Source organism: Myotis nattereri (genome assembly GCF_964212035.1).
Source record: "Myotis nattereri genome assembly, chromosome: 15".
Taxonomy (NCBI): domain Eukaryota; kingdom Metazoa; phylum Chordata; class Mammalia; order Chiroptera; family Vespertilionidae; genus Myotis; species Myotis nattereri.
The window spans coordinates 49,308,293-49,445,253 of NC_138090.1; the positions used below are offsets into that span (position 1 = coordinate 49,308,293).

At 54.9% G+C, this 136,961-nt stretch overlaps 11 protein-coding genes across 15 annotated transcripts in view; 5 read left to right on the forward strand and 6 right to left on the reverse strand.

Annotated features, from left to right (window-relative positions):
- Positions 1-14,427: 14,427 nt before the first annotated feature.
- On the reverse strand, positions 14,428-23,148 carry LOC308530654 (orphan sodium- and chloride-dependent neurotransmitter transporter NTT5-like; the record flags this gene model as incomplete). The annotated part of the gene is made up of 11 exons (XM_081107351.1): positions 14,428-14,673; positions 14,897-15,059; positions 16,360-16,519; positions 16,647-16,848; positions 17,240-17,426; positions 18,074-18,315; positions 18,472-18,582; positions 21,495-21,670; positions 21,860-21,983; positions 22,174-22,331; positions 22,764-23,148. 11 exons carry the CDS (start codon positions 23,146-23,148, stop codon positions 14,428-14,430), a joined length of 2,154 nt encoding a protein of 717 aa, XP_080963477.1.
- Positions 23,149-26,754: 3,606 nt separating this feature from the next.
- LOC308530655 (orphan sodium- and chloride-dependent neurotransmitter transporter NTT5-like) lies at positions 26,755-37,331 on the reverse strand (the record flags this gene model as incomplete). The annotated part of the gene is made up of 12 exons (XM_081107352.1): positions 26,755-26,834; positions 27,015-27,126; positions 27,337-27,499; positions 31,376-31,535; positions 31,690-31,891; positions 32,227-32,413; positions 34,105-34,346; positions 34,862-35,037; positions 35,243-35,369; positions 35,558-35,715; positions 36,146-36,639; positions 37,312-37,331. The coding sequence occupies 12 exons, from the start codon at positions 37,329-37,331 to the stop codon at positions 26,755-26,757; spliced, it is 2,121 nt and encodes a 706-aa protein (XP_080963478.1).
- A 6,126-nt stretch (positions 37,332-43,457) lies between these two features.
- CD37 (CD37 molecule) lies at positions 43,458-49,286 on the forward strand (the record flags this gene model as incomplete). Of its 3 annotated transcripts, XM_081106788.1 has the most annotated exons (9): positions 43,458-43,520; positions 43,745-43,819; positions 43,930-44,002; positions 44,874-44,998; positions 45,095-45,169; positions 45,708-45,812; positions 46,856-47,089; positions 47,631-47,714; positions 48,696-49,286. In XM_081106788.1, the coding sequence occupies 9 exons, from the start codon at positions 43,458-43,460 to the stop codon at positions 48,771-48,773; spliced, it is 912 nt and encodes a 303-aa protein (XP_080962914.1). In that variant the 3' UTR covers positions 48,774-49,286. The 3 variants fall into 3 exon arrangements, with proteins under 3 accessions (XP_080962914.1, XP_080962912.1, XP_080962913.1); XM_081106786.1 differs by lacking the exon at positions 43,458-43,520 and having other exon boundaries at positions 43,683-43,819; XM_081106787.1 differs by lacking the exons at positions 43,458-43,520; positions 43,745-43,819; positions 43,930-44,002 and adding an exon at positions 44,630-44,719.
- TEAD2 (TEA domain transcription factor 2) lies at positions 49,060-67,302 on the reverse strand (the record flags this gene model as incomplete). 2 transcript variants are annotated; one of them, XM_081106790.1, is made up of 12 exons in its annotated part: positions 49,060-49,845; positions 50,763-50,915; positions 51,551-51,712; positions 54,523-54,696; positions 57,785-57,933; positions 59,186-59,250; positions 63,710-63,768; positions 63,869-63,976; positions 64,209-64,220; positions 65,970-66,032; positions 66,480-66,544; positions 67,068-67,302. In XM_081106790.1, the coding sequence occupies 12 exons, from the start codon at positions 67,297-67,299 to the stop codon at positions 49,732-49,734; spliced, it is 1,356 nt and encodes a 451-aa protein (XP_080962916.1). In that variant the 3' UTR covers positions 49,060-49,731. The 2 variants fall into 2 exon arrangements, with proteins under 2 accessions (XP_080962916.1, XP_080962915.1); XM_081106789.1 differs by lacking the exon at positions 64,209-64,220 and having other exon boundaries at positions 63,860-63,976; positions 67,068-67,299.
- A 3,096-nt stretch (positions 67,303-70,398) lies between these two features.
- DKKL1 (dickkopf like acrosomal protein 1) lies at positions 70,399-76,269 on the forward strand. Of its 2 annotated transcripts, none has more exons than XM_081108027.1 (5): positions 70,399-70,574; positions 70,857-71,014; positions 71,457-71,597; positions 71,752-71,844; positions 75,872-76,269. In XM_081108027.1, the coding sequence occupies exons 2-5, from the start codon at positions 70,859-70,861 to the stop codon at positions 76,181-76,183; spliced, it is 702 nt and encodes a 233-aa protein (XP_080964153.1). In that variant the 5' UTR covers positions 70,399-70,574; positions 70,857-70,858; the 3' UTR covers positions 76,184-76,269. The 2 variants fall into 2 exon arrangements, with proteins under 2 accessions (XP_080964153.1, XP_080964152.1); XM_081108026.1 differs by having other exon boundaries at positions 70,409-70,574; positions 70,835-71,014.
- A 9,179-nt stretch (positions 76,270-85,448) lies between these two features.
- KASH5 (KASH domain containing 5) lies at positions 85,449-106,104 on the forward strand (the record flags this gene model as incomplete). The annotated part of the gene is made up of 19 exons (XM_081107482.1): positions 85,449-85,491; positions 88,465-88,569; positions 89,039-89,225; positions 89,672-89,736; positions 90,743-90,809; positions 91,065-91,226; positions 91,706-91,823; positions 92,114-92,164; positions 97,419-97,496; positions 97,744-97,800; positions 98,313-98,372; positions 99,046-99,110; positions 99,269-99,356; positions 99,643-99,780; positions 102,697-102,755; positions 104,347-104,392; positions 105,609-105,658; positions 105,737-105,862; positions 105,963-106,104. 19 exons carry the CDS (start codon positions 85,449-85,451, stop codon positions 106,102-106,104), a joined length of 1,707 nt encoding a protein of 568 aa, XP_080963608.1.
- Positions 106,105-110,083: 3,979 nt separating this feature from the next.
- Positions 110,084-110,874, reverse strand: PTH2 (parathyroid hormone 2; the record flags this gene model as incomplete). The annotated part of the gene is made up of 2 exons (XM_081108002.1): positions 110,084-110,258; positions 110,753-110,874. The coding sequence occupies 2 exons, from the start codon at positions 110,872-110,874 to the stop codon at positions 110,084-110,086; spliced, it is 297 nt and encodes a 98-aa protein (XP_080964128.1).
- A 2,524-nt stretch (positions 110,875-113,398) lies between these two features.
- On the forward strand, positions 113,399-116,087 carry GFY (golgi associated olfactory signaling regulator; the record flags this gene model as incomplete). The annotated part of the gene is made up of 3 exons (XM_081107353.1): positions 113,399-114,854; positions 115,198-115,371; positions 115,888-116,087. 3 exons carry the CDS (start codon positions 113,399-113,401, stop codon positions 116,085-116,087), a joined length of 1,830 nt encoding a protein of 609 aa, XP_080963479.1.
- A 262-nt stretch (positions 116,088-116,349) lies between these two features.
- On the reverse strand, positions 116,350-127,359 carry SLC17A7 (solute carrier family 17 member 7). Its single transcript, XM_081107079.1, has 12 exons — positions 127,276-127,359; positions 123,408-123,660; positions 121,963-122,081; positions 121,594-121,708; positions 121,005-121,092; positions 120,706-120,792; positions 120,471-120,613; positions 119,509-119,658; positions 119,181-119,313; positions 118,490-118,600; positions 118,180-118,307; positions 116,350-117,745 (listed from the first exon to the last, which is right to left on the reverse strand). The coding sequence occupies exons 1-12, from the start codon at positions 127,335-127,337 to the stop codon at positions 117,452-117,454; spliced, it is 1,683 nt and encodes a 560-aa protein (XP_080963205.1). The 5' UTR covers positions 127,338-127,359; the 3' UTR covers positions 116,350-117,451.
- A 3,375-nt stretch (positions 127,360-130,734) lies between these two features.
- On the reverse strand, positions 130,735-135,695 carry PIH1D1 (PIH1 domain containing 1). The gene is made up of 10 exons (XM_081107740.1): positions 135,549-135,695; positions 134,626-134,969; positions 134,218-134,284; positions 133,662-133,841; positions 132,451-132,512; positions 132,279-132,360; positions 131,713-131,842; positions 131,429-131,504; positions 130,950-131,093; positions 130,735-130,861 (listed from the first exon to the last, which is right to left on the reverse strand). Exons 2-10 carry the CDS (start codon positions 134,713-134,715, stop codon positions 130,820-130,822), a joined length of 873 nt encoding a protein of 290 aa, XP_080963866.1. The 5' UTR covers positions 134,716-134,969; positions 135,549-135,695; the 3' UTR covers positions 130,735-130,819.
- ALDH16A1 (aldehyde dehydrogenase 16 family member A1) overlaps positions 135,460-136,961 on the forward strand; it is a 23,429-nt gene continuing 21,927 nt past the window's right edge. Inside the window, exon 1 of the mRNA XM_081107736.1 lies at positions 135,460-135,696. Within this exon, the coding sequence (XP_080963862.1) occupies positions 135,607-135,696 (90 nt within the window). The 5' untranslated portion in view covers positions 135,460-135,606. The remainder of the gene's footprint in view (positions 135,697-136,961) is intronic.

Sequence of the window (136,961 nt, forward strand, 5' to 3'; positions counted from 1 at the left end):
TTGAAATGACTAATTTAATGTTATGTGAATTTCGCCTTAATAAAATTATAAAAAGCGAAGGTGAAATAACAGTGCTATCTCATCAACAGAATATACTAGGGAAAATCTTTTGGCTGAAGGAAAATTATTTCAGATGGAAGTAGAGCTATACAAGAAGGAAAAACAGAACACCTAAAAGGGTGAATATACAAACAAATATACGAGACTATTGACTACTTAAAGCGACACAAAGAGCAATATATTTGGGGGTTTATAATGTGTAGAAGGAAAATATTTTAATAAAAAATGCCAAAGATGTGGGGAAACTAGGAATAGGAGATACTTCCTTAATCCACAGCTTCCTTAAACCTATAGCGAAGGCTACACTCAGTGGTGAACTGTGAATACTTTTCTCCTGCAGTTGGAAACAAGACAAGAACATTGAATGAATCTTCTATTCAACATCGAACTGGAGAGCCTGTCCATTCCAATAAAGCAAGAAAAAAAAAATCTCTAAAGACCATAAATAAATAAGTCCTTATTTGAAAGTGATATGAGTAGATGTGTGGAGATTATATGTGTAAAAGGAACCTTTAAACTACATAATCTTAAAAGATACTATGATTTTATTATTTTTTAAACATATTTTTATTGATTTTTTAAAATATATTTTATTGATTTTTTACAGAGAGGAAGGGAGAGGGATAGAGAGTTAGAAACATCGATGAGAGAGGCACATCGATCAGCTGCCTCCTGCACACCCTTTACTGGGGATGTGCCCGCAACCAAGGTACATGCCCTTGACCGGAATCGAACCCGGGACCCTTCAGTCCGCAGGCCGACGCTCTATCCACTGAGCCAAACCGGTTAGGGCAGAAAAAGTATTCTTTAAAAATATTATTATTATTATTATTATTATTATTATTATTATTTTTAATCCTCATCTGAGGATATTTTCCCGTTGCGTTTTAGAGAGTGGAAGACAAAGGGAAAGAGAGAGAAGCACATTGATTGGCTGCCTCCTGCAGGAGCCGGGACCAGGGCCTGGGCTGGGAAGGAGCCTGCCACCCAGGTCCCTGCCCTGGACCAGAATCGAACCCGGGACCATCGGGTCCGCAGGCCGACGCTCTATCCACTGAGCCAAACCGGCTGGGATTGGAAGGATTTTTAATGGCTACTGACTATTTCCAGATCATTATATAAACCTGACCCGTGGGTGGCCGGCCTGGCAGCCGTTTAGCCCCAAGGCCCTTCCTGATGGGCCCCCTGCTTCTGGTCCCCCCGCCCCCCCAGCCCCTCACCCTGCGCCGGCTGCAGCCACCCCTCCTCACCCTCTCCCGGCCGCGGACCTGCAATTCCCTCCGCTGCCGCCGGGGGGCGGGCGCCTGGGATGGGGCGCGGGGCGCACTCGGGCTCCCGGGCGCCTGCTCGGCTGCGTCTCCGCCGGGCTCGCAAGGAAGCCACAACCTGCGGGGGGCGAGCTGAGAAACGGATTCCGAGGGGCGTCTCGGGGACCCGCCGCGGGGCCGGTCGGGGGGGGGGGGGGCGCCCCTACACCGTCCGCCCCCGACGGCCTCGGCCCGGGCAGCTGGTGGGGAGGCGAGGCCCCCGGGGCCGCTCCATCCGCGACTGGACTGGCGAGCGGAGGGAGAACCGGGACCGGAGGCCGCCGGACTTCTGCTCCCGCTGGCGGCACCACCCTCCCCTGCCCTCCCCTCCCCGCCCCGCCCCGCCCCTCCCCTCCTCTCTCCTCCCCTGCCCTCCCCTCCCCTGCCCTCCCCTCCCCGCCCCGCCCCTCCCCTCCTCTCTCCTCCCCTCCCCTCCCCTCCCCTCCCCTCCCCTCCCCTCCCCTCCCCTCTTCTCTCCTCTCCCCTCCCCTCCCCTCCCCTCTTCTCTCCTCTCCCCTCCCCTCCCCTCCTCTCTCCTCTCCCCTCCCCTCCCCTCCTCTCTCCTCTCCCCTCCTCTCTCCTCCCCTCCCCTCCCCTCCCCTCCCCTCCCCTCCCCTCCTCTCCCCTCCCCTCTCCCCTCCCCGCCCCGCCCCTCCCAGCCCCGCCTCTCCCCTCCCCTCCTCTCTCCCCTCCCCTCCCTTCCCCTGCCCTCCCCTCCCCTCCCCGCCCCTCCCCTCCCCTCCCCGCCCCGCCCCTCCCCTCCCCGCCCCTCCCCTCCCCTCCCCGCCCCGCCCCTCCCCGCCCCGACTCAGGCGTCTGGGTCCCTAAATTCGTGGAAAGGGAGCTGGGGGTGGGGCTCGGAAGTCTAGGTCCAGAGGTGAGGGGTCTGGCGGGGCGAGCAGCCGCCTGGGGCCCTGAGAGGTCGGGAGTCGGGGGCCAAGACGACAGCACCCCCTTTACCTGCCGCCGCCGCGCGAGTCTGGAGACCGGTAGCTGCGGCGGGCACCGCGGGGGAGGGGGCGCCGCGCGAGGCCGGGCTCCACGGAAGCCAGGGCTTCGGGGCCAGAGGAGTTTGGTGCTCCCGCGGGCGGTTCCCCTCCAGACCCCTGCCCCTGCCCCTGCCCCTGCCCCTGCCCCTGCCGCTGCCGCTGCCCCTGCCCCTGCCGCTGCCCCTGCCCCTGCCGCTGCCCCTGCCCCTGCCCCTGCCCCTGCCGCTGTCCCTGCCCCTGCCGCTGCCGCTGCCGCTGCCCCTGCCCCTGCCGCTGCCCCTGCCCCTGCCCCTGCCGCTGCCCCTGCCCCTGCCGCTGCCCCTGCCCCTGCCCCTGCCCCTGCCGCTGCCCCTGCCCCTGCCGCTGCCCCCGCTCCTGCCCCTGCCCCTGCCCCTGCCGCTGCCCCTGCCCCTGCCGCTGCCGCTGCCCCTGCCCCTGCCCCTGCCCCTGCCGCTGCCCCTGCCCCCGCCCCTGCCGCTGCCGCTGCCCCTGCCCCTGCCGCTGCCGCTGCCCCTGCCGCTGCCCATGCCCCTGCCGCTGCCCCTGCCGCTGCCGCTGCCGCTGCCCCTGCCCCTGCCGCTGCCCCTGCCCCTGCCCCTGCCCCTGCCCCTGCCCCTGCCGCTGCCCCTGCCCCTGCCGCTGCCCCCGCTCCTGCCCCTGCCCCTGCCCCTGCCGCTGCCCCTGCCCCTGCCGCTGCCCCTGCCCCTGCCCCTGCCGATGCCCCTGCCGCTGCCCCTGCACCTGCCGCTGCACCTGCCCCTGCCGCTGCCGCTGCCGCTGCCCCTGCCCCTGCCCCCGCCCCTGCCGCTGCCGCTGCCCCTGCCCCTGCCCCTGCCCCCGCCCCTGCCGCTGCCCCTGCCCCTGCCCCTGCCCCTGCCCCTGCCGCTGCCGCTGCCCCCGCCCCTGCCGCTGCCCCTGCCCCTGCCCCTGCCGCTGCCCCTGCCCCTGCCGCTGCCCCTGCCCCTGCCCCTGCCCCTGCCGCTGCCCCTGCCCCTGCCGCTGCCCCTGCCCCTGCCCCCGCCCCTGCCGCTGCCCCTGCCCCTGCCCCTGCCGCTGCCCCTGCCCCTGCCCCTGCCGCTGCCCCTGCCCCTGCCCCTGCCGATGCCCCTGCCGCTGCCCCTGCACCTGCCGCTGCCCCTGCCCCTGCCGCTGCCGCTGCCGCTGCCCCTGCCCCCGCCCCCGCCCCTGCCGCTGCCGCTGCCCCTGCCCCTGCCCCTGCCCCCGCCCCTGCCGCTGCCCCTGCCCCTGCCCCTGCCCCTGCCCCTGCCGCTGCCGCTGCCCCTGCCCCTGCCGCTGCCCCTGCCCCTGCCCCTGCCGCTGCCCCTGCCCCTGCCGCTGCCCCTGCCCCTGCCCCTGCCCCTGCCGCTGCCCCTGCCCCTGCCGCTGCCCCCGCTCCTGCCCCTGCCCCTGCCCGTGCCGCTGCCCCTGCCCCTGCCGCTGCCCCTGCCCCTGCCCCTGCCGATGCCCCTGCCGCTGCCCCTGCACCTGCCGCTGCCCCTGCCCCTGCCGCTGCCGCTGCCGCTGCCCCTGCCCCTGCCCCCGCCCCTGCCGCTGCCGCTGCCCCTGCCCCTGCCCCTGCCCCCGCCCCTGCCGCTGCCCCTGCCCCTGCCCCTGCCGCTGCCCCTGCCCCTGCCGCTGCCCCTGCCCCTGCCGCTGCCGCTGCCGCTGCCCCTGCCCCTGCCCCTGCCCCTGCCGCTGCCCCTGCCCCTGCCGCTGCCCCCGCTCCTGCCCCTGCCCCCGCCCCTGCCGCTGCCCCTGCCCCTGCCGCTGCCCCTGCCCCTGCCCCTGCCGATGCCCCTGCCGCTGCCCCTGCACCTGCCGCTGCCCCTGCCCCTGCCGCTGCCGCTGCCGCTGCCCCTGCCCCTGCCCCCGCCCCTGCCGCTGCCGCTGCCCCTGCCCCTGCCGCTGCCCCTGCCCCTGCCGCTGCCCCTGCCCCTGCCCCTGCCCCTGCCGCTGTCCCTGCCCCTGCCGCTGCCGCTGCCGCTGCCCCTGCCGCTGCCCCTGCCGCTGCCCCTGCCCCTGCCCCTGCCGCTGCCCCTGCCGCTGCCCCTGCCCCTGCCGCTGCCGCTGCCGCTGCCCCTGCCCCTGCCCCTGCCGCTGCCCCTGCCCCTGCCGCTGCCGCTGCCGCTGCCCCTGCCCCTGCCCCCGCCCCTGCCGCTGCCGCTGCCCCTGCCCCTGCCCCTGCCCCCGCCCCTGCCGCTGCCCCTGCCCCTGCCCCTGCCCCTGCCCCTGCCGCTGCCGCTGCCCCCGCCCCTGCCCCTGCCCCTGCCCCTGCCCCTGCCGCTGCCCCTGCCCCTGCCGCTGCCCCTGCCCCTGCCCCTGCCCCTGCCGCTGCCCCTGCCCCTGCCGCTGCCCCTGCCCCTGCCCCCGCCCCTGCCGCTGCCCCTGCCCCTGCCCCTGCCGCTGCCCCTGCCCCTGCCCCTGCCGCTGCCCCTGCCCCTGCCCCTGCCGATGCCCCTGCCGCTGCCCCTGCACCTGCCGCTGCCCCTGCCCCTGCCGCTGCCGCTGCCGCTGCCCCTGCCCCTGCCCCCGCCCCTGCCGCTGCCGCTGCCCCTGCCCCTGCCCCTGCCCCCGCCCCTGCCGCTGCCCCTGCCCCTGCCCCTGCCGCTGCCCCTGCCCCTGCCGCTGCCCCTGCCCCTGCCCCTGCCCCTGCCGCTGCCCCTGCCCCTGCCGCTGCCCCCGCTCCTGCCCCTGCCCCTGCCCCTGCCGCTGCCCCTGCCCCTGCCGCTGCTCCTGCCCCTGCCGCTGCCGCTGCCGCTGCCCCTGCCCCTGCCCCCGCCCCTGCCGCTGCCGCTGCCCCTGCCCCTGCCCCTGCCCCCGCCCCTGCCGCTGCCCCTGCCCCTGCCCCTGCCCCTGCCCCTGCCGCTGCCGCTGCCCCCGCCCCTGCCGCTGCCCCTGCCGCTGCCCCTGCCCCTGCCCCTGCCGCTGCCCCTGCCGCTGCCCCTGCCCCTGCCCCTGCCGCTGCCACTGCCCCTGCCCCTGCCCCTGCCGCTGCCGCTGCCCCTGCCGCTGCCCCTGCCCCTGCCGCTGCCCCTGCCGCTGCCCATGCCCCTGCCGCTGCCCCTGCCCCTGCCCCTGCCGCTGCCCCTGCCGCTGCCCATGCCCCTGCCGCTGCCCCTGCCGCTGCCCCTGCCCCTGCCCCTGCCGCTGCCGCTGCCCCTGCCCCTGCCCCTGCCCCTGCCCCTGCCGCTGCCCCTGCCCCTGCCCCTGCCGCTGCCCCTGCCCCTGCCGCTGCCCCTGCCCCTGCCGCTGCCGCTGCCGCTGCCCCTGCCCCTGCCCCTGCCCCTGCCGCTGCCCCTGCCCCTGCCGCTGCCCCCGCTCCTGCCCCTGCCCCCGCCCCTGCCGCTGCCCCTGCCCCTGCCGCTGCCCCTGCCCCTGCCCCTGCCGATGCCCCTGCCGCTGCCCCTGCACCTGCCGCTGCCCCTGCCCCTGCCGCTGCCGCTGCCGCTGCCCCTGCCCCTGCCCCCGCCCCTGCCGCTGCCGCTGCCCCTGCCCCTGCCCCTGCCCCCGCCCCTGCCGCTGCCCCTGCCCCTGCCCCTGCCCCTGCCCCTGCCGCTGCCGCTGCCCCTGCCGCTGCCCATGCCCCTGCCCCTGCCGCTGCCGCTGCCCCCGCCCCTGCCGCTGCCCCTGCCGCTGCCCCTGCCCCTGCCCCTGCCGCTGCCCCTGCCGCTGCCCCTGCCCCTGCCCCTGCCGCTGCCCCTGCCGCTGCCCCTGCCCCTGCCCCTGCCGCTGCCCCTGCCCCTGCCCCTGCCGCTGCCCCTGCCGCTGCCCCTGCCGCTGCCCCTGCCCCTGCCGCTGCCCCTGCCGCTGCCCATGCCCCTGCCGCTGCCCCTGCCCCTGCCCCTGCCGCTGCCCCTGCCGCTGCCCATGCCCCTGCCGCTGCCCCTGCCGCTGCCCCTGCCCCTGCCCCTGCCGCTGCCGCTGCCCCTGCCCCTGCCCCTGCCCCTGCCGCTGCCCCTGCCCCTGCCCCTGCCGCTGCCCCTGCCCCTGCCGCTGCCCCTGCCCCTGCCGCTGCCCCTGCCCCTGCCCCTGCCCCTGCCGCTGCCCCTGCCCCTGCCGCTGCCCCTGCCGCTGCCCCTGCCCCTGCCGCTGCCCCTGCCCCTGCCCCTGCCGATGCCCCTGCCGCTGCCCCTGCCCCTGCCGCTGCCGCTGCCGCTGCCCCTGCCCCTGCCCCCGCCCCTGCCGCTGCCGCTGCCCCTGCCCCTGCCCCTGCCCCCGCCCCTGCCGCTGCCCCTGCCCCTGCCCCTGCCCCTGCCCCTGCCGCTGCCGCTGCCCCTGCCGCTGCCCATGCCCCTGCCCCTGCCGCTGCCGCTGCCCCCGCCCCTGCCGCTGCCCCTGCCGCTGCCCCTGCCCCTGCCCCTGCCGCTGCCCCTGCCGCTGCCCCTGCCCCTGCCCCTGCCGCTGCCCCTGCCGCTGCCCCTGCCCCTGCCCCTGCCGCTGCCCCTGCCGCTGCCCCTGCCCCTGCCCCTGCCCCTGCCGCTGCCGCTGCCCCTGCCCCTGCCGCTGCCCCTGCCGCTGCCCCTGCCCCTGCCCCTGCCGCTGCCCCTGCCGCTGCCCCTGCCCCTGCCCCTGCCCCTGCCGCTGCCGCTGCCCCTGCCCCTGCCGCTGCCCCTGCCGCTGCCCATGCCCCTGCCGCTGCCCCTGCCCCTGCCCCTGCCGCTGCCCCTGCCGCTGCCCATGCCCCTGCCGCTGCCCCTGCCGCTGCCCCTGCCCCTGCCGCTGCCCCTGCCCCTGCCCCTGCCCCTGCCGCTGCCCCTGCCGCTGCCCCTGCCCATGCCCCTGCCCCTGCCGCTGCCCCTGCCCCTGCCGCTGCCCCTGCCGCTGCCCATGCCCCTGCCGCTGCCCCTGCCCCTGCCCCTGCCGCTGCCCCTGCCGCTGCCCATGCCCCTGCCGCTGCCCCTGCCGCTGCCCCTGCCCCTGCCGCTGCCCCTGCCCCTGCCCCTGCCGCTGCCCCTGCCGCTGCCCCTGCCGCTGCCCCTGCCCATGCCCCTGCCCCTGCCCCTGCCCCTGCCCCTGCCCCTGCCCATTCACTCGCCCGGTCTCTCTGACGGTCCCGTCTCCCCACGGTCTCGGAGTCGGAAGCCGGTTGAGCTGTGTGCTTGGGTGAGACGCGCGGGCCACCTCTTCCCAACCCTTCCCACCCCGTCACCCCCTGCTCCTGGGAGCACCCTCTCTCCGCGGTTACTCTTTGGGGAGGATCCCTGGGGTCGCGGGTTACCGGGCAGGGTGGGGGCAGGGTGGGGGCAGGGTGGGCCCTGGGGAGGGGAGAGGGAAACCCCGTCGGGCTTAGTGGCCACCGGGATTGAGGCGAGGGGAGGGCCACGATGGGAACCAGGCGGCCTGTTTCAGCTGAGGGTCTAACCACTGTGCTAAAGATTCAACACGGCAGCCCTGACCGGTGTGGCGCAGTGGATAGAGCACCGGCCTGCGGACTCAAGGGTCCCAGGTTCCATTCCGGTCAAGGGCATATCCCTTGGTTGCGGGCACATCCCCAGCAGGGAGTGTGCTGGAGGCAGCTGATCAATGCTTCTCTCTCATCGATGTTTCTAGCTCTCTATCCTTCTCCCTTCCTCTCTGTAAAAAATCAATAAAATATATATATATTTTAAAAAAGATTCAACACGGCCGAAACCGGTTTGGCTCAGTGGATAGAGCGTCGGCCTGCGGACTGAAAGGTCCCAGGTTCGATTCCGGTCAAGGGCATGTACCTGGGTTGCGGGCACATCCCTAGTAGGAGATGTGCAGGAGGCAGCTGATCGATGTTTCTCTCTCATTGATGTTTCTAACTCTCTATCCTTCTCCCTTCCTCTCTGTAAAAAATCAATAAAATATATTAAAAAAAAAAAAAAAGATTCAACACGGAGTAACCATCCGAAGCCGGGTGGTTCTGGAGTAGATTTGCATAAGGCGCTTGAGGGCACAGGGTACAGAGACTCGGAGATGACGTGGGTACCAGTGGAAATCAGCCTGCGACCAGTGGACAAACATGAATTATTCGGTGCCTGGGGTGGCACAACGGGCAAGACAGCTGAGACGGGAATCATGCTCCTTCTATCAACATCCGTTTCGGGTGGGTCAAGGGTCACAATGTAAAAACTGAAAACATGACTCACTAGAAATCAACATGGGTGGGCCAGCCGGCTGCTCAGTGGTTGAGCCTCAACCTATGAACTGGGGAGGTCAGGGCACATGCCCGGGTTGCAGGCTCCATCCCCAGCAGGGGGCGTGCAGGAGGCAGCCGATCAATGATTCTCTCTCATCATTGATGTTTTTCTCTCTCTCTCCCTCTCCCTTCCTTTCTGAAATCAATAAAGATATATTTAAAAAAATAAATATGGGTGGACATTTCTACAATCTTGGCACCCGGAAGGGCTTCCTAAGAATAACATGAAAGCAAGAATCCATCAAAGTTTGATAAGTTCAACTATATAAGAACAAAATCTCGCCCTAGCTGGTTTGGCTCAGTGGATGGAGCGTTGGCCTGTGGACCAAAGGGTCCCAGGTTCGATTCCGGTCAAGGGCACATGCCCAGGGTTGCAGGCTCAATCCCCAGTAGGGGGCGTGCAGGGGGCAGCCAATCAATGTTTCTCATCATTGATGTTTCTATCTCTCCCTCTCCCTCTCTGAAATCAATAAAAATATATTAAAAAAAAAAAAAGAACAAAATCTCTGGGCCCTTGCCAGGTAGCTCAGTTGGTTAGAGCATCATCCCAATACCCCAAGGTTTCGGGTTCTATCTCCGGTCAGGGCACATACAAAGAGCAACCAGTGAATGCATGAATAAGTGGAACAACAAATCTCTCTCTCTTCCTCTCCCCCTCCCTCTCCCTCTCCCTCTCCTTCTCTCTTCTTCTCTCTCCCTTCCTCTTTCTCTAAAATCAATTTTTAAAATGGATAAATAACTACATGAAAACAAAATCTCTATAGGATAAAATACGAAGAAACTTAACCAAGTTAAAAGATATCAAACTTGTAAAAAAATTCAACCTTTATAACAAAAGGCTTGATTTCCCTAATATACCAAGACCTTTAAAAATTACATTAAAGGACCAACCACCCAATAGTCAAATGAGCATACAAAAAACCCAGACAGTTCAAGAATAAATGAAGCACAAACAGCCTTATGGTCTGGCAATCCCACTTCTGGGCATGTACAGTGGGGCCTTGACTTACGAGTGTCCCGACTAACGAGTTTTTCGAGACACGAGCCGTCTCTCGGCCGACATTTTGCTTTGAGTTGCGAGCTAAAATTCGGGTTACGAGCCAGCTTCAGGTACCCCACCGCTAGCTGGCGCAGTGAACGTCACAGTGAACGCCACATCAGCCCAGCATCACGTGTCTCACTCGTTCACTTTTTGATTTGACATACGAGTAATTTGAGTTATGAGCTCCGTCACGGAACGAATTAAACTCGTAAGTCAAGGCCCCACTGTATCTGGGAATGAAATCACGGTCTCAAAGAGCTCCCCGCACCCTGTGTTCATTGAAGCGTCCTTCACAATAGCCATGATATGGAAACAAGCTAAGGGCCCATCTGTGGATGAATGAATGAAGAAAACATTGTCCCATATAAAACAATGACATTATTCAGCCACAAGAAAGAAGAAAATCCCAGCATTCGTGACATCATGGATGAACCTAAGTGAAATATGTCAGAGAAAGATAAACATATGACCTTCACTTACGTAGAATTTACAAAATCCAAACTCTTAGAAACAGAACAGAATGGTAGCTGCCAGGGGCTGGGAGTCGGGGGGATGGGGAGATGTTGGTCAAGGGGTACACACTTCCAATTATAAGAGAGATAAGTTCAGGGGATCTAATGTAAGATGGCGACTAGAGTTAACCGTACTGTGTTATATACTCGAAAGTCACTAAGAGAGTAGATTTTAAATATTCTCAGCACACACACACACATACAAAGGCGATGATGTGAGGTGTTAACGTGTGCTCTTGAGGTCATCATTTTGTAATAGATATGTGTTTCAAATTATCACGTATACACCTTAATCCTACATGGTGGTGTATGTTGGTTACGTTAATAAAGCTGGAAAAATAAAAGAACTGACATAAAAATAATAGTGGTCCCAAATGTAAAGGGAATAGATGGAGGAGAGGCAATAAGTAAACTAGTAATAGAAGATACTGTCCCCCATGAATGAACCTCCATTTTTTTTTAAATTTTTTTTTGCACATTTAAAGGCTTCATTGGGTTGGTTCCAGGCAGGTTTTTAAAAAATATGTTTTTGTTGATTTTATTTTTTTAATATATTTTTATTGATTTTAGGGAGAGAAGAAGGGGAGAGATAGATAGAAACATCAATGATGAGAGAGAATCATCGATCAGCTGCCCCCTGCCTGCCCCCCACTGGGGACTGAGCCCGCAACCCTGACATGTGCCCTTGACCGGAATCGAACCCGGAACCCTTCAGTCCGCAGGCTGACGCTCTATCCACCAAGTCAAATCAGCCAGGGCTTATATATTTATGTTTGATAGGTTCTGGAGGCAAGGTGCTATTATTAACCAAACACCTCATATATTAATCTCAATTTGTGTTTTTCAGACTACACAGCCCATGCAAATTTAAGCCAAAATTCCATGTGAGAGATGGTTTGGGGTTACAAATTCTCACACACACAAAAAAAGACAGCACTTCCCTCCTATCAGAGACAGGACCTATTTAACTCAATTTCAGAGGACATAGCCCTTTAACTTTCTATGTATGGGGTTTCCTTTCCTTTCATGGACCCAAGCTCTATCTGTTGTGGTTGTTGTTAATCCTCACTGGAGGATTTTTTTCCGTTGATTTTTAGAGAGAGGAGGAGGAGGGGGGAGACACAGAGAGAGAGACACCAGGGTCAGGGATCAGGCCTGCAAGCCTTCAGTCAAGTCGATGCTCTATCCACTGAGCCCAGTTGGCTAGGGCACAGGCTCTGTCTTTTTTTTTTTTTAATAATATATTTTTTTATTGATTTCAGAGAGGAAGGTGAAGGTGAGAGAGAAACATCAATGATGAGAGAGAATCATTGATTGGCTGCCTCCTGCACGCCCCCTAATGGGGATCGAGCCCACAACTCAGGCCTGTGCCCTTGACCGGAATTGAACCTGGGATCCTTCAGTCCGCAGGCCGATGCTCTGTCCACTGAGCCAAACAGGCCAGGGCTCTGTCTTCACCGGCCTTTAAAGCAGTGGTTCTCCACCTTCCTAACGCCGCGACCCTTTAATACAGTTCCTCATGTGGTGGTGACCCCCAACCATAAAATTATTTTCGTTGCTACTTCATAACTGTAATGTTGCTACTGTTATGGATCGTCATGTAAATATCTGATCTGCAGGATGTCTTTTCATTGTTACAAATTGAACATAACTAAAGCATAGTGATGAATCCATCCATCCATCCACTGCTTTAAAACCAAACTCTCTAAGTTACCAGAGAGTGACAACTGCTTCAAAGTAGTTACTAGCTTTAACATTCACTTATCTATCTGAATCCAAGCTTAGGCTTAATTTTTGGCCTCTTAAAGCTTTCTCTTAATTTCTTTTAAGCTCATCTATGACCTTAAAGAGAACTGTTCAAATGTATTTTATTTTTTTTTATTTTTTTTTATTGATTTCTTACAGAGAGGAAGGGAGAGAGATAGAGAGTTAGAAACATCGATGAGAGAGAAACATCGATCAGCTGCCTCCTGCACATCCCCTGGGGATGTGCCCACAACCCAGGTACATGCCCTTGACCGGAATCGAACCTGGGACCTTTCAGTCCGCAGGCCGACGCTCCATCCACTGAGCCAAACTGGTTTCGGCTCAAATGTGTTTTATTCTGTATGTTAGGTGTCTCATAATAGGGTGCGTCATGATTGCCCTGTTTATTGTCACTTTGCCCCAGAGGACGTCCTCCCGGGGGCTTTTTCCATCTGTGCAGTCAGCCTCTGCCCTACCCACCATTCCTACCAGATACCTTCAGGCCCCTGGGCCACCTGGATACAAATATAGGATGGAGTGTAAAGTTTTAAGGCCTTTGGTAGACTTGGTAAAGTAATCAACTATTCCAGGTATTTAAGAGATATGTGAGGAGGGAGATCACCAATTAGCAGATGTTTAACCGCTTTGCTGTGATCAGCGAATTCTCCATTTTTTGAGCAAATTGTCCCAATCTGATCCAGTTTTCTTACAGGAAACACTGGGCAGAGGGGATCTGGGATTCTAGCATTTGAATTGGACAGAGTCAAGGGAAGGCAAGACTGGGAGTTGGACACTTTTTAATTTTTTTTTCATGACAAAGGTACATTTTCACGGAACTGACTTTGCCACCACCACTTTTGCCCTCATTTCACAGGGACCAGGACTTACGCAGACCAACTTCAAGAGGAGGAAGCCAAGGAGAGGTCATGCCAGCAGTCAGCAGCCAAATACTGGAAGCCAGAGAGCACCAGTCTGGTGAGGGAATGTGCGGGAGATTCGAGGAATGACTGTGTTCATCTCCATCAGCCAGAAAAGCTTTCCTGCCGGAAGCTAATTCCAGCATGTCATAAATGCAAGAAGGTTCATCAAGAGGTTGATGGAACCTTGAGGATTGCCTGCTGGAAATGGCTAAGGGCATTGCCCCACACCTAAAGATCTGCATAGATGATTGCTTGCTGCCTGACAGCTGAGGGCATTTTAATCTACACGTTATTGTCTCCTACTGGACAAACACCCAAGCAGCCAGCATAGGCAGTCCCCCCGTCTGACAATGGATTCTGTATTCTAAACCTTGCCTTTGATCTGTACATCTCCTTTGCCTCAGGACAGTGGTTCTCAACCTTCCTAATGCCCCGACCCTTTAATACAGTTCCTCACGTTGTGGTGACCCCCAATTTCATTGTTACAAATTGAACATAATTAAAGCATAGTGACTCATCACAAAAACAATATGTAATTATATATGTGATTTCCGATGGTCTTAGGCGACCCCTGTGAAAGGGTCCGTTGACCCCCAAAGGGGTTGCGACCCACAGGTTAAGAACCGCTGCCTTAGGACACTTGCCGTTAATGAGAAGGAAGGGGTCCTGAGACAAGCAGAACTTGGTTCCTATAGCCCAGCTCCTCGGGCTCCCCAAAAGGCCTCAGGCTCCCCAAAAGGCCTTCGTCTCTAGACTCTAATACTTTACAGCAGCCCCTTCTCCAGATTCCTGAACCCTTCTAGATGCTGGCCAAGACCCCCGGCATTACTTTCCCAATCCAGGAAAAACAAGAGACTTTGGGTCCAGTTACATTAGCAATTCCTACATTTCCCCCTTTTAATGTCAACTTGCCAGCCAGGGAGTTCCACTTTGAAAAACCTGTGATGTGCCCTGGCGGGTCAGTGGTTAGAGCGTCATCCTGTGGACCAAAGGGTTGGTCTCTCTCGGGTTCAATTTCCGGTCAAGGGCACGTCCCTCGATTGCAGGTTCCCCAGCCCTGGTAGGGGCACGTGTGTCTGTGTGAGGCATCCCATTGAAATGCCTCACGTAGCTACTCCTCTCTCTCCCCCTCCCCACTCCCTTCCGCTCTCTCTGGAAATGAATGGGGAAAAAACCCTCAGGTGAGGGTGAAAACAGCAACAACACACAGTGTGAAAGGGCGAGGGCTACGCCCTCCATCTTACCCTGGATCCTCCATTTTTGGGCAGCCATGTGCTCAGCAAGGAGCTTCTTCCCAGAAGCCCAAGCCTCTGCTAGCCACACCCAGAAACCAATGACAATCAAGGGAAGTGCGCGCCATAGATGTGACCACATCCTGTGTAACAAGACACCGACTTGCGCCTGGCCCATCGGCAGGGCCCACAGTCCTTTCTCCTCCCCTTACTCCAACCCCCCTATCAAACCCCCCTCTCCCTCTCTCTGCCGCTTGCCGCTGCATCGGTGAGTGTGGTCGGGGAGCCGAGCTAGCCCGAATAAAGACTCTTTGCTTTTGCATCGGACTCGGCTGGCTCCCTGGTGGTCTTTTGGGGATCTTGAAATCTGGGCATAACAAGTGACATGAAGCCAAATGAGCCAAGTCTTTATTTCAGAGAGGAATTACTCCCATGGCGGAAAGTTTGTTTCTCTGGTTATCTGTTCTTATTCATCTTCTTTAGGCTTTGCCCCACGTGAAGCCGAGGACGGGCCTTCTTCTTCTCCGCTTTATTGTTACGTCTTAAGAAATCGGTGTCCCTGTGGTGCCTCGTGGAGGCTGGGGAGATCCGTTTCAGGAGGGTGTACAAGAAGTAGGCAGGGATGGGCAGGATGGTGAAGACAGTGAGCAGGGCGAGCAAGACTTTCCCCCACGGCGGATAGTTATGGAGCACTTCGTTTGACTGTGGGGGAAAGGGAGGAAGGTTTAGAACTCCCAGGTTATCTGAAGTGAGATGCAGAAGGTGGGGGGAGGAGATGAACCAAGGCAAGAGACCAGATCACTTGAATCCCCAGGGAATAAGATGATTGGGTCCCAGAGGCAAGAGTGGATTGAAAAGTCTGTCCCCGTTCCCTCGAGGGGGGGCGGGGCGGGTGTGGGGTCCGGGGTCTGTGGGGGGAACTCACGATGCTGGAGTTCCAGGCCATGTAAGTGATCGGCCTCACATATAGATGAATCAGGATGCTTACAAACAGGACCAGCAGCACAAATGGAGACACAAAGCACCATAGCCAACGATAAATGGGGGAGATGGGGCGCCCCAATATGATAATCAAGTCGGCAAGGAACCTGGGAGGAAGGGTCATAAGGCTTTAGAAGGGCCCTTCCGGCCTTACCCAGCTTTGGGGGAGGGGTCAGCCCAAACCCAGCCTCCGAAAGACCCCTTCACATTTCTTAGACCTTTCTGCTCATCTCCAAACCAGTCTTCTTACCTCTAAAATCCATCCCTTTTCAGGCTAATTTCTGTCCCAGCCCCAGAATTTAAAAAAATATATATATTTTTTCACCTTCAGGATGAAGCCAAGTTCCTAAATGTAGCTTCTTTAAGCCCATGTACCCCGCTATCTTTAGTAATGCGATACCTTCTTAGGCGCATTACAGACGCAAGTCAGGTTCCTTCTGCCTAGAATGCTCATCTCTTTTCCTTGATGAACTCCCCTCCATCTGTCCAGATCCTGTTTAGGCAGCCCCTCATTGCCTGACTCGATTGCTAACCACCTGTGTTTCTCCAGCACCCTGGGCAGCCCCGACCACCTGCCCCAGGGTCTGCTTCTGTGCCTTCCTCTGTGGACTCTGAGAGAAGAAGCTAAATATAATTGATCCCAGTATCCGGAGGACTCACTACAGACCTGCTTGGAGCGTGGGAGGCCCTAAGTCCTATCTGAGCGGGAGCGAGTGTGTGGGCGAGTGTGCGTGATGCCGAGAGCCACCGTCGCCTGGAACGGCTGCCACCCTTGGATGACACGGTGCTTCTCAAAGGTTAGGGCGCATCGGAATCCCTTCGGGCAGCGGTTCTCAACCTGTGGGTAGCGACCCCTTTGGGGGTCGAACGACCCTTTCACAGGGGTCGCCTAAGACCATCGGAAAACACATATATAATGACATATTGTTTTTGTGATGAATCGCTATGCTTTCGTTATGTTCAATCTGTAACCATGAAATTGGGGGTCACCACAACATGAGGAGCTGTATTACGGGGTGGCGGCGTCAGGAAGGTTGAGAACCGCTGCCTTAGGGTTTCTGTTAACACGCAGCCACCCTCTGAAGTGGAGCCTGAGGGCCTGCATTTCTAACGAGCTTCCCGGGGAGGCCAACGCCGCTGCTCCATAGAGCGCACTTGGAGAAGCAAGGGCGTCCATGTTTCAGATGTCCGGACTACCCTGGTCAACAGTAGGGCTCAGGGTCCCCTAGGTCCTGCTACAGACTGTTCACCGCTTTGCCATTGTACATCTATTTTTCTCCCCAAACCAGCCCATGTCTTTCTCCTTCCCACCCTCCCGGGAGCTGTCCATAGCCCTGGGATCAGAGCAGGAGGGGCCCCGCTCTCCCCGAGGGTGCGTGGAAGGAGAGCCTGGGCTTGGGACATCACCTCCGGGCCCCATAGATCCAGGCCATGGACACATTCTCCAAGATGAGGATGAGGAAGAGGGGCAGAGAGGCCCAGTAGTCATCCAGCAGGTTCACGTAGTAGCTGCCCGAGGGCTGCACGAAGAAGCAGCTGCCCAGGAACATGGCCACGCAGACACCCACTGGAGGGGAAACAACCAGGCTGGGATCAAGGTCAGAATTCACGCTGGGCCAGAGGAGTCCTGGTGGGGTTAAGCTACCCCACGGCCCGCCGGCCGCCGGTGAGAGCGAGGTCATAGGTCAGGGCACCTGTGAGCAGGGTTGTGTGTCTCCGAAGGCAGGAGAAGGTGTCCTGGAGCGGAGTGATGATGCCCTGCAGGATCCCTTGCATGGTGCTCAGCCCCATGGTCACCAGAAACACGAAGGTGATGATGGCCCAGAAGGTGGATCCAGAAAACACAGCGATGACTTCAGTAAAGGCCACAAAGGCCACACCCGGCCCCTCCATAACCTGTAGAGTGAAAGGAAGAGGAGGGGTGGGATCAGAGAGCCCGTAGAGTCCTACCTCCGCTCCTGTCCCCGCCCCCAGGAAGTGATCTGTAGCGCTGTTCCTTAGTGACATTATAAGGAGGACTTCCGCCCGCAAGAGCTGCTGGTCTGGCATCTCTCTGGTGTTGGCGCTCAGCAGGCTTGTACGAACGCTGGCGCTTGCTGCTACAGAGCCTGCCATCGCCTTCTCACTAAAGGAGGCTGGTAACCTTGCTCGGTTGCCCAGGATGCTGCTCAGAATTGCCTCCCTGGATTCTATGGCCCCTAAGGAGAGCTGGAGTTTCTAGTGCTCTGGGGGGGGAGGTGAGGGGAACGCTAGGACTCCCCTCCCCCTCCCCCCAACCCTTACCTACCTCCTTTAATTGCTCAGATAAGTCACAATTGGACAAGTAGGGTAGGGCCACGAGTTTGGCTCCTTCAGGGAGGTTGCCAAACCACCTGGGGTAGGTGTAGCTCATATGCTGATACAGGCTCTCTGGGAGCCGGAGCTCAGGAGGCAGCACGCCCGCAGTGACCAGGTTCGTCATTCTCTCAGCATTCCTGGGGGCGGGAGTGGGGTCATATAAAGTCATTTGGGCCTTTAAGACAACTTCTCTCTTATTTTCTAGACGAGAAGGGAAATCACTAGCTGGGTCTCGGATCTGTGGTTTTCCTGAGGGCAGGGATGATAGTCTGATTCACCATTGGCTATGTTTCCAGAACTCAACACAGGGGTTGGTAGATAGGAGATGCTTTATAAAGAAATGTCTGATAAGCATTTTTTGAAATGAATGGCAGAGGGGATGAAAATAGGGAACAGGCAGGGGACACATGTAATACTTTCAACAATTAAGAATTATTTTTTAAAAAATAGGAAATAGGCTATAGGGGTTCCTGCTGTGGGCATTTTTTGTGTGTGTTTGTCTACTGGTTCAGTTGAAGAGATCCCCTAATTTTTCCGTGGCGACTGCCATGGAATAGGGCAAACACACCTTTGAAAACATCCAAGTTTGGGGTTTTCTTCGTTTAGAAAGGCAGCTCGTAAAGAGAGATTTCAAATGTTTCTAAAGTTTAGGATGCTCACATCTGAGGGACCCATGTTGACTGAGCCCACATCCCTGATGCATGGGGCCCTAGACTAGAGTTCTACGAGCTATTTCTAAGACTTGGGTCTTTGGGACGCAATCCATATGAAATACTGGGCTCACTTCAGGTAACATTTCTCACTGTTCTCTGTGGCCAAGTAGCCCAACGTGGCAAATACAAACAGCGTGGCAGTCACGGAGATAATCAGGTTGAGAAGAGCCACAGCAGAGGCATCCATGATGCAGTTGTTGGACCGAGGGATGTATGAACTGATTGCAGTGAAGCTGCCAAAGCCGGAGCCCATGGACAAAAAGAGATGGTTCCCTGTCCGGCGCCACACGTCCACAGAGTACAGGGCTGGCACCTGAGGAGAAGTGCCAGGTGAATTGGGATATAAAGGGGGGAGGACAGAAGACAAAAGAAGGGAATGAAAGGGGGATCTAGGAGGGCCTCTACCAGACTACACAGTCCCTGCTACCCCCACTGGGATAAGAGGGTTAACGGGGGAGGGACACCTCACCTGGGCAGCAAACAAACTCTTGATACCAAAGTCTGCTCCTTTCAGCATGAGACTCCGGATTAGGATACAGATGAAGATGATGTAGGAAAGGAATACTGAGACATACAGCATCTGGGTAGGAAGTATGATTCTTCAAAGAAAGTTCAGCAAAGGCAAAAGTTGGGATAGTAGGGCCAAACTATTGGGAATCAGAGGTCAGATGAGGAGAAATGAGAAGTTGGAATGGCTGGTTTGGCTCAGTGGCTAGGACATCAGCCCGCAGACAGAAGGGTCACGGGCTAGATTCCTAGTCAAGGGCACATACCTTGGTTACAGGTCCAATGCCGGCCCTGGTTGGGGCAGGAGCGGGAGGCAACTAATCGATGTGCCTCTCTCACATTGATGTTTCTCTCTTTCTGTCTCTCCTCTCCCTCCCTCCCCTTCCACCCTCTCTAAAAATCAGTGGAAAAAATAGCCTATAAAAAAGCTGTGGGACATTTAAACAGTGGAATACTACGCAGCTGTAAAAAGGGGCGGTCTCTTACCCTTGGAGACAGCATGGATGAACCTAGAGACTATTATGCTAAGTGAAATAAGCCAATCTGAGAAACACAAATATCACATGATCTCACTTATTTATGGAATCAAAGAACAAAATGAATTGACCCACAAAATAACAACCAAAGCAGGGAGAATGGGACAGACTGACATACCTCAATGTGGGGGTGGGAGGACGAGAAGAGACAAACCAAATAACTTATATGCATAGCCCATGGACTCAGGCAATAGGGTGGTGAAGACCTGGGGGAGTGGGTAGGGGCTGGGCAAAGGGGGGTAGTGGCAGGGAAATGGGAGACATCTGTAATACTGTCAACAATAAAAAACATATATTAAAAAATGATGTTCTTTTATTAACATGCTAGAGGCCCAGTGCACGAAATTCATGCACGGGGGGGGGGGGGGGGCTGGTCCTCAGCCCGGCCTGCAACCTCTCCAATCCGGGACCCTTCGGGGGATATCTGACTGCCTGTTTAGGCCTGATCCCTGCATCGGAAATCCCTCTCGCAATCCAGGACCACTGGCTCCTAACCGCTCACCTGCCTGCCGGCCTGGTCACCCCTAACTGCCCTCCCATGCCAGCCTGGTCACCCCTAACTGCCTCTGCCTTGGCCCCACCACTGTGGCTTTTTCCGGAAGGACATCCGGATGGATGTCTGGAAGATGTCAGTCTAATTAGCATATTACTCTTTTATTAATATAGATATCTCTAAGCAAGAACATCTAACCTAATAAAAGACAAACATGCAAATTGACTGTACCTTCGCTATGCCTTAAGCCATGCCCACCATCCAATCAGAGCGACTATATGCAAATTAACTCAACCAAGATGGCGGCCAGCAGCCACGGAGCTGGAGTGAGCAGGAGGCTTGGTTGCTCCAGTGATGGAGGAAGCCAAGCTTCTTGCCTGCTGCAGCTGGCTCTGAGCTCCACTCAAGGCAACAAAGTTTCAATTATAGAAGATAAATAAATCCCAGATACCTGCTTTCAGCCAGCCGTGGCCACAGAGCTGGAGCGAGCAGGATGCTTGGGTTGCCCCTGGCGATGGAGGAAGCCAAGCTTCTCGCCAGCTCTGGCCAGCTTTGAGCTCCACTCAAGGCTACAAAGTTTCAATTATAGAAGATAAATAAATCCCAGTATAAAAGAAAAAAGAAAAAAAGGGGAGGCTGGGAGCTTCCATCGCTGGGGGGCTTGGCCAGCCTGAAAATGGCCTTCAGCCCCTCACCCAGACTGGCCAGGCACCCCAGTGGTGACCCCCCACCCTAAAGGGGGTGTGACCAGCCTGAAAACAGCCATCAGCCCCTCACCCAGGCTGGCCAAACCTCCATGGGGTGAGGGTCCCCACTGGGAGGAGCTTGACCAGCCTGCAAACAGCCATCAGCCCCTCACCCAGGCTGGCCAGGCACCCCAGTGGGGACCTCCACCATGAAGGGGGTGTGACCAGCCTGCAAACAGCCATCAGCCCCTCACCCAGGTTGGCCAGGCACCCCAGTGGGGACCCCCACCCTGAAGGGGGTGTGACCAGCTGCAAACAGCCATCAGCCCCTCATCCAGGCTGGCTAGACACCCCAGTGGGACCCCCACCCTGATCCAGGACACCCTTCAGAGCAAACCAGCCGGCCCCCACCCATGCACCAGGCCTCTGTCCTATATAATAAAAGGGTAATATGCAAACTGACCCTAACAGCAGAACAACTGGGAATGACTGGTCACTATGACACACACTGACCACCAGGGGGCAGATGCTCAATGCAGGAGCTGCCCCCTGGTGGTCGGTGCCCTCCCACAGGGGGAGCTCTGCTCAGCCACAAGCCAGACTGACGGCTGCCAGTACAGTGGTGGTGGTGGGAGCCTCTCCCACCTCCTCAGCAGCGCTAAGGATGTCCGACTGTAGCTTAGGCTTGCTCCCCGCTGGCAGGTGGACATCCCCCGAGGGCTCCCGGGCTGCCAGAGGGATGTCTGATTGCCAGCTTAGGCCCAATCCCCCGGGGAGTGGGCCTAAGCCAGCAGGTGGTCATCTCCCGAGGGATCCCAGACTGCAAGAGGGCACAGGCTGGGCTGAGGGACCCCTCCCGAGGGCACAAATTTTTGTGCACTGGGCCTCTAGTTTTAACTAAAAATTCAGGTTAAAAAAATATATCCTCAGGTGAAAATTTTTTTAAAGCCCAGCTGGTGTGGCTCAGTGGTTGAGCATCGACCTATGAACCAGGAGGTCACAGTTCAATTCCTGGTCAGGGCACATGCCCAGATTGTGGGCTCGATCCCCAGTAGGGGGTGTTTAGGAGGCATCCAATCAATGATTTTCTTTCATCATTGATGTTTCTCTCTCTCTCTCTCTCTCTCTCATCCTCTCCCTTCCTCTCTAAAATCAATAAAAATATATTTTTAAAAAAGAAGTTGGGACCTACAGGCATCAAGTTAGGAGAATAATAGGGGTCTCAGGTAGAAAGGAGTCCATCAGATGAGTAAGTTAGAGGGTAACTCACCTTCCCAGTGGACTTGAGCCCTTTGATCATACAGATGCAGATAATTAACCAGGACACAAGTAGAGAGACAGAGAGATGCATGATTGGTAGCCCACCCAACTCAATTTCATCTGTGGTCTTCAGCACATGCCGGTACCAGAAGTAGGTGGTGGATGTTGTCCGTGAACATTCAGGATCTGAGGTGAACTGGCCATGGAGGAAACTGCAAACCCAGGTTCCTCCCCTTCTTTTCCTCCACCCGCTCCTTCCCATCCCGTTTCATCATCCATCTGCTTGTCCATCTATCTCAATGACCCTCTTCTTCCTTCATCCCCCTTTCCTCTTCTCAGCCCTCCCATTTGCCCTTTTCTTCCCTCCCTTCTCACCAAAACTGGAGTTCTTCGTTAAGGGGCACAATGACCACGGCAGGGGAGACTGGAAAGACTGAACCAAATAGTAGAGGCTCCAAGCCATGAGCACACTATAGTACAAGCCCACGATGAAGCACACCTAGGGACCATGGAGAATTCTGGAGGCAGGGGAAGAATGATAGGCCAGCAGAAGGGAGGGAATTGGACAGAGGATTGGGGAATTGAAGGGACTGGACCCACTGAAATGAAATCATGGGACCCATTCCGGGACAAGGGTTGGGATAAGGGTCAGTGTAAAGGGTAGGCCTGGGCAGCCCAGGGCTCCTCACCATGAAGCTGCTATACCCCACACCACCAAACCAGGGGCTCATGTTCTTCCACACACCAATGCTGCCCTGATGCATCCTCTGACCAACTGCTATCTCCATCACGAGGAGAGGAAATCCGACCAAAATCAGCATAAGGATGTAGACGATGATAAAGCTCCCTGTGCAGGGGATTCAGGAGGGCCTTGAGGAACATCTGGTTTTTTAGTCCCTGGCCTTTTCTGGGAGTCCAGGAAAACACATTCCCTACCAGTGACCTCCCTCAGGGCCAAGGGCATCAGGCTTCAACTATTTCCACATCCCTCACCGTCCCAGGTGTCCAGTCCCTTATCCCCCAGTTTCTAGAAGACCCAGATACCTAGTTTCTACTCCGACTCCTAACCCAGACCTCCAGCCCCACCTTATGAACCCAAGTATTCAGATATCCTGTGCTCACCCTCCCAAGGTTCTTTGTATTCACATACTTGGCTCTTGCCCCATTCAGGACCCCAAATCCTCATCCCCTACCTATCTCAGAGACCCCAGAGAAGCCAGAACAAGCCTCTGGCTCCTTGACCCTTCATGGGTTCGAGATTCCTCCTCCACAGGCTTACCACCTCCGTTGTGAAGACACAGATAAGGAAAGCGCCAGATGGTGCTCAGCCCAACAGAGTAGCCCACCTGGGCCATGAGGTACTCAACCTTATTGGCCCAGGATGGTCGGTCAGTGGCCAATTCGTCCTTTGGCTCATCTTTGTCTGTGGCTTCCAGTGTTTTCTCGATATCTTCATTAAACCAATCCATACTCGGTTCCTCCCTATTCAATTCCTCAGTAGGCAACACCTTGGCATTTTCGGTTGGTGGAGCTGAGGTCGTAGCAATCACAGGCTGGGAATCTGAAGGTCCAGCTATCACGGGTTTGGAATCTGAAGGTCCAGCTATCACGGGTTTGGAATCGGGAGAGCTAGACATCTGGGCATTCTCATCCTGGGACTCCATGTTTTCAATAACATTCATCATTCTGAGAAGGCTCTAGTTCCTGCTTCTGCAAGGATGGGGCCTCCTTCCTTCTTGACCTTAAGGACATCAAGAACTTTAAATTTTAGCTGTATGAGTTGAGGAAAGACAAGACTAATCTTACAAAAACCCTGAGGCTTGCCTGGATGGCATGGCTTAGTGATTGAGCATCGACCTATGAACCAAGAGGTCATGGTTTGATTCCCAGTCAGGACACATGCCCTGGTTGCGAGCTCAATCCCCAGTGTGGGGTGTGCAGGAGGCAGCTGATCAATGATTCTCTCCCATCATTGATGTTTCTATCTCTCTCCCGCTCCCTTCCTCTCTGAAATCAATTTAAAAAGACATTTTTTAAAAAAAGGGATTACAAGAGAGTACTGTGAACAATTAATTGTACACCAAAAAAAAACGTGGACAATCTACGTAAAATGGAAAACTTATAGAAACAGAAAATCTACCAAGACTAAATCACAAAGAAATAGCAAATCTGGCCCTGACCGGTTTGGTTCAGTGGATAGAGCATCGGCCTGCGGACTCAAGGGTCCCAGGTTCGATTCCAGTCCAGGGCATGTACCTTGGTTGCGGGCACATATTCAGTAGGAGGTGTGCAGGAGGCAGCTAATCGATGTTTCTCTCTCGTGGATGTTTCTAACTCTCTATCCCTCTCCCTTCCTCTCTATAAAAAAAAAAAAATCAGCCCTGACCGGTTTGGCTCAGTGGCTAGAGCGTCGCCCTGCGGGCTGAGGAGTTCCAGGTTCGATTCCGGCCAAGGGCATGTACCTTGGTTTCGGGCACATCCCCGGTCGGGGGTGTGCAGGGGGCGGCTGATCGATGTTTCTCTCTCATTGATGTTTCTGGCTCTCTATCCCATTCCCTTCCTCTCTGTGAAAAATCAATAAAATATATATTTTTAAAAATCAATAAAATGTATATATAAAAAAAGTAGATTAGTGGTTGTCTTAGGCTGGGTTAAGGGGCTGGGGCAGTTGGGGTGATGGCTAAGATGTGTGGGGTTTCTTTTTGGGATAATGAAAATGTATTAAAATGGACTGTGGTGATGGGTGCACAACTCTGTGATAGACGAAAAACCATTGAAGTGTACACTTTAAATGGGTGAATTGTATGGGATGTGAATTATATCTCAATAAAGCTGTTAAAAAATAAAGCTACCAGGAAAAATTGAGACTAACAAGAAAATCTGAGTATTGACTGGGTATTTGATATTAGGATTACTCTTATTTATTTTAGGTGTGATACATTTTGTCGGGTGTTCTATTTTTTAAAAAAAATAAATTTTATTGATTTTTTACAGAGAGGAAGGGAGAGAGATAGAGAGCTAGAAACATCGATGAGAGAGAAACATCGATCAGCCGCCTCATGCACACCTCCTACCGGGGATGTGCCCGCAACCAAGGTACATGCCCCTGACCGGAATCGAACCTGGGACCTTCCAGTCCGCAGGCCGACGCTCTATCCACTGAGCCAAACCGGTTTTGGCCAGGTGTTCTTTTAAAGTGTTCTTATACTTCAGAGATTTGCTTCGAAGTAATGAGAGGCATGCTGTGGGGTGAGGAGAGATGAAACCGGGTTGGTCACCAGTAGGTCAACTGAAGATGGCTGATGAGTACAAAAGTAACTCGTCGTTACGCTTTTGTATGTGTTTGCAGATTTTCCCAAATAAAAGGCCCAGAGGCCACAAGACATGAATCTTTGTCAGGCTCTCCCCGTCACTCACGGTGTGAGCCCCTCTTTCTTCCGGGTCTCCTGATGGAAACTGAAGGTGACATCCCTGTACTTCATACCATTCTTGTGAGGCATGAAAGTGACGCTGTGTGCAAGGCACCCTGCCGAGGGACGGGCCCTCCCTTTGTCTAACGAGGCCAGAGACGCCGGACAGCGGCCCAGAAGACAGCCTGCCCGTGCTCAGGGTGCCCCGAAACCGCGCTTCATACAGTGAGGACCCCCAGGCCTCTGCAGAGAAGTACCCACGATAGAAACCAGTCTCCCGCCGTGGGATAGTCCCAACTCAGACAACCCTGCGAAGGACCTTCGACAAGTGGCCTGAGAGAGAGAAACCTACAGGAGGAGGGCCCGCGCCAAGAGCTTCATTCCGCTCCCATCGGTTTCCCCGGTGAGCCCCTACTTTCAGGGCCTCCCCCACAGGCTCTGCTCCCACAGCGGGAGCTGGAGGTTGGGGGGCAGGAAGGAGGATGAACACCTGGGTTCCCAAAAGGAAGGCGCTTGGAAACTCGGGCCATTTGATCATGAGAAGGTGACTGTGTCCTCTCCCCCGGTCCGACCTTACCTGACTCCATAGCACGAGTCTTCAGGGGACCGGTCGTTTGCCTGGGGGCGGGGCCACAGGATGGGCGGAGCCGGAGCCGGTGGGCGGGGCCACAGGATGGGCGGAGCCGGAGCCGGTGGGCGGGGCCGGGGAGCAGCCAGCGCCCGCAGCCCGTCCTCGAGCCGGAGGAACGCGGCGGAACTGCCGAGGCCAGAGGCGTTGGGCATCCCTGCTCTCCCCATTCAGCAGACCCCCCTAGGGTCCCGCCCGCCGGCGGAGGGTTGGGAACGTCCGCTTTTTCTTCCTTTGTCACAGAAACGTATGCGGCGACAGTCTCCCTGTGGGAGCTGAGCAATCCGAGGTCCTGGAATCTCTCGGGCATTAAATTTTACAGGAGGCCTTCGATCTTGGGGCATCCCAGCCGCCTCTACCCACAAGCCCCCGTTCCTCCTCCTCTCAGCTCAGCCGTGGACTCGAGCGCTCCTGCGGGTTCCATCCCCGAGCGAATCATTTGCTTTAGCCCCGTGGGGAAAGGTAACTGACACTGGATAGGGACCCTGGTGGGCTCAGGACACCATGCGGTCGTCCCCAAACTGGGTATGTTAGTTCACAGATCACTTCGTCTGTGTGAAGGACTTAGTCGTCAACAGTCATGAGAATCTATTTCCCCCCTCATTCAAAGATGCTTTTATTGATTTTAGAGAAAGAGGAAGGGCGAGGGGGAGAGAAATATCCATGTGCCTCCCCGATGCACCCTGACCAGGAATCAAACCCTCGGCCTTTCTGTGCATGGGACAACGCTCCAACCGAGCCACACTGACCAGGGCCGTCTTGGAAACTCTAATTAAAATTTTAGACCTATGAAAGGAGTACCACGTCCCATGAGCAAGCACATTAATGTCCATTCCATCTTTGCTGAAACCACCACAGCCTGGGTGTTTCTTGGCTAAAGGCCAGACCCTGGAAGTCAAGTAATCTAGCATCTGAATTTGCCACAGCGAGGAGAGGGCAGGAACTCGGGTCTGAATATTTAGCTCTCAAAAGGGTGGAAGTCTCCTGCAAGTAAGACTGAATGTCTGAGACATTTATAGAAAATAAAAACAGATCTGCTCACACCCAGTGCTTGGATTGATTTATTGATCAACAACATTACTCTTCCAGCTCTGTATCAGTCCGATTCAGTTAGCATCACTGACAGTGTGTATGTGTACACACTGAAAGGGGATGGGGAAAATGACAGTGGCAACCCGAGGGGTCTAGGAGGGGGGCTGCAAAGCCAGGTCCCAAGAGCCCCCAAAATAATGCTATATTCTCGGGGGGAAAAGGAGTTCTGGGTCCCAGGCCATCACAATTGGTAGCTGATAGTAAGAGTTGCCTGTTAGATCTGTTTTGAAGGATGTGAGATGTCAGGCCACATGGAGGAAGCTGGGATGTCACACAGCCGGTGGACCAGCGGTTTCCTTACCACCTTGTGGGGTTTCCTTGGTTTGGGCCTCGCTACTGAGACTTAGGGATTTGGAGGATGTGAGAGGTTCATTCAAGCTTCTGGGTTTGAAGGGAATACCGTGGGCGAAGCTGTATACGAAGTATATGAGGATGGGGAGGGTGACAATGAGGAAGATAAAAATCAATGCAAGCAGCGCCCATGATGGGTATAGTCGAGGCACCTCTTTGGACTGTGGAGAGATGGGAAAGGGGTTCAGAAAATTGAAGCCCCCAGAAGACGAAAGGCTGTGGAAGTGAAGAGTGGGAGGGGAACCCGGGCAGAGGACTGAGTCTTCAGGGAGCAGAGAATGAGATGATAAGGTCCCTTTAGGTCAAGAGTGGATGGAAAGATCTGGCCCCCCCTCCCTAGGAAGGTCGGGGGTCTGGAGAGGGAGGCTCACAGTGCTGGAGTCCCAGGCCACATAGGTGAAGGTCTTCAGAGACAGAAAAATCAGAATTATAGTAAACAGGATGAGCAGCACAAATGGACACACACAGCACCAGAGGCAGTGAAAGATGGGCTGGATGGGCCGGTTCCACAGAGGCCCCAATTCTGCAAGGAACCTGGAAGAAAGGGCCAGGAGACTGTGGCAGGCCCAGTCGAGCCTTACCCTTCCTTGGGGGCCAAGGCCAGTCTGACCTTGTTTAGCATCTTCTAAATACTCCATCTCACTTCAACTCAGGCCCCCTCTTCTCTCCTCCTCCCAACCCAAGAAAAAATGTCCACCATTTCTCCACTGCTCTAAAACCTTTCGTGGGTACCCAAGGCCCTCAGGATAAAGGCCAAGTCCCTTTCATTCATCCCATAAACATGAGAGTGTGTATGATGTGCCAGCGACTATTCTAGGTGCTGGATATGCACAGTGGACAAACACAGGCTCCCAAGAAAGTGAACATGCGACCCTCAGGGAACTTCTCTTAGTTCCTTCCAGCCCGTATGTCCAGCCTCCTTCAGTGCACGTTCTCAAACTTGATCAATATACAAATGGGGTCCTTTGGCCTAGCCAGTGGTCGGCAAATGGCGGCTCGTGAGCCACATGCGGCGCTTTGGCCCCTTGAGTGTGGCTCTTCCGACTTCTGCGCATGGGCCACGAAGTTTCAATCGCACTGTACGTGCGCGCCCGCACGTGCTATTTTGTGGAAGAGCCACACTCAAGGGGCCAAAGAGCCGCAGGTGGCTCGGGAGCCACAGTTTGCCGACCACTGGCCTAGACTATTCATCTGTCCAGACTCTGCTCAATTGTCCTCTCCTCTAGGATACCTCCTCTGACCTTCCAGGTGCCCCGACAGTGCTGCCAGCACCTCTCCTCAAGACTTACCACCCTGTACCGCCATTGGCTGCTTGCATACGTCTTCCTCTTCGGGCTCTGTGCTCTTTAAGAGGAGGAGCTAATTCTAAGTCATTTATATCCAAGTACTGCAAGGCTTCCTCAAAACGAAGAAATGTCTCGAGAAATATTTGTGGAGTAAATAAATGTGAGTAAACTGACTGCAAGAACTCCTGTCACCTGAAAATACTGCCATCTGAGCCTTCTGCCCTTGAATTATACCACTTGGATGTCCACATACCAGCCTGGTAAAAAGCTGGGCTCAGGGGTCCCCTGTGTGTGACTTGGATTCTCCCACTGTCCCATTCCACAGTTATAGCTACTAATTTCCAGTCCCTGATGAGTTTGTTCTCTCTCCCCTGGTCATTCTTCCTTGAAGAATTAGACCACATCTCTCAATCTACCCCTCCAACACCCTAGCCTAAGCCATTGTTAGCTCCCATTGAAAATATTACAATTGCCGAAACCGGTTTGGCTCAGTGGATAGAGCGTCGGCCTGCGGACTGAAAGGTCCCAGGTTTGATTCCGGTCAAGGGCATGTACCTGGGTTGCGAGCACATCCCCAGTGGGAGATGTGCAGGAGGCAGCTGATCGATGTTTCTCTCATCGATGTTTCTGACTCTCTATCTCTCTCCCTTCCTCTCTGTAAAAAATCAATAAAATATATTAAAAAAAAGAAAATATTACAATAACTCACTACTGTCCTCCTTGCTTCACTTTTGACTCCTCATAGTCTGTTCTCCACACAGCAATTATAGGATCTTCTTTTTTAAATATATTTGTATTGATTTCAGAGAGGAAGGGAGAGGGAGAGAAAGGTAGAAACATCAATGATGAGAATCATTGATTAGCTGCCTTCTGTAATGTTCCCCACTGGGGATCAAGCCTGCAACCCAGGCATGTGCCCTGACCAGTGACCTCCTGGTTCACAGGTCAATGCTCAACCACTGAACCACACCAGCCGGGGTACAGGTATCTTTTTTTTTTTTTAAATAAATCTGGCCCTGGCCACAGGGTCACAGGTTCCATTCCCAATCAAGGCATGTACTCGGCTGCAGGTTCTCCAGTCCTTGTGGGAGTGCTTATGGGAGAGAGCCAATCAATGTTTCTCTCTCTCTCCACCCACTCTTCCCACCCTTCTACTCTCTCTGGAAATCAATGGAAAAAGTATCCTCTGGTGAGGATTAAAAATTGTTTTAATCTGGCCAAAACCGGTTTGGCTCAGTGGATAGAGCATCGGCCTGTGGACTGAAAGGTCCCCGGTTCAGTTCCGGTCAATGGCATGTACCTTGGTTGCAGACACTTCCCCAGTGGGGGATGTGCAGAAGGCAGCTGATCGATGTTTCTCTCTCATCGATGTTTCTGGCTCTCTATCTCTCTCCCTTCCTCTCTGTAAAAAATCAATAAAATATATATTTTTTAAAAAATTGTTTTAATCTGATTATGTCATTCTCCTACTCAAAACCTTCTACTGCCTCCTCTATCATCCTATACAATAAAAGAATAACATGCAAATTGACTGAACGGTGGAATGACCGGTCGCTATGATGCACACTGACCACCAGTGGGCAGATGCTCAATGCTGGAGCTGCTCCCTGGTCAGTGCACTCCCATATGGGGAGCACCACTCAGCCAGAAGCCGGGCTCATGGCTGGCAAGCCCAGTGGCAGTGGCGGGAGCCTCTCCCACCTCCACTGTAGGTGAGTGGTAAGGAGCGAAGGGTCCCGAACTGTGAGAGCCGTGGACTGTGAGAAGGACTTCTGACTGCCAGGTTAGGCCCGATCCCCCTAAGCCAGCAGGCGGACATCCCCCGAGAGGTCCCAGACTGCGAGAGGGCATAGGCCAGGCTGAGGGAACCCCCCACCCAGTGCATGAATCTCATGCACCGGGCCTCTAGTTCTGCATAAAAAGCCAAGTCCCACTATGGCTTTGAAGGCGCTACACAATGTCTCACTAACTCTCTGGCCACATATCCTAACACTAGAGAACTGGTGGGGTCCCTTAGCCTGGCCTACGAGGATGGGGCTGAAACCAACTCTCTGACATCCCCCAAGGGATCCCGGATTGTGAGAGGGCACAGGCCAGGCCAAGGGACCCCATCAGTACACGACCGGGGCCTGGGAGGGACCACAGGAGGGCTCCAGGGTGTGTCCGGCTTGTCTCGTCCAGTCCCAATTGGCCAGATCCCAGCAGCAAGCTAACCTACTGGTCGGAGCATCTGCCCCCTGGTGACTAGTGGACGTCATAGCAACTGGCCAAATGGTCAAACAAACGGTCAGACTCTTAGCATATTAGGCTTTTAGTATATAGGATTCTATTCCGACCTCTCTGATCTCCTCGATCCTTAAAGCTTCCAGGCATAATGCTTCTCTTACCATGGTACCTACTGCTCCCTCTACTTGGAACACACTTTTTCAGAATTCTGACTCCTTCATTCAGGAGTCTGTTCAAATGTCTCCTTATCAGAGAGGTCTTCCTTGAAATCCTACCTCAATTAACACCCATACAAACTCACACTCTTGATCATTTCCTTACTCTATGATTTTTCTCCTGTCAATTATTACCAACTAACATTTTTTTGTTGTTCATTTGGTAACTGTCTCCACCACTAGAATGTAAACTCCCTGAGGACAAGTATGATTGCTTTGATACTGTATCTGGTGACTAAAAAAGTGCCTGGCACATATTACGTACTTAATAAATATGTTCAATAAATGAGTGAATTAAAAGATTTTGCAGAAGGCCCTGAAGTTGAGGGTCCCTAATGTCGCTCTAGTTGAGTGAGAATGGAGGCAAAAAGAAAGGGGTCAGCCCCGCCAGTGTGGCTCAGTGGTTGAGCATCAACCCATGAACCAGGAGGTCACAGTTCGATTCCTGGTCAGGGCACATGCCCGGGTTGTGGGCTCGGTCCCCAGTCGGGGGCATGCAGGAGGCAGCCAATCAGTGATTCTCTCTCCTCATTAATGATTCTCTCCCTCTCCTTCCCTCTCTGAAATCAATAAAAATATAGTTTAAAAAAGAAAGGGAGGGAGGGAGGGAGGGAGGGAGGAAGGGAGGGAGGGAGGGAGGGAGGGAGGAAGAAGTCACCCTTCCCTTAGCCCCAAGTGATCACCTCCTGGACCCATAGGCCCAGCTCACAGCCATGTTTTCAAATATGATGATGACGATGATGGGGAGGATCATCCAGTAACCATTCAGCAGTTTGATGTAATAGACGCCTGCAGGTTGAATGAAGAAGATGCCACACAGGAACATGAGTCCAAAGAGAACCACTGGAAGAAACATTGAACTTGGATCAAGGTCAGAGGTCTGGCTGGCGGCAGGGGGGGTCGGGGGGCGGGTTAAGCAGAAGTTACTTTCAGGGCTGGATTAGAGTCTCAGTGAAACCAGGGTCATTGGTGGGAGTAGGGCCATAGGTCAGAGTACCTGTAAATAGCTTTTCATGTTTCTTGCAAAAAGGAAAGGTGTCCTGGAGTGGAGCCACGACGCCTTGCAGGAGCCCAATCATGAAACCCATCTCCAGGAGCAGCAACAGCAGGAAGAAAAGGAAGGACCAGAAGACAGACCCAGAAATGAATGACATGGCTTCAATGAAGGTCAGGAATGCAAAGGTTGGGCCCTCCTTAACCTGTTAAGGGGAGAAGAGTCAGGAGTGAAAGTGTCCTTGAACTTAAGCACAATACAGATAAAGATACGTTCTACCTTCCCTGGAGAAGTTCCCAAAAGTCTCGGGTCACGGTAAAACTCGGATCCCCAAGCTGACCCTCTGACAAGGAAAACCCATCCACCTAGCATTATCCAGGGGAGGGCATTCTGCAAGCTCTATTTCTCTGCATTATCAGGGCTGTAGGTTATCCTGGTGTCTCTGGGATTTTTTTTTTTCTGGTGCTAATAAAAGATGAGATTTCTATTTTACAGAAGGCATTAAGGAACTCTCAGCCCAGTGCAACTAGTTTCACTGACCTTCAAAAACTGCTTCTCTAAGTTGCACTCAGTAATGTGGGGGAGGACCAGGTCCTTGATGGGCTGGGAAAGATTGTTGAGCCAGGAGGTGAAGATGACGTTTGGATCATCTGGCATGTTTAGAGGGGGCAGGGCCTCCTGAGGCAGTTTCCCTTGGACTACCAGCTTCAAAAGCAATTCAGCATTCCTGGGGATAAAGAGTTGAATCTCATAGAACCATCTGGCTCCTTAGCTTCCAGAGAAGAAAGGACATCTCTAGCCTAGCATTACTGATCTGAATAAGGTACTGCCTGGGAGGACACTGAAGAGGCACCCACCTTCAGGGTCATGAACTTGTGTGAACCAGAGGTCTTTCCTATCATCTGCTGGGGACTCCGGGGTCCCTGCTCTAGTGATGAAGTCTCCTATTCATCCTCACCTCTGCCCTTCCTCCCGTTTCAGACTAGTAGGCAAAAGTCAACCTTCTAAGCTTTGCATACTGAATATACGTAAGTACCATGTACTTAGACGACAGTGCATAGCTCACGGAGTTGAGCTATGAGAAACTTCTTTTTTTTTAAAGCTTTTCTTTTTTTTCTTTCTTTTTTTTTTATATTTTATTGATTTTTTTACAGACAGGAAGGGAGAGAGATAGTTAGAAACATCGATGAGAGAGAGACATTGATCAGCTGCCTCCTGCACATCTCCCACTGGGGATGTGCCCGCAACCAAGGTACATACATGCCCTTGACCGGAATCGAACCTGGGACCCTTCAGTCCGCAGGCTGATGCTCTATCCACTGAGCCAAACCGGTTTTGGCTATGAGAAACTTCTTAGTCTTTTTAATCTGCTGGCCTCTCTCGCCTTCTATTTCCCCCACGGCCCTCTGCACATTTTATGCTGTGGTCAGATTTAACTACTTACAGTTTCAGGGCCTGCCATAGCCTCTCATGCCCAAGACCAGCCCCACCCCCACCACCATTCTTCACTTGGTTAATTCCTACAAATCCTTAAAAATCAGCTCATTGCTCCATTAAGAACTGCAATGGGAGGCTTGCTGATAAAAGCAAAATGCAAGCTGCAGGAAAATAAGTATAGTTTGATCAAATTTTATCAACTAAAATACTGTATGTCCTTCTGGTGGTTATTTGCACAGGTTAGGATCCCTAGGGGCAAATTCAGCTTAGGTTCGCCTCCTCCAGAAGTCCTTCCCTAACTAGCCTAGGCATAGTTAGTGGCTTTGTCTTCTGTCAGTCCATGACTCCTGCTACCAGTTATCATGCCTTTGTGACTGTGATTAAGTATCGGAATCCCTTCCCTTCGTCCCTCCAAAACTGAAAACACAACAAGGCAAAGACTGTGGTCTGATCCGCCTGTCCAGCCATGTGCAGCACCCAGAGTATCCTAAATGCCGGAGGGATGGTTTTTATTCATGCCTACAGACTAGAACAGGCTGAGAAGACAATATAGGCTCTAGTCCTGAGCGTCCTGGTGGGGCTGAAGTATGACAGATTGACTGACACCCCTAAGTTCGGGAGTTGCCAGTAAAGAATGACTGGCATTCGGGAGCAGAAGGGTGTTCCGAAGGGTATGGTCTTAGAGGCTGCCTGAGACTAGAGTAACGTTGACGGTTTGCCACTTTTCGAGTTTCTCTGTTGAGATCCGCTGAGGTGAGCAGTTGGCAATCTCTGACACGGAAGATTTCCGGGGCTAGAAAAGAGCTCTAGAAGGATGACATCACGGGGATTCCCCTGCCTCTGTTTTTCATTCTAGGAGAGAGCGGAGGCCTGCAAGTGCACCTGTGTGAAGGTGTCTGTGCAGCAGCACCTGTAAGACTAGGGTCTCTGGGTTTTGTCGTTCCCTAAGGCTGACACTCTCAACTAAGGGGCCGGCCTTACTTCTCAATGCAGTTGTGTGTGAGGACAGTGGCCCAGAAGCCCAGCACGCTGAAGATAAAGGGCATGGCGAGGATGGAGCAGCCCAGGTTGATGAAAGCCACAACAAACGCATCCCTGAGACAGTTGTTGGGCTGGTCCACGTACGAGGAGTAAACGGCGATGGGGCCAAAGCCGAGACCTAAGGCAAACAAGACTTGGATCCCTGCTTGGATCCACGGAGTTATGCTGTACATAGCCGATACCTGTAAGGGAAAAGAGAAGAATAAGGAAAGATGTCAAAGAGGAGGAGAACCTTAACAAAATGCAGGGGATACAAAGGGAGGCAGTGGGGAAAGGACACTAGAGCAGACAACAGGTGTCCTCTCAGGTCTGAGGAGGGAGTGAAGAAGATATACCTTCATAACCGCCAAACGCTGAAGCCCGTATCGTGCCCCGGACAGCAGTACACTCCGGATGAGTAAAAAGATTGTGATGATACCAGCCAGTGGTACCAAGACACATAATACCTGAATTCAGGGGAGGGCATATCAGCAACCACATCCCAGTGGGGGCGGGGGATAGTCAATCAACAGTCAGCAGGGATAAAACATTCTGAGCCAGAAATGAGGAGGAGTTAGAAGATAGCTTTCAGCAGGGTTCAGGGGCTAAGTGGGAGTGAAAGGCCAGAGGGAGTTGGAAATCAGATCAATGAGTAGTAATGTTAGGTGAGGGCTAAAGTATCTCAGACTGTTAACGGAATCCAAAAATGGAGACTCACCTTCCCAATGGACTTGATCCCATTAATCATGAAAATGCCAACAAGACACCAAGCCATCAAAAGGGGCAGGAGCAGAGAGATGACTGGTGGCCCACTATCCTCAATGCGGTCTGAGGCTTTCAAGGTCAGCCGGTACCAGAAGTACATGGAGGGTGTGGTCCGTGCACATTCAGGATCTGGGGGTATCTGGCTTTGGACTCCCTTGCTAGACAGGGTGACCGTTCCCCTCTTCATTAACCCTTCCCCCACACCCCCTTCCTCTCATTTCTTCTTTCTTCCTACTACCTGCCCCTTCTTTATCCCTCCTCACTCCTTCCTCCTCTTCCAAATTCCCTTCCACCTCTGTTTCCCCTTTCTCTTTCTCTTCCACTTCCTCCTCACCAAAGCCACTGGAGTTCTTCAGGAGAGGACAACGCTCCCATGGAACGGAAAACTGGAAGGACTGGCCCAAGTAGAAGAGGATCCAGCCATTGACCACATTCAAGTACAAGGCAGTGATGAAGCACACCTGTGGGGCCAGGAAGGAGGTGGCTGGGGAGGAAAAGTGGGGACGGGAAAAAGGAAGGGATTGGACAGAGGATTGAGGAATCGAAGGGACTTGACCCATGGAAGTGAAATCAGGGGACTCATTCCAGGACAAGGGTAGGGATGGGGGTGGGATGTAAAGGGTAGGCCTGGGCAGCCAGGGCTCCTCACCATGAAGCTGCTATACCCCACACTACCAAACCAGGGGCCAATGACACTCCATGCACAAATGCTGCACTGGCGCATCCTCCGACCAACTGCCATCTCCAGGAAGAGGAGAGGAATCCCCATCAAGAACAGCAAGAAGATGTAGATGATGAAAAAACTCCCTGTGCAGGGGATTTAAGGAAGGGCTCTGAGACTCATCGGGCTTTTCAGCGTTTGGATTTCTTTGCGAGTCCAGAAAAAGACATTCCCTATCAGTGATCTCCCTCAGGGCCACAGGCATCAAGATGTAACTATTTCCACATCCCTTAAAGCCCCAGGTGGCCAGCCCCTTGCCCCCCAATTCCTGGAAGACCCAGACACATAGTTTCCACCCCAACCCTGATACAGGCTTCTAGCCCCACCATGATGTTCGATATCCTGCACCTCTGCCCCTCTCTCCACCCCCGGTGTTCGGACAGCTGGCTCCTGTCCTGCTCAGGGTACCAAGTCTCCAGCCTCTACAGATCCCAGAGACCTTGAAGTCTGAGGCCTGGATAAGTCTCTGTCTTGCTAAGCCTTTGTGGTCCCATGATTCCTGGTCCCCAGACTTACAACCGCCATTGTGAAGCCACAGGAGGGGAAAACGCCAAAGATGGGCTGGCCTCAAGGAGAAGCCCACCAGGGCGAAGATGTACTCAGCCTTGTTGGCCCAGAGTGGACGGGTGGAGACGACCTCCCTCTTTTCCTTCTCTGATGCCTCCACCTTCTTAAGTGAGGGTTTCTGTTTCACCGGGGCATCTTCAAACTCAAATACAGAGCCTTGCCTAAATTGGCTGCTCCTCCTTTTCTCAGCTTCAAAAGCCCGAGCCTCCCAGGCCTCAGCCTCGGCAATTCGGGACGCCAAACTCTGCTTCTCGTAGGGCACCGGAAGCCTGTTCTCTGAGCCCTTGCTTTGCTGAGTGTGGGTGCTTGGGGAACCCTGTACAATGGCTGGATCAGGAGATGAGACTTTCGCCTGTAAAGACTGGGCATCTGTCTTCGCTTCAGCCAGACTCTCCGGAGCAGCGTCCACTTTTCCGAGGGAGGGTCTGCCTTCCTGAGCAGACCTTAAGGACACCGAAAACGAGATTTTAGATTTTGAGTTTCAAAATAACCCTCCACACCTCCTTAAAGCAAACCTTTTATTTCTGTCCCTACCACCATTGAAATTCAAAGCACAAATAATTCTCTTACATAAGTTTTACTTTTTAGAAACGCTTTGGTGCACGAGTTAAGAGTAGAGATAGGCGCCGAACCGGTTTGGCTCAGTGGATAGAGCGTCGGCCTGCGGACTCAAGGGTCCCGGGTTCGATTCCGGTCAAGGGCATGTGCCCTGGTTGCGGGCACATCCCCAGTGGGGGGCGTGCAGGAGGCAGCTGATCGATCTCTCTCGTCGATGTTTCTAACTCTCTGTCCCTCTCCCTTCTTCTCTGTAAAGGATCAATAAAATATATTTAAAAAAAAAAAAAAAGAGTAGAGATAGGAAAGCTAACAACAGTCAGGAATCCCGTTCAAGAAGTTTCTAAAAACACTGACGTGTACTCCTTACAGAGGGAGGTGCCATTTTTAGTGAGCCTTTGAATCAAAGAAACTAATTTAACACTAAATCTGTCTTGTAACCGTAGGAAACTTGTTTTCCCTCTCTGAGCTTTCTCATCGGTAAAACAGCCAGGTCTCTGTAAAAAATATCATCGCACCAGAGTGCCTTCCCTGCCCACCTATCTAAAAGAGTAGCCTACCTGTCCACCACGCCCTCCATCCCACCCACTTTTATTTTTCTTCATAGCATTTCTCACCTCCTGATGTGATTAACTGTTGATTGTTAGTCTAGTTATGGTCCATCTCCCCTCCGCTCCCCAACTGCTCTACCCCCAACAAGAGGATGGTGCTCTACCTCATATTTGGAGCTAGTCTCCTCTCTGCTGTCTGTGCTTCTGCCACTCTGACCTTCCCTTGGCTCCTCAAATACTCTACAAGAGAACGGGCAGGGCGCGTGCTGAAAAAGAAAAAAGAACAGGAATGCAATGGTTTCACTGATCAAAGTCTAATAAATATTTAAAGAAGAAATTATACAAATGCTCTACAATCTCTTTCAGAGGACAGAAGCAGAGAGAGTACTTCCTAACTCGTTCAACAAGACCAGCATTACCCCGATAGCAAAAACATTACAGGAAACTGCTGACCAATATCTCTCATTAACAGAGCTATAAAAATCCTAAACATAGCCGAAACCGGTTTGGCTCGGTGGATAGAGCGTCGGCCTGCGGACTGGAGGGTCCCAGGTTCGATTCCGGTCAGGGGCATGTACCTGGGTTGCGGGCACGTCCCCAGTGGGAGGTGTGCAGGAGGCAGCTGATCGATGTTTCTCTCTCATCGATGTTTCTAACTCTCTATCTCTCTCCCTTCCTCTCTGTAAAAAAGCAATAAAATATATTAAAAAAAAAATCCTAAACATAAAAATCCTAAACAAAATACTAGCAAACCTAATCAACAATGTATATAAAGAATTATATACCATTATCAAGTGGGATTTATCCCAAGTATGCAAGATGGGTTCAACATTCAAAAATCAATTAAGGTAATCCATCACATCAATGAGCTAAAAAAGAAAAATCAGCCCAGCCAGTGTGGCACAGTAGTTGAGCATCAACCTATGAACCAGGAGGTCACAGTTCAATTCTTGGTCAGGGCACATGCCCAGATTGCAGGCTCAATTTCCAGTGTGGGGCGTGTGGGAGGCAGCTGATCCATGATATTTCTCATCGATGTTTCTATCTCTCTTTCCCCTTCCCTTCCTCTCTCTAAAAAAATAAAAAAAATTTAAAAATCAATAAACAACACCTCAAAGTTCCACTAAATAGACATTTAAAAAATATATATGTATATATAATCAAATTAATGAACTGTAGAATATCCAAACAAAAGGAGACTGTACATATGTAAAGAAAACAAAGTCCTACAACTACTTTCAACATCATAAATTAATCTCACAAGGTTGAGAAAAAGAAGCGTGACTCAGCCCTGCCAGTTTGGCTTAGTTGGTTGGGAGTCGTCCTGTGCACCAAAAGGTTGGTGGTTCAATTCCCAGTCGGGAGGCAGCCAATCAAAGTTCGCTCTCACATCAATGTTTCTCTCTCTCTCTCCCTTCCACTCTCTCTAAAAATCAATGAAAAATCTTTAAAAAAGAAAAGAAGCACGACATAAAATATTCAACAGAATGACTTCATATTTCTAAGTTCAAAATGAAGCAAAATTATATAGTTTAGAGATGCATATATACATGATAAAAGTATAAAGTGAATGATTATCACAAAAGTCAGATTAAAAGGTACCTTTAAAAGGAAAGAAAGGATACTGTAGGGCAGTGATTCTCAACCTTCTGGCCCTTTCAATACAGTTCCTCATGTGGTGACCCAAACATAACATTATTTTCGTTGCTACTTCATCACTGTCATGTTGCTACTGTCATGAATCGTCATGTCAATATCTGATAGGCAGGATGGTCTTAGGCGACCCCTCTGAAAGGGTCGTTCGACCGCCAAAGGGGTTGTGACCCACACACAGGTCGAGAACCGCTGCTGTGGGGGAAGACGGGGTACTGATTGAGAGCAGATAATGGGAAATCTTTTTAAGTCATGGAAATGTACTATTTCTTTATCTGGGTGTCAGTTACACATACATAAACTTTATAATTAATCATCTGAAACTCTGCTTACATGTTCCAGGCACCTTTGTGGATGCATATTCTATTTCATGATTGAGAATGTTTAAAAAAATATACAAAGAAAAATGGCCAGTCCGGCCAGCATGGCTCAGTGGTTGAGCATCAACCTATGAACCAGGAAGTCACGGTTCCATTCCCTGGTCAGGGCACAGGCCCAGGTTGGGGGCTCCATCCCCAGTGTGGATCGTGCAGGAGGCAGCTGATCAATGATTCTCTCTCATCACTGATGTTTCCTTCTCTCTCTCTCCCTCTCCCTTCCTCTCTAAAATCAACAAAACATATATTATTTTAAAAATCGGCCGAACCGGTTTGGCTCAGTGGATAGAGCGTCGGCCTGTGGACTGAAGGGTCCCGGGTTCGATTCCGGTCAAGGGCATGTACCTTGGTTGCAGGCACATCCCCACTGGGGGGCGTGCAGGAGGCAGCTGATCGATCTCTCTCATCGATGTTTCTAACTCTCTATCCCTCTCCCTTCTTCTCTGTGGAAAATCAATAAAATATATTTAAAAAATAATAATAAAATAAAAATAAAAATCGTATTCCTGCCCTAACCGGTTTGGCTCAGTGGATAGAGCGACGGCCTGCGGACGGAAGGGTCCCGGGTTCGATTCCGGTCAAGGGCATGTACCTTGGTTGTGGGCACATCCCCAGTGGGGGGGCCTGCAGGAGGCAGCTGATGGATGTTTCTCTCTCATCAATGTTTCTCTCTATCCCTCTCCCTACCTCACTGTAAAAAAACAATAAATATATAGATATTTTAAAAATCGTATTCCTTAAAACAGTTTGGGGGTGGGGGGTGGTAAACTGGTAATCTGGTTTTTCAGGGCAGAACCGCGTTTTAGCAAACGGAGATTCCGCGAACGGGCCACCGTGACATGTATAAACCCCCTGGTTTCCCGCAGACCCTTCTCGGCGCTGGAGAGGTCGGGCGCGGCCCCCCGCGAGACTCCACGCCATCCGGGTTCCCCAGGCACAGGAAGTGGCTGTTGGTCCCGGACGGGCCTGTGGTGGGGTGGGACCCGCTGTCCGCTGTCCCGGACCTTGAACCCCTGGGTTTCGCCCACGGGCACGGCGACATGGCTGAGGCCTGTGAAGGCCGGGTCTTGGCGTCGCTCGAAGTCGGATTCGATGAGCACAGGGACGAAAGCCAGCTTTCCGGGCTCCGAGGGAGGAAAAGGGGGGCACCGCTGCGGCCTCTCAGATCCCTCATTTCCACCGACGCCAGGGCAGCCAGGAGGCCCGGCCTGTTATACCCCCGGGGGGTGGCGCCCGGCCCCACACCCCCCAAATCTAGGAGCGTTTCCGGGCTCCTGAGGGCGGGCCAAGTCGTCCTCACCCTGGCCTGGCGGCCTGGCCTCTCCGGTCCCGTCAGTTAGGCGACAACGAGGGTCCATCAAGAAGCTTCCACTGAGAAGTCTAGCGACGCTCTCGGGGCCCCTTTAGGCCTCGCGAGGCCTGCTCGCGCCAAGCACCTGAGCTCCTCTGCGCATGCGCCATGCTCTCCCCGCCCCTCCTCTCCTCCCGAGACTCCCACGTGACTAGCAGCCAATGCTGCCCGCCTCGTCCTTTTCAGCGCCCGCCCTCTGTCCACGCATGCGCATGTGCTTCTCTTACTTCTCTCTCTCACACACACACACACACACACACACAGAATGGAGTATTATTCAGCCATAAAAAAAGAAGGAAATCCTACCATTTGCGACATGGATGGAACTGGAGGCATTATACCAGGTGCAATTAGACAGAAAAAGACTAACTAGCCAGTGGTTAGAACGGCAGCCGCGCCCCAAGGGTCACAGGTTCAATTCCCTGTCAGGGGCAGGTGCCTGGGTTGTGGGTTCTGTGAGGTAGGCAACCGGTCTGTGTTGTGTGTGTGTGTGTGTGTGTGTGTGTGTGTGTGTGTCTCCCTCCCTCCCTTGACTCCCTCTGAAAAACAGTGGAAAAAATATCCTCAGGTGAAGATTAATAAGCAAACAAAAAAAAAGAGGGGAAAAAGTCATTTATATATGAACAATTTCTTTAAATTTTTAATAATAATAATAGTAACAGAGAGAGTCGCCGAACCGGTTTGACTCAGTGGATAGAGCATCAGCCTGCGAACTGAGGGGTCCCGGGTTCGATTCCAGTCAAGGGCATGTACCTTGATTGTGGGCACATCCCAGTGGGGGACATGAAGGAGGCAGCTGATCAATCTCTCTCATCGATGTTTCTAACTCTCTATCCCTCTCCCTTCTTCTCTGTAAAATATCAATAAAATATATTTTTTTTAAAAAATAGTAACAGAGTAGAATGGTGGTTGCCAGGGGCTGGAAATGGGGAGATGTAGGTGAAAGGATATAAACTTTCAGTTAAAAAGAATAAATTCTAAGGATCTGATTTATATCATGGTGCTTATACTTAACTAGAGGCCTGACGCACGAAATCTGTGCAAGGGGCTCGGCCCTCGAATCCCTGGCTTCGTCCGGAAGGACATCCAGAAGGTCATTCAGCTGTCCAGTCTAATTTGCATATCATTCTTTTATTATTTTAGATAGTAAAGTATTATATACTGGAAAGTTGCTAAAAGTAGATCTTCAGTGTTCTCACCAGGCACACAAACTATATGAGATGGTGAACCTGCTATTTTAGGTTTGGTAATCATTCCACGATGGGTATGTTTATCAAATCATCACGTTGTACACTTTATATAATTACATTTGTCAGTTATTCCCCTTGAGGAGGGGAAGCCCAGCATTAAAAATCAAAATACTGCCAATATGAATTGATCTTTTTATAAGAAAATAAATTGCATTTCAAGCCTTAAAAAAAGGGGGGGGGGGGATAGCAGGTTAGATCTCTCAGGAGAGAGAAAGGGTGCAGTATTCTAAGAGGGGCTGGTTTCCCAGGGCTTGGGTGGATGTCATGATGGTAGAAACATCCCTAGTTTACGTTGGAAATCTGTGAGGACTTAGGATTTGACAGGATCGGGGAGCCGGTGGGGTGTCAGGGGAGACTTCAGAGGCTGCTAAGCATGCAGCTCAAGCCGAGAGAGATGCTGCAAACCTGAATCCAAATGCCAAGGTCCCAGGCTCAACCCTGGCTCCTCTGGGGCCTCCTCCTCTAGGGGCCCCCCTGCAGGGGCAGGAAGTACTGCCTGAGGCTCAGCTTCCGCTCTGGGTGTTTGGCACTGCCCGGCCACCTCTCTCACTCCCACGGACCTTCCCAGCTGGGGCCTGCAACACTTTCACTTCCCTCGGGTGCCCAGCCTCTGCCCCAGCACAGGGGTGCACCTGGTCTGCACTTGTTGCCAAAACAGGATGCAGACTCTGAGAAAGGGGCCGTGACAGAAGGGGGGAGAGTGCTCAATAGAGAAAGGACAGGCGTGCAGAGAGAAGGTGCCAGAAATCCAGAGAGGGAGAGGATAGAGACTCGGAGACAGAAACCCAGAGTGAGGGGGACAGACAGTCAGAGGAAGACAAAAGTCTCAGAGAGAACCCCGCCGGGGGCGTGGCTCAGTGATTGAGCATCTCCCTATGAACTAGGACAGTGGTCAGCAAACGCATTAGTCAACAGAGCCAAATATCAACAGCACTTCTTCAAAATAGACTCGCCCAGGCCGAAAACCGACGTCTGCGCATGGGCCACGAAGTTTCAATCACACTGTACGTGCGCGCCCGCACGTGGTATTTTGTGGAAGAGCCACACTCCAGGGGCCAAAGAGCCGCATGTGGCTCGCGAGCCGCAGTTTGCCGACCACGGAACTCGGAGATCACAGTTTGATTCCTGGTCAGGGCTCCATCCCCAGTGGGGGCCGATGGGGCTGATGGGTGATTCTCTCTCATCATTGATATTTCTATCTCTCCCTCTCTGAAATCAATAAAATCATTTTTTAACTCAGAGAGAAAAACACACACACACACACACCAAAAAAAGGGAGGGGGAGGGGATATACAAAATAAAAAGACTCAGAGAGAAGGAAACAGACCCAGAGAGGGAAGGACAAGAGACCCAAGGCTGGGAAGCGGGGACAGAGATGGATGCAGAGATGGCAGAGCTCAGCAGGCAGTGAGGTCAGAGTGTCTGTGAGGTCGGCTGCTGTCCGGGGCCAGCCTGGGGTTCTGGTGCCCAGAGTAAGTGGGTACAAGTGGATCAGGAGTCCCTGTGGGTCCCCCAGCCTGCGCCATGGACACCTGGGAGGAAGGGCCCAGCGTGTCCTTGGTGTCCACAAATTCCAAGGCCCCTCAGGTACTGGTGTGTGTGGGTCCCAGTGGGGCGAGTGAGGGAGCCAGGGACGGAGACAGAATAAAAGCACTTTGTGTGGAGAGGGAGGGGGTGAGGCTCCCCCCGGGGCACTTCCTCTTTCTCTATGTTCTTCCTTTCTGTCTGTCTCAGCCTCTCCTCCTCGTTCAAAGCTTCTGTCTCCCCGTCTCCCCACTGCCAACTCCTCCTCTGATCACTCACCCCTCCAGGCCACGATGTCGGCCCAGGACAGCTGCCTCAGCCTCATCAAGTACCTCCTCTTCGTTTTCAACCTCTTCTTTTTCGTAAGTTGTCTCCTGGCTCTCCAGCCTGGGCCCCGGGCCCCGCCGTCGCCGCCCCACCCCACCTCGTATCCCCACTTGCCCACCACCACCTTCTCCTCTCCTCTCCGAAGGTCCTAGGCAGCCTGATTTTCTGCTTCGGTATCTGGATACTCGTGGACAAGACCAGCTTCGTGTCATTTGTGGGTGAGGGGGCCAGGGCGGGCGGGGCGGGCCTTCCTGGAACAGCATGGACCCAACCTCCCAGCGAGTAGCCTCCTGGGGCCCCCCTTGCCCCAGGGAGCCCCTCAGTGCCCATTCTGCAGGCAGGTCCTGGGCTCTGCAAAGCTTGCCCCTGCCCTGCCTCTCCAAGACTCGGTGTGTTCCTCTGGCAAACAGTCGTGCGGACGGACCACTCAGAACAATAATAGTCATTTCTTAGGCACTTCCTATGGGTCAGACCTTGTGCAAACGCCCATCAGATCCTCCCCACAAACCTTTTCTGAGGTTCAGAGCGGGGGAGTCACATACTGGATGTCACTCAGCAAGGAAGTAACACGGATATAACACTAATAATACTAATAATAATAGGAAAATAATAATGGGGTGATAGCCAAACTCCTCATGGTTCCTAGTTCATGTGTTTGCCCTGGGTTGAGGACTGGATTGAACACGTCCCTCCCAGGTCCCTCAAAGCAACCCCAGGAAATAGATAGCATTACCCCTAGGCAGTAACCTCAGGGAGGTTAAAGTGACTCATCCGATGTTGGCAGAACAAGTGATGGGGCTGAAACCACGGGGAGTGAGGAGGAGCTGGAGGAGGAGGGAGACAGAGAGAAGGAGAGGCTGAGAGCTGAAGGGAGGAAGAGGGACAGAGGCTCAGAGAGAGAAGAGAATCCCAGAGGAGAGGGACAGAGGCTCAGGGTGGGGCAGGGGCGGAGGCCCAGAGAAAGGGGTGCCCAGGAGCACAGAAAGAAGCCCCCAGGACACTGCTCCCTCCGGCGTGGGTGGGGCTGGGGCTGGGGGCTGCCTGGCGCTGTGCACCTCAGACTCAGTGTGGCTGCCTCTCCTCCCCTAGGCTTGTCCTTCATGCCCCTGCAGATCTGGTCCAAGGCGCTGGCCATCTCAGGGGTCCTCACCATGGGCCTGGCCCTGCTGGGCTGCGTGGGGGCCCTAAAGGAGCTGCGCTGCCTCCTGGGCCTGGTGAGTGCGCGGCCCCTCTCCATCCCTAGGACCACTCCCCCCCCCCCCCCCCCCGTGGGCAGGGGCTCAGCCTGACCTCTCCACTCTGCCCCCCAGTATTTTGGGATGCTGCTGCTCCTGTTTGTCACCCAGATCACCCTGGGGATCCTCATCTCCACTCAGAAGATCCGGGTAAGCTTGCCTGCTCCCCCCCAACCCCCCCCCCCCCCCACACACACACACCCCGCCTTCCGCAGCTTGTGGGTGGACTGGGAGGGGGTGGGGTGGAAAAAGACGTAAACAAAGGCAGACAGGGACCCACAGACAAATAACAGAGAAGCAGAAGAGAGAAACAGCCGCGAGGACAGAACAGAGACAGAGACAGAGAGACAGAGACAGAGAGACAGACAGAGAGACACAGAGAGGTAGGGACAGGGAGAGGCAGAGACCCCCACGGACGGAAGAAGAGAGACCGAGACCCCGAGGGAAGCAGGAGAGAGAGACCCGCAGAGAAACGGGCTCTGAGGAGGAGACAGCGGCCTAATGAGAAATGGTGGGAAGTGAGGAGAGAACCAGAAAGACGGTAGAAACGGGCAGAGAAAGCTTTTGAGGAAGAGACCCAGGTAACAAGCACTCAGGGAGGAACCGGTGCTCAGGGACCCCGGGGGTCGGCGCAGATGGGGGGGGGGGGCGGGCAGGTGGGCGTCCAGCCTCACTCTCGGCCTCTCAGCTGGAGCGGAAGGTGAAGGAGCTCGTGCAGGACACGATCCAAAACTACCGCTCGGACCCGGAGAAGTCCGCGGCGGAGGAGAGCTGGGACTACGTGCAGTTCCAGGTGCGTGAGGCCCCCGCCCTCCCGCCCGCCATCCGGAAGGAGCAGCCGCCCTCTAGCTCCGCCCCGAATGTACCCCCACCTGCGCACCCCACTCCCGCCACGCCCGCTGGCGCCCCGCCCTCCGATGACCCCATAACTGGCCCCATTATGGCCCAGTTCCCCAGCTCCCTGCAGACCCTGGAAAGGCCCGGCCCTCTGCCTCGACAGGACCGGCCCTCACCCCCAAGGCCCTAGCGTGACCCCAATCCCCGCCCCTAGCGACTCTGGGTCCCACGGGACCCGGCCCACCTGCGACTCTGTTCTCTGGTCACTCTTGTGGCCCCGCCTCCCCATCCACCTGCTCCCTAACTAAGGCTGAATGCACGGCCCCCCCAATTTCCGGCCCACAGCGTGATGCTGCAGCTCCTCCTCTAGCCCCGGGTCGCCCCGGGATTCGCCTCTCCTGACCCCATGTTCCCCTAGTGTCCCTTGACCCTGTCCGGACCCCAGCCCAGCCCACAGCCCCCACCCTGCACCCCATTACTCGGTCCCCTGCTCCCACCTTGACCTCATACCATGACCCAGTCCCCTGATCCCCCAAACCAGTGGTCGGCAAACTCATTAGCCAACAGAGCCAAATACCAACAGGACAACGATTGAAATTTCTTTTGAGAGCCAAATTTTCTTAACTTAAACTCTATAGGTAGGTACATTGTTATTAACTTCATTAGGGTGCTCCTAAGCTGGCCTTTGCTAAAAACGTCCTCAGTCTGATTGCGGTACCTTCGCTGAGGTCGACCCCTTCCAACTCTCCCATCCACACGCGTCTTGCACACTCGTTTCGTCCATCTCCTTTCCGAAAACCGACTTCTGCGCACGGGCCAGGAAGTTCCAATCGCCCTGTACGTGGGCGCACAGCACGTGGTATTTTGTGGAAGAGCCACACTCAAGGGGCCAAAGAGTCGCATGTGGCTCGCGAGCCACGGTTTGCGGACCAGGGCCCCCAACCATCTTGCCCCACCCCCACCCCCGCCCGGGCCCCTCTGACCCTGTCCCTCTCCCAGCTGCGCTGCTGCGGCTGGAACTCTCCCCAGGACTGGTTCCGTGTGCCCAGCATGAGAAACAACGCGTCGGTGTTCAACGTGCCCTGCTCCTGCCGTAACTCCTCGGGGACCAACGACTCGACGATCTTCAATATGACCTCCCTCGCCCAGTTCAGCCGCGGCGGGGCCCTGGCGCGGCCCAGACACAGCGCGGACCTGTGCGTCGTCGCTGCAAACAGCGGCACCTACCGCGAGGTGGGAAGCGGCGCGGCCTAAGGCTGGGGTAGGACGTCTTGGGGGGCGGGGGTAAGGGGTACGGTCCCCCGGAGGCGGGACCTCACCCTGCGGGCGGGGTCTGAATGGAGGGTGGGGCTACGAGAAATCGTGGCGGGTTCTTTTATTTTTATATATTTTATTGATTATTTACAGAGAGAAAGGGAGAGGGATAGAGAGTTAGAAACATTGATGAGAGAGAAACATCGATCAGCTGCCTCCTGCACACTCCCCACTGGGGATGTGCCCACAACCCAGGTACATGCCCTTGACCGGAATCGAACCCGGGACCCTTCAGCCCGCAGGCCGACGCTCAGTCTATCCACTGAGCCAAACCAGTTAGGGCAGTGGCGGGTTCTTGGGGAAGGTGGGGCCTAAAGAGAAGGGGGAGGACCTGGAGCGCTGATGCCTGGGGGTTTGTTTTGAGCGAAGAGATGAGAGAAGCCTGGTTAACTGGGGCACCAGGGGCGTGAGAGCGAACCCCAGAAAAAGCCCTGCCTTTCGCCTTTCTCTACACCCGCAGGGCTGCGCGCGGAGCCTGCAGAAGTGGTTGCACAACAACCTCATCTCCGTAGTGGGCATCTGCCTGGGCGTCGGTCTACTCGAGGTAATCGGGTCCCAGCCTCACTCGCGATTGGCTGCACAACCTTTAGGTAGCCCCGCCCCAAATTGCACGCAGCCAGTTCAGGTTCAGGCTTTCCGGCCGCTCGCCCGGGAGAGAGACCCAGCCTCTGCGAGCTGCCGGCTTGCACACCGGGAGGTATTCCCCCCTCCCCGCTCTCCATCGCGAGCCTCCCACCGGCCTTCCTCGGCAAACCAGCCGCTTGCTATTGGCCGCAATGTCCCCCCGCTTTCCCGGCAGGTGAGTGTGGCGGGGCTGAGCCTGCTCCTGCCACGCCGAGCAACCCGCCGGGAACCCCAGCCGCCGGGGCCGGGCGCCGAGGGTTCGTGCCCAGGGCCGGGCCTGAGCGCGGATGGCGGCAACGGGCGAGGCGGTGTGCTGAGCAGCAGCGGGCGCAGCGGCAGTCTGTGGGGTGGCTGGGGCAGGGCGGATGCTTGCCCCAACTGGGGGGACAAGGCCCCGCAGGGCAAGCTGCCCATGGCCCTGGGGCCCTGGCCGCTTTGGGATCAAGACGAGGAACAGCCTGAGACCGGGAGCGCGGGCGCGGAGGCGGAGGCAGACGGGGAGACAGAGGCGCCTCCAGAATAAAGGGCTTGCTCCAGATCGCACTACTTTTCCAGACTCTAGACCTGCGTTAGACGCAGCTGGTTCCTCCTACCCCGACCTATTCCTACCGCCCGGCCGGTCAGCATCTTTTGGTTGACCCATCCCATGACCTCCTGCCCTTTTACCCTTCACTCCACCCTCCCCCCCCCTCTTCTTCTCTTCCCCTAAACGCCCTTCCTGGACCCCATCTTTCACAACCAGGCCCAGTTCTCCCTCGAGCCCCGCCCTACCCAACTCTAGGTCTCATTTCCTTTTCTGGACGCACCCCCTGACTTTCCTCCCATAGGACCCCCCACACACCCCATCTTCCTCTCATCGCCACCCCCTCGACCTCTCTGATAGCGTCTCCTTTCTCTATAGCTCAGCTTCATGACGCTCTCCATATTCCTGTGCAGAAACCTGGACAAAGTCTACGACAGGCTCGCCCGGTACCGATAGGCCCCGCCCCCCTCCCCAAAGCCCCGCCCCTGCCCCTTCAAGTACCCTGGGATCTTACCTCCCTGTGGCCTGTAAATATTTGTTTAAACCCCAGTTCTCCCCAGACACTGAGCCCTCTGCCTCCCCATTCCCCCCGGGGAACCAGGTGTCAGCCTGCCCCCTTATCATCACCTCTCTCGTGGGACTTGGGGCTTCCCACCACCAACTTCCTGTCCCCAAAGATACCTCATTTCAGTGACTCATGTCAGTCTACCACCGCCCGCAAGATCATTTCTCACTCAAACTTCAAATAAATCCCCTACGTTTCAGTAAAATAGTTTTATCTCTGTCAAAACACAAACCAACACAATTTGGGGCGGGAGGGATGGTGGTGAACAATTCAGGCTAGCGCTGGCTCAGGTAGAAGAGGGGAGACATTCAAAAGCTACCCCCCACACACACACACACACACTGCTTGCCCAGCTGAGAAAAAAGTCACGACCCTAACACCCACTTATAAATATCTGTTATATTAAAAAAAAAAAAATTTTCCAGGGCCCACCTGGCCCTGCACAGAAAGGGTTAACCTTCAGTATTTGATGTCTGGGTCACGGGGGGGGGGGGGGGGGGGGGTGGTAAGGGGAGGCAGATTGGGAAAAGAAGGGGTGAAAAACAAAGAGAGGACAAGCCAATATGTAAGTGGGGCTCTCCCAAACATCCAGAGGGAGCGGGGTGAGGGCCCCTGGTAGAGAGAGAGGCCAGGGCTGTGCCCTCAGGGTACCCGGTCCCCAGTCCCTGGTGCTCTGGAGTCACCTGTCCTTCCACACCCATGAGGTCCCAACATCAGGATCCATCCCTTCCCCTCGGTCGCAGCCGGCTTGCAAGGTCCCCTCCGACAGGAGCAGCCCCCTCTCCAAATAAGAGGCCTCAGGCAAGCCTGGGGGTCCATTCTGGGGGGAGCCACTTTCGGGGTCCCCCTTCAGTCCCTGACCAGGCGATAGATGTGGTGCTGGGCGCCCCGCTCACTGGTGGAGACTTCGAAGACGTAGGCGGTGCAGAGCAGCAGCTCCTGGGTGTCTCGGTTCGTCACCACCTGCCAAGGGAGCCAGAGAAGGGATTTGTGCTTAGAAGGGACCCCTGTGCCCTCCCTCAGTCATCATGGGGCCCCCAGGAAAAGGTTCCCACCACGTCACAGGTCCCAGGCAGAGGGGATGCTCAACATGCCCGCGAAGGGCCTCGCATCAGAAGTCCCCACGTCACATCCCCAGGTGAAAGGTCCCCAGCTCAGCACATTCCTCAAAGTCAAAGGGATCCCACCCAATCGTGTTTCCTGGGCTAAGGTTAGGTTCCCTGTACAGAAGGTCCCCTCAGCTAAGGACCCACCATGACTCCTCCAGGTCAGTTCCCCAGGGAAGGGGGGTCCCTCGTGAGAATGCTGTGGAGTCCCCTGGGTCATGGGATCCCCTAAGCCAGTGGTCGGCAAACTCATGAGTCCACAGAGCCAAATATCAACAGTACAACGATTGAAATTTCTTTTGAGAGCCAAATTTTTTAAACTTGTTATTAACTTAATTAGGGTACTCCTAAGGCTTAGGAAGAGCCACACTCAAGGGGCCAAAGAGCAGCATGTGGCTCACGAGCCGCAGTTTGCCGACCACGGCCCTAAGCCACGGGTTAACTGCAGGGTCCCCACTGTGTCAGTCCCCCAGGTGCGAGGGTCTGGGGCTGAGGGGCTGTGGCAGGCCCACGCTCCACACCTGGACCCCCGCGGCCCAGCCTAAGCGCATCGCCTGGAGCAGCGGTTCTCAACCTGTGGGTCGCGACCCCTTTGGCGGTCGAACGACCCTTTCACAGAGGTCACCTAAGACCATCCTGCATATCAGATATTTACATTACGATTCAGAACAGTAGCAACATTACAGTTATGAAGTAGCAACGGAAATCATTTTATGGTTGGGTCACCACATGAGGAACTGTATGGAAAGGGCCAGAAGGTTGAGAACCACCGACCTGGAGGATGGTGAAGTTCTCCAGGACGCTGTTCATCATGTACCGCTCGGGCAGCTGCCGCAGCTTGTGCAGGAAATTCACCAGGTACTCGCACATGGGCGAGCGCAGCAGGCGGTACACGAACCTCCCGTCCTCCAGCTGGGCGCGCTCCGTCTGAACCAGGTGGAGAGGAGTGGGGAGGGCGGTGACTGAGACACACATGGGTCACCCCAGGAGCCCAGCCACCCCGCCCCCCACTGCCATGTTCCCTCTCCGCTGCCCCACCTGCAGTGACCAGAGACAGGCCTGAACCCGCAGGTGTCCAACTCAGGCTCACTGAACCTGCAAACCAGAGACACCCCCAGCCCCTCAAAGCCATGCTCTGAACTCCTCTGCTCCCTGGTACCCTCAAGCCCTCCAGGCCCCTCAATGAGATCCCCAAACTCTATAACCTTTGAAATGGAGACCCAGCAAGTCCTCAGCAACCCAACTGTGACCACCGAACCTCCCGGCCCTGTGAACTCTGCCACATTCCCAGGAATCTTTTGCATCTTAGTGACTGTGCATCTCTGTCCCACACGTTACCTTTGAACCCTCAAAGCGACCCTAACATGTGACTTTAGAACTCCACATTAGCTCTACACCTGTGCATTAAACCCCCAAAGAGGCTGGGCCACCCCCACCCCACCATGAAGACAACCCCAGTGCCTGAGCTGTCGTGGCTCCCGGTCCATTTATTTACTCTGCACCCCCAGAGTGCCAGGTGCCTGGGTGCTCCCCCGCCCAGAGCTCCACCCCTCCGGCCTCACCTCCACTTTCTCCACCACCTGCTTGCCAAAGGAGCAGACTTTGGAGGAGCAGGTGAGAGTCATGTGCTCCAGGCTCTCGTACTGGCTGCTCACACCATAGAAGCCACCACTGCTGCCAGCGGCCCCCACCTCCTCACCGCTCGGGCCCCAGTTCAGGTCCGCCTGGGGGATGGGGAGACACAGGTTAAGTTGGAGGAGATGTCCCTTATAGACGTCCCTTATAAATGGTGGAGACTCAGCCGGGCCGGTGTGGCTCAGTGGTTGTGTATCGACTTATGAACCAGGAGGCCACAGTTTGATTCCCGGTCAGGGCACATGTCTGGGTTGTGGGCTTGATCCCCAGTGTGGGGCAGGCAGGAGGCAGCCGATCAATGATTCTCTCACATCATTGATGTTTCTTTTGTTCTTTTCTCTTTTTCTTTTTCTTTTTCTTTTTTTTAATATATTTTATTGATTTTTCTCAGAGAGAAAGGGAGAGGGATAGAGAGTTAGAAACATCGATGAGAGAAAAACATCGATCAGCTGCCCCCTGCACACTCCCTTCTGGGGATGTGCCTGCAACCAAGGTACATGCCCTTGACCGGAATCGAACCTGGGACCCTTGAGTCCACAGGCTGACGCTCTATCCACTGAGCCAAACCGGTTAGGGCTTCTCCTTTTCTTTTTATTAATTTCAGAGTGGAAGGGAGAGGGAGAGAGAGATAGAAACATCAATGATCATTGATCGGTCACCTCCTGCACGCCCCCCAGTGGGGACCGAGCCAACAACCCGGGCATGTTGACCGGAATCGAACCTGGGACCCTTTAGTCCGCAGGCCGACGCTCTAGCCACTGAGCCAAACCAGATAGGGCTCATCACCGATGTTTCTAGCTCCCTCTCCCTTCCTTTCTGAAATCAATAAAAACAGTTTTTTTAAATAAACGGTGGAAACTCTTATAACATAGGAACTCTGTTAGAAGGAGCTCATGGCCTGGTTTCTCCCATTTGCCCCGTAGCTGCCCACCTCACTCCCTCCGTGTTCAAAGTCCCCACCTCTCCAAGTGCCGGCTTCAGACGTCTGAGTCCCTAGAATGATCCTGACCCCCTCTGCCCAGTGAGCCCCCCGCCCAAGGAGTCCTGCTATTCGACAGTTTTGCTCCTGAAGCCCTCAACTCAAGAGTTCAGCCTCTTCCAAGGGCCTGGTTACTAAGGAGGGAGTTATTGCCTAGCAACCGGAGGCTCTCCCCCAGAGCCCTTAGCAACCCTGGTTGCTAAGACAAGGGGCTACTTCCTAGCAACGGAGCCTGGCTCCTCTTCAGAACACCCTCTGGGGCCCTTGCAGCTGATTCTCAGAGGTCAGACCCCTCATGTCCCAGTGGCCCAGTGAGCAGACAATCGTTACGCCAGGTGGGGGTCTGAGGCCTCATAACACCTTTGGCCTGAGCCCCTTCGTCACCCTACCTTCCTGGGAGGCAGACCTCTTCCTCTCCCTAACTTGAGTTACCAGCTTGACCAGGTCCTTCGAGGCCTGACTCCATCCATCCCCCTAGCACAGTGATGGCGAACCTATGACACGCGTGTCAGAGGTGACACACGAACTCATTTTTTTGGTGATTTTTCTTTGTTCGATGGCATTTAAATATATAAAATAAGTATCAAAAATATAAGTCTTTTTTCTACTATGGTTGCAAATATCAAAAAATTTCTATATGTGACATGGCACCAGAGTTAAGTTAGGGTTTTTCAAAATGCTGACATGCCGAGCTCAAAAGGTTCGCCATCATTGCCCTAGCACCAGGGCCTTGTGAAGCCAGACAAATACTGAAGGCCTCTCCAGCCACTCCCTGAGTTCCTTCAGATGCAGGGCTCCTATGGGCCGCTCTCCAGCCCTGGCACCTGGTGCGGCCCGTCTTAAGCCCTAGCAATGCCTACAGCCTCAGCAACACATCCCCAGAGCTGTCTGGGGCCTGCACTTCACACACTAGAACCCTTGGTAACCGCAGTAGCTACGGGTCCATCAAGGCCAGCAAACTTCAGGCCCTCTGCACGCTTCCTTCTCAGAGACTAGATCCCTCCACTGCCCTGGTTACCACAAGAAGTAACACCCCCCCAACATTCACCTATATTGAACCCCTATAGCAGTGATGGCGAACCTTTTGAGCTCAGCGTGTCAGCATTTTGAAAAACCCTAACTTAACTCCGGTGCCGTGTCACATATAGAAATTTTTTGATATTTGCAACCATAGTAAAACAAAGATGTATATTTTTGATATTTATTTTATATACTTAAATGCCATTTAACAAAGAAAAATCAACCAAAAAAATGAGTTCGCGTGTCACCTCTGACACGCGTGTCATAGGTTCGCCATCACTGCCCTATAGCATCAGCCACTGTACTGGACACCAAACCAAACCAAATAGGCCTAAGAAAGCCCCAAATGGACCCACAATTATTTATAGGGAACCTGGCATAGGGCTTTCTATATAGTAAGTGCTCAATAAATGATTGTTCAGTAAATACGGGACCTTACAAAGCCATCCCCCAGCTCCTTCAGTGGTACCCTCAAGGCCAGACATTCTCTAACAACAGGGTCTGGTGGGAAGTAGCATCCCCTCTTAGAGGCCAAAATTCGCCAAAACTTCATTTGCTAAGGGGAGGAGGACATTCCCTAGCAACAAGGCTATAGTGTGGGCAGGTGGGATGTAGCGAAGTCTGAAACGACACAACCCAATCCCAAGGGCTGTATCAGTCACACGACTTGGTGTGGCAACGTCTAGTGGGATCTGGGGGGGTCCAAGTCCTATTCCTACGCCTGCACGGGTCCCATGCATCCCACCCTGGGGACCAAACTCCTTGGAGCTCCTGTTGCAATGGGGGCTGATACTCAGCCATGAGGAGCGGCAAGGCCCAGGCTGACCTGGTAGAGCCAGAGGCCTGAGCTGGGCGGCCGTGCGGTTTATGAGCACTTTTGTTTTTGGTGGCCGAACTCACCCAGAACTTGACCAGGAAGAAGGCGTGAGGGGGCCCACGATCGTACAGCTCCCGCAGACCCCCCTTTTTCTCAGGGAATTTGTCATAGATCTGCCGAACGTCCACGCTCTCGAGTGGGGGAGCTCCAGGGCTCGGGCAGTGCTGGCTGATGTGTACGAACAGGTGCCTCTGGTACTGGGGAGAAAGCCGTCGGTGAGGAGTGGGAGATGGGCTGGACCCCCGGCCCACACTGCCAAAGCCAATCTCACACCCCTGTCACCACCCCCAGAGCTCCTGCTAACGGTTCCGCCCTGTCCACCCAGACCCTGAGCCCAGCTCCCAGGCATCTCTCCACTCTCTTCTGCCCCTTCATTCCCATAGCACCTCAGTCCCCAAGCCCTGTCCCCTACTCTCCATCCTCATAGGCCTGTCCCCTCCCACTGTCACCCCAGCCTCCTGCCTGGCCTCCCAGCCTCCCATCTCTCCTCCCCAGTTCATCAGTCATATGGCTCCAGAGCTGACCCTTGACCTCCCCTGCTCATAATTTTCCCATGGCTCCCCAGCACCCCCAGGACAAAGACCATACCCCTCAACCTGGCCATATTTTGAATAGTTGTTCATAAATGTCCCACCAATGGAAGTATGGGTGGATGGGAATCCACATAGCCCACATTAAGACTGTCTCTCTGTTCCCATTCTTATCACTTCTTGTCCATGTCCTGAAATCTTCCCCATTTTTTCTTCTGACACAAATCCTCCTCCATCTTTCCAGGTCATCCAAATGTGCCTCTTTCTGGAAGCCTCCACTGATCACAAACAGATGGGTTCTCTCTACCACCTCCAGGTGCCCCATCACCAGGAGAAAGTCTGGGTCCCTGAGCATGGTAATGCCAGCTCCTCCAGAACCAGCTCCTGCCCAAATAGCCACAGCCTCCCCAGCTTCCCACCATATTCATTTTTTGTTTCTCTGAAAGCCTCAATGTTGTTTCTACCTCTGTACCCGAAGCACCCAGTTCTGCACATGGCAAACTCCTATGTAACCCTCAAAGCCCAACTCACATGTTGTCATCTCAGGGAAGCCTTCACTGACTCTCCAGGCAGAATTACTCCGCTGTACGCCCACAAAAGCTTGAGCTTCCCCCATCCTAGCACATACTCAGACATCGATTGAGAATCTGTTGTGTAGAGGTAATACCCTGGGTCCCAGGGCTACCAGGTAAAGTCCCTGACCTCATGGAGCTCACAGTCTACTGGCAGAGACAGAACAAATTTCAAATCATCTTATGGATAATATAAGTTTTGGAGAGTCATGCACACTATGAGAAAAGTCCTAATAAAGCACAGTAGGGGCCCAAACCGGTTTTGCTCAGTGGATAGAGCGTCGGCCTGCAGACTGAAAGGTCCCAGGTTCGATTCCGGTCAAGGGCATGTACCTGGGTTGCGGGCACATCCCCAGTAGGAGATGTGCAGGAGGCAGCTGATCGATGTTTCTCTCTCATCGATGTTTCTAACTATCTCTCTCCCTTCCTCTCTGTAAAAAAATCAATAAAATATATTAAAAAAAAAAAAAAAAAGCATAGTAAGGGAGTGGAGAGTGATGGAAGCCAGTATTTTCCATAGGGTGGTTTGGGAAAACCAACCTGAGAAGATAATCAAGCCGGAACCTGAATGAACGGAGGGACGGAATGGGGATATCTGGGGAAAGCACACTCTAGGCCGCAGGAACAGCAGATGCAAAGGCCCTGAAGCAGGAGCGGGCTGGCGTGTGTGAGAAAGGGCATGGAGCCCAGTGTGGCCAGAGCTGAGCAAACAAGGGTGAGAGGGCAGGAGGTAAGGGCAGAGCAGGACTGAGGGTCAGATGGCTCGTAACTTTGTGGGCAACTGAAAGGACTTCAGCTTTTGCTCCAAGTGAGATGGGAGGGTTTTAACCCGATTTGACTTGGGTTTTACCAAAACCACTATATACAAGAATTGGTGTTTATGTGGCTGTGACAGAGACAATGTGTTCACAAACACTAGTGACTTCTCACACAGCTAAACTACATTTCCCAGACGCCTCTGCAGTTACATGTGATCACATGACTAAGTTCCCACCAATGGGATGTGAGCAGACCTGCTAGTTGCCACTTCCAAGCCAGACCCATACAGCCCCCTCACCCTTTCCCTTCCACCATCTGCCAGCCAGATGCAGAGAATCCAGCAGCAAATTCTGAAGCCCTAGAAAATGGCAGAGCCACAAAATGGAAAAAGCCTGGATTCCCCACATCACTGGGTGGAAGGCTGCTGTTGAACACCCACGCTGAAATGTTACATGAGTGAGAAACTTCTGTGATGTTTCTGGGTGTTGCCCAGGCTAATGTGGCATCTGTCTCCATCCTCGCCCAGGAAAAGCTCAAGCCTAGAAACAAGATCTGCTTCCCCAAGTTCCCAGGATCCACCACAAAGCCTGGTGCACACTAGACATTCAGAAGCATTTGATGAATGAATAAATGGTGTCCTAGAGTTTCTCTGACCTTCCCAACCCACAACCTCATGGCCTTCCTATTCCTTTATGCTAAGAGTTGTCAAAATGTGGTCCCAGCAGCATCAACAGCACCTGGGAGCTTATGAAACTCAAATTCTCGCCCAGCTGGCATGGCTCAGTGGTTGAGAGTCGACCTATGAACCAGGAAGTCACAGTTCGATTCCCGGTCAGGGCACATGCCTGGTTTGCAGGCTGGATCCGCAACGTGAGGTTTGCAGGAGGCAGCCAATCAATGATTCTCTCTCATCATTGACATTTCCATCTCTCTCTCCTTCTCCCTTCCTCTCAATAAAATAATATTTTTTTAAAAAAATTCAAATTCTCAGGCCCCACACTAAACCTATTGAATCAGATATTCTGAGGGTGAGACTCAGCAGCCTGTGTGTGTGTTGTTGTTTTTGTCTTATTTTAAATATATATTTAAATATTTCTTTATTGATTTCAGAGAGGAAGGGAGAGGGAGAGAGAGAAACATCAATGATGAGAATCATTGATTGGCTGCCTCCTGTACGCCTCCTACTGGGGATCGAGCCCACAACCCAGGCATGTGCCCTTGGCCAGAATCGAACCTGGGACCCTTCAGTCTACAGGCCAACGCTCTATCCATTAAGCAAACCGGCTAGGGCAGCAATCTGTTTTAACAAGCCCTCCATGTCATTCTGATAGATGCTAGTTTGAGAACCACTACTTTATGCTTTCCCTTCCTATAACCTCTGCATTCCAAAACACCCACAGCAACTATCCCAAAATTGGACTTACAGAGTCAACTGCATCCGGGGGTTCCACAAAGGCCGAGAATTCCACCAGCTGTAACCGGGCAGTGCCCAGGGCCCGAGCCTGCCAGGCTGGGGGTGACGGGGCAGGGGGGGGCAGGGCAGGGGGTGAGAGGGCTTGGGGGGGCTCGTACCCTAGAGAGAGAAGAACAAATAATAATAATTGCTAACATTTATGGAACATATCAAGCACTGTTCTCTCTTGCCTGCCTCCACTTAGAAGCTGAAAAAGCTAAATACTCACTTTCCCAGCCTCCCTTGCAGCTAGAGGTGGCCATGTGACACAGTCCTGGCCAATGAGACGTTAGGGGAAATCTGCTCGGGGGCTTCTGGGAAGGAGTTTCTTCCTGAATGAAAAAGACAGAACTTTGGGAGGAGAAAGCTTTTGGTTCTGGTCAAGTCCTGCTTGGGACATGGTGCCTGGAGTCACAACAGTCATCTTGGGACAGGAAGAGAGAGGCCAAGGGACCTAGAGAGATGCTAGTCCTGATATCGCTGAGGTGCTAAGCCAGCACATTAGCAGCCCACCTTCAGACTTTTTGTTACGCGGAATCATTAAAGCCAGCAGTTCTCAACCTGTGGGTCGCGACCCCTTTGGGGGTCGAACGACCCTGCATATCAGATATTTACATTACAATTCATAACAGTAGCAAAATTACAGTTATGAAGTAGCAACGAAAATAATTTTATGGTTAGGGGTCACCACAACATGAGGAACTGTATTAAAGGGTCGCAGCATGAGGAAGGTTGAGAACCACTGATTAAAGCCTTTTTATTTCTGGCACTATTAATTTGGGTCTTGTTACTTGCAGCCAAGAGCATTCCTAATTGATGAATCTGTGGAACCTAGGTGTAATTTTTCATCAGTGTGAGGACCACATCAGCCTGGACTCTGGAAGCCATCTTTGCTTCTATCAGATGGATGGGACAGACCCTACCTGGGAATGAAGCCACCAGAGGAAGGTAGAAACAAGCAAGTCCTGATGCTACCATTGGAGCCCCTAGATCCAGCCATACCTGAAGCCATAAACCCTGAAATATCAGTTACCTAACTCAGTAAACTCCATTTTGTTGTTGTCCTTGTTGTTTTTGTCACCTAGCTTCACTTGGGTTTCTGTCACTTGCAGCTGAAAGAACCTTGAGTAATACATCTCCCCATGTCCTTTAGGCTAGCAAGTGGCAGAACACAAACCTGGCGTGTGTGGCTACAGAGGCCACGCTCTTAACCACGACAAATTCTGTCAGGTCCTTCCATACCTCCACACACCCTGCCTCAGAGCTGGACCTCAGTAGGAATGGGACCCTGATTCATGGGAGTTTGAAGGAAAGGCAGTAAGCGTTGACAAGAGAGATGGGAGAAGAGGGAGGGTGGAAAGCGGACTCTTACCTGGGAGGTCAGTAGATGGGGGAGTCAGTGACAAGGAGAACGGCGTCTGCGAGAATGGCTTCACGCTGAGGGAGAAAGGAAGCGGAGGGTGAGCAGGTGGAAGGATTCTAATCGTACCAGCTACCTTTACTGAGGCACCAGGACAAGCTGGACCCTGTGCTAAGCACATGATGTGCATTTTTTAAAAAATATGTTTTACTTTATAGAGTGGGGAAAGGTTAGGGTTTGGGTTAGGGATCAGCTGCCTCTTGCACACCCCCTATTGGGGATCAAGCCTGCATCGAACTGGTGTCTCAACCAATGACCCACACCAGCTCAGCACATTATGTGCACATTTTATTTTATGTTTTTAATGTGTTTTTGTTGATTTCAGAAAGGAAGGGAGAGATAGAAACATCAATGATGAGAGAGAATCATTCATCGGCTGCCTCCTGGAGGCCCCACACTGGGGATCCACCCCACAACCCAGGAATGTGCCCGGACCAGGAATCGAACCATGACCTCCTGGTTCATAGGTTGATGCTCAACCACTGAGCCACACTGGCTGGGCTATGTGCACATTTTATTTTATTTTAAAAAAATATATTTTATTGATTTTTTACAGAGAGGAAGGGAGAGGGATAGAGAGTTAGAAACATCGATCAGCCACCTCCTGCACACTCCCCACCGTGGATGTGCCTGCAACCAAGGTACATGCCCTTGACCGGAGTCGAACCTGGGACCCTCCAGTCCGCAGGCCAACACTCTATCCACTGAGCCAAACCGGTCAGGGCTATGTGCACATTTTAATCGAAGCCTCACAGCCTATGAGGTAGGTGTGATTACTGCTCTTCTCATTTGCACAGGGGTCAGCTGACCCAGCCAGTCACACAGCTGTGGAATCTGGGCTCAAACCAGGTCAGTCCCAACCATGAAGCCTGGGGTCTTGGTGATAGTTTAGTACCTCTCACAAAATGGCAGAAAGAGAACAGAAATGGGGTCTCTTGGGCGAGGAGACTAGGAAATCTGGAGAAAGAGGAGGAAAGGGTCAAGGGAGGGGTAGAAAATGATCGGCAGCCCAGAAATGGGACTGGTGAGCCCAGAAATCTGACCAAACTTTGGGGTGAGGCGGCAGCACAAAATCCAAAGCAGTGAGTCCAATAGAACTTTCTGCGATAATGAAAGTGTTCCCTATCTGGGCCGCCCAGCACTGTGCCTCCTGACCACGCGACATGTGACTACTGAGCAGGAATGTGGCTCAGGTGTCTGAGGGATTGAAGTTTTAATTTTATTGCATTTGCGTTAACTTCAATTTCAATAATCACCCGTGGCCAGTGATGGTAGTTATCTGATAGCATAGAGACCAATAACATATGGGCATCCCAGATGGCGGTGAGACTGAGAGGTCAGAGGTCAAGGAGACATGATGAAGTCAGAGGTCAGTAAGAGGTCAAGAGTCCAAAGATCAAGATCAGAAAGACACAGCCCGGCTGGTGTGGCTCAGTGGTTGAGCATCAACCTATGAAGTAGGAGGTTGTGGTTTGATTCCCAGTCAGGGCACATGCCCAGGTTATGGGTTCAATCCCAAGTACGGGGCGTGCAGGAGGCAGCCCATCAATGATTCTCTCTCATCATTGATGTTTCTATCTCTCTCTCCTTCCTTCCTCTCTGAAATCAATAAAAATATATATTTTTATTTTTTTTTATTTTTTTTTTAAAATATATTTTATTGATTTTTTACAGAGAGGAAGGGAGAGAGATAGAGAGTCAGAAACATCGATGAGAGAGAATCATCGATCAGCTGCCTCCTGCACATCTCCCACTGGGGATATGCCCACAACCCAGGTACATGCCCTTGACCGGAATCGAACCCGGGACCTCTCAGTCCGCAGGCCGACGCTCTATCCACTGAGCCAAACCGGTTTCGGCTAAAAGTATATATTTTTAAAAATCCCTAGCCGGTTTGGCTCAGTGGATAGAGTGTCGGCCTGTGAACCAAAGGGTCCCGGGATCGATTCCAGTCAAGAGCAAGTACCTTGGTTACAGGCTCCTCCCCGGCCCGGGACCTGGTCAGGGCTCGTGCAGGAGGCAACCCATCCACATGTTTCTCTCACGTCTTTCCCTCTCTCTTCCACTCTCTCTAGAAATCAATGAAAAAATATCCTCGGGTGAGGATTAACAAACAACAACAAAAAGTCAGAAAGACAAACTCCAGGGACTTTCTGACTTTGGCTCCCTACGGCCTTTACTTGCCATCCCAATTCTGAAATCTGAACTCCAGTACCCAACCCAACAACTTAATTCCTTGTCATCAGCCCACTGCCCAAATATTACCTCCTCCGAGGCCTTCCTGACTTCTGTCTAAATAGACCACATTAAAAATAAATAAATAGCCAAAACCGGTTTGGCTCAGTGGATAGAGCGTCGGCCTGCGGACTGAAAGGTCCCAGGTTCGATTCCGGTCAAGGGCATGTACCTGGGTTGCGGGCACATCCCCGGTAGAAGATGTGCAGGAGGCAGCTGATTGATGTTTCTCTCTCACCGATGTTTCTAACTCTCTATCTCTCTCCCTTCCTCTCTGTAAGAAATCAATAAAATATATTTAAAAAATAAATAAATAAATAATTTTACAAAATAAATAAATAAATAAATAAAGCACGGATACCCTGCTTTATTTCCCACATTTATTCTTTTCTTATTAATGCTTATTTGGTTGTTACATGCTTATTGTCTGTCTCCTCCCCTCTCCAACTATATAAGCCCCATGAAGGCAGGAATTATCTAATTTGTTCAATGCTGTGTCCCCAATTGAACCAGAGTAACAGGCACTTAATAGCTGCTCAGTAAACATTTGACTGACTGGCCCGTGGCCTTCTCTCAGTTCCTGACACATACTGTTTTCTCTGCCTAAAATATTCCCACCTTCATTCTTCACCTGACAAAGTCCTTCCCAGCCTTCCACATAACCTCCTCAGAGAAACTCCCTGGAACTCTCTCCCTCACCCCAGAGCCTGCTGCAGTTCTATTTTTTTCTTAGTATTATTATTGATTTCAGAGAGGAAAAGAGAGGGAGAGATAAAAACATCAATGATGAAAGAGAATCACTGATCACTGCCTCCTGCACGCCCCCCACTGGGGACTAAGCCTACAACCTAGGCATGTGCCCTGCCCGGGAATCGAACCGTGACCCTCTTGGTTCATAGAGCCACGCTCAACCACTGAGCCACACCGGCCGGGCCCTGTTGCAGTTCTTCACACCACATCGCATATACTCTTCCGTTGTGTGTTTATGCACATGATTTAATTAACATTCGTCTCCTCAAGTTGACTATCAGCTCCATAAAAAGAGGAACCCTCGCGACCAGTGCAGAACACCCCCTTTCCAGATCAGCCTCCTCCCCTTCGGCTCTGGGGACTGGTCCTGACCCTTCCTATGTCCCCATCCAGCAGCACCTCCCGGCGAACTCTTTTCTCCCAGCCTGGATCCCACAGCCTGTCACTTGACTCTCTTTGGCAACACTCTCAACACTCCCGCCTCACCGTCCTGAGGCCACATTGCCCCGACCACCACCCAGCCTAGAACCATTGGCTCCTTTCTGGGCTGAAAACTACACTTCCCATGAGCCTCTGTGCCCATTTCTGTCTTTCTAGCTAGAAACATATCCTGTCACCCTCGTGGCTCTCTCATAGCTATAACGGACACTCCAATTTACCTCTGAAGCCATTTTCTTTCTTCTGATTCTGAGATGGACCCCTGTTCAGGTCCAAGAACCACGTCTGTGGGATGAGAACCAGCCTTCCCATGAGCCCCTGGGGCTCCACTCAACCCTCCCTGGAATTTCTAGACCTACAACTGCCTTTCCCATGAGCCTCTGGGGCCCAGCCAATCTGAGCAGAAGGCCATTATTCCCATGAATATTTTTTTAAACTGTTTTAAAAACAACTTTTATTGATTTCAGAGAGGAAGTGAAAGAGATAGAGACATCAATGATGAGAGAGAATCAATGATTGGCTGCCTCCTGCATGCCCCCCACTGGGGATCCAGCACGGGCAGGCATATGCCCTGACCGGGAATCAAACCGTGACCTCCTGGTTCAGAGGTTGATGCTCAACCACTGAGCCACGCCGGCCAGGCCCCATGGACATCTTACAGGCCTCTCACACTCATCACGTCTCATGCTGAGCATTTTTTCCCCCAAACCCATTCCTCCCACAGGTTGCACATCTGTGGACACTCCCACCAACCCCAGTCACCAGCCAAGAGCCCAGGCGCTGTCCCTGCCTCCTCCCTCCTTCTCAGCCAGTCGGGCCCCAGCGCCACCCCTCCTCCTCCTGACTCTCCTGCCCCACACCCTCCTCACTATCCCATCTCAGACCATCACCTCACCCTCATGCCTGGGACTCAAATCCAGACAGCCTGGCTCCAGAATGGATGTGCACAAGGGAGCTGGGAGCCGGGTCGGGGGGGGGGGGGGGGGTGAGGAAGGCCTGTGGGAGAGAGTGGAGGAGGGGGACGGGTGCTGATGCAGGACAGAAAGTACTCACTCTGGAACATTCCAGGCGGTCCCAGAGCCCCCTGACCAAAACTGGAAAAGCTCAGAGGCCTGGAGACGAGACAAAGGGGGACAGCCAGTTAGTCCCCGGTTGAAACCACCCCCCCCCAAACCTCCAGCCTTGAACCCCACAGTCCCCAACCCAGGCCACCTGAGGACCAGCGGGACCCAGTTTGGCCTGCAGGGAAGGTGCTGAGATGAGCTGGGCCGAGGACATGGTGGCCATTGTCTGGAAAGCCTTATCCTTGGAAACCTGGTCCTGGAGGAAGCGTTGAGGGTCCATGTTAACGGGGGTTCCGGTGGACACAGCAAGGGTGGGGACAGTGACAGGGTGGGCAGGGTAAGCAGGGGAGAGGCTCAGAGATGGGAGGTCATGGTAACGGGCTGGGGAGGGTCCAAATCCCTCTCACTACAGCCCCTTAGCCCTCCTGCCCTCCCTCAAGAATGTCTGGGGTAAGGGAGTGGGTGGGAGGATGCGCAGAGGGACTTACCACATTCAGGGCCTGCCCATGGGGGAGGGAGCCAAAGAAGGAAAGAAAACAGGATTTAGGAAGTGAGGCCTGGGCACCCCACCTTGCCTCCCTGCCAACCCCTGTAGCCCACCACCCTGAGCCGAGCAATGAGAGGAAAGCGAAATGAAGGGTGACTATGGAACAGGGGTAGGGAGCGGGGCAGGCAGGCCTAGAGGGGAAAAGAAGTTCCCAATGTCCAGAATAAAAGACAGTCATGAGGATTTCTACGTCAATAAAGAGCCGGAAGTGAAGGTTTCCAGATATGGAGGCAGCAGGAAATGAGAATTTCAAACCCAGAGGGAATAGGCACTGAGCATTTCCTCGCTGAGACAGGACAGAGGGGAGCAGTGAACTCCAGAAAAGACCAGAGAGCTCTGGCCAGTGTGGCTCAGTTGGTTGAGTATCGTCCCGTGCACCAGAAGGTCGCCGGTTCAATTCTCAGTCAGGGCACATACCCTGGGAGGCTACTGATGGATGTTTCTCTCTCTGCCCCCCTCCCCCGCCCCCTCAAATCAGTAAAAAAAAAAAGTGTTTAAGAAAGAAAGAAAAGCCCTGGCTGGTGTGGCTCAGTGGATAGAGCGTCGGCCTGGGGACTGAAGGGTCCCAGGTTCGATTCCGGTCAAGGGCATGTACCTTGGTTGCGGGCACATCCCCAATAGGGGGTGTGCGGGAGGCAGCTGATCAATGTTTCTCTCTCATTGATGCTTCTAACTCTCTACCCCTCTCCCTTCCCCTCTGTAAAAAATCAATAAAATATATTATTTTTTAAAAAAGAAAAGACAGAAGGGAAGGTGTTTAGACCCAGAGAGAAAGGAAAGGGAGGCTTCTGGGTACAAAAAAAGGAATAGGGCCCTAGCTGGTTTGGCTCACTGGATAAAGCGTCGGCCTGCGGACTGAAAGGTTCCAGGTTCGATTACGGTCAAGGGCAAGTACCTTGGTTGCAGGCACATCCCCAGTAGGGGTTGTGTAGGAGGCAGCTGATCGATGCCTCTCTCTCATCGATGTTTCTAACTCTCTATCCCTCTCCCTTCCTCTCTGTAAAATATCAATAAAATATATTATATATATAAAAAAAAAAGGAATAGGAAGTGATGGTCCCCAAAACCAAAGAAAGAGGCAGAAAAGACTCCCTACTCGGAGGAGTAGAAAATGAGTGTCTGTGGCCAAGAGGGAACCAGCCGGAAATCCAGAGGATGGAGAAAAGAAAAGGGATGTGAAAAGCTCCAAAAGGACATGACGATATCTGGGCACAGGAAGAACAGGCAGGCCGCACAGGGGCCGGAAGTGGGAAGATGGATCGGAAGGAGACCAAGAGGAGACCTTCGCAGCACAAGAGGGAAGAGCGACGAAGGCGCCAGGAAGAGCACAGGAAGGACAGGAGGGGAGAGGAGGGAGGCGGGAGGCAGCAGTAGCCGGAGGAGAGGCCCGACACCTGAGTCTTCTTGCCTGCCCCAAGCGAGATCTCTGTGCCCCTCTCTCTGTGGATCTTTCCCATGGTCTCCATCCACCCGCTCCCTGCTGCGCCATTAACCCCCACCCTGGGTTTCTGCTCCTCCCATTCTGCTCACCTTTCTGTGTGAATCTATTCCCATGCCTTGGTCTCTGTCCCCCACCCCGCATTACTGTCCCTCCTTCTCTGGATCTGTTACCCTCTCTGAGTTCTTGTCCCCTCTTTCTGGGTCCCTGTCCCCCTCTCTCTGCCCCCCCCCTCCCCCCCAGGATGTCTGCTTTGGTCTCTACCTTGAGCTTGGACTGGATTTCCCTTGATTTCCTTCGGGCCAAGACCTGGATGTGACTAGAGACCTGGAGGGAGTGACAAAGAAGTAGATTCAGGCGAGAGTCACTTGCTCCTTGCGTCCCCTACCCCTTGCCTCCCTCCAGGTGCCCCATGAGCTGCTGGGACCTGGGAGATGACACGCAGAATATGCCGGCTGTCTCAGGAGCAGGCACACAGATGTGACCATAAAGGCCACTCTTCTCTCTAAGATTTCTTCCCCAGACCCAGCAAACCCAGCCCTCCCTCTCCCTCCCCTTCCCTGTCCTTCTCTTTGGCTCCTTTAGTCTCTCTTACTCTGGTTCCAACACAACTGCTAAGAGAACTATACCAAACAGGCACAGAGGGTACTGAGCTGAGAAGACAGACAAAAGCACCTGAACCACACCGTCCTCGAACCTGAACCTGCCCATACCAGTACGGCCCTGAGAAGACCAGCCCGTCCCACACACAAGCCCCTGAGTCCGTCCTGAGACCTGTTTGCGAGTTCGGGTCTTCCCTGTTCTCAGCTTGATGTAACGGGCAATCAGTTCATTCCGACCTGCGGGGCCAAAGATGGAACAGAGTTAGCCCCTCAGCGGAACTTCCCAACAGAGAGGACACCAGGGAAGGAGAGAGAAGCCATAGTTCCCAGAGGCCCCAGCAAGCTGGTTGCTACATGGAAGACGAGTTACAACTGCAGGTTTTGGAGCCACACTGCCTGGGTTCAAATCCCACCTCAGCCACACACTAGCTTTGTGGCCTCAGGCAAATCATGTAGCCTTTCTGGGCCTCAGTTTCCTCATCTGTGCAAAGGGGATGCTAGCTCCTACCTGAGTCATCGTGAGGCTACGAAGTGCTTTTATGTGAACAGTGTTTAAAGTGCCATAAGTGTTGCTTGTTGTCTTTTATTAATCAACTAGAGGCCTGGTGCACGAATTTGTGCACAAGTCAGGTACAACCGGCCCCGCCTGATCAGCCAATCAGGCCAGGCCAGCCAGGGGGAGGGGATGCGGGAGCCATCAATGTTGCTTGTTGTCTTTTATTAATCAATGAGGGCCAGGGCAAAGGAGGGGGTGACTCACCATACATCTTGCCTTCATCGGACAGGATGATTTTCCGCCGGCCACAGGGTGGGTAGATGGCCAGGGCCTCCTGGAAGCTCTGCTCGATGTCTGGACTCCAGACACCCTCAGCATCCGGACCCCCGTCTCCCCCAGCCCCCTCGCTGCCTCCGGTGCCTTCCTCACTTCCTTCCTCACTTCCTGTCCAGGCGCTGCCATCGTCCAGGGGGGCCCCAGCCCGGGGTTCCCCCATCTGGGCCTGGAAGAGCACAGAGCTCAGCAAGGCTCCCCCGACCCACCCTCTCTCAGGGCTTGGAGAGCTGGGAGTCCAGACCCCAGGGGTCTGGGGGGAGGAGGCTGAGGCTGGGACTCCTAGGTTCTGGAGAAGGGGGCTGGATTTCTGGGGAAGCTTAGGGCAAGAAGTGTTCTCCTCTGGATTTCCAGGGGAGCCTGGGTTGAGATGAAGTCGTGAAGACCCCATAGTCATGCACAGGGCCCATGAGGGCCAGTCATGTGGGCATGGATTACTAGTTGAAAGAAGGCAGGAGTCAGGGCCTAGTTGCGGGAGGAGGGTTGTGAGTGAGATCTTACTCCCACCCCAAGAACAGGTGCTAGGACGTGAGCAGCAGCTGCTGGAAAAGACGGGGCACAGGCCCTAGTAAGGCTAAAGGGAGATCCAGAGAGAGGGGGACAGAGACCCAGAGGGAGGGGCACAGAGAGCCAGAAAGAGGGGGCCAGAGACACAGAGGGTGGTGCACAGGGGCTCAGAGAGAGAGGGGGACAGAGAACCAGAGGGAAAAGGGACAGAGATTCAGCGCAGAAACTCGAGTGGAGACCAGGAAAGACCCGCAGAACCACAGAGTTGGGGGGGTCAGGGGCGCCCTGCCATCAGGAGAGCCAGAACAAAGGGCCCAGGCATCCCCTCCCCCAGTTTCCCACAACCCCCATAAGGGGCGGGGCTGGCCAGCCAGGGCCCCTCCCCTCCAGCCCCCGGCCCCGCCCCTGCCCTCCCCAGCCCCTGCGCTGTGGGCTCGGATCCAACTCTGCTACTTCCCAGTGACTTTCCGGAGGCCGGGAACAGGGGGAAACTTTTTCCAATACAGTCCGATCCCGCCTCCCTGGCGGCCCCACGTCTCCCACAGCTTTCCCAGGACCCCAGCGTCCAGGCCCCCATCCCCCTCCTGCCCAGGACCCCGAGTCCCGGCCCCGGCAGACAAAGACCCCAGGCCGAGCCCAATGGCGCTGCGGCGGTCAGGACCCCCATAGGCCAGAATCCCAGCCCAGCTCTCCCCCATGCGGCCAGACAAAGGGACGGAGGAGCCGGCTAAGAAAGGTCCCCCCGAATTTCCCGCCCCAGGCCCCAAACTTCCCAAGAGACAAGACTGAAGCTCTAGAAGGCTCGGTAGCCCGCCTTCCGCCAGCCGGGAGGCCCCTTTCTCCACGAGGAGGGCCAGGCGCCCACAGATGACACACACGGACCAGTTCGGTCCAGAAACACGCACAGGGTCCTTTCTGGCTTCCAACCCACACCGCGCAGACACGCACGCCCCGCGGACACCCCGCCGAAGTTCCCTGCCCTCGCCCACGCCCAGGCCCACACTCCCGCACTTAGGCGCCCAGCAGACACCCCAACTCGGGCAAAAGTTCCAACCCCGCACACGGACTCGGTCCGAAGCGAAATCTCGAGCTCCCCCTCTCCCTCCCGCCCCCCATAACAAGAAGGCGGCATGCAATTCAGAGGGGGTCCCCCCACACACCCCTAAAACTCCTAGCACGTAACTTTCCACCCCAACTCACACACCCCAAAGCAGGATCCCCGACTCCCGCCGGCGCCTTCCTACCTCCCGGCCTGGGGCTGGGGAGCCGCGGCGGGCGGGGCGCTGCGCAGGAGAAAGTTGCCCGGGAGCTTTGTTTGGGAAAAGTGGGAGGGACCGGAGGGGGGGCGGGCCCGGACACCGGACAGCGGGAAGGGGGATCCGATGGTGACAGTTGGAGGGAGGATTTTTTTTTATTTTTATTTTTGCTTTGGCAAAGTAAAGGTGAAGTCTAGCTGGAGTCTGGTAGCACCTTCGGGATTCGTATGCTTAGATTCCTGAGACAAGAGGGGTGTGGAGGGTTGGGGCTCCTGGGTCTGCGGGAGGCGGGGGCTGGGGCCTGGACTCTGTCCCGCCAGTGTGTTTGTGTACTGGGGATGTGGCAGTGATACGAGCACAAAAGGCTCTTTCCTGTTCAGCCTCAAGCATATCTTTTTTGAGGATTGACGTGTAGGGGGGTGTGTGACATATAGGGTTTTTAATATATTTTATTGATTTTTTACAGAGAGAAAGGGAGAGGGATAGAGAGCCAGAAACATCGATGAGAGAGAAACATCGATCAGCTGCCTCCTGCACACTCCCTACTGGGGATGTGCCCGCAACCCAGGTACATGCCCTTGACCGGAATCGAACCTGGGACCCTTGAGTCCGCAGGCCGATGCTCTATCCGCTGAGCCAAACCGGTTAGGGCTAGGGGTGTGTTTTGATTGATTTCTATAATAACACGGTTTCCTTGGGACCGCACCAGAGTTGAGTCCTGGGCAAGGCGAGATCCATGGAGGTGAAGACTCCCGCACCCACACGCACTCATGGACTTGAGGCGGCGCTGTCCCAGGACCGGAGAGACACTCGGCACCTGAGTGTTCACACTCATGGGACCAGAAAAGGCTGGTGTCCGGACTCTGGGGACCTGAGGGAGAAGGGAGCCCGGATTTCGAGTTCTTTTTTTTTTTCCTTTTCTTTTCTTTAAACTGACAATTATAGTAAATTTCTCAATCTGAGCAGCAACGTAAATGTGTTTCTTGAAAAAAGTCCGAGTTTCTTGGAAACTGGAACAGAAGGCTGGATTTCGGGTTTCCGGAGAGGGTTTGTGGGACTGAAGAGGGGTCGGAGTGCATTCATCGTTTCAAATGCTGGTGAAGACGAGAAGCGACACGGAGAAACGCTCAGGAAGGTGCAAAAATGGGAGGCGGCTAACCAGGAGGACGGCTCGTGGCGGAGGGAGCCCCTAGCAAAGAAATTGAGGGCGCTGGGAGCAAGAGCTGGATCCAACACAGAGGCGGGGCCCAGGGAGGGGGCGGGGCCTAGGCGCGGGGGCGGGGCTCTAGGGCGAGGGGCGTGGCCACCTGCGGTTGGAGCGGGACTGGCCAGACTCGGTCACCAACGGCGAGGTCAACCGAAAGGGGCGTGGTCTGACGGAGCGTGACCGTGAAACGAACGGCCGACTGGCTCGAGGGGCGTGGCTAACAACGAATAGAGGCGTGGCTAACCAATAGGGGCCCAGGCTAGTGGGTGAGGTCACATGTGGGGGCGTGGCCAGGCCGTAGGGGCGCGGCTAGGGCTCACGGAGCTCATTCAACGCTCCAGGTGTCCCGCTTGGCTCGAGACCAGAACTGTTTGGATTTAACAGTCCGTGGACGGCCCGAGTCTGAGAGTCCAGTGACCGGACCGTGATCTAGTGTAAAGGCGAGGCCCAGAGGGTGAGAAGGAGAAGGTGAGACCTGAGATCTGGGTATGAATGTGGGGGAAGGAGAGGGATGCGATCCGGGTATGAAGCCAAGCCCAGAAGAGCCGGGCCTGGGAGGATGCGCGGGACCTAACACGATGGAGGGGGTGGGAGCAGAAGAAAAAGGGAGAGGGGAAGTGGGTTTGGGGGTGTGGGGGAGATGCTTGGACAAGGGGTAAAACCTGGGCAAGGGATAGGAAAGGCATGATTGTCTTGGGTGGGGGCTCTGACCCCTACCGATGCCACAGCCTCCCGCCCCGCCCCGCCCAGCCATGTGGCACACGCTGGTCCTGCTGCTGCTGCTCCCCTCTGCCTTGGTGCCCCCCTCCACTGCAGCCCCGATCCGTGACGCCGACGCCCAGGAAAGCTCCTCGGGTTTCCTAGGCCTCCAGAGACTGCTACAAGGCTTCACCCGGCTTTTCCTGAAAGTGAGTGATGGCAGCGGGTGGGGAGAAGGGGTCCCAGAGAAGAGGGACCGGGATAGATGGAGACTGAGGGGTGGAAGGGGCTGGGGGGTCGGGGGGAAACAATGGGAGACGGGTCAGGGCCAGGCAGAAGGAAGGGAGGGCGTCAAAGGGACAGAGAGCAACAGGAAGACGGAGAAATAGAAAGAGGGAGGGAGACAGAAAAGAGACTGAAGGGTGGGCTAGAACAGAGACAGTAGGGCATGAGGGGCAAAGATAGGAAGGCAATGGGGCAGAGAATGAGAATGGGGGCAGGAGGTGACTAGGTAGCCCCTAAGGGTCAGAAGACGGAGAGGGAAGGGGGTGAAAGGGACATGGCCAGGCCTGGAGGGCATCCTGGCAGGGCTGCAGATGGACTGGGGCGTCCTGAGGCCCCACAGCTCGCCTGTCCCTCCTCTGGTCCCAGGATGACCTGCTGCGGGGCATGGACAGCTTCTTCTCCGCCCCCTTGGACTTGCGGGGCCTCCCTACGAACTACCACCAAGAAGAGAACCAGGAGCGCCAGCTGGGAAACAGCACTCTCTCCAGCCACCACCAGATCGACAAGGTGCCTAGGCCGGGAAGTCCCTCCTGGAGGCTGCCTTGGATCCCTCATGCTGTTGTATCTGCTGGGCGGAGGGCGGAGGGGGAAAGCAGTTTTGTGCCCTCTCTCTCTCTCTCTCTCTCTCTCTCTCTCTCTCTCTCCCCTCCCACCCTCACAGGTGACCGACAACAAGACAGGAGAGGTGCTGATCTCCGAGAAGGTGGTGGCATCCATTGAGGCAGGAGATGGGAGCGTGGAGAGTGACTGGAAGGTTAGGAGAGGCCCCCACCCCCACCGCACCCCCACCCCCGAAAAAGTTTTGTCATCGGTTGAAAGGGACTAACCAGCTCTCAGTAATGAGATATATACAACCTCAGAGCACATCCCCACTCACTTAGTAAACTCCAGAGGGTTTTGTAAACCGGAAGTGCTTTTCATTCCAGATGCCTGGTAAGCTTCACCCTCCCAAACCTCAAAGTGTGGCTTTATCGCAAAGCACTCTGCAAACCTTTTCCATAGTTTCTCAATGTACCCCAAGGTGGTAAATCTGTCCCTCGTAAACGCCAACATGTGATTTTTTTCATTCCAAAGTTCTTTATGAACCGGAAATGCTTTGTGTCTATCCCTTTGTGAACCTTTGAGTGATTCTAATCCCAAAAGACTTTTTTTTTAAAAATCCTAACATGTTTTAAGGACCTCCAAGTGCTTGGCAAACCCATGCAGTTCTCTCTCTCACACACACAGAGGTTTTTATTTTGAAATTGTTCAAGTCTACAGAAAAGTTAGGGGGAAGTGGTGCAATGATTCTATCTGCACTCCTTTTAGCATAGAGCAGGGTTTCTCAGCCTTAGCACCCTCCTGTGTACGACAACCCAGACCGAAGCACCACGCCCACGACACCAGCTGTGACGACCAAAAATGTCTCCAGACTTTGGTTGAGAACCAATGGCCTAGATTCACCACTTGTTAACATTTTACCACTTTTACTCTATTTTCACTTTTGTATTTTGGAACCATAAGACAATGGATTATTATTTTTTAACACATTTTTTTATTGATCTCAGAGAGGTAGGGAGAGGGAGAGAGAGATAGAAACACCAATGATGAGAGAGAATCTTTGATCGGCTGCCTCCTGCATGCCCCCTACTGCGGCTCGAGCCCTCAACCCGGGCATGTGCCCTTGATGGGAATCGAACCCGGCACCCTTCAGTCTGCAGGCCAACGCTCTATCCACTGAGCCAAACCGGCTAGGGCCAAAACATGATTGACATCATGGCACTTCACCCCTAAGTCCTTCAGCAGATCGAAGAATAATGCATTCTTCCACATGACCACAGTACCACTTTAGCACCCAAGATACTTAATGTTGATGTCAAATTGTTGTCTCCACATTCATTTGCGAGGGCTGCCATCACAAAGTACCAAAATAACAAAAACTGGTTGTCCCAGGGTTCTGGAGGCTAGGTGTCCAAGACAAGGCTGGTTCCTTCTGAGGGCTGTGAGGGACAGTCCCTTCTATGCCCCCTCCTGCCTCTGGTGGCTTGATGACAGTCTTTGGCAATCCTTGGTGTGTAGATGCATCACCCTTATCTCTGCTTCATTTCCATAGGACATTCTCCCGGTTTGCATTTCTATGTATAAGTTCCCCCTTTGCATAAGAACACCAGCCATATTGGATGAGGGCCCGCCATGATGACTTCATCCTAACTGACTAAACCTGCAATAACTCTATTTTCAAACAAGATCATGTTCTGAGGTCCTGGGGGTATGGACTTTGACATAGAAATTGGGAGGGGCACAATTCAACCCATAACAATCTCCTATAGGGCTTCTCAGACCTCTAAGTTATTTTTTTAATATACTTTTATTGATTTCGGAGAGGAAGGGAGAGAAAAACATTAATGATGAGAGAGAATTGTCGATCAGCTGCCTCCTGCACGACCTTCCCCCCAGCAATGGGGATTGAGCCTGCAACCCAGACCAGACATGTGCCCTGGCCAGGAATCAAACCATGACCTCCTGGTTCATAGGTCGGTGCTCAACCACTAAGCCACGCTGGCCAGCCTCAGACTTCAACTTACTAAAATGCAGACCGATTCAGTAGGTCTAGATGGGTGGGGTGGATCCCACTAATTTGCATGTCTAACAAGCTCCCAGAAGGCGCTGACCACAACGACGCTGGTCCACAACCCACACTTTGACCAAACTCTATCTCTGTGGCCAATAGACCGGAGGCTTTGTTCTGAAGAATATTTGATGCTGGCCAGAACCTCATTGTCCTGAGGGCTTCATGCTTAAGGGAGTGGTCATGCAAGGGCTTGTATGGCAGTCATATGAGGCCATTCTCCAGCCCCCTTGTTCTTTTAAGGGAGTCCACCACATGACTAGTGACCTGCCAGGGAAATAAAGGTCAGGGAAGGGTCCAAACTACACGACCAGCAATATTCAAGGGAGGAGACGTCACCTTGGGGTGAGGTCCCACTCTGCAATATTCGTTTCCCCAGTTTTGTCCATTGCTAGGCACACCGGGGCTTTCTGCCTGGTGACCTGTACCTGGCTTATCATTCCTACTTGCACACACCTACCTAACTGCCTACTACATTCCCCCTCAATGATTCTTGACTCTGAATTCTTCGCAGTGGTTCTCAGCCTTCTGGCCCTTTAAATACAGTTCCTCATGTTGTGACCCAACCATAAAATTATTTTCGTTGCTACTTCATCACTGTAATGTTGCTACTGCTATGAATCGTAATGTAAATATCTGATATGCAGGATGGTCTTAGGGGACCCCTGTGAAAGGGTCTTTCGACCGCCGAAGGGGTCGCGACCCACAGGTTGAGAACCGCTGCTTTAAGGGAAAGGGGAATAGGGTTTCTCTGCAGCTGCTTCATGCTGAAGAGGGCTGGAGTTTTCCTTCAGAGCCAAGTGGCCCTTGCTCCCTATCAGGGACAAGGAGGCCTGGGCACAGAAGGAGGTTTTGATGGTGTCTAGAGTCAGCAAGGGACAATATTCCCAGAGTGCAAGTAGGACTTGTAACCTGGTGGAGACAAATTGCATTATAAATTGTAATATTATTGAGGCAATAGCTAAAATGACATGAATCACAACAAATCGTCTGCTGAAAGGGAGCATTCAGGCAAGGAAACCTGGCTGCCTGGCCTAGATTTCAGATGTTTGCCTTGTCAAAGGATGGGAGAAATGTGAAACATTGTTTTGGAGGCTCGTAGCCAGATATGTAAGAAAATTAGAAAAAGTCAGGATCCAGTTAGGTTGACAGGCGGAAAAATAAAACTTTGAAGACAAGTAACTGAATTAGAGTCTAATATCTACGACAGTATATTATGGATTTGATGGAAACACAAGTTCTCTTCCTAAAATTACCCTCATTTTTATCAAAGAACCAAATTCAGACCAATTTATTTACTGTATTAAGTCCAGTTTCAATTTGACCTGATTATTTGCATAAACACAACAAGAATAGTAATTGATCGCATAGGCTTTTAAAAAACTGCTTTGCTGGAAGTTCATGAGGAATCTCCAGATTGAGCTTCCATTAGCCTCTCGGGGTGAAGAAACCAAACCATACAGTCCCATCAGTCTTTGCCGGCATGTTTGTGTGAATTCCTCAATACTTGAGGTCCCCCAAAATGTCTTAAGGTTATTTATTTCCCATCTCCCAGGAAAGCAACCTTCATTCCTTATCTGGAAAGATGGGGCATGAACCATATAAATAAAATGAGCAAGGTACCAGGCTGGGTTATTATTATTTTTTTTTTATGGGGCTTTTATCAGCTTCCAAAGTCAATCCTAACTCCTTAAAGCTTTTCTGATAGCAACCAGAGTCTACATGTGTTCCTCTCAACCATGACATTCCGGTCAAAGTCTTGGCTAATAATATAAAAAAAAAACACTCCGAATACGCATTGCAATTATGGCCCTGATTCTTGAGTAACGCCAAGAGCTTTTAATACCAAAGTGCTTTGCACATTTCAAACTGCTTTCCAAACCTCACAGTACGTTTGATCCTAAAGTGTTCTGTAATCCCAACAGACATTTTAAACCCCAAAGTGCTTTTGAAACCTCCAAAGTGTGTTTTCAACCCCAAAGCAGTCTATAAACCTCCCAAGTCTTTTGAATCCAAAAGTGTTTGTAAACCCCAGTGCTTTGTAAACAGCTAGGAGAGTTTTTAACTCCCAAAGCGGCCTGTAGGTGGCAAACTGAGTTAAATATGCCAGTGGGTCTGAGAGCCCGGGGGTTGTCATGCGGTTTGAGACGATCTCCTTGTCCCTCCTCCCCAGGTACCCAAGATAGAGGAGAAGGCGGCCCTGGTGCCCCTCCCCAGGGCCATGGACAGCTTCCACCCAGAACCCCACCCCCGAGTGGCCTTCTGGATTATGAAGCTACCGCGGCGAAGGTCTCACCAGAGTGCCCTGGAGGGCAACCGCGCTATCAGCGAGAAGGAGCACCGCCTGCAGGCCATCCGGGACGGGCTCCTCGAGGGGACCCGAGAGGAAGCCCTGCAGAAAGGGACCCAGGCCGCCCCCCACTTCAAGCCGCCTGCCCGCAAGACGCACTTCCTGTACATTCTCAGGCCGTCTCAGCAGCTATAGGTGTGGGAATGGGAACGCCTGCATGTACCCACAACCAGACCCCACCCCAAGCTCCATGTGGAAATAAAGTTCTTACATCGAAAAGCACCATCTCCTTTTAAGGATATGTCCCCCAAGCCTCAGCTAATCAGGCCATGGCAAGTCCCAACAACAAGATAACTAGGCAGTCATAGAATATTTGAAAATGAAGCATTACACCACTAAAATAATGCACAGGTCAAATTAGTTAATATTTTCTTTCTTAAAATATATTTTTATTGATTTCAGAGAGGAAGGGAGGAGAGAAACTTCAATGATGGGAATCTTTGATTGGCTACCTCCTGCACGCCCCCTACTGGGGATGAGCCTGAAACCCAGGGATGTGCCCTTGACTGGAATCGAACCTGGGCCCCTTCAGTCCACAATCCATTGCTCTATCCACTGAGCCAAACCAGCTAGAGCAAATTAGTAAATATTTTAAACAATGATAATGGGAATGTGACATAAACTTGAGTGTAGCTCAAGAGGTTCTCTGGTCCAGCTGGTGCGGCTCAGTGGCTGCGAGTCAACCCATGCACCAAGAGGTCACTGGTTTATTATCTGTTCAGGGCTCATGCTCAAGCTAGGGGCTCAATCCCAGGCCAGGGTGGGGGAGGGTGGAATGTAGGAGACAGTTGATCAAGTTTGATGTTTCTCATTAAAGTTTTGTTGTTTTTTACATATATTTTTATTTCAGAGAGGAAGGGAGAGGGGGAGAGGGAAACATCAATGATGAGAAGAAGACATTGATTTGCTGCCTCCTGCATGCTTCACACTGGGGATTGAGTCTGCAACCCAGGCATATTCACTGACCTTGAATCAAACCGGGACCTTATGGTTCATGGGTTAGTGCTCAACCACTGAGCCATACCCAGCAGGGCATCTCATTGATATTTCTATCCCTCCCTCTCCCTTCCTCTCTCAATACTTTTTTAAAAAAAGTTCTCAAAGCAAATTATAGCCTTAAGTGCATATATTAGAAAAGAGGTTAAATGAAAAATATCTAAGCACTCATCTCGAAAAACTATAAAAATTTAATTGAGCTATAACTTAAGATTTAGCACTCTATGTGTAATCACTATACTATAAAAAAATTAAATTTTCAGGTTACAAAATTACCTAGACCTCAAAAAAGAAAGGAACAAGAAATACTAAAGGGCACTGGCCTGTGTGGCTCAGTGGGCTGTGTGTCATCCCATGCACCGAAAGGTTGCCAGTGGACTCTGGTAAGGGGGCACACACACACACACACACACACACACACACACAGAAAAAAATACTGAAGAAATATAAACTGAAAAAATGAAATATTAATAAAATTAATGGGGTCTACCACTTGCCAGCCTATGCTAACAAAGCGCATGGCAAACATTCTTGTAAGACCCCACATAGGTGGTATTTGTCCCCATTTCAGAGAAAAGGCTGCCTTTAGAGGGATGACGTCACCAGTCTAGCAGCAATGGCACTAGGTTTGCCCGGTTCCATATCTCTCTTAACCACGCACCCCACCACCTGCCAAGCAGGTTCTTTCCCCGGCCTTACAACAAGCCACCAACTAATAGCCAGAAAAAGTAATATTAAATGAGGATGACCACCTGAAGTCTGAGGTAACCTAAGAAGCAATTATCTGTATTTCTGGGAGGAAAACACGAGGCTCAGAGAGAGCAGCCATTGTGCCAGGGTCACAGCTGGCAATGATGCAACCAAAACTGAAAACTAGCCGAAACCGGTTTGGCTCAGTGGGTAGAGCATCGGCCTGCGGACTCAAGGGTCCCAGGTTCGATTCCAGTCAAGGGCATGTACCTGGGTTGCGGGCATATCCCCAGTGGGAGATGTGCAGGAGGCAGCTGATCGATGTTTCTCTCTCATCGATGTTTCTGACTCTCTATCTCTCTCCCTTTCTCTCTGTAAAAAATCAATAAAATATATTTTAAAAAAAAATAAATAAAAAAAAAACAAAAAACTGAAAACTACGCATGTCTCGCTCCAGGCCCCCAACCTCATCATCATTCTACACGCCCCGCACTTGCAGGCACGAACTCCGTCCACTCTCTCTTTCAACTGTAAGTGCCCACACTGGGCCCGGCATGTTCTAGCCCCCAAGCAGTCTCCTCCTGCGCATAGCTCACATTCCCGCATGGATGACAGATCGCACATATAGAATGTGTCCCGTTTTAGGACGCGCTGCGAGGACCACTAAAAAGTGGATACTGCCCTAACCGCTTTGCCTCAGTGGCTAGAGCATCGGCCTGCGGACTGAAGGGTCCCGGGTTCGGTTCCGGTCAAGGGCATGTACCTTGGTTGCGGCCACATCCCCAGTGGGAGGTGTGCAGGAGGCAGCTGATCGATGTTTCTCTCTCATCAATGTTTCTAACTCTCTATCCCTCTCCCTTCCTCTCTGTAAAAAATCAATAAAATTTATTTTTTTTAAAGTGGATACTATGAGCTAGCAGATGTTTGAGTGGCTGGGACATTTTTTGTCCCAAATCCCCCTGCTTGGGAGCCAATCTTGGATCGACTCTCTCGAGCCGGAAAAGCTGAGACTATTTTGTCCGATTTTCTCCTAAAAGGAGTGAATGGAACCGTTTGGGAAAGACCTTCGGGGTCTATCCATACGTCGGGGCTGGAGTCACAAAAGGGCGCAGGCGCAGGAGGAGTTGAGACGTTATTGTGATGGCGACGAGCAGCCCGTCGGGGGAGGGAGGGCAGAAAGGCCACGGCTTGGTACCTAATAAGTGGGGATAAACAAGGAGACTCTCAGCCCAACTCCCCGTTCCTTGCTTGGGTCTGTTTCGCCGAAGCCCGGGGACGCTGAGAAGACGTCAGCGCAGTGGACACAGCTTCCTGCCCCTTCGCCTAAGGGCGATCGATAATCCCCACAGTGGGCTGGGCGCGCGCCCGAGCAGCCCTACGCATGCGCAGCCCCGCGGCAGCAGGTAACCGACCAGCATGCGCCTTCCCTTGATATGCGCCTGCGTCGGGGGAGGAGCGCAGCGTGGCGGGATATAGACGCTGCGCATGCGCGCTCCGCTCCGCCCCCCCACCCCCCACCCCCCCCCCCCCCCCCGCTAGCTTTTAGTTTTCCGGCGGGAGTTGCGTACATGCACTTCCACGCGGGCAACTGCTGGTCGTCGTCCGTCGCCCGTCGTCCGTCGTTCGTGGCCCTCGCTTGTGTCCCAGGAGTGGGACGTGACCCCAGGTGCGCCCTGGCTGTGCGAGGTAGCCCTGTTAGAGCCCCCCTCGAAATCCTCTCAAAACCCACAAATCCTTGGGGAGCGCCCCCAATATCGGGGCCTCTTCCATGTCTTGTTAAAGGCCTTCCTGAAATCCTGACTAAATCCCCTCAGAAATACTGGAAGGAACCCACCAGGAAACCTTACAGATGACCCTGAAATCTTGTCAGAATATTTTAGAAATTCTGTCAGACTTCTTCAGACCCTGCCAGAGAGCCCCGAAGTCCCGTTCCTCTGCCTCCCCAAATCCTACCAGAGACCCTCCGAATCCTGTCAGATACCCCAGAAATCTTGTCAAAATCCTGTCAGTTTCCTCTCCCAAATATAAGAGAGCTCTGACATCCAGTCAGAGACGCCCCACAGAAATCTTGTAAGAGACCCCACAGAAACCCAGTAAGATACCCCAGAAGTCCAGACCCGGTAGAAATGTAGAGATATCCCAGAAACCCAGCCAAAGATCCCCCGAAATCCAGACACCACAGAAACCCAGTGAGAGAAACCCCAGAAAACCAGTCAGAGAAACCCTAGAACTCCAGTCAGAGAGACCCCAGAAATCTAGTCAGAGAAACCCCAGAAACCCAGTCAGAGAGACCCCAGAAACCTAGTCTGAGAAACCCCAGAAATCTAGTCAGACACACTCCAGAAATCTAGTCAGAGAAACCCCAGAAATCTAGTTGGAGAAACCCCAGGAATTCAGTCAGAGAAACCCCAGGAATCCAGTCAGATAAACCTAGTCAGAGAGACCCCAGAAACCTATTCTGAGAAACCCCAGAAATCTAGTCAGAGAACCCCCAGTAACCTAGTCACAGAAACCCAGTCAGAGAAACCCCAGAAACCCAGTCAGAGACACCCCAGAAACCCAGTCAGAGACACCCCAGGAATTCAGTCAGAGACACCCCAGGAATCCAGTCAGAGAAACCCCAGAAATCTAGTCAGAGAAATCCCAGGAATTCAGTCAGAGAAACCCCAGAAACCTAGTCAGAGAAACCCCAGAAACCCAGTCAGAGAAACCCCAGGAATTCAGTCAGAGAAACCCCAGAAATCTAGTCAGAGAAACCCCAGGAATTCAGTCAGAGAAATCCCAGGAATTCAGTCAGAGACACCCCAGGAATCCAGTCAGAGAAACCCCAGAAATCTAGTCAGAGAAACCCCAGAAATCTAGTCAGACACACTCCAGAAATCTAGTCAGAGAAACCCCAGAAATCTAGTTGGAGAAACCCCAGGAATTCAGTCAGAGAAACCCCAGGAATCCAGTCAGATAAACCTAGTCAGAGAGACCCCAGAAACCTATTCTGAGAAACCCCAGAAATCTAGTCAGAGAACCCCCAGAAACCTAGTCACAGAAACCCAGTCAGAAAAACCCCAGAAACCCAGTCAGAGACACCCCAGAAACCCAGTCAGAGACACCCCAGGAATTCAGTCAGAGACACCCCAGGAATCCAGTCAGAGAAACCCCAGAAATCTAGTCAGAGAAACCCCAGGAATTCAGTCAGAGAAACCCCAGAAACCTAGTCAGAGAAACCCCAGAAACCCAGTCAGAGAAACCCCAGGAATTCAGTCAGAGAAACCCCAGAAATCTAGTCAGAGAAACCCCAGGAATTCAGTCAGAGAAATCCCAGGAATTCAGTCAGAGAAACCCCAGAAACCTAGTCAGAGAAACCCCAGAAACCCAGTCAGAGAAACCCCAGGAATTCAGTCAGAGAAACCCCAGAAACCTAGTCAGAGAAACCCCAGAAACCCAGTCAGAGAAACCCCAGGAATTCAGTCAGAGAAACCCCAGAAATCTAGTCAGAGAAACCCCAGGAATTCAGTCAGAGAAATCCCAGGAATTCAGTCAGAGACACCCCAGGAATCCAGTCAGAGAAACCCCAGAAATCTAGTCAGAGAAACCCCAGAAATCTAGTCAGACACACCCCAGAAATCTAGTCCGAGAAACCCCAGAAACCCAATCAGAGAGACCCCAGAAACCCAATCAGAGAGACCCCAGAAATCTAGTCAGAGAGACCCCAGAAATCCAGTCAGAGAAACCCCAGGAATCCAGTCAGACACACCCCCAGGAATCCAGTCAGACACACCCCCAGGAATCTAGTCAGAGAAACCCCAGAAATCTAGTAGAAGACACCCCAGGATTTCAGTCAGAGACACCCCAGGAATCCAGTCAGAAAAACCCCAGGAATCCAGTCAGAGACACCCCCAGGAATCCAGTCAGAGAAACCCCAGAAATCTAGTCAGAGAAACCCCAGAAATCTAGTCAGACACATCCCAGAAATCTAGTCAGAGAAACCCCAGAAACCCAGTCAGAGAAACCCCAGGAATTCAGTCAGAGAAACCCCAGAAATCTAGTCAGAGAAACCCCAGGAATTCAGTCAGAGACACCCCCAGGAATCCAGTCAGAGACACCCCCAGGAATCCAGTCAGAGAAACCCCAGAAATCTAGTCAGAGAAACCCCAGAAATCTAGTCAGAAACACCCCAAGAATTCAGTCAGAGACACCTCCAGGAATCCAGTCAGAGAAACCCCAGGAATCTAATCAGAGAAACCCCAGAAACCTAGTCAGAGAAACCCCAGAAATCTAGTCAGAGAAACCCCAGAAATCTAGTCAGAAACACCCCAAGAATTCAGTCAGAGACACCTCCAGGAATCCAGTCAGAGAAACCCCAGGAATCTAATCAGAGAAACCCCAGAAACCTAGTCAGAGAAACCCCAGAAATCTAGTCAGAGAAACTCCAGAAATCTAGTCAGACACACCCCAGAAATCTAGTCAGAGAAACCCCAGAAACCCAGTCAGAGAAACCCCAGGAATTCAGTCAGAGAAACCCCAGAAATCTAGTCAGAGAAACCCCAGGAATTCAGTCAGAGACACCCCCAGGAATCCAGTCAGAGACACCCCCAGGAATCCAGTCAGAGAAACCCCAGAAATCTAGTCAGAGAAACCCCAGAAATCTAGTCAGAAACACCCCAAGAATTCAGTCAGAGACACCTCCAGGAATCCAGTCAGAGAAACCCCAGGAATCTAATCAGAGAAACCCCAGAAACCTAGTCAGAGAAACCCCAGAAATCTAGTCAGAGAAACCCCAGAAATCTAGTCAGAAACACCCCAAGAATTCAGTCAGAGACACCTCCAGGAATCCAGTCAGAGAAACCCCAGGAATCTAATCAGAGAAACCCCAGAAACCTAGTCAGAGAAACCCCAGAAATCTAGTCAGAGAAACTCCAGAAATCTAGTCAGACACACCCCAGAAATCTAGTCAGAGAAACCCCAGAAACCCAGTCAGAGAAACCCCAGAAATCTAGTCAGAGACACCCCAGGAATTCAGTCAGAGACACCCCCAGGAATCCAGTCAGAGACACCCCCAGGAATCCAGTCAGAGAAACCCCAGAAATCTAGTCAGAGAAACCCCAGAAATCTAGTCAGAAACACCCCAAGAATTCAGTCAGAGACACCTCCAGGAATCCAGTCAGAGAAACCCCAGGAATCTAATCAGAGAAACCCCAGAAACCTAGTCAGAGAAACCCCAGAAATCTAGTCAGAGACACCCCAGGAATCCAGTCAGAGATACCCCAGAAACCTAGTCAGAGAAACCCCAGAAATCTAGTCAGAGAAACCCCAGAAATCTAGTCAGAGAGACCCCAGGAATTCATTCAGAGACACCCAGGAATTTAGTCAGAGACACCCCAGGAATCCAGTCAGAGATACCCCAGAAACCTAGTCAGAGAAACCCCAGGAATTCAGTCAGAGAACCCCCAGAAATTCAGAGAAACCCCAGGAATCCAGTCAGATACCCCAGAAATCCAGAGACCCCCCCCAGAGTTCCAGTCAGAGACACCCTGAAATCGAGACCTTAAAATTCCCAGAAGTCCTGCCTGAGCCTCCTTCCTGGGGATCCTCTAGCCTCCGAGATTGAACGTAGCCTCCCTCAGTCCCTCGCCAGGAGCTTGTCCCCCCAACCCGGTCAGCACCTTGCACCCCTTTCCCACTCGGGTTGCAGGGCCATTGCCCCCCTGCAGACCCTCCAGCGTCGCCCAAACCCTAGAAGGGTCTCAGCCGCGTTTTCTAGGAATTCTAAAGTCCCGAGAAGTGTGCCCGCACGGCTGTGGCACCCCCTGGGGCCAGGAAAGCGGGGTGTGGGGAGGAGAGGGGACCCTGCTTTGACCATGTATCTGCCCCCGTGTGCCAGTTCAGTGTGGTGGGCACCATTGTCCAGTGTAACTTGCTGCTGCTGTTACTCACCCGAGGACGTTTCTCCATCGTTTTAGAGCCGAAGGGAGGGAGGAAGGAGGAGAGAGAGTCCCTTGACCAGGAATCCATCCAGCGACCCTTCAGTGGGCCAGTGCTCTAACCATTGAGCAACCGGCCAGGGCATCCAGTGTAATAATTATTATTATTTTTTAAATATATTTTTTATTGATTTCAGAGAGGAAGGGAGAAGGAGAGAGATAGAAACATCCAGGATGAGAGAGAATCATTGATTGGCTGCCTCCTGCACGCCCCACACTGGGGATCGAGCCTACAACCCGGCATGTGCTGTGACTGGGAATCGAACCGTAACCTGGTTCATAGGTCGACGCTCAACCACTGAGCCACACTGGCCGGGCCCCTTTCGCTCTTGACAGTGTCCTGGAGTTGGGATAAGAAGTCATAGGGTCAAGCTGGTTATAATTAATGTAGGCAGGACAGGAGAGGGGGTCCCGGCTGCTCTAGGGACTCAGGAAGGCTCCCCCAGGAGCTGTGGGCCAGGGCAGGGCCACAGGTGGGAGCAGTGCTCAGTGTGGCCTCGGCCTGGGAAGATGCGAAGCTCCCATGGGTGTGATGAGGGGGAGGGGCTGGAGGGGGGCCAGTGGGGAGAAGAGTAACAAAAAGAGGCAGGAGTTACAGGGACCACCCTGCCATAGCAGCCAGAGGGGCTAGGACTTGGTCCTGAGGGCACCAGGGAGCCAGGGAGGACTGAGCAGGGGAGATGGGGCCAAACGAGTGGGACGCCAGACACAGGCTGATCTGGCGAGGATGTCGGTAGCCCAAGGTGGTCAGGAGGAGGGGACGTGTGAGCTGAGACTGGGAGGGCTGGCCAGGAGGGTGTCCCAGGGGTGGGAACAGCAAGCCCGGTTTGGGGAACAGCCCTCAGTTCAGAGTTGCTGGAGCCGCAAGTGTGATTTGGGGCCAGGCCATGGAGGGCCTTCGATGCCAAACCCAGGGTCTAGGCCAGTGACGGCGAACCTTTTGAGCTCGGCGTGTCAGCATTTTGAAAAACCCTAACTTAACTCTGGTGCCGTGTCACATATAGAAATTTTTTGATACTTGCAACCATAGTAAAACAAAGACTTATATTTTTGATATTTATTTTATATATTTAAATGCCATTTACCAAAGAAAAATCAACCAAAAAAATGAGTTCGCGTGTCATAGGTTCGCCATCACTGGTCTAGGCTCTGTCCAGGGGGTGCTGGGGAGCCATGGGAGAGCAGTGAGCAGGGGAGGGGAAGGTCAGCTCCGGGGCCCTGTGGGAGTGGACTGGTGTGGGGAGACCGGAGGCTGAGGCCAGGGGAGAGGCTGCAGGGAGGGCCCAAGGGGAGAAGACGAGGCCGAAGCCTGGGCCATAGGGAAGGTGAGAAGGGGACAGGTAGAGTCCTTGGGCAGGAAGACAGGGCTGGGACTTGACAAGCTGTGGGAGGAGGGCTGGTGAAGAGGCAATGACCCCCACCCACTGGCCCCACTTTGATCTCTGCCACCCACTCTTCAGGTCCCCCTTTGCCCAACCCACACCTCCAATCCATAAAACAGGTCTGAGCGGGAGCCGGGAGCCGCTGTGATGGAGGCAGGGGTGGGCAAACAGGTTCTGAGAACCCAGAACGGCCCGGAGAGCAGGTGAGGCAGGTCAGGTCCCCACCCCTCAGGTGTCTGGTCTGAGGAGGCCATTCCCCTGCTTGTCCTTCCAGGAGCTCTCAGAGCAGCTGGTCCCTGTGATGGAGGGGGGCTGTTAGCTTCGCCAGCAGCTGAGGAGCAACGAGGGTGGCCCATGGACCTGCCAGAGAGCCCAACGGGTGGCCCCGCTACTCAAAGTAGGTGGCTGGGTCCCTCCTGACCCTGCGGGAGGATGAGGAGGGAGAAGTGGATGAATGGGCACCAGTCTGTGACTCGGGGTCTTGGGGGAGGTGGCTTGAGGCTCCACCTTGGTGCAAGGTGTGAAGGAGGGAACCTGCCCTGTGCCCACTGTCTGGACCCCTCGTCCCCTTTGCTCCTAGAGGCCAGAGCAGAAGCCTTTGCGTGTGGTGTGCGGTGCCCCCTGCCTGGAGCACCCTTTACCAGGGACTGCAGGCTCCCCCTCGCTTCATTCAGATCTCTGCTTTCTGTAAGGCACCCGCCCTGTCACACTCGCTCCTCTTTGCTGCTCTGCCTCTCTTCATAGCACTGACATAGCACTGTCTGTCTACTCTCTGCCGCCCCCCCCCCACACACACACACCCCTACTAGAGCATGAGCTCTGCCAGGCAGACTCTGTTTTATTCTCTCTGGTATTTCCAGTTCCTAGAGCAGCATTGTCCAGCAGCATATATGTAATTTTAAATTTTATTAGTAGCCATATTCAAAAGAAAGAAAAAGAGAAACAGGCCAAACGAATGGCAATAATAGATGTTATTTAACTTTATATATCCACAATAGTATTGTAGTATCATATAATCAATATAAAATGGATTGGAGATAACTTTTTTCCCCCATGCTAAGTCTTCAAGGTCTGGTGTGTGCTTTATGCTAATAGAGCACCTCAGTTGCTCTATTAGAGCAACTTTTTATGCCTAAGGTGCTCTTTTTATGCTGGCCACAGTTCAAGTGCTTACAAACAACGTGCGGTGGGTGCTACGCTAGAACGATGCCTGACGCATAGTAGGAACTCGGTTACTGTCCTAGAATTGGCTGGATGCAAACCACATGCATGGGAAAGCCGCTTCTGGAGCAAGATGCTCGCCCGGTGGTTGCCTTCTCTGAAACTCATTGGCTAAGTGGGAAGCCCAGAGTGATGGGGGATGAGGCTCCCACCCTCGGGGAGAGGCAGGGCCCCTTTCCCAGAGGCTCCTAGCGTCCAGCAGCAGCAGAACCTGAGTGTTTTCTCAGGGCCCCAGGCTTGAACTGCAGCCTCGGGAGGTTTTCTGGGTAGGAAGGTAGGAAGCAGACACCTGGGTGGGGAGACCCCAGTGCCTACTGATGGAGTGACCAGCATCTAAACTTCTCTAGCACCAGCAGAGGGCGTGCAGCCACTGAGGAATCCGTGGCCAGGGCTGAGCCAGCTTGGAAAGGCTCCTGAAGGAAAGGGAGGGAACACCCAGGGGAGATGGAGACAGAGGAAGCCTCTGGGGAAAAAGACACGGAGAGACAGCATAGGAAGGAGAGAGAAGGCTGGGGAATGATCGGAGAGTCTCAGAGATATGGGAAGAGAAGCACAGAGACACAGGGAAGAAAATAGAGGCAAGGGACATGGGGAGAGAGATGGGAAGGAAGATGGAGAGAAAGAGCAAGAGAGAAAACTAGAGAAGGGAGATGAAAGAAAACCGGAGAGAAGCACACTGACAGCTTCCTGCGGGGCCCTGGGAAGGGACTGTAGACACAAGCAGGCACTCAGACCCCACGTGATCTGTAACCAGACAGTCCTGGGTTGACTCTGGGTTGCTCTCCTGGCTAAGTGACCCTGGGCAAGTGACTTTGCTGGGCCTCAGGGTCCTCCTCCATAACATGGGTTCAGTGCAAGAGGAAGAAACGAGAGTGCAGGGAAAGCCCTGGGCCCGGGCCCTGGCGTCTCCCCTAACTGGGTTCCTACTCCCCTTCCCAAGGAGCACGGGCTCCACCCCGCGGGGGCGGAATTGGAGCTCACTACAAAGAACCTGTGAAGAGTGGAATGAGAAAGGGCACTCACGTTGAACTTTTTTATGCCTAAGTCTCCTCAGCTATAAAGTGGGGCCCATGCAAAACCTTGTATACTAAGCTTCCACGACATGCCAGGCCCTCTGCCAGGGCTTTTCCAGATTTTATCTCAGCCATTTTCTAAGAGGGAAGGGACACCATCCCCATGTTCCAGACGAAGAAACTGAGGCTCAGAGAAGCTGGGCCCCTGGCCTGGGTTGTCCATGTGTCTGCCAGACCCTGTAGCCTGCGCTCAGCCCAGTGCTGTACCCAGCAGTCCAGGGGTCTGAAGGTCACTTCCAGCCCTCAGAAAGAGGCTGGGCTGTCCCAGTGGTTCCTGAGGTAAAGGATCTCCTCCCATATCTTGGCATATTTATTGAGTGCCTACTCTGCAAACACTGGATACAGCAGTGGACAAACAGACCCTGGGATGTGCATTTTCTGTGTGTGCGTGCACACATGCTCTTCACACACACACACACCCCTAACCCTCCCAGTCCTGGGGAGCAGGATCACTCTACCCCACCTCCCTGCCATTTTATTGGTTAGGAAACCACAGCTCCAAAAAGAGAAGCAACTTGCCTACGACAGTGCCGCTGGGCTCTGAGCTCCTGGCCCTGGGCTCCCCTGTGGCCAGCTTCAACTGGGCATGGTGAGAGGAGAGAGGCCCGGCCCACCAGGCAGGCTAGGGGACCGGAGATGCAGCAGGCAGAATCGATCCAGGCTGCCAGAATGTTATCGGATTGTTCCTGGCTTCTGGGCCCTCCTTCACCCTCAGCTCCTCCCAGAATCCTCTCTTCTTTGCCCTCCCCTTCCTGCAGCCCCTCTGAGTACAGCCTGGGAGGCAGGGGAGGAGAGGAGGAAGGGGTGATTGCTCATTCTTCTCTGGCTTCTGAGTGGGTTGGACACAAAGGAACAGACAGCAGGGGGGACTTCCTGGCCTGAAAGATGGGGCCCACGTCCCCAGGGTGGAGGGGTGAGGAGGTGACTCAAAGACCCTCACATTGCTGCCCCCGCCTGAAGCTTCCCGCTGTTCCCCACCAGCGGAAACTCCAGGCCGCCGGGAATGAACTTCTCCCCTCCGCAGGAGCCAGGCCACTCCTCTCCTCACGGGTGGACTGGCCCTCTTGTCTCCTCAGCGTACCTCTGGGAACAGCCGGACGAGGGGCGCCTAGAGACACCGCTCAGCTTAGAGGATCAAATACTGAACTCTATGTTCGAAGCTTGTGACCCCCAGAGGACAGGTGGGAGGGGCAGGGTGGGCCTGGGAGCACTGGGTGTCGGGGAGATAAGCAATAATAAGGAGCAGAGATGGGGGGCTTGGAACTGGGGAGCCTTAGAGAGAGAGATGGGGGTCTTGTAGGACGGTGATTATGGGAAGCTTCAGGAATGAGTGGATAAGGGCATGGAGGCCTTTCAGGCAAGGACAGTGAGGGGAAGAAAACTTGGGGGATATTAAGAGAAGAGGGTGGGGCTTCAGTGCTTGGGGGAGGAAGGAGGGGAGCCACTGGGGGAATAGCCAATCCACCTCCCTCTGAGGTGGATCTGATGACTTGTGAAAACATGGACTTAGAGGAGGGAAAGGACTTGCCCAAGTTGTCCCAGCGGGCTGTGGTGCAGGGGTGCCAGCAGCCAGCCAGTGATGGCCTAATGTCCCCAACTCCCACGCCTCCCCACCTGCCCCCGTTCCCTCATGGCATGCTCTGTCTCCAGGCTCTGTGGCTGTGACCCGAGTACTAGCCTATCTGGAGGCTGTGACAGGACAGGGCCCCCAAGATACACGCCTCCAAACACTGGCCTGCAGCCTGGACCCCAATGGGGAGGGCCCTCAGGCCACTGTGGACTTGGACACCTTCCTGGTCGTCATGCGAGACTGGATCACTGCCTGTCAGCTGGATGGGTGGGTCCCTGTACCTCCACCCTCACCTGGGAAGTCCTTCCTAAGCTCTAACCTCATACCTCCTTACTGCGGCCAGCACCCTTTGGGCACAGGGCTCTCCTGTGGTTGGAAGGAGGCTGAGAAGAGACGAAGTAAAGAGATGGGGTAGGGGCGCAGCAGAGTGTCTGAGGACAAAGTGCCTGGGAGGGGGATGTGAAGGGGGTCTGGGAAACAGACATAAAAGGGGCTGGAAGGATGGGTTAACAGATGCCCCTCACCATCCCTTCTCCAATCCCAGTCCTTGCCCTCCTGCTTTGCCATCTGGCCCCAGGCGCTAGCCATCTGGCCCCACCTCCCTCCCCATGGAGCTTACTCACCTAACCTGGCCCCTCCTCCAGCCGCCCCAAAACCCCTGCTGGGTTTGAGGATGGCTGCAGGGGGCTCTAAGCCTCATCCCTTTGATACAGAGGATTAGAGCTGGAAGAGGAGACTACCTTCGAGGGAGCCCTGGCCTCCCCGCAGCTGCCATCCGGTGAGAATGCTTTATATAGAATGGAGCAGGCTGGCCCAGGGTCAGACAGTGGGGGGACTTCCACTTGGCAACAGAGCAGGAGATAGAGTGGGACCCCAGGGACCTTTGCTCTAGCCTGGAGCTGTGAGTTTGGCCTTCTAGGAGCCTCCATTACTGCCTCCCCACCCTCCTTGAGCTTTGTGGAGTTGTTTCCAAAGCCTTCTAACACCAGCTCTGTTATAGAGCCCCACCAGGCCCCGCCCACCTCTCCTCTCATCCAGCCGGGGTGCCCCAGGCTACAGTCCCTTGCTCTCGCAGTCACACACTCACAGACCTGCATGCCTTTCCTGCAGAAATCTGATAATCTGATTAGTTACTTGCCCTGCTGTTTGGTTAGTTGATTTGCTTACCATTGTATCCCTAGGACCTCGCACACAGGAGGTGCTCCGTAAACATGTGTTTGTGTTGTATACCTCCAGCCTTACAAACACAAAAGCAAATGAAATAGAATTTACTTGGCATTCCTTGAACCTCCTCCCTTTGGGCTTAGGGGCCAAGGGAGGGCTGTGAGCAGGGGAGGGGTGGGTCAGCTCTGGGTCGGGGAAGGACAGAAGGGGAAGCTGGAGGTGAGGAGGCTGGGGAGGAGGTTGTGGTGAGGGCCTGCGCCAGGGTGGGGGGTGGGGGTAGAGAGGAGGGTGGAATACAGTTGGGGAGGAGGGGGACAGGGCCTAGGTCCTAGTGGACTGAGGGGGTGAGCAGGAGCAAGGGATCCAGGTGGCAGTGTGGGGCGGGGGAGTGGGAGGAGGAACAGGTTTGGGGCCAGTGTTGGGCATGGAAATTACAGGGCTATCTGGGAGATCCAGCCTGAGCTCACGGATGAACAAGAGGCTTTTCTGATGTTGGGGTGTAGTTACAGCCCTGGGAGCAGATGTGATCACCCAGAGCAAATGCTCTGAGGGTGAAAGCCAGACAAGGAACAAGCCCAGAGTCCTGGGGAGCCCACCACCCTCTGTCTATCTCCCTCCAGGAGGCCCAGACACGGAGGAGCCAGCCAACCTGGAGAGCTTCGGAGGCGAAGACCCCAGACCTGAGCTGTACCTATCCTCAGGCCCCCTCTCCCCTCCCCTCCCATGCCCTCCAGCCTGCTGCTCCGGGCCGGGCTAGGGCTTGGGGTCCTTTGGGAGTGGGTGAGGGATAGGGGCTGTGCTAACAGCTCAGGGAGAGCCGGGCAGTCTCCCTCCTGCTCTTTCTCCAGGAGAGCTTGTCTCCCCACCACCCTCACCACCTACCGTCACCTGGGAAAGGTGGCGGGGGCTGTGGGTGGTGACCCTGGCCCTTCCTGCCCCCAGGCTGGGCACAGCTGACTTGCTGAGCAGCCTGGAGGACCTGGAGCTCAGTAACCGCAGGCTGGCTGGGGAGAACGCCAAACTGCAGCGCAGCGTGGAGACCGCTGAGGAGGGGTCTGCGCGCCTAGGGGAGGAGATCGTGGCCCTGCGCAAGCAGCTCCGCAGGTGGGCCGGGCCCACGTCCACCATCCTGTGCCCCAGCCTCGCTCTCCACTCCCTCTCTCTCCGTGTCTGTGACCCCGCACGTCCTGTTCTTCTTCTCCCTTTTATCTTTCTCTCTTGTCTCCCTGGTTCTTGTCTCTCAGCATCTCAAGTTCAGATTCTCTCCCTTCTTCCCTCTCTGATCTCCCTCTTAGCAGCCTATTTCTCTCCCTGCGGTCTGTCTTCCTCGTGTCTGTCCCGTCCCCCTATTTCAGTTTCCCACTCTCAAGGACCTACCCCCTTAGTTTTTTAGGTAGAAATTGTCCTGTTCTCCAGACTCAGCCTCCCCCCACCCCTATTTTTCCCCCCGAGTCTCTGTTCCCTTCTCTCTGGGTCCCCATCCCCCTCTATCTCTGGGGTTTCTCTGTTGCTTCTGTCTCTGAGTGGATCTCCTGTGGTCTGTCTTCCTCTCTCACGGCTCACATGTCCCTGCCCCCACACAGCACCCAGCAGGCCCTGCAGCTTGCCAAGGCTGTGGATGAGGAGCTGGAGGACCTGAAGAGTCTGGCCAAGAGCCTGGAGGAACAGAATCGCAGTCTTCTGGCCCAGGCCCGGCAGACAGTAGGTTCTGGGCCAGGGGCACAGAGGTGTCCTCTCCTTTCCCTCTTTCTTGGAGTCTGAGCATCAGAGCCTGACGATGGAGGGGAAGAGGCAGAGGTCACCCAGGCTTCCTCCATCCCTCCATGTCCTGCTTCAGGCTTTGCCATTCCTCTAAAGACACAGAGGCAGCAGGAGCCATCAGGGCTCCCCAGCCCTGCTCCTCAGTGACCCAGGCCTGAGTGTGATCCCAGGGGAGGGGGAAGGGCAATATGGGGGTAAGGACACCCCAACAGAAGCCTTTGTCCTCTCAGGAAAAGGAACAGCAGCATCTGGTGGCTGAAATGGAGACACTGCAGGAGGAGGTGAGCCAAGGCCCAGGGCCCAGCCCCGCCTCTTCCCAGTCCTCCCCCCGTGCCTCAGACACCCCAGCAGCCTGCAGACCAGACACCCTTCAGTCCGGTGCGGGAGACCCCAGGGTCCCAAGATGTGACTGTCCCTGAAGGTCGCATCACTGCATGTGAGAACTGGCACAGTTGGTCCGAGTGCGGGGTACGTGGTGGACTGCCTGGGTCCCCTCTCTGTGCCTCAGTGTCCTCACCTGTAAAAATGGGCCAAATAATAGAATCTCCCTCAGGGAGTTGTGTAAGATTTAAACAAGGGATGCTTGTAAAGCCTTGGACACAGCGTGGAAAGTGCTCAGTAAAAGTTAGCTAGTGTTGTTCATATATTAGTTGTTTTTTTTATGGTGGAAAGAACACAGGCCTTGAAGTCAGCCAAGTTCAAATCACATCTCTGCCACTTACATGACAGGCAACCTTTGGCATGTGACTACCCCTTCCTAAGCTTAGCTTTCTTATATATTTTTTAATCCTCACTTGAGGATATGTTTTTATTGATTTGCGAGCAAGAGGAAGGGTATAGGGGAGGTGGGGGGAGAGAAACATCAATCTGTTGCCTCCCATACACGCCCAACCGGGGATCAAAGCTGCCACCTTTTGGTGTATCGGACAACATTCCAGCCAACGGAGCCACCCAGCTGGGTCCTTAGTTTTGCAGTATTTTCTAAGAATGGAGGAGAAGGGCATCTGTTCAACAGGGTTATTATGGGAATTAAATACGTGCTTTTAGCCCAGGGCCCAGCACGTAATATGAACAGTCCCAGTTCACCCTCACGTCTGATTCGAGCCACATTCCATCTGAGACAGAAAACATCATCTGAGTTCATTTTGAGTCTACCTAGTCCTTTTAGGTGGAAACAAACTCATCCCTTGATGATGAATCTCGTCACTGTCCCCCCACAAGGTGGCATCTAAGTTGCTGGAGACTCAGGCAGAATCTCTGTGCTCCAGGAGGCGGCGGTCCTCACGCAACATCTGTTCTCTCTGCTGGGCAGGATTGATGTTCATAGTCCCATCTGGCCCTTGGCCTTACCACTGCATGCTGGCATCCACTGGGAGGCTGGCATTGCCTTCTCATCCCTGGACATATAGTCTTTGCTGCATCTGCTGGTGGTGGCCCCCGTAAAGGCCACTGGGGCTCTCGCTCAGCCACTTCTGTACCCATCTAGGGGCGCAGTGAAGGTGTGGCTGTTTTCCTGTGACTGTGGCCATTGGGGCCTCCCTGGTCCCTCTCTGCCTCAACAACTCGCACAGTTGTTTCTATTCCATCATTCATATGCCTTGTTGCTTCTGCGACTGAGCTGGGAAACGCCTCTCTCAGATTCCCACATGTCCCAGGGGTTCTGTAGTTCAAGTGCATCCATTCTTTTCTTTTTAATATATTTTTATTGATTTCAGAGAGGAAGGGAGAGGGAGAGAGCAATAGAAGCATCAATGATGAGAGAGAATCATTAATTGGCTTCCTCCTGCACACCCCACACTAGGGATGGAGCCCGCAACCCGGGCATGTGCCCTTGGCTGGAATCCAACCAGGGACCCTTCAGTTCGCAGGCCAGCGCTCTACCCACTGAGCCACACCGGGTAGGGCAAGTGCATCCATTCTTGCCCCCCTCAGAGCTAACCCTGAGCTTTGATGTCTCATGGCCTATTTTCTCTCTGTTGCTCTCTTCAACTCTCCTGCACCCCTCCCCCAGCCCTACTCTGCCTGACCCCTTCCCCCCAAATCTTTGTCCTATGTCTACATATGGCTGTTACATTTAAATCTAAAAATGTTTCTACTATTGTTTTCTGGCTCTTCCATGAAAATTCCCTCCTTTGAGGCTATGGGAAGTCGCTGCAAAATGGCTGCCACAGTGTGAGGCATGGGATACAGAGAGGATGTAATTGTTTCTTCTAGAAATTCTCTTTTTAAAAACCAGGGGCTTTCCCTAAAGCCTCTGGCAGAACCTCCGTCTTTGAGCAAAGTGGCAAGTGATAATAGCCCAGCCACTCCTGGTATAGCACAGCCCCTGATGGGTCGGGAATACTGATTAACAAGCAGTTTGGAAGATGTCTGGGTTGCTTTGGCAGCTCTTTGGCTTGTTTTTCTGTCTGTGGCCTTGTGATCACAGGGGGCTGTAGCAGCTCCCAACTTCACGTTCTCATTCAAAGCAGGACAAGGAGGGGCAAAGGGGCTCAGCAAATGCTCCTCTCATGGCTCTCTTTTCATCAGAAGGGAAAGCTTTTCCAGGAGTAACACCACCACCACCACCACCACCACCACCACCACAGCTGCCACGGAGGCCGGGAGAATATCTTTAGCCTCTGGAGGGGGAGAATGGCTGCTGGGTCAGCTAACCTTCCCGACTCCTGAATCTGCCAAGATTTCCATCTTGATTCACCTCCAGGGCTAAGGCTGGGGACCCACCTGCCCACATGGAGAGGACCTCAATGAAAGCAGAAGAAGGAATAAGCAGGGTGAATGGCAGCCAGCAGTCTCTGCTCCTCCCAGCCCAGAAGGCCTGTTGCCAGATCAAGTGCCTTGAGCTGCGCCTGGGACATCCTAAGCGCTCGATAACTGGAGCTATTCTTGGATCCCTCCCCTCCACCTTTCTCCCCACTGGCTGCTGCCTACAGAGCATCTATAGATCGAGTTCTCAAGTTACAGTAGAATAATGCTGGAGTAAGGGACACTCAGCTTTCCCTAGGAGAACCTATGGAGCAGGCTCAGGTTACTGCAGAAGAAGGCAGGAGCGGCTGAGTAACCAGGTTCCCTGCCGAGTAGCCCAGGATCCAGCCTGCAAATCCCGACCAGGTGAACAGATGTTGACACAGCATTCCTGGCCCCTCCGTCCTTCCTCCGCCCTTCACCTGGCATCCAGGCTAGCTGGGACTGAGAGGGAGGAGGGCAGCTGATGGAGGACTTGTAGGGAAGCCGGGCTGGAGAGGAGGAGTAACTGGCCTTGGTATCCTCAGGGGCACCAGGATGAGGGATGTGGCAAGGGAAATCAGCTGCCTCCATGCCCAGAAATGCTCTCCCCATGATGCCTCATCAAAACTCAGTGCAACTTCCTAGGTTTTTGGTGCCCAGAAACTCTAGAATGGAATTTGGGGCATTTTATTCTCAGTCCTATTTCATAGCTAGCCCTGCCCGCTGCCTTCTCCTGGCCCACTTGTCCCCTTCCCCTGCCCCGCCGCCCCCCCCCCCCCAACAACTCTCTTCACCCTTGAGGATTCTGCCCCAGCACTGCCTCCTCAGGAAGCACCTCATCAGGGCTCCCAGCAGGCCCAGGCCCTGGTCCTCATCAGAGTCCACCTCACGTTATCATCAGCTTCTGTGCTGGTCTCCACCCCTAGTAATGAACTTGGGACGAGACATGCAGCTGGCTCCCCATTGTCACCCAAGGCTTCATCTGGCTCAGAGGAGAGACAGGTTATAAGCACAGAATTTGGAGTCAGATTTGAGTTTGAGTCCACTTAACGTGACCTTGGCCAAGTTTTTTAACCTCTCCGATCCTCAATTTCCTCTCTCAAATTGGGGATGATGGCAGTTAAAACTATGTTAGGACAGCCAGACATTACATTCTTCCTGAACGGCACATGACCTGCATCACAACACCCATGAAATCTGCCTGCCAAGAAGTCGAACAAAGTCTGGACCAGGCCCTGGACCTACCTACCCATCAGTTTACAGGAAATAATGAAGACGCGGGGACATGGAGAAGGAGAACACAATAAACCAAGTGCACAGTTTCCACAAGACAAATAACCTGGTTTCTTCCACAAAAGAAGGACCCAAAAAAATGCCAGGATTGGAAAGTGGGGGATCACGCAGTTAAAAAGAATTGAGACATTTCAACCAAAAGCCTGTGGATCCTCATTCAAACAAAATAAATTAAAACATTTGAGAAAAAAAAATTTAAAAAGAGCACAACTTGGGTGTGAGATGGTAGTAAGGAATTATTAATTTTGTTAAAGGTGATAATGGTAGGTATTGTAGTTTTGCTAAAAGGTAGGGTCCTTAAGTAGGAGATTAAAATGCTGGAGTAGTTAAACGTGAAATAATATGATGCCTGGGATTTGCTTTAAAATAATCTGGTTAAACCCCAAACAAAACAAACAACCTGCATGATAGAGAAGAAGCAAACTGGGAAACAATATAATTATTGAAGCTGGGTGATTGGTAAAGGATTTCATTACACTGTTACTTTTACTTTTGTATGTGTTAAAAATTCATAATCAAAAGTTTAAAAAATATTTGTAAACATTTTTTCAATTACAGTTTACATTCAATATTATTTTGTATTAATTTCAGGTATATACATAGTGGTTAGACAATTGTATGCTTTAAAAAGTGGTCCCCTGATATTTCCAGTACCTACTTGGCACCATTTATAATTATCACAATATTATTGACTATATTTCCTATGCCGTACCTTACATTCCCATAACTATTTTGTAACTACCGATCTGTACCTAATCCCTTCACCTTTTTCACCCAGTTCCCTAAACCCCCCTCTCTTCTGGCAACCATCAGTCTGTTCTCTGTAACTATAAATCTGTTTCTGTTTTGTTTGTTCACTTACATTGTTTAATTTAGATTCCACATAAAACTATTCTGAATATAACATTTACCAAACACTTGATATATGTCAGGCATTGTTCTAAATGCTTTGTGCTATTAACATGTATTTGCATTAATTACCACCTGTAGACCTGGGGAAGTCACTCAACCTTTATGTGTCCGAGTTGCTTTTAGAGAGAGAGAAACATCGGTTTGTTATCCCACTTACTTGCGCATTCATTTCAGTGGTTGCTTCTTGTATGTGCCCTGACCAGGGATGGAACCCACAATCTCAGCATATGGGGATGACACTCTAACAAATTAAGCTACCCCACCAAAGCTGAGTTGCTTTTATCTTTAACATAGGGGATAAGAAATGAGGTTTTTTACTCATTTACTGCAAGGTGCTCAGTAAATGTTACCAAGTATCTGATTTAGTCCTCACAGCAGCCCCGTGAAGTAGGCTCTAATCTTCATTTTTATGCATGGGGGATGGACTGATGCACAGAGAAATCAAAGCTGAAATTCCATATGCTGGTCGGAGGGGTTTCATGGGCTAAAACATAAAGTGCTTAGCCTGAAGGCTGATGCACATCACGTGTCAGCAAATGTCAACTGTGGGTATTAGCATCGCCATTTGCTGACGTGAACATAACCGGCCATTTCTCCTTCCAGAATGGAAAGCTACTGGCAGAGCGGGATGGAGTGAAGAGAAGGACTGAGGAGCTGGCCATGGAGAAGGATGCTTTGAAGGTGCTGCCCCTCCCTAGTACCTTGACAACTTCCCACCACCCCCAGGGCCATATTTACCATCTCCGGTCTCAGCCACGGAGGCCTGGTGACAGCTGGGAACTTCCATCAAGCCGTCAGGTTCCCAGGGCTGCCAGGCAACTTGGCTGAAATCCCTGTCCATGTAGCTGTTGTCCAGAGCCCTGGAGGGAGGTTGAGGAGAGGGGTTCGGGAGTGAGCAGGACAGATGGACAGACTCCTTCCTTGGCAGCGGCAGCTCTATGAGTGTGAACGCCTCATTTGCCAGCGGGACACCGACCTCTCCGAGGTAAGGGGCTGGGTGACATTTGCTTCCACGTGCACCTGCCTGGCTCTAATCCTGGGATAAGCAAATGACCCAGAGAGGCCACAGGGTTCCACTGAGGTCACAAGCACGACCCTGCGGGATCACGCCTTGTGGTTCTGCGGCTGAGCTGGGAAATGCCTCTCAGATTCCCAGATGTCCCAGGGGTTCTGTGGTCCAAGTGTATCCATTCTTGCCTGCCTCAGGGCCTGTGTTCTCTTTATTGCTTTCTTCTTCAGTTCTACCCTTCCCCAACCCTAAGGATCTCCGCAGGAGCCCCCCAAATCTTTATCCTACATCTGCATATGGCTTTCACATTTAAATCTAAAGTTTTCTATTGTTTTCCAAACCCAGGGCTGTCCCTCGGGCCCTAGCCCTTCCCCCAAGCTCACCCTGCCCGCCCCCACACTCGCCCCCCCCCGCGCCCCCCCCCCCCAGCCTCAGTGTCTTAATGAGGTTGGGCCCAGTCTCATCTCATCGGCTTTGGGCTTTCCCAGCGCACGTGCCACGCGGAGAGTCTGGCCAAGACCTTGGAGGAGTACAGGACAACAACCCAGGTACCCCAGGCTCCCTCGCCGCCCTTGGCGGCCCCCTGCTCGGCCTGGCTCTCCCCAGTTCTCCCGCCACCTCCGAGATTTACTGCCTCTTTCTGTTTCTGTCCCTCTGTCTCAAGTCTTCTCCTCTCACTTCCATCTCCACCATCTGATGTATGTCCCTCTCTCTTTCCCTCTCTCTGCCTTTTCACTTTTTCTCTTTCATTTCTCTCTGTGTATTTCTGTTTTCCGTTCACTTTTATTCTCTGTGGGTGTCTTCTCTCCACATCTCCCCTCCTTATCTCTCTGTGTGTCTGCCTGGCGTATTTAGGTCCTTGCGCAGCCCCTCTCTGGATCTAGTCTGCCTCCCAGGGTGACTCCTCTCTCTGTCCCTGGTCTTTATGAGACTCTTGCACCTCCTGTGTCTCTGCCTCTCTTCGAAGCTGTTTCCACGTGTCTCTGTCTCCGCCTTCCTTTGCTTGGTTTTCCTGGCTGGCAGGTCACCTTCTGGGTTCCTGCTGCTCTCTGTCTCTCCTCAGCCTCCTCAGTTTGTCACTGCTTTCTTCCCCGTGTCCCTTGGCAATATGTGTCTTGAGGAACCCAAAGAAGTCAGGGGAGTAGACTTGACCTTGGAAGAGGAGCCTGGGGGGGGGGGGGAGAATGGAAAACCAGGTGTCCCTCACTCCCTCCTTCGCAGGAACTGAGGTTGGAAATCTCACACCTGGAGGAGCAGCTGAGTCAGATCCATAAGGGGCCGGATGAGTGAGTGGAACATGACGGGTGGAGGAGGCAGGAGGAGAGCCCAAGGGCAGGGACCTCAGCCTCCAGCCCCACGGTGGGCAGGGTGGCAACCCCAGCACAGGCGACTGACAGGTGGTGGGCAGGCACAGAGGCCGCCCCCCTCCTGACTGTGTGGCCAGGCTACCCAAAGGGGCTCAGGCGAGAAGAGTGGACTGGACCAAGCTGCTGCCCCCATCACTGGGCGTGGAGATCCAGGCCATTCAGCAGGTGGGTCTGGCACCCCTGGGAACACCCAACCCACCTTGAGCTGAAACTCTGACTCGCCCTAACCCATTTCTCCTCAGGACCATCTGTCCTAACCTCTCCTTATACAATTCTTAGTTCTGGCACCAAACTCATCCTGGGTCCTGCTTCCACCCTCCCCAGCCCAGCCTCATATCAGCTTCTTCCACCCCCACCACCCGCACACACACACACACACACACACCTCAGCCCATCTCCATCCCCATCTCTGACCTGCATTGTGCCTTTACTTGGCCCTCCCTGACCTCAGAAACAACTTTCCCAGAAACAGGAAGAGGCAGCCACCCATCTCTCCAGCCCTCTGTGCGGGGTGTGCCAGTGGGAGGAGGGCACCAGTGAGAGCGACGAGGAAGCTGAGTTTCTGCCTGAAGCCCCAGCTGAGGGACAGGTGAGCACGGGAGGGGCCCTGAGACCAGTGGAGTCCAGAACTGGGAAAAGGGCCTGGGACCCCATGTACCTGCTCTGTTCCCATTCAGTGGGCAGTTGTTCCTGAGGGACACGGAACCCAAGCCAGACAGGACACCATTCCTGCCCCTTAGGGACTGGCCTGCTAGTGCGGCAGGCAAAAATAAGAAAGCCATCACAAATTCCTTTGTGATGTGATGGTTGTTTAGAAAACACTATCAGAAATCACCTTATTTGAAATGGTCCTACACCCTGGCCGGTGTGGCTCAGTTGTTAGGAACGTCATCTGATACACTGAAGGGTCTCAGGTTCAATTCCCAGTCAGGGCACATACACAGGTTGCAGGTGCATATGAGAGGCAACCAATCAGTGTTTCTCACATCAATGTCTCTCTCTCTCTCTCTCTCTCTCTCTCTCTCTCTCTCTCTCCCTCCCTCCCTCCCTTCCTCCTACCTCTGCCTCCCTCCCTCTCCCTTCCTCTCTCAAATCAATAAAAAACATATCTTCAGGTAAGGATTAAAACAAAAAACTTTAAAAATTTTAAAAATTAAAAAAATGGTACTACATACATTTACAGAACAGTCAAAAGGATATAAAGTACAGCATAGGGAATATAGTCAATAATATTGTAAAAACTGTATGGGGCCAGGTGGGTATTGGAAATATAGGGGGGACACTCTGTAAAGTACATGAGTGTCTAACCACTATGCTGTACCCCTGAAACCAATACAAAATAATATTGAAAATAAACTTTAATTGAAAATAAACTGTAATTGAAAAAAATTTTTTAATTAAGTTACTAAATCCTTAAAAAATAAGAAATAGAACGGTACTACAGTGGGAAGTGAACGGTTCCTCCAGACACTGTAAAGGTACATTACGCATTTACCTTAGCAAATCCACTGTGAAGTCTTGAACTCAGCAATAGCCATTATTGCCCTGGCTGGTGGCGTTCAGTGGTTAGAGTGTTGGCCCACAGACCAAAGGGTCCTGGGTTCACTTCCCCATCAAGGACACATATCTTCGGGCTTTATCCCCAGCCCCATTTGGGGTGCCTGCAGGAGGCAACCAGTCGATGTGTCTCCCTCAAATGGATATTTCTTTCTCTCTCTCTCTCTCTCTCTCTCTCTCTCTCTCTCTCCCTCTCCCCTCCCTCTCTTCCACTCTCTCTAAAAATCAATAGAAAAAAATATCCTCAGATGAGGATTAACAAATAAAAAAAGGAGCCATTGTTGTATGAATTTTGTAATAACCTGAAAAATAATATTACATAACTTTAAATAACTGAGGCAACTCATCTTTTCTTTTTAATCCTCACCCAAGGATATTTTTCCATTGATTTTTTAAAAAATATATTTCCTTATTGATTTCAGAGAGGAAGGAAGAGGAAGAGAGAGACAGATCCATAAGGGGCCAGAAACATCAATGATGAGAGAGGATCATTGATGGGCTGCCTCCTGCACGCCCCCTAATGGGGATCCAGCCTACAACGCGGGCATGTGCCCTTGGCAGGAATCGAACCTGGGACCCTTCAGTCTGCAGGCCAATGCTCTATCCACTGAGCCAAACCGGCTAGGGCTCCATTGACTTTTAGAGAGAGTAGAAGGGAGAGGAAGGGACAGAGAAAGAGAGAAACATCAATGTGAGAGAGACACATCGACCGGCTGCCTCCTGCACACACCCCGACCAGGGCCAGGGATTGAGCCTGCAGCTGAGACATGCCCCTGACCAGAATCTAACCTGGGACCATTCAGTCCACAGGCCATTGCTCTATCCATTGAGCCAAACTGACTAGGGCGAGAGAACTCATCTTTAATGTCCACACTAAGAAGTGAGATTTTAATCTATTAGTGCCAGAAGAAATTTATTTATTTATTTTAGAGAAACATAGATTTGTTGTTCCATTTATTTATGCATTTCTTGGTTGCTGCTGCTTTTTTTTTTTTAATATATTTTATTGAGTTTTTACAGAGAGGAAGGGAGAGATATAGAGAGTTGGAAACATCGATGGGAGAGAAACATCGATTAGCTGTCTCCTGCACATCTCCTACTGGGGATGTGCCCGCAACCCACGTACATGCCCTTGACCGGAATCGAACCTGGGACCTTTCAGTCCGCAGGTTGACGCTCTATCCACTGAGCCAAACCGGTTTCGGCAGGTTGCTGCTTCTTATATATGCCCTGACCAGGGCTTGAACTCGCAACCTTGGTATAGCAGAACAACACTCTAAGCAACTGAACTACCTGGCTAGGGCAACCAGGAAAAAAAATTTTTTTTTAATTTTTTTTTTTTTTTTTTGGTTAATCCTCACCCAAGTATATTTTTCCATTGATTTTTAGGGAGAGTGGAAGAGAGAGGGAAAGACGTGAGAGAAACATTGATGTGAGAGAAACACATTGATTGTCTGCCTCCTGCAGGCCCCCTACTGGGGATCCAGCCCACAACCCAGGTATGTGCCCTGACTGGGAATCAAACTATGACTTCCTGGTTCATAGGCCAACACTCAACCACTGAGCCACACCGGCCTGGCTCAGGGATGCATTTAGAAAACAGTGTCAAGTTGGTTGAAGTCGTAGGATAAGATGTCTCTGGAAAAAACAGAGAGAGACCTTGGTCCTGAGGGACCCAAGACTGGGGCCCTGGGAGGAGAATGGGGTTTGAAAGGGGACCACTGAGCCCCTTTGGGGCCCAGGTGAGAAGTTTGGGGGACCTGGACTCCTGGGTCCTGAAGAAGAAAGGGACTTGATGTGGTCTAGAACTGTTCCAGTTTCTGCTTCTGGGGCGGGGGTCAGTGAGGGGGGCGTAGAGCTGTCCTCGAGGAGGCCCAGGAGGAAGGCAGGTTTTTTAAGAAGATGGTGGTAGCCCAGAGATCTAACCTTCCCCCCCCGCGCCCCACAGAGGAACTTCCAGGGAGAGCCAGCGTACCCGCATGAAGGAAGGAAGGAGCGGTCAATGTGGTAAGAAGCCTGCTCCTCTCAAACCCATCCTCTGCCTCGGGGTGACACCTCCTGATTCTCAGACAGAGGGAATAGAAGAACTCTAAGAGCCCTGCTGGAGCCTCATCACTCACTCATTCATTCATTCACTCACTCACTCACTCACATGCTGAGGCGACCCTGGGCCTGTGGACCAGCATGAGTCAGATCGAGCCCTGCCCTCAGTGACTCCCGGCCTGGGGGAAATAGCCCTGGCCCACAGAGTCCCCGGAGGACATCTGGCACCTGACCCCACCCGGGGGAGAGGGAGTCGATGCCTGAATGGGGTCTTGTAAGAGTGGTATTCATATAGGAGACTCTTAGTAAAAGAAGATCATTGTCAGGAAGATGGGCAGCTCAGTCACACAGTCACTCTCACTGAACACACCTCTCCAAGGCCTCTAGGGAACCTGGGATACATGAGACACAGATTGGGCCCCTGGGGAGCACCCAGGCAGTCGGGCAATCATGAGGGCTCTGGGGTCAGACACCTGGGGTTCCAATCCCAGCTCAGTCCTTTTGTGATAGGGATGTGTCGGTGCCTTTGGCATGGTGCCGTGGACCTGTGGTTGTTATGAGGCTTATGTGCAGGCCTTTGAGGATAGAAACAGCACTAGATGCCTGCAGGAACCCTCCTTGGGGCCCTGTCCTTGGGGCCTGTGGTTTCCTGTGGTGCCACCCTCTTCCCCACCCCTCTTTCAGCTCCTGGCTGTAGCAACTAATGAGGCTGCCTGCCATGGGCTCTAATTGGACTCTCTGGGAAAGCTGAGGTTGGGAGGGATGGGGGCTCCAGAGATGTGATCTCCCCTCAGTCACCGAGAAATGGAAGGGAGAAGGGGAGGGGCTGGACATCTGAGCTGGGGGGCAGGGGTGGTGTGATGCATAGATCTGGAAGATGGGAGTGAGGGAGGTAGTGAAATCGATGGCCCTGGAAGTGGCTAGGGTTAAAGGCCTGAACCTTGAGAGGGGCTGTATGCTTTTTGGGGTGCTGACTGTATCCTGAGGGTGTCGGGTCTGAAACTGGAGGGCCAAATTCCTTGTTCCCAGCGAAGGTGATGGCTAGGAATGTGGACATCTGGGTCTCCAGGGGCTGTCCAGGCTGGCAGCTTGAGACCCGAGTCTCTAAAGAGGCATTTCAGGCACCTACGAACCTCAGTGGGGCAGAGGCTGGGCCCATACCCCCTAAGAGAAACGGCCTAGGATGGGAGTGGGCCCTACACAGTCAGATTCTGGAGTTCGAGTCCTGAAAAAAAAAGCCAGTGAGACTGAGGCTCAGTGAAAATGGTGCAACCCAGCAGGAAGCAGGGGCAGGGTCTCCTCAGGCCCTGGTCTGAGCCTCTGGTGCTTTGGGGAGTGAGAGCTGGAAGCCTCGGCTCCTCGCTGGCGCATCACCTAGAAAAGTAGCCCCTGAGAAAGCCAGTGAGATGAAGAGACCCTCGCACCCTTTTTGAGGTCACAGATCCAGGTCCATCCTCCTTAAGGCCCCAACTTTAAAGGTTCCCCTGAGCCCCTCACGGGCAAACGGGATCCAGGCAGAGGGAAGAAGCTTGCAGTGACATTGTTGTTGCCCCAGGTTGCCCAGAAGAGAGGAAGAGGAGGAAGCGGAGATCCACGGCACGGTAGGCAGTCCCCGCACCCTCCCCAGTGCCCGTCCTCTCGGGCCCTTGGAGGGGACTGATGTCATCACAGCTCCTCCCAGCTCCCGCCTGCACCTCACTTCCCCTGAGCAGACAGAAAAATCATTTGGCCAAGAGATAACAAGGCCCTCGCTGTAGCTAATGAGAGCGGATGGTGCTGTGGGTGGTGGCCTACAGGCCAGTGGGCGGCCAGAATGTTCCCAGGGGACCCCCCCACAAGCACACACAGGGCTGCAGCCGTCACACCACCGGCCTCACAGACGTGGCTACACCCCCGGATTGCGAAAATGCATACGCACATGCGCCCACACACAGGAAGGGGCTGGGCCCTCCGCAGCGGGCCTCAGCACCCCCCTGCCCAGCACCACACACACCAGGTCCTTTGCTTTTCCAAGCAGCAGGTGACCATCCCCATTCTCAGACAAGGAAAGGGAGGGAAGGAAATGTGGTGACGTGAGTGAGGAGCCTGCAATCCTCGGCTGAGGGTGTGAGAGCCCAAGTGTGCCAGGCACCTGGACCCTGCAGGGTCCAACCATCCCACGTGGTCTCTCTGAGCAGCCTGACCGCAAAGCCCACCTCCTTCCTGCCACACCCTCTGTGGAGCCTGGTCCCACCTCCACTTCCTCAAGCTGGTGTGAGGATCCTCACCCGGCTCTCGGCTCTCGGTGGGATGAGGGTTAAGGATCATGTCGGAAAGGGCCTGGCTCCAGGCCTGACACAGAGCAGGCACACAGTAGGTGGCCGTGGTGAAGGTGGTAGCTGGCACTGGTGTGCTGTTATTCGTTATTTATTACTGTATTTCTATGGCCATTGGATACTTCAGAATCCAATGGAAGTGGAAATAAGCAAATTGAGTAGCTCACACAGTTATCGAGCACTCACTGTGTGCCAGGCACTGTTCTGAGCCCCGTGCTCACTTTTTTTTAAACCTAAATTCACTCAGTCAGTCTCCACTTTAGGCCTGTGAGGTGGGCACTGTCGTCATCCCTGTCCAGCAGGTGGGGAAAGTGGGGTGTGGAGAGGTCGGGTGATGTGCCAAAGGACACACGGCCAGGAGCTGGCAGAGCTCGGACCCCAATCCGGCAGTGTATTTCAGTGTTCACGCACGGAGCCATTCACTGTGTTCCACCCCCTTCCATGCGGTCACTTCTGCCCAGGACCCCATGTCCCAAGTTTGTCATCTCCTTTGTCCTTCCAGGCTGATCTCTCCATCCTTCCTGGAGACATTCCAAGCAGCCCTCCTGAGAGGTACTGGGACCCCCAGGGACTGGGAGGGAACTTGGGGACAATGTCCAGTGTGACTGCCCTGCCTTCCTTTCTCTCCAGCGGCCCCTCCCAACCAGACCTACAGCACGCGCTGGTGCCTGTGGAGAGGAAGCTGGTTCCGGTTAGGAGGCCAGTCTGGAGCCACTTCTGCCTGTGCCCCCTGCACCCCCAACCCCAGCAGCTCAGGTGAGCCCCAAGGTATCACCAAAAGGAAATGGTGGTCAGTCATCGGGGCACATAGGCTCCTCCGGGCCCTGCCCTAAGCACTGTCCTGCCACCCCACCAGGGTCAGGCGGCATCCGCTGATTCCCGCGCCTGTCCTGGGTCTCCTGCTGCTGCTGCTGCTCTCCGTCCTGCTGCTGGGCCAGCCCCCGCCCCCCACCTGGCCCCACCTCCAGCTCTGCTACCTCGGCCCTCCCCCAGTGTGAGCCATGCTCCCAGCCCCTCAGAGCAACGTCTAGTTCAGTGAATTCTTCGGACTCTTTTTACTGTTGTTCCTGTTGTTGTGCCACTGTTATCAAGACCCCAGATGCAGCTCAGTACTCCAGGATCCACGCCCCGGAATGGGGTCTTTATGTGAAGTCTCTTGGTTTTGTGATGGTTTTTACTACATTTCTTGATAATGGCAAAACGCGCCCAATAATGGAGTAAGTGCTAGGGGTTTGTTGTCCTCACAAAACAAGCCTGGAGAACAGCAGGAGGCCCACAGCTCCGTCTCCACAGCCTCCAGCTAGGGCGCTGAGTCTGACCCTCCTGGCCCCTCTCGTGCTCAGGGGATGGTGGACACTGTGGCTTCATACATCGTCTCTGCAGAGAAGGCGATGTGGCCCTTCTTTTTTATAAAGAAAAGCAGTACCTTCCCAGAGCCAGCAGCAGACCTGTGTTTATATCTTGTTGGCCAGACTGTTTGATATCATCACCCCGGGCTGCAAGGAGACCAAGCGCCTCTCCTGGCAGAAAGAGGGAGATGTGGGCCAGGCACACACCACAGATGTCCGTCCGCTACATGCAAACAGCCAGGAAGGGGGCCAGGCGTCATTTGTTCACTCCACAAACACACAGTGATCGTCTAGTTGCCACAACTAGACCTTAAAAGATGAAGCTTAGAGAAACAGGCCCTCCACTGTCAGGCTGGGAGCGTTCATTTTCCCCAGGGATGATGGGAGGCTTGAGAGATTTTGTTGCTTGTTTTGGTTATTGATGTCTTAATAGAGGTGTGACTTACATACAGATAAATGGACAAATCTTAAGTATCAGCTGGGTGAGTTTTTGCATATGTAAGCATTCCAAACTAAAACCCGACCCGGGTCAAGATACAGACCAGTCTCAGCACCACAGAGGCTTCCATGGGAGAGTTTTGAGCAAGGGTGGGACAGACTCACACCCCAGAAAGGCACCTGATTCAGCCTGGAGGCTAGAGGTTTCTCCCCAGATCCATGACATCTGTTCAGTTTGAAAGGCAGGTGAAGTTGGCTACAATGAGCAGGGGCTGAGGAGGATGCTGCAGGCAGAGGAAGTAAATATGTGTGAAAACGGGGTGGGAAAGATCCCCTCCCTGTGTGGAGAGCCATTGGCAGCACTGTGCTACTGGGATTAAAACTAATAGAGCCCGGCCAGTGTGGCTCAGTGGTTGAGCATCAACCTGTGAACCAGGAGGTCACGGTTCAATGTCTGGTCTGGGCACGTGCCGGGGTTGAGGGTTCGAACCACAGTGGGGTATGCAGGAGGCAGCCAATCAATGATGCTCTCTCAGGACTAATGTTTTTCTCCCTCTCCCTCGCCCTTCCTCTTTGAAATCAATAAAAATATTTTTTTAAATTTTTTAAAGAAAAGAAAATGATGTGAAGCCAGGAAGAATTGAAGGCTACAGAGTGGTGAAATTAAGATAGGTGGGCAAGAGCCCATGAAGGGTTTTAGACACCACCATGAACTTTACTCCTAAGTGCCCAAGAAAGGGCTTGAGCAGGGAAGGGACAAAATTAACTCAGAGTGGGAACGAGACCCGAGCCTGCACAGGGAATGAGTAATGAAGTGAGGCTGAGGCAGGAGGTGGGGAGAAGGCTGGGGCTGGGGCCCAGGTGGGAGAGGTCTGAGCTGGACCTGATGTGTGGGTGGAAAGAAAGGTGGAGAGAGGCAGGGCAGGAAGGACGGAGTCAGGGACTGACAGGCTGTGAAGGAAGAGGGAAGGACAAGGACAGTACCCACCCAGTGGCTAATCTATACTAATAAAAGGGTAATATGCTAATTAGACCGGGAGACCTTCCGGATGTCCTTCCAGACAAAGCCATGGTGGCGGGGCCGAGGCAGAGGTGGTTAGGGGCGATCAGGCCAGGAGGGGAGGGCAGTTGGGGTGAGCAGGCTGGCAATGGGGGGCAGTAGGGGGCGAGAAGGTTGGCATGCAGAGTGGTTAGGGGTGATCAGGCAGGTGAGCGGTTAGGAGCTAGCAGTCCCAGATTTCGAGAGGGATGTCAGACATCTCCTGAGGGGTCCCAGATTGGAGAGGGTGCAAGCTGGGCTGAGGGACATTCTCCCCACCCCCACCCCCCGTGCACGAATGTTGTGCACCAGGCCACTAGTAGACTATAAAGCCATTCCCAAGATGGAGAGCCCATGAGAAGGAGCTCATATGGAATGGGGTGGGGGTCAGGGTTCCCAGAGGTGGCTGGAGCCCTGAGCTCTCCGTCTGGAAATGGAGGTCTGGGTGTTATCCGCTGTGGAGATCTAGGGAGGAAGTAGAGTGTGTGAAGGGCAGAATGAGGCTACTCAGTGTCTAGAAGAGGGCCCGGCATATGGTAACTGCTTGTAAGGTTGTAACTCCATTTCTCCATCAGCAGAGTGGAAAGGTTTAGACTTTGAAGTTGCACAGGTTTGGGTTCCAGCTATCCTGTGCTTTGTTAGCGCTGGCAACTTGGGGAAATTAGTCCTGACTTTCAGTCTTATTTGTAAAAATTGGCCAACTCTGGATGATTTTGAAGATTACAGTTACTCAGTATTTCAACTACGCAGAAACAGACCCACCTCATGGCCCAAAGGGCAATTACTGCGCGGTGCAAATTATGGGAGAGCTTGCCAATCACCAAGAGTCCGCCCCGCCCCCTTTGGTGTGCGGCCACGCCCAGCCTCACCCCTTCGCTAGTGGACCAATCACAGCGCGGTCCGCGCGAGCTGCGCCCAGGGCACGCAGTTCCGAGCCCTCGGCGTCTGAGAAGTGGGAGGTTGTCAGTCACCTTGAGGGGCGGGGCTGGAGGGCTGGCGGAGACTCCAGGATGGCAGGTTCTGATTGGCTGCTGTCTCGCTTCCCTGGCAGCCCAGGTGTCTCCCCGCCCCCGCCCCTGACTCCGGGAGCCTGATGACTGGTTCTCTCTCCTCTTTTCCCGCCCCAACCTGTCCCTCTGTCGGTCTCCCCGGGACACAGGAAACCCTGGAGAAGCTGCTGGAGATGCTTCGAGAGAGTGGGAAACTCTTTTTTCTTTTTTTTTAAAATATATTTTATTGATTTTTTTACAGAGAAGAAGGGAGAGGGATAGTCAGAAACATCAATGAGAGAGAAACATCCATCAGCTGCCTCCTGCACACCCCCTACTGGGGATGTGCCCGCAACCAAGGCACATGCCCTTGACGGGAATCAAACCTGGGACCCTTGAGTCCGCAGGCCGACGCTCTATCCACTGAGCCAAACCGGTCAGGGCGGGGAAACCCTTCTAATAACGTTCGCTTCGTGCGGGGCGCAGTTCTGAAGTCCTCATAGTGTATCCGATTAATCCTCAGATGAGGAAGGAAAAGGATACTCAGAGGTTAAGCCCTTTCCAATACCACACGTTTGCGGGAGCCTGGTCTTCAACGGCAGGTGCAGCTCACATCAGAGTCCCTGATCGCACCACTGCGCCCAAAGAAGTCGGGATAAGAGAGCGGAAACAGCGAAATTTAAGACTAGTGAGAGCTGGAAGAAAGAGACGGGGACCCAAAGGAAGAAAAGTAGGAAGACACGAAGGAGTTAGGCAGAGAGAGAAAAGTGAAGAATGGAAGGAAGAGTTTTAGGGGCAGCAAGAAGAGAGAGGAGATAGAGATTCCCAGGGCGAAAAAGAAGTACGAAGACTCAGAGAAGGGAGGACAGACACCTAGAGAGCGACAGAGACCCAGAGAGGAGAACAGGGCCCCAGGGGCGGGAGGAACAGAGGCTCGGAATGAGAGGGTAGAGCGGAGAGGGAGAGGTGGGCTGTGCCTGAATGGAGGGGACTGAGGGGTGAGATGCCAGTGTAAGCGGTGCTGGGCCCGCTCCCACCCCCTCCCCTACCTTACACACACACACACACACACACACACACACACACACACACACACACGGGCGCAGGAAGGAGGCGGAGTCCTGGCGCACGGCAGGGTCTTTATTAACACGCCCGCGGGCGCTCAGCGCGCGTCCAGCACCAGCAGCTTGTGCATGTACGAGTTCAGCCAGCGGCGGCGCTCCAGGGCGGCCAGCATCCGCGCGCGCTCCCGGAAGGCCGCGTCGTCTGCCAGGGCCAGGCTCCGCCGCGACGGGGGGCTGGCCCGGGCCGCCCAGGTTCCGCCCGGGGTGCGGAGGCTGCGGGGAGACGGAGAGACGCGGTCACCGCGTGCCCGGGCCCTGTGCCCGCCACCCCCTGTCCCCCCCGTGGTCTGACTCGAGGCCCCGTGACTGCACCGTCCGGGGAGTGGCCCGTCTCCGTGCTCTGCCTCTTGCTCTGCGCGGGTCGCTGTCTCTGTTCCCCAGCTTCGGAGCTCCCCGAGCACAGAGACAAGCCTGATGCCCTGGCCTGCCTCCGCCCAGCGCAGGGCCGGGCACGCCCCACGCACCCCACAGTGGGCGTTCGAGGAACGAACCCGGTTCTGCTCTGACTCCTTTTAAGTCCCTCCGGGCCTTTCCCAGCTTGTATCCTTTGGTATCTCTTGCTGCTTCCCTGCCCACCCGCATCTCTCTCACCCTAGTCTCTGTCCTCTTTCTTGGTCTCTGCGCAGAGCCTCTCTGAGTCTCTGATTCCTTTCTCTGTGGTTCTCTTCCCGCACCCCCTCCCTGGGAATTCCGGGCGTCGCACGTACCTGAAGACCCCGGCGGGGGGCAGGGCGACGCCTGCGGCAGTGCGCACGCCCCAGGGGACCAGCAGCAGGAGCAGCAGCAGGAGCCGCGCCCGGGAGCTCCGGGGCACCTGGCGAGGCTCCATCACCTGCGGACAGACAGGGAAGGGCTCCGTGAGGCCGGTGGCCTGGCCCGGAGCCCCAGAGTTTACCCACCCCCAGCAGCCAGGTCCCAGGGCCCCTACCGCGCAGTGGACTTGGGCAGCGAGCAGGCAGCCCCCTTATATCCCTCCCGCAGCCCCCGCAGCGGGCAGTGACGCAGACCAGGGGCCGGGGGCGTGGGGTCAGCCTCCCCCCAGGCTCATTAGGAGCCGCCGGCTGTAATGAGGAGCCGGGGGTGGGGGGCCCGCCGCTGCCTTGGCGGCGATCAACTAATTGGGACCAGGAGCTGGGTCCTGAGCAGACGCGGGAGGGGGAGAGACGGACAGACAGAGAGGTGGACGCAGGGGGTGTGTCGGAGGGATAAAAATAGAGACGGGCAGAGGGACCATCAGAGCAGAAGCCAGAGACACACACAGAGAGAGAGAGACACTGGAAAAGCCACACGGAGGAACTGATGGGGAGAAGCAGAGACACAAAGAGGTGAAGTAACCATGAGAAGGACAGATACTGTGATAGAAGGAAAAAAAAAAGAGGAAGAGAGAAAAGGAAATTGACAAAGAGGGCCAGCTAGAGAGGAGGGAAAGGCTCTGGGAAAGACAGAAGGAAATGGAAGGACAGCCAGCTGGACAGAAATGCCCAGAGATAAGCCCCGGCAGGCAGGGAATCAGAGAGTGTGAGATAGGGAAGGGGAGAGAGACAAAGGGTTGTGTGGCGGGGTGTGAAGGCGGGGAAAACGACAGGAAAGTCTTACAGAGCTCGGGGAGCGGGGACAGGGACAGGGCCGGGAGCTGCCCGGTGGATGTGCCTAGCCCTTCCCGGGGCGGAGTGTGGGGTGTTGTGAAGATAAACCCCAATCCACACCCACTCTCTTAAGAAGGTGCACTCCACACAGTGGGAAGGTGGGCAGAGGTTGGGAAGTCCCAAAGGCAGTAGCAATCTGGCAAGATGTGGGGAGCTGGACTCGTATTTCCCCAGAAAAGAGGGGGACAGGGCCTGGGCTCAGGCTCCTGGGTTTAGATTCCTGGATTCTGGTGGAGGAGGGGCCTGGGGATGTCTATTCCTGGCTTCTTGGTCTTGGCGTAGTTTGGCACCAGGGACTTCCACTCGGTTGGGCCACATCCCTCCACCAGATAAGCCAGTCCCTAACTCCCTTCCCCGCTCAAGAGAAAATGTGTTTTTTTCCCATTGATTTCTAAAGAGAGTGGAAGGAGAGGGGGAGGGAGAGAGGAACATAGATGTGAGACATATCGATTGGTTGCCTCCTGCAGGGGCTCCAACTGGGGCCGGGGAACCCGCAGCGAAGGTATGTGCCCTTGACCAGGAATCTAACCCACAACCCTTGGGTCTGCAGGCCGACACCCTAACCACTGAGCAACCAGTCAGGACTGGAGACAATGTACTTTAGCTCTGTCCCTTTAAGATCCCAAGCTTGTCGCTAGGCTCCCAGGATCCCCAGGGAGGGAGTCAGGTGCGTCACCTGCGCCCTGGGACCCTACCTCCTGCTGCCCCGCCCAGAGCCATTCTGCAGCATTCACTGGTCTCTGCGCCCAGCTCTGCTCACCTGCTGTTATCTCGGACCCCCCTGAACAGGTAGGAGACCCAGGGCCCCGAGTGACCCTGTCGCATCCAGGTGTCCTCCAAGCCTACCTCCACCTGACCACAGACCAGCCCCTGAGACCCTGAAACCTAAGCTCCATCCTCAATAAACAGAGACCTGAGTCCCCCACAACTCTCTCCTCCTGCAGGCTGAGGAGTTCAAACCCCTACACCCCTATCTCTGCAAGACCCGAGACTCAGAGTTCCTAACCTCCTTCTCACTCAGGATCCACGAGTTCAAGACTCCCATGTCCTTCTCCCCGATAACCCGGCCCCCCAAGCCTGGCTCCCTCAAAACCCTCAGCATCCGAACCTGCAGGCTTCTCTCTAAAGAAGCAGGAATTTGACCCACAGGGCCCTCCACCCTCTGGGAATTGGGAGTCTGAACCCCCAGCAGCCTTCTTGCCCTGGGCCCAAGAGTCTCCCTCCTCCCTCAGATCCAGGGGTTCAGCCCCCAGCCCCAGTCCTCCTTCTGAGCCTCCTGGCGTAAACAACTTTGGAATCCAGGTGTCCCTGGGGCCCTCGGAGAGGAAGGTCCCCCGTCCATTCAGAGACCGACATCCTCTGACGTCGAAGTTAAGGAGGTCTGGGGACTTGGAGAGGTGTCATTTCCCCCCAATTTTTCTGGGACCCCCTTGGGGAAACAGATAAGGAAATTAACTACGACTCCCAAGAAGCCCCGCGCCCGTGTCCCTTAGCTACGGCAGCCAACGCCCCAACCTTCAGGGACCTGCAGTAAGGTTCTGCTTTCCCTGGGATCAGCTGGGCAGGGGCAGCGGTCCGGCTGGGGACCAGTGGGCGTGGCCTCCGGGCGTGGGCGTGGCCTCCGGGCGTTGGCAGGGACTTGGGTCAACCTCCTGACTGAGCCCCTTCCTTCCCGTTCCCCGGCAGCGACAGGTGTCTTCCAGAGCCATGAGAACCTTTGGCCCCATCCTCTTCCTCGTCTTCCTCCTCGCTGGGCGGGGTTCCGAGGCCGCGCCTTTGGCCTCACCAGCTGCGGGCTCGGACTTCCCAAGGATGGGCCTCCCCTCGGAACCCCTTCTTCCTGCTCCTGAAAATGCCACTCTCCACCAGCCGCACCCGGAACCCCCTGGGATGGCTTCTCCGGAGCCCTCCAAGGCGCCTCATCCGGGTTCCCCTGAGTCCTCTCCCCATAACGTCACTGACACCCCCAACGCTGACCTCCAAGAACCCCCACACCCAGAGTCTCCTGAGACCCCCAAACCTAACTCACTCAACACCTCAACATCAGAAGCCCTGGAGACCCCCCAAATTAACCCCTCCCAGATGACACATCCAGAACCTTCTGAGACCCCCACGCCTGACCTGCCTGAAATTCCACACCCAGAGTCTCCTGAGACCCCCAAACCTAACTCACTCAACACCTCAACATCAGAAGCCCTGGAGACCCCCCAAATTAACCCCTCCCAGATGACACATCCAGAACCTTCTGAGACCCCCACGCCTGACCTGCCTGAAATTCCACACCCAGAGTCTCCTGAGACCCCCAAACCTAACTCACTCAACACCTCAACATCAGAAGCTTTGGAGACCCCCCAAATTAACCCCTCCCAGATGACACATCCAGAACCTTCTGAGACCCCCACGCCTGACGTGCCTGAAATTCCACACCCCAAATACCCTGAGGCTCCCCAACCTAATTCCTCCAAAACTTTACAATCAGAATTTCCTGGGACCCTGGGTCCTGACCCTCCCCAAACTGCACACCAGGAATTCCCAGGGATCCCCAAACTTAACTCCACTGAAATCCCACAGGCAGAGGTCCCTGATCCTGACCCCACCAAAACCCTTCACCCCAAAACTCCAAAAATCCATGACCCCAACACCGCTGAGACCCCAAGCACTGAATTCCTTCAGCCCCTCCACCCCAACCCTACTGATACCCCCCACCCAGAATCCCATGTAACCCACCACCCCGGCCCCACTGAAATCCCCCAATCAAAACTCCCCACAACCCTCCACCAAGGTGCCACAGAGATCGCCAGGGACTCTGCCCCTGAAACCTCCACCAGTCCTCACCCAGGCACGCCCGCACCCTCCAGGGACCACGCTACTGCCCTGCACGACCTGCCCCTGAACCAAGAGCCAGAAACCCCTGCGGCCACCCAGCCCAACTCCCTTAAACTGCCCGCCTCTGATTTTCCTGGGACTGTTGAGCCCAAGGCCTCCCAGAGCTCTAGCCCTAAAGGGCCAGATGTCGCTCTTTCCTCCTCCCGGATCGCGGACCCCCCTGCTCCTCCAGGGTCCCCCAATCAGCCGGCCCCTGCCACTCAGCGGGCCCCCCAGCGACGCAGCCGAGGTGAGAGAGTCAACACAATCATCCTGGTGGAACGAGTGAAGGAGACCGGTGAGGGGCTGGGACCCGGACCCCTGGGTCTGAGGGAGGAGGGGCCGGGGACCTGGACCCCTGGGTCTGAGGGAGGAGGGGCTGGGGGCCTGGACCCCTGGGTCTGAGGGAGGAGGGGCTGGGGGCCTGGGCTCCTGGGTCTGAGGGAGGAGGGGCCGGGGACCTGGGCTCCTGGGTCTGAGGGAGGAGGGGCTGGGGGCCTGGGCTCCTGGGTCTGAGGGAGGAGGGGCTGGGGGCCTGGACTCCTGGGTCTGAGGGAGGAGGGGCCGGGGCCTGGACTCCTGGGTCTGAGGGAGGAGGGGCTGGGAGCTTAGATTACTTATAACCGGGCTCCTTCCTTCAGGCGTGACCCTGGTGGGACGCCCCCGGGGCGGGGCGGGAGGGGCCCTGTGCCTCTTCTTCGCCGGGACCGGGCTGCTGATCGGCATTTTCCTGCTGCTGTGGTGTCTCTACCGCCGGGCGGCTCGGCACCGGCCCTTCGCACACCACCGGCTTCCGAACGACGGAGACGAGTCGGGTGAGCGGCCCTGACAGCGCCCGCCCGGAGTCCCAGCCGTTTCCTTCACCTGGTGTCACCTGCATGGGGCGCCCCGCCAACAAGTACAGGTCCCCCATCCAAGGTCAACAGAAGCCCTGACCCCTCCATGGTCAGTCCCCCCCTCCCCCACCCAGTTCTCTATGAAATTTCACACACACAAGCCCAGTGCTTCCCCAGACCAGCTGGGACGGGCTGCAGGCTCGCAGCTACAGGTCCCTGCAAACCCCGCCCCCGCCCCCGCCCCCGCAAACCCCGCCCCCGCAAACCCCGCCCCCGCCCCGCCAGGAGCCCTGTAAGCCCCGCCCTCTTGACGTCAAGCCCCGCCCCTGCCGCGCGGACACCACGCCCCCTCGTCTACACAAGCGCCCTCCCCTCGCCCTCTGATTTGAAAACCCAGCTGCTAAGGACGGTCAGCAGCCTCTCTGGCCAGCGGCCCAGCGGCGGGGGCAGGCTCCTGGCCAGCCCTGGGATGACCGCGCCCCTCTGCTCCCATAGTCCTGCACCTGGACACTCCCAAGGAGCCGTACGATCTCTACTTTTACGCGCCGGATGCCTGGATCCCTTCACACATCGCCACCAAGCAGCCGCCGCCCACTCCTCCGCTGCCGCCCAAGCTGCCCCCGCCGCCCCGCGGAGGCCGCTCCCAGCGCCTGGAGCCGCTCTCCCCGGCCACGCTCCCCGACAACTTCGTGTGAGCCCCTCCCGGCCCCTCCAGACGAGCGCCATCCTCAGGCATCCTACCCTCCCGGCATGCTTTGCTAGTAGCGGTGCCCTCAGATAGAGCCCACCGCAGAGGTGGCCTCGCTGAGGCCCAATAAATCACGCGATCCCTCCCTCCTAGCCACCTGCTCTGGCCTGATTCCTGGGGGAGGAGGGCCCTCGAACTCCGGGTCTGCAGGAGGGGAGGGCCGGGGGACTGGGACTCCCACGGCCACTGGCCCAATGAGGAGGCCTGGGTGTGTCCACCAAAGCACTTTATTGGGAGTGGGGCAGGGCAGGGCTTACAGTCACAGAGACAGACACACACAGAGGCACCCTGCCCCGGGGAAAACACCTCTCGCCCCAGCCCCCTTCCCTTTCCGGGGATTCTGTGACTTCTCTTATACATGTTCTCCAAATTCTAAGCCAAAAGAAAGGTGTCTGAGAGGGTAGCATCCCCGAATTTGAGTCATTTAGCCCCTGAGGGACACGAAAAATGGCCACTGAGAAAATGAGGGTGGTTTGAAACCACCCAGGAGAATAAAGTGCAAGGAGCTGGGGGGGAGGGGGACATGTTGAAACCACCGTGGGGAAGTTCAATGGTGGTGGCTTCAAACCACTGATGAACTTGAGCAGCCACTATTTAACCCTGAAAACTGTCCGAAAAAGTGCATAGGGGTGGAGTGAGGCGTACTGATAAACCTGCCGTCTGGGTGGTGTCCCTAGACATTGCATTAAGCTAGGGAGAAGGTCTTGGGGATTTGGTGTGTTCAGCAGAATCTGCTGGTGGAGGGGAGGAGGGGTGAAGAGGTTGGAGGGGGTCTTGAAACCACCATTTTCCCTCAGAAACGCTGGTGAGAATCGATCTCTAAAATAGTGGGGATGGGTGATTGGCTAAACCAACCTGAAAAAAAAATGCAGAATAGATTTAGGAGAGATTTGAAACCTCTAGAGGAAGACCTTGAATTTTTCTGAGAGAAGAGGGGGGGCCGAGTAACTCAGGATCCCTGGGGTTAAAGGAAGGGGAGAAGTTGCCTCAAAACCACAAGAGAGAGTGAGAGACCGAACTGTCCATGGAAATAAAGCCCTGAAAGGAGAGGTTTGGAACCACTGAGGCAAAACAACTAGAGAAGGGAACCCTTAGGGGAATCTGGGTATCCTTGAAACTGCCATTCGCAGCTTCACTACCCTGAGAGGCAATTGGGAAAGGAAGAGGATTCGACAGCACTGGGAGCAAGGGAGAGTGCTTCCTAGGCCTGAGGCAGGACAGTGAGGACTGGGGTTCCTTGACACTGTCACTCAGGCCAGAGATGTGTGGAATGGAGGTTCTGGAAACTGCCATCCAGTGGGAGGCACATGGTCAGTAGCCCCGGACAGGGGGTGGGGGTCTTGGGGGCAGCGCTGTGCTGTGTATGGCCCCATAGGAGGGAGGGGGAGCAGGGGGCGCCCCAGGGGGCTCAGCCTCATCCTCCATTTCGCTTTCATCACTGCCGGCCAGCTGGTCGTGGCCAACAAAGCCACACTTCTCCTCGCTCATCTCCTCAGGCTCCGCCCACGGCTGCTTCTCTCCGGAAGCGAAGATCCCATAGAAGATGACCCCTCCATAGTGCACCAGCGAGGCGATTAGGAACACGTACTGCCACTCCTCCCGAGTCTGTGGGAGGCCAGAGAAACAGGAAGTGAAGAGGGAGTTTTAGCTCAGTGGATAGAACGTCGGCCTGCGGACTGAAGGGTCCCAGGTTCGATTCTGGCCAAGGGCACATGCCTGGGTTGTGGGCTCGATCCCCAGTAGGGGGCGTGCAGGAGGCAGCCAATCAATGATTCTCTCTCATCATTGATGTCTCTATCTCTCTCTCCCTCTCCCTTCCTCTCTGAAATCAATAAAAATATATTTAAAAATAAATAAAAATATATTTAAGAGAGAGAGCCCTAGAGGGATAGGGGAGGCCCAGAGAAAGGGAGACAGATCCAGAGAGAAGCTGAAAGACACCTGCAGGGGGCAGGGGTGGAGCCCAGGGAGGTCGCCCCCATCAGGGAGGCACCGAGCACAGAGGTGGAGGGCCAATGGGTCAGGGCGAAGGCACCCACCTTGTGCTTGGTCATGGCGCCCACGATGATGGGGCACACCATGCCCGACAGCGTGCCCACGCCGTTGGAGATGCCCATGAGGATGCTGGCATAGCGCGGGGCGATGTCCAGGTGGTTCACATTGAACCCTGACAAGATGAGCCAGGAGGCGGCACGCCTGAGTCTCCCTCCAGTGACTCCCTCCCCGCTCCCCGCTCCCCGCTGCGCCTCCTAGTCCGCCTTTTGTGTGGCTGGGAGGCCCCCTTCCTGAGCCAGGAAGCTCCCCACGGCGCCGTCCAGACTCCCCCCGAGCTGCCGACCCGGTTCTCACCAGAGATGGCGAAGCCGCTGAAGCCCACGGCGAGGACCAGGAAGGAGATGGCCACGCCCTTGGAGTGCGAGTAGCCCACCACCAGCAGCAGCGTGGCTTCCATGCCGAAGCCTGCGGAGGGCCCTCATCTGAGTCCCGGTGCCCGCGCCATCTCTCCAGGCCTAAGCCCGCCCGTCCGCCCCCCTCCTCCGTCCGCCCCGCCCGTCCCTGGCTCTGCCCCTCCCACCAGCGCCTGCCCGAAGCCTGGCCCCGGACACCCGAGCGCATGAGCTCCAGGCCTCCGCCCGGCCCTCCGTGGCCCCACCCCCTGACCAGGCCACGCCCCCAAGGTGCAGCGTCCCAGCCCCGCCCACCCAGCCCCCGCACCTTCACCCCTTCCCTCTCTGTCCACACGCCCAGGGCAGTAGCCGGCTAGTCCGCGTCTCTCCGGGTCCCCCACTCACAGCCCCTCTTCCCCGCGCTTCCAGCCCAACTAGGTCTCGCCTCTGCTCCACCTGCACAGTCATCCACGCTGCCCCCCGAGGCCCGGGACTTCTGTCCCAGCCTCATCTTGACTCCGCCTTTTTGGACACAACCCTGTTCGGCCCTCGGACCCCACCTACCTCTTCGCGGACCCGTCCCCGGCTGTGCCCCACGGCGCTCTGCCCCGACCCAGGCGGCCCCCGACCGGTCTAGACCCGGCCCCACTCACCCCCGCAGTTCATCAGTTTGCGCACGTTGGTGGTGGACATGATACGGCGGGTCCTCAGGAAGTCGGCGATCTGGCCACCGATGGGCACGATGATGGTCATGACCAGGTGGGGCAACGCCGACACCAGGCCCACCTGCGCGAGGGGTGGGGGGTGGGGGTGGGGAGGACAGGGCCGGCGCTCAGGGCCGCCCGCCGGGCGTCTCCACCCGGTTCCTGCGCAGCGGCTCCTCCCTGTCCCTCATTCCACCCCCTTGGGACCAACGCTCGGCTCCTTCTGTCTCAGCCCCGCCGCGCCCCCTGCTCTCCCCGCCCCCTCCTAGGGTCCAACCTTGCTGATCTCGAAGCCGAACACTTCTTCGAAATAGGCGGGCTGGGAGATGAGGAGCAGGTAGAAGGTCCAGCTGCGGCAGAAGTTGGCCACGATGATGGCGTAGACGGGCATGGAGGTGAAGAAGCGCCGCCAGGGAGCTTTAAACTTCTGTGGGGGCGAGAGCAGGGGCCGCTGAGACAGGACCCGGGGGCTCTCCGTGTCCCTTCCGGAGCCTCACTACAGTCCCGCAGAGACCCCGGTTTCCCCACTTCATTAAAACCCCCAGGGGCGCCACCCTAGCCTCTAGGCAGCGGTTCTCAACCTGTGGGTCGCGACCCCTTCGGCGGTCGAACGACCCTTTCACAGGGGTCGCCTAAGACCATCCTGCATATCAGATAGTTACTTTACGATTCATCACAGTAGCAACATGACAGTTATGAAGTAGCAACGGAAATAATTTTATGGTTGGGTCACAGCATGAGGAAGTGTATTGAAAGGGCCAGAAGGTTGAGAACCACTGCGAGTGACACTTCAGGAATGCAGGCTCCTGATTTACAGTGGCCCCTCCGGTTCGCATGTGTCGGGCCTCGGTGACCCTCAGGGACCCTTAAGGGTGGGCCCAGGAATCTTCCCATTCAATATCGACACCTGAATCTAGCCTCACCCACCACCAGGTCTAAGCAAAACCCCACATTCTATCTAGTCCCGCCTCTGCTGATTTAACCACGCCCACCAGTGGTCCCGCCCCGCTGGCGACCTAGCCCCGCCCCCAGCACCTGCTAATCGGGCCCGCCCCCGGCGTGAACCCCGCCTCCCAGGTTCTGGCCCCGCCCACTGGGCGTTCCCTTCAGGTCTCCGGAGTCGGGGAACGCACCACGACCTACACGCTGTGCGGGTTCTAAGCCCCCTTTCTCCTGCCTCCCTGCTTGGATCTCTCTCCCCGCCCCACCGCGCCCCCACCCCGCAGGCTTGGCTCGGACCATGAGGGGGTTCATGAGTTTGGCGCTCTCGCCGATGGCTTCTTCGATGTACTTGCGCTCCTCTTCTGAAATGCTGGGGTGCAGCGCCGGGGACTCATAAGAGACGAGCAGCCAGAACAGGTACCAGAAGATCCCGAAGCTGCCTGGAGGGGGTCAGGAGGGGGATGGAAGCGAGGTGACGACCGGCCTCGCTCTGGCCCAGCACCCCCCGAACCCCGGCGCCCGGGCCCCTCACCGTAGACGTAGAACACAGAACTCCATCCTGAGTACTGCACCAGGACCCCGGCGAGAGGCATGGCCACCACCGCCCCGGCGTAGGAACCTGATGGGGGTGGGGGGGTGCGGGAGAGAGAGCAGACCTAGCTAGCCCCCCGGATCCAGGGGTTCGGCCCCCAGCCTCGTCTTTCCAGGACACAAAAGTGCAAGCCACAGCTCCTCTTTCCACAGATATCCGGCCAGTGCCCAACCCCCTCCTTCCCCAAACCCCCTCCTCTTTCAGACCCACACATCTAAATCCCAGCACCTTCCTCTCACCGCAAAAGGCTGTGGTCGCCAGGCGGCTCCGCTCTAAGGGAGGGGCCCATTTGCTCCAGATCCCGTGGCAGGCGGGGTAAGTGACCCCCTGGGGAGAAGAAAGCCAAAGTCAAGGAGAAGAGGTTGGCCCTAGCTGGTTTGGCTCAGCCTGCGGACTCAAGGGTCCCGGGTTCGAGGCCGGCAAGGGCACATGCCGGGTTGCGTGTTCGATTCCCAGTAGGGGGCGTGCAAGAGGCAGCCGATCAATGATTCTCTCATCATTGATGTTTCTATTTCTCTCTTCCTCTCCCTTCCTTTCTGAAATCAATATATATATAATCTTTTTTTAAAATATATTTTATTGATTTCTTACAGAGAGGAAGGGAGAGTGATAGAGAGTTAGAAACATCAATCAGCTGCCTCCTGCACACCCCCTACTGGGGATGTGCCCGCAACCAAGGTACATGCCCCTGACCGGAATCGAACCTGGGACCCTTGAGTCTGCAGGCTGACGCTCTATCCACTGAGCCAAACCGGTCAGGGCTATATAATCTTTTTAAAGGCGAAGAGGTGGTCAGAAGGCGGCGGGTCACGTATAGCGGGACTTTACCTCCACCAATCCCTGCAGGATCCGCACGAAGATGACACAGCCATAGTGGACGCGGGCAGCCGAGGGGATCAGCATGTTCAGAGTGGATGTAGCAACAATAGCAAAGCCGAAAACCCTGATGGGAAGAGTCGGTGGCTATCTCACCATGCATAGGATTCTGCTCTCTCTGCCCACAGCAGAACCCCAGGCCCCACCTTCTCTCTGACCCCCCACCTTTCACAACCACAAGCCCCGCCTTCCTCTAAGACCCCGCCCCCAGGCCCCTCCCATTGTCCAAAGTCAGCCCCCAAATGCCAGGTCACACTCTCTAACTCCACCCACGCAACTGTAGTTCCCGCCCAACTTGAGAAACCCCACCCCGACCCGTACCTGTTGGCTGCGAATTTTTGGCAGATAAATCCCCCGGGAATCTGGGTGACAATGTAGCCCCAGAAAAAGGAGCCGTGTATGAGGCCAACAGTCTCTGGATCCCAGTTGAACTGAGCTTTCTGTGGGCCGAAAAGCACATCAACCCAGTCGCCGGAGTTCGCCCCACCACCACCACCAATCAGCACCCACAGACTTAGTCCCTTGGCCAATCCGCAACAAGGATCCCTCTCTCCTCGCCCCGCCCATCAGAGCTCAAGTCTTCCCTCGGTCCAGACCGAACTAGGCTTCTCCCCGTTGTTAGGGCCTGTGCTACCTTAGCAACGGGGCCTGTTGCTGCCTAGACGCCTCGGTCTGCCTGTGGCCCTGCCTCAGTGTCCCTGCTCTGAATGTCTAGGGACCCATATCCGGGGTGGCGATTCTTTCTCTACTTCTGACCAACTTAGGAACTGCTTGCCCAGTAACCTGGACGAGTTCTAGTCAAGGACAAGAAGTAGCCAATGGGGTCGGCCTGATTGGAAGGGAGCTAGAGGCGGGGTAGACCAGAGCCATAATCAGAACTTTGTTTTCTGAGACAGAGGCATGGCCTACCCGGAAATTAAAATAGGGAGAAAGCCCAGCGGGTGTGGCTCAGTGGATTGAACGTTGTCCCATGGACCCAAGAGGTCCCAGGTTCGATTCCCAGTCAGGGCACATGCCCAGGCAATGTTTCTATCTCTCTATCTCTCCCTCTTCCTTCCTCTCTATCTAAAAATCAATAAAAACATATTTTTAAAAAATAGGAAAAAAGTCTGATGTGAGGCGGGATTTAGGTAATGGCCAGAGCAGAGGAAGCAGGATTTAGCAGGGGTAGCCCTTCAGAAAAGTCAGGATTAAAACTCGGTGGGGATGCCCAACTGCTATGGCTCAGTGATTGAGCGTTAACCCATGAACCAGGAGGTCACGGTTTGATTCCTGTTCAGAGCACATGCCTGGGTTGCGCGATCGATCCCCAGTAGGGGGCGTGCAGGAGGCAACCGATTGATGATTCTCTCTCATTGATGTTTCTATCTCTCTCTCCCTCTCCGAAATCAATAAAAATATATTTTTTAAAATTCAGTGGGGAGCTTGTGATGGGACTGGGATGAAGATGTGACCCTGGGACAGGTGTGGGACGCGGGTGGAGCAAAAGTTGCTAGGAGGCCCAAAATGAACATATAGGGAACCTAAAGCTGGGGCCCAGTCCACATTTTGGTTTTAGGGAGCGGATCTCAATAGGGGCGGAGCTTCATGTAGATCAGGGCGGGGCTTAGGAAAGAAGATCTCGGAGACGAGTCAGAGGAGAGGGGGCAGCACAGATGGGCGGGGCTACTCGGGCTGTGGCGTGGAGGGGGCGTGGCCTGGGCTGCGCCGGATGGACATGACGTCATCAGGGCGTAGGCGGCGCCGCGGCTCCCGCCCTGCGCTACCTGCACCACCAGGTGGCCGTTGCGATGGGTCGTACTGTTGTTGACCATGGAGACGATGGCCACGCCCAGGTTGCAGCGGATGCCAAAGCTGATGCAGAAGCCCAGGCCGCTCATGATGGCGATAATGTAGCGGCGCGGGAGGCCGAAGCAGGTGCAGTCCACCACCGGCGGGTCCCGCGTCTGCGTCGTGACCGGGCGGCCGTCGGCACTCAGCTCCAGCGTCTCCGCGCCTTCCTGCCGCTTCTCCAGAAGCCTGCGGGGCGGCAAGAGTCAGACTCGGCCCAGGGCCCCCGCCCCCTCCTCCCTGCACCACGGGAGTTCAGGGCCAAACCTCCTGCTTGAAAAAGACCCGGGATTCTCACTGAGCCCGTGCTCCCCGTCTTCCTTCCCAGGAGCCCAGCTTCTCTCCCCAGGACCCAGGATCCAGGAGCCCCCACCCCCCGCCCCCCTCAGACCAGGAATTCCACGCCCCCAGCCCCTCCTCCCCAGACTCAGGTGTCCAAGTCCTCAGGTCCCTTCTCTCCCAGCCCTGCCATCTCTCGACTCAGCAGTTTTACACCCTCACTACCCTTTGCGGTCCAACAGCCTGTGCCCCACCCCCCACCCCAAGGCCCAGGCTCTCTCTAGCCCCCTCCCCCAGATAGGAGTCTATTTGAGGAAGCAAAAGGCGCTAAGGAGATGCTTCAGCAAAGGTGTCAGCAGAACAGATGCTTCTCAGCCACGTCTGCTTGTATGCCGACGCCCCTCCCCCTGCCTCTATGGCTGCCCTCCTGCCCCGGGGCCCCAGGTGTGGGGCTGACAGCCAGCTGACTCCGTTCAGCCACCAGCAGCCCATTCCTAGCGCCTCGGGGGTGGGGAGACTTCCGGGACCCTGGACTCCAGCAGTGCAGCCGGGCATCCCTGGGGAGCCTTGAGTTCAGGCTGTCAGCCTAGGGGATGGGGAGGGGGGTGGTGGGTGGTGTCCTGGCAAGGGACAGATGGCCCTGGTGGGGGACTTGGCTCGGTCCCCAGCGAGCCTGTCGCCCCCGCCCGTTCTGGATCAGGGATTGAGGCTGTGATGACGGAGACGGGTAGGATAGTTGGAGAGCCACCTCCAAGCCACAGAGAGGCTGCAGAAAGAGGTGTCCAGAGGTGTGGACAGACCCACAGGGAGGCTAAGGAAGAAGGTCAGAGACACAGAAGGAAGCGAGAGACCCAGGGAGAAGGGGTCAGAGACCCAGAGAGACAAGGAGAGAATAAGATAGGGGGACCCACCCCAGGAAAAAAGGGGGGACAGAACAGTGACCCAGAAGGGAGGGGGCAGAGACCAGAGGCAGGGGACAGGAACCCAGGGGAGAGGATGTAGATACAGAAAACCGAGTGTTGAACGATGAAGGGATTAGGATGCTGAGGAGACGGGCTGGGGCTGTGATTGGTGAGGTGCGGCTCCTCTCCGAGGCGGGGAAGCAGCCAGAGGATCCGGCTGGATCCCAGGAAGGGGCCGGAACAGATGGAGGCGAGGGAGACTGGGACGGGGGAGGAGAGAACAGCCAGACGGCCTGGGGGGAGGCGGTGGAAGAGATGCGAGAACACAGCCACCCTCCCGATCCTAGAACTTAAGGAGAAGGGAGGAGGAACCGTAAGAAACGGATGGGGGGGGGGGAGGATGTGGGGGAGTGGACCAACCCCAGGGGGTGAGGAATGAGACCCTGAGAGAGCTGGAGAGAGGGGGGAGGGAGCCCCGGAATGACTCGTACAGGGTGGTAGGGGCTGCCCACTCCTGTCAGAACCTGTCAGCCAACGAGATTAGACTTTGACCCAGGTGGGTATCAGATGCTATTTGACCCTGAAACTCAAGAAGTGATTGCGGCCGCAGCTAAAACCAACATCAAGGCGATCCCGCCTCGGGGCCTGTGTCTGCTCCTCTCGGCTCCCCGTCCGCTCCCCCAGACCTCTGTCCCCTTTGTCCCTTAGCTTCTCTCTCCCAACGTACAACTAAGGAAACTGAGGCACAGAGAGTGGAAGCAGCATGTCCAAGGTCACCCGCGAGAAGAGCGATGGGGCCTGCTCGCGTCCAGGGCCCTGTGGCTCCTGGTCTCGCCTCCATCCCTCTGCCCCCGCCCCCCCATTCTTGTCTCTAGTTGCCTAGTTTACATCTGTTTCCTGGTCTGGGGGAGCGTCCCCACCCACTGAGCTGGAGCTTCATGCATCTCTAGGAAAACCCGCAGCCTCCAGCGCAGGTGGGGAGGAGCTGGCCTGGGTTGAACGATGGCTCAGCCACCAATGCCTCCCTCTTCTCCAGCTGAGCCTGTTTCCCCAGCTTCGTCTAGAGGACCGAATGGGGGTTGTGTCCAACACAGAGCATCACCCTTGTCTCCAACCCTCACAGCGAACCCCAGGATTCGGATGCTCATCTCCGCCCAGGCTCCTCCGTGACTGTCCTGGCATGAGCACTGGGCTTGGGGTGCCCAGGGGGGCCTGGGAGGCAGCTCAGGGCGGGGGTGAGAGTAAGGCAGGGCCCAAGCAAGAGAAAGCCAGACCCAGATGAGAGGCTGAGGGGCTGAGACGGAGGGAGGGGGCCTGAGGGACACACCTCTCCCCTGCAGCACCCCCAGCCCAGCCTCCATCAGCACGCCTCTCTGTCTCCTGACTTCTCACGGATGTATTTTGAGAAACTCGTGAAAGGAGGCGAGAAAAAGGGTGGGGAGGGGCTGGGAGATTGGGAGATGCAGGGGTGGGGTTATCTCAGCTTCCCACCGCCTCCCCGCCGCGTGCCATCCTCTGGCCCCCTCCCTTCTGTCCAGCCTCATTTCCATCTCCCCTGTTACTAGAGGGTGAGGGGCCCTGGAGCCCAGAGGTGATCTACAGCAAGCAGGACTAGCGTTAGACTTAGAGAAGGACTTGCGCGGCCTAGTGAGATGGACGGAGGGCCACTAACCCCGGGGTCAGGGCTGTGGGCACGGCCGGGCCCCAGGGAAGGGCAGCGGAGATGCTGGGGCTCGCTCCTCCCGCCCAGGCCGGGTATTTTTAGGTCTCACCGCAGATGAGTAATTTCTCTGACTTGGAGCCAAGGCTGGGGTTGGGGGTGAAGGACTGGAGGGAGGCGCTCGGCCTCCCCTGGGGACACCCAGGTCACTGGGGTCATCGCCCTGTCCAGTAGGAGTCCCCCTTAGCTCTAGCCTACATCCTTGGGGAGGTCTCATGTGGGGCCTGCAGCTACCTTCCTCCCAGAGGCCCCGGACACCCCGGCTTCTCCCTCCCAGCTTAACTCGCCTCCAAGGACGAGAACCCCTGGGCCCCAATCCGCTTTAACTTCAGATTAAACGCTCTGAGTGACGGAGATGAGATCCACAGAGTGATGGAGAGCCCCAGGGTAGCAGGATGAACACCCAGGGAGAGGACAGAGACCCCAAGAAGAGAGACGGAGACCCCGAGAGGGGGGCAGAGACCCCGAGAGGGGAGTTGATAGATATCTAGTGAGAGCCAGAGTCACAGAGAGGACGGAGACTCGGAGATAAAGGGGACTAGAGACCCAGAAAGAGGGGCCCAGAGGTCCAGGGAAGGGACGCGGAGAGCAGAGGGGTGAACAGAGCCCCAGAGGTGGGACAGGGGTTCAGGGGCCCAGACAGAGGGGAACGGACAGACCCAGAGAAAAGGGTCGAGAATGGAGTGGGGTGGGGCCAAAAGAATAAACCAGGTGATGAGCAAGACAGAACCAGGAACAGCGGCGCCGTCGGAGGCCGAGGGAGAAAACTGGACAGATGGATGGACACCCTCGCCCCCCGCATCCGCGTATCTCCCGTCCATCTCTGGGTCTGCGCCCGGGTGGGCATGGGCGTCCTCTGCGGACCTTGCCCTCTTCCCCGCCCAGGACCCGCACCCGGCTCACCGGTGCAGCCGCCCGAGGGCGCGACCCGCCAGCTTCCGAAACTCCTCCTTGTGGAACTGCATGGTGGCTGCCCCCGCGGCGGGTCCCCCCGCCGATCCCCCCGCCCGCGGGCCCGGGCGGCCGCGTCCGGGTTCCCGGGGTCCGCCCCGGCCCGGCCGGCCCCGCAGCTCCGCTCGGGGGGGAAGGAGGCTGCGAGTGCGGCGGCCGAGGGGCTGTCACTGAACTCAGCCTCGGGGGCGGGGCGAGGGGAGGCCACGCCCACCCATCCCCGCTAGACCCTCCCCTGGCTTTCTAAGCCGGCCCGGCCCCGCCCTTCCACTCCTGGACCACACCCCTGGGTTGGAACTCACTCGAGTTGCATCGCCCCAGCTCGGTCCCTTCTCAGAGTTACTCTCCCTCATCCCATCCCCGCCTGTGGCTCCTTCTAGCGCTGCCCTGAGACCTGTCCCCCCGCCCCACTCCCCTTCCTTTCATCTCATCCCCGCATTTTCCTCCCCTGCAGGGCCATCTTGCTGGAGTCTCCTTCCGCGTTGCATCCTCAGTCCTCTACCTCCTAGATTCTGCACCCTCCAGTTGCACATCTCGCCCCCCGGATTCCATCCCCATCCTGTAACATCACCCCCGGTTCCAACACCCTCATTCAAAAGGTTCTCTTCTCCTGCAGGGAATTCTTTCCCCGGAATTCCCACCCCCATCTTCATTCACGCCTTGTCCCCTCTACTCTCCCCATCCTGTTTCTTCCCCTTTGACGTCCATCCACATGTTCCCATCATCCCTCTTTGGAATTCCATTCCCCTCCTGTTGCTTTTCCTTTGCACGCACCCGGCTCCCAGGTCCTTGACCTCCAGTTTCCTTCCCCTCTGAGTCCCATCCCCGACTGTTAATACTGCCCCCCTCCGGCCGTCGCCAGTTTCGCCCCCAATAATTTAGTCCCCACTTCGGAATCTGTCCAACTCTCTCAGTTCTGTCTTCGCCCCCTGAGTTCAGGCCCTGCCCCCTGGGATCTGCCCCGCCCCCTCTATTCTGACCCCACCCCCTGCCTCCAGCCCCGCCCCTTAGGGCTGAACCCGGACTTTGGGTCTGTGCGCGCGGCCCCTCTCCCCGACGCGGAGGCCATCTCCAGATCCAGGCCCCAGGAGGGTGCTTCCTTCACCACCGCCTCTCTGCCTCGGGCCGCAAATGCATTCGGGATTAAATTTTCATGATGTGGCGCAGGCCCGCCGCGGGGGTGGGGGAACAGCCGGCGTGGCGGACGGCGCCACGGACCCAGTGTCCCGCAGCCACTGCCCGCCGCGGCCTCTCCATGGGGGTCTGGGTCTCACAGTGTTGCCTGTGTTTGAAACCCCCCCGGGCCCCTGGGGAGGAGGGGGCGGGGGGCTGGACTCCTGGGCCAGGGAGGAGTCAGTAGCCCGCGGAGCCGTCCACACGCGCCACCCTGTGGCAGCAGGATCCTCGGCCCGGGTGCGGAGGCGGCGGCCGGGGCTCCGGGCCAGGTGCGAAGGTGGAGCAGATGGTGAGGAGGAGGGAGTGGGAAGAGGGCCCAGCCGCTGCCAAATCCCGTGCATTCGCCGGAACTATCACCATGGAGACAGGGGACGGCAGAAGGGACCCAGCCCCACACTTCTTAGGACTTAAGAATGAGTTCTTCCGTCCCACGGAGAGTCCCCATGAGAACTACGAGTCCCAGCGGCCGCTGGACCTCACTGTTTGCTTCGGAAGGGCCGCTTACTTCGAGGGTCGCTGGGAGTTGTAGTTCTGAGGATGCCTTGCGCCATCTAGTGGACACGGCGCCTACATTAGCTCCTTCAGCTGCTCATAGACCCTATCCCACCTTTACCCTTTCGCAGCCTCCTTCTACCCACCCAACTCAACTCCGTTCCAGTCACACTGGACTTTTTTTAAAAAAATATATTTTTGTTGATTTTAGAGAGGAAGGGGGAGGGATAGAGAGAGAGAAACATCAATGATGAGAATCATTGATAGGCTGCCTCCTGCACGCCCCCCCACTGGGGATCCAGTCCCCAACCCAGGCATGTGCTCTTGGCCAGAATCAAACCTGGGACTGAAGTCCATCCACTGAACCAAACCGGCCAGGGCCACACTGGACTCTTTACTGCTCTTCCAATTTACCACTGACATTCCTCCATTTACTTATGCACCTAGGACTATAGAAAAAGGAGAGGGGTTGGCCATCATTTATTCAACAAATATTTGAGTCCCGACTAGGTGGTAGGCATTGTCACACATAGGAGATATAGCTGGAAGAGTAACACTGGGCACTGGGGGCTCCCAGAGGGGGATTCTAACTCCGCCAGGGTAGATCAGAGAAAACCTGAAGGTTGAAAAGCTTTCCGGGGAAAGCTCAGAAAAGGGCTGGCTGGGTGGGGAGGCGGCCAAGGATGGCCGGAGGGAGTGTAGCCGCCTCAGGGGAATCAGCAGTTGCAGAGCGGGGAAGTGAGAAAGGCTGGTGTGACTGTGACTTTTCCAGGAATGGGCAGCTTGTCAGGACAGGGGTAGGAGAGGGTAGAGATGATGGTATGGGTCAGATCACCAAAGGGCTCTGGAACATCCCCTGTGCGGGGGAGACAATTAGAAACTTCCCAGGTGTACTAGAGAGGCGGTACTAAGTAGAAGGGACAGTAGAAACTAAGAAAAAGTTTCCAAAAATGGTGTGGTCAAGACACTCTCCAGTGTGACTAGGCCCGTGGTCGGCAAACTGTGGGTCTCGAGCCACATGCGGCTCTTTGGCCCCTTGAGTGTGGCTCTTCCTAAGCCTTAGGAGTACCCTAATTAAGTGAATAACAATGTACCTACCTATATAGTTTCAGTTTAAAAAATTTGACTCTCAAAAGAAATTTCAATCGTTGTGCTGTTGATATCTGGCTCTGTGGACTAATGAGTTTGCCGACCACTGGACTAGGCAGCGAGAGGAAGAGGTCCAAATGAGGCCTGAAGGCCAGACCGTGCCCTGGCTGGTGTGGCTCAGCTGCTGGGGCACTGTCCTGCACAGCGAAAGGTGGCAGGTTTGACTCCTGCTGAGGGCACATACCTAGGTTGCAGGTTCCATCCCTGGTTGGGACGCGTACGGAAGGCAACCAATGGATGTTCTCTCACATCGATGTTTCTCTCTCTCCCTCCTTCCCCTCTCTCTGAAATCAATAGGCATATCCTCCTGTCAGGCCACACGAGCTCGGAGGGCCAGGCTGAGGGTGTGACCTTCTCCCAGGGGCGATGGGGAGCCAGGGAGGGGTTGTGAACAGGAGAGTGGCAGAGACCGCTCTGGGACCCCTGGGAGACTGACGAGGGGAGAAACTGGAGGCCAGGAGCCAGGGAGAGGATTCAGGGAGAGGACGAGGCCTGAGCTGCAGCAGTGACGCCTTTGGGACGCCAGGGCTACAGCCCCATGTCCGTTCCCCCCCCCCCTCCCCCGCCCACTCCCCATGTATTCCCAGCCAGACACACAGTAAAGGCAAACTCTTTTATTTCAGTCTTAGAGAAGCGATCGCCTTCTTCTCCCCACTTGGAAGCCCAGGGCGACGCCGGGTCAAGAAGGCGCGGACAGAAGGGGCATCGCCACCATCAATTGCTGAGGAGAGGAAAGGGAGAGGGTTCAGGACCCAGGAGTCCCGGCCCCCAGGTCTCCGCTTCCCCGAACCACCCCCCGCCCCAGGTACCCTTCTCTTCCGGTGGAAGGCCGCCTTGCTCTCAGCAGAGTTGATCCGCAGGGGGATGTAGGCATCCAGGTGGTACAGCTGCTGGGGGCCCCCCATCACCAGGCGGTTCTCCCCGATCTCCAGCGACAGCCCTAGAGCTCCATCCTGGGGATAGACTGCAATCAGCCCCCCCTTCCCTTCCGGCAACAGGACACAGGATGATGGAAACATGGGCCGAGAGAGCAGGCTCACGTGCTGGGAGACCATATTTAAAGGTTCTAACCTTCCAGGGAAAAGGGCGGGGGGGGGGGGGGCACGGTCATTACAGTTCTCCACGCTGGATCACTTACGATGCCCTGGGTACCCTTGGGACAGCACCGGAAGTGGGCCCGAGGGCCCTAAACTAAGACGGCAGCACTAACGGGCTGGCAGCCAGCCCAGGCCACTCTCCCTCCCACACCCCAACCTCATTCTCCAGCTCAGGTCGAGGGTACACCCACCAGCTTGGGGAGGTCAATTTCCGCCAAAAGGAGGTCAGGGGCTTCCAGCCAGAGGTTCAGGTGAGGCTTCTCAGGGCTGAGGAGGAACAAGAGCCAGAACTGAGGAGAGCCCCAGGTCCTCGGGGCTGCTGCCCCTGCCTGGCATGTGGCTCCCTCCTTTCTCGCCAGCATGCGGCCTCGGGGTGGTCTGGGCGCTCCCAGAGCCCCAGGACACCGCCCCGTTGGGGAGGGAGGGGTGGCAAAGAGCAGTGGGAGACAGGAGAGAGGGACCCAGGACAGCCCACCTTTCCGCGGGCCTCAGGGAGTCAGCGGTAAACACGTTCCCCAGCTCCTGGATCGGAGGACGCTGGCGGGAGCGGATATTTTGCTGGGAGATGGAGCCCATAAACGGCCGGTTCTTCAACAGGCGCCACTCTGCGGGGGGGGGGGGGGGGTCAAGGTCACAGGGTAAGGGTTCCCTTCCCTCCTCCAAGCGCCAGGGGGGCATCTAGCTCCGGGAGAGCTTCCCGGGAGGGGAGAAGGGTGGAGGTGGCCAGGGACCTGACCACACCCCCAGGCTTGGCTTCAGGAAGCGCGCCCACCTTGTCCCCGCCTTCCCGGAGTATTAGCCAATAAAATCTGATCCTAAGAGATGCTTCAGACTCCACGGCTCCCACGCTGTCCAGACCCCGCCCTTTACCTAGATTACGGGCCAGGGCCCGCTCCACAAGCACTAACACACACCCCACACACCCCACACACCCCGAGGAGCCTCGCACTGTCCCCAGGATCGCAGCCTAGCGGCTAAGCCATTAGCCACACTCGCCCGCCTCTCCCAAGGGCGGCCCCCACGCTGCCCGGGCCCCCTCACCTGGACTCAGCTGCAGGCTGTATTTGTCCTCCAGGCCCTCCCTGGCGATGGTGATCACCAGCTCGCGCAGGAAATCGCTGTTCTAGGACAGAGCGGGGAGCAGGGCTGCGGGAGGGCTCGAGGGTAAAGGGAGCGGCCCCTGCCCAGCCTCACCCGCAGCCACGCCCCCAACCTGCATCCTCCGGTAGAAGTCGCTGTTGACAGCCACGTCGTAGGCGGTGCAACCCTGGCCTTCTGCGGGGAGAGAAAGGGGTGAGGCCCCCTGCCCTCGGGACAGCCCCACGGCTCAGACAGGCAAAGAGACAGCACTAAAGCAGCGGTTCTCAACCTGTGGGTCGCGACCCATTTGGGGTTCGACCAACCCTTTCACAGGGGTCGCCTAAGACCATCGGAAAACACATATGTAATTACATACTGTTTTTGTGATTAATCACTATGCTTTATGTTCCATTTGTAACAATGAAAATACATCCTGCAGATCAGATATTTACATTACGATTCATAACAGCAGCAACATTACAGTGATGAAGTAGCAACAAACATAATGTTATGGTTGGGGGTCACCACCACATGAGGAACTGTGTTAAAGGGTCGCGGCATTAGGAAGGTTGAGAACCGCTGACTTGGGACCATTAAAGAGAAAAAGGAAGCAGCTCCGTGCTGGCTGCCCCTGGCCTGGCCCCAGGGGAGGGGACATGGGGCTAATATCAGGCTTTGTCGGGGGTGAAAGGCTGTGGGGCTGTGATGTCCGGGGAATCTTCTCTGTCTTGACCCGATGAACCCCTCCGGTTCCTTCTCATCTTAAGTTGGACATTTCCTCCTCCAGGAAGCCCTCCCTGACCCTGACCCTGACCCTGACCCTTCGATGTGGGCCAAGCGCCCCCTCTGGCACAGCAAGAATCGCACAGTATTGAAACCCCAAGTTCTGGCTTTGGTAAGTCCCTACTCCCCGGGGCACCACCCAAAACGTGGTCCCAAGAGGCTTCAGGGGACAGATGTGAATTGAACAAGCAAGGACATAGAGACAGAAATGCCACAGAGACAGAGGTGAGAGGGGCAGAGGGACAGAGACAGGGGGCAGGGTGAAGGAGAAAACAGAGATGAGGGTGAGAGCTGGCCTGGGCCTGGATCCAGAAGATGGGCTAATAAAGCACCTGCCCGCCCGCCCTCGCCCTGGAGGGAGGCAAAGGGAAGTGCCAGCCTGGCCAGGTGGGCAGAACCAGGACTGCCCCAGGCGGCCGCTGCAGCAGGCCCAGGAGGCTAGGGGTATGCCTGGGGGTTTCTAAGTCCTGCAGGAGGAGAGTCCTGGGCCCTGGATTCTGGGGTCCTGGGGAAGGAAGGACCTAGAGGGCCGGGGTCCTGGGTCCCCCCAAGGGTACTGACTTGCATCGAGTTCGGCATGAGGCTCTCCCAGACTCATGGGGATGCGAAACCCGGCTTGGTCCTCCTCCAGCATTTGAAGCAGCTGGTCCTCGGTCATGTCAGCCGGGGGAGGGATGGAGGAAGAGTGACAGATGTTGATGAAAACCTTCCCTTCGGATGAATTGGTCTTTACGCAGAAGCCTGGTGGGAATGGGTTGTTCCTGACCATGTCTCCATGTGGGTCTTGATGTCCATCCGTCCTCTCCCCAGTCTGTCCTTCTTTCCATCGGTCCCCTTCCTTGAGTCTCAGTCCTCCACTTTCTGGTTCTGTCCCCCTCCCCACGCCTGGGACCTCTGACTCTCTTTCCATCTTGGAGTCTCTGTCCCCCTAGTTACTCCTATCCCCCCCACCCCCCTCTCTTTGGATCTCCCTCTGGATCTCTGTTCACTTCCCCACCGAGGCTTCTAAACACTCTTATGATGTCCCTTTCCTCCCTCCTCTGTGTCCTTTGACCCCAGTGTCTCTCCACTTCTCCCTGGGAACCGCTCACTCTCTTTGGGTTTCTGCCTGCCTCACCTGGTTGAGGTTGGATCTGTGTTGATTCTGGTCTGCTCGTCTGGGCCTGCTGGAGCTCCTTGGAGGCCTGGGTGAAGGAACATGACTTCCAGGCTTGGCGTCTGTGCTATCAGACCCGCATTTGTTGCTCAAATGTTTACTGAGCAATGTTTAGGGATATGAGCCACGCAGGGAATAAGACATATTATGTCCCTGTCCTCCTCTGAGGAACCCAAAGAACAACCCCAGTCTGACTCCCATTTATTCCAGAGCCTAGCAAACTTGGAGTTAACCAACTACAATTCCCAGAAGCCCTGTTGCCTCTCTAGTGCATTCTGGGAACTGCAATCCTATCTCAGGGAGAGGAAAAAAAAAAAAAAGGAATCCCCCAAATAACCAGGGACACAGGAGTCCTTGGTCAGTGCGCACCTGCAGCAGCAGCTCCTGGAAACGCGCAGTCTCGGCGCCTATGGCCTCCGCCTCGTTCAGCTCCGGCACCAGCAGCTTCAAGTCCGCCATGGTCCCCGGGAAGAGACCTAGGCGTCCCCAGCAACGGCGACGTGGGGGAGCCTTTGCTGGGATCGGAACTCTGGGGCCGGCTTCCCGGGCCCTCAACAGACTCCGACACCCACTGTTGTATATGAGAATCGAGGAATCTGGCCGGAGGCTACAGTTCCACTCAGATCAGGTACCGTCGTCAAATCTGTTGGGGGACAGTATCTCTCGATGCTCCAACACGCCAAATGTTTAAATGACAGCCACTCTTCCGGTCTCTGTGTAACAGAAATTTGAGTTCGCCACACTTCCGACTCCCTCAGCGCTTGTACCTTAACCAGCAACCGCGCTACTGACCAATCAGAGTCTAAGTACGAGGCCACGCCTCCTCTCACCTCAACCAATCAAAACCAGATTCTGAGGCTGATTCCCTTAACGCCACACTTCCGCTGTCGATTAAAGGCAAACTTCCCCCTCCTGCCCGACAGCTTCCTCAGGCCAGGTTACGGGCAGTCAAACCCTCATTTCAGTGTCCATCCTAAGATTCCCTTCTGATCTCCGAACTATCGCTTCGCCCCAGAGCTAGACTCGATTCTCTAGTAAATGTATTTCGGGCCGAAAGCTGCAGTTTTGTGAACAGGGTGGTGGGAAGACACACCAACACGGCCACCCTTCTAAATCTGGAACTCTCCGTTTTTGCAAGGCGCACACAATTTCTCTTCCGTCCCCCCCACTGTGAGGACTGCGCATGCTCCGAACTACGTGGGCGGGGTCGCCGGGTCCTAAGGTTGGGTCACGTTCTATCATCTCCTGCGGCCCGCCCTTCGCCCTGGAGGGGGCGGCCCCGCCCTTCGGACCTCGAAGTTCCCTCGGGTAGAGCGCCCGGCAGTTGGTGGAAAGCGGTCTGGACGGGTGATGGCTGCCACGCGCGCGGGGTCCCGCACCCGAGAGATCTTCGCCACGCTGGAGTACGGACCCGCGCCGGAGAGCCACGCATGCGCGCTGGTGAGGGCCTGCGGGCCGGCGCTGCCCCTCCCTTCCTCCCTCCCTCCCTCCCTCTCTCCCCCCTCCCCCCGCGCGGGTTCTGCGCGCTGACTCCCGTGATCCTCCGCGGCAGCTCCGCGACTCCGCACTTCTTTGCTTCCGTGATTCCCGGCGCCCCTGGACCGGCTTCCCGGGGGCTTTTGCGGTTGTGCCTCTCAGCCCTTTAGCGGGTCCCTCGTGCCTCACGGCCCGAGCTCGAGGCGGTGTTTTCCCGCTTCCTCAGACCCGCCCCACCCGGAGGGGTGCGACTGGTTCTTCGGAGTCACATCAGAACCTCCAGGGAACCTCTGAACCCCCGTAGATTTCCCAGGGTTCCCGAGAACATCCTGTGCCTCCATGGTCCTCCAGGGCACCCCGAGAGTTCTCATGGGGCTCCCCTAATCACTCGGACCCTCCGTGGAGTCCTCGTGAGTCCTCAGGCTCCTCTGTACTTGTGTAGCTTCGGTGATCTCGGGGGGGCTCTCGGAACCCCGGAATCCATCAGAACTCCTCGTTACCTACAGCCCCTCAGCGTGCCCTCATGGGTCCCCCGTGGTCCCTCGCCACCCCTGGGGGTGTCGCGTGGGCCCCCCGTGAGTCCTCGGGGCCGCTGAAAATGCTGATGGTGCTCCATGACCCTCAGATTCCCTGGGACTCCTGTGAGCCCTCAGACTCTGTGGTTCTCAACCTTCCTGATGCCGCGACCCTTTACTACAGTTCCTCATGTGGTGGTGACCCCCGACCAGAAAATTATTTTCGTTGCTACTTCATCACTGTAATTTTGCTACTGTTATGAATCGTCATGTAAATAGCTGGTATGCAGGATGTATTTTCAGGGGTCGCGACCCACAGGTTGAGAACCGCTGCCTCTGAGCCTCCCATAACGTTTTGGAGGTTCTCGCAGATAAGTAAGGGGCCTCGAATTTTCCGTAATGGCCCAGGCCCCTCAGAATCCCCCCGATGGAGCCAGGTCACCCCCAAGGGCCCTCTCGCACCCAATCGAGGAGCTTGGGCTTCTGCAGGGGGAGGGGAGGAGGCTGGAAGAAGAGCCCACGTCCGGGATGCGAGCTGCGCCTGCGCAGGCTGTGGAGGGACCGGAGGGGAGGAGGCCGCGGTGCAGGAGCAGCGGGCTCCGGGGAACTGAGGGGCGAGGACAGCACTTGGGGTCTGGCCCTGTGGCGAGGTGGACTGTCCCCCACCCCATGGTGAACCCTGGAGCAGCAAGCTTCCGGGGGAAGATGCTGAGC

What these genes read in the sequence shown, in the direction of transcription:
- PIH1D1 (XM_081107740.1), bottom strand. Translation starts at nt 134,715, where the DNA reads ATGGCGGACTTGAAGCTGCTGGTGCCGGAGCTGAACGAGGCGGAGGCC. An exon ending in TCCAGGAGCTGCTGCTGCAG is followed by an intron (nt 134,285 to 134,625) that starts GTGCGCACTGAC and finishes TCCTTCACCCAG; the next exon opens with GCCTCCAAGGAGCTCCAGCA. An exon ending in CAGCCTGCAGCTGAGTCCAG is followed by an intron (nt 131,843 to 132,278) that starts GTGAGGGGGCCC and finishes CCCCCCCCGCAG; the next exon opens with AGTGGCGCCTGTTGAAGAAC.
- DKKL1 (XM_081108027.1), top strand. Translation starts at nt 70,859, where the DNA reads ATGTGGCACACGCTGGTCCTGCTGCTGCTGCTCCCCTCTGCCTTGGTG. An exon ending in GCCACCACCAGATCGACAAG is followed by an intron (nt 71,598 to 71,751) that starts GTGCCTAGGCCG and finishes CCACCCTCACAG; the next exon opens with GTGACCGACAACAAGACAGG. An exon ending in GCGTGGAGAGTGACTGGAAG is followed by an intron (nt 71,845 to 75,871) that starts GTTAGGAGAGGC and finishes CCTCCTCCCCAG; the next exon opens with GTACCCAAGATAGAGGAGAA.
- SLC17A7 (XM_081107079.1), bottom strand. Translation starts at nt 127,337, where the DNA reads ATGCAGTTCCACAAGGAGGAGTTTCGGAAGCTGGCGGGTCGCGCCCTC. An exon ending in TCCTGCAGGGATTGGTGGAG is followed by an intron (nt 121,093 to 121,593) that starts GTAAAGTCCCGC and finishes TCTTCTCCCCAG; the next exon opens with GGGGTCACTTACCCCGCCTG. An exon ending in TTCTGTGTTCTACGTCTACG is followed by an intron (nt 120,614 to 120,705) that starts GTGAGGGGCCCG and finishes GACCCCCTCCAG; the next exon opens with GCAGCTTCGGGATCTTCTGG.